At 38.7% G+C, this 123,241-nt stretch overlaps 3 protein-coding genes and 1 long non-coding RNA gene across 5 annotated transcripts; 3 read left to right on the top strand and 1 right to left on the bottom strand.

The window, feature by feature from the left end:
* The first annotated feature begins 2,883 nt into the window (after positions 1 to 2,883).
* On the top strand, positions 2,884 to 9,629 carry lmo2 (LIM domain only 2 (rhombotin-like 1)). 2 transcript variants are annotated; one of them, XM_030137496.1, is made up of 3 exons: positions 2,884 to 3,496; positions 6,368 to 6,583; positions 8,079 to 9,625. In XM_030137496.1, the coding sequence occupies exons 1-3, from the start codon at positions 3,456 to 3,458 to the stop codon at positions 8,302 to 8,304; spliced, it is 483 nt and encodes a 160-aa protein (XP_029993356.1). In that variant the 5' UTR covers positions 2,884 to 3,455; the 3' UTR covers positions 8,305 to 9,625. The 2 variants fall into 2 exon arrangements, with proteins under 2 accessions (XP_029993356.1, XP_029993357.1); XM_030137497.1 differs by lacking the exon at positions 2,884 to 3,496 and adding an exon at positions 5,860 to 6,224 and having other exon boundaries at positions 8,079 to 9,629.
* A 23,298-nt stretch (positions 9,630 to 32,927) lies between these two features.
* Positions 32,928 to 50,293, top strand: LOC115421604 (homeobox protein aristaless-like 4). Its single transcript, XM_030137564.1, has 4 exons — positions 32,928 to 33,636; positions 41,252 to 41,565; positions 46,883 to 47,011; positions 47,130 to 50,293. The coding sequence occupies exons 1-4, from the start codon at positions 33,294 to 33,296 to the stop codon at positions 47,448 to 47,450; spliced, it is 1,107 nt and encodes a 368-aa protein (XP_029993424.1). The 5' UTR covers positions 32,928 to 33,293; the 3' UTR covers positions 47,451 to 50,293.
* A 17,928-nt stretch (positions 50,294 to 68,221) lies between these two features.
* Positions 68,222 to 103,358, bottom strand: tspan18b (tetraspanin 18b). Its single transcript, XM_030137021.1, has 9 exons — positions 103,305 to 103,358; positions 80,860 to 80,943; positions 72,987 to 73,082; positions 71,744 to 71,938; positions 71,376 to 71,450; positions 70,933 to 71,031; positions 70,523 to 70,699; positions 69,798 to 69,881; positions 68,222 to 69,532 (listed from the first exon to the last, which is right to left on the bottom strand). Exons 2-9 carry the CDS (start codon positions 80,860 to 80,862, stop codon positions 69,485 to 69,487), a joined length of 777 nt encoding a protein of 258 aa, XP_029992881.1. The 5' UTR covers positions 80,863 to 80,943; positions 103,305 to 103,358; the 3' UTR covers positions 68,222 to 69,484.
* On the top strand, positions 80,859 to 103,414 carry LOC115421238 (uncharacterized). Its single transcript, XR_003935651.1, has 3 exons — positions 80,859 to 80,945; positions 81,740 to 81,744; positions 103,312 to 103,414. It is a non-coding gene; the product is annotated as an uncharacterized LOC115421238 (long non-coding RNA).
* The last annotated feature ends 19,827 nt before the right edge of the window (positions 103,415 to 123,241 follow it).

Genomic DNA, 123,241 nt, shown 5'->3' with positions numbered 1-123,241 from the left:
TTTTTTTTTAATTATCTTTAGACGTTTGAATTTACTGATATGTTATTAACATCAACATGATCAGTAAAGTAACTCACAAAGACTCAAACACCCACTGGTGACCAAAACCATTTACTGATATAAAAAGTTAAATGACTGTTGAACCAATAATCCTATCAAGCCATGTACATAAATGGTATAAAATGCAGTTTGTCATCTTTTCATGGTCATCAGATATGACCCATTTGGACTTTCAGAGGCTCTGTAGTTACCGTTGAAACACTGTCATCTTCTACAACATTGATTCAACAGTAAAACCCATGGAGTTGGATCAATGACAGTGGATGAAGACACTTATTTTATGTTCAGTTAATGATCTATTTTACAGAAAAAGTCACTTTTTCATCCATTTTCCCTGTTTTTGATTTAAAAACCCTCAACTTTAATTTGAGCTTTTATGGACAACAATCATAATCTGTAAATTAAATGTAGGAAAATGTCTGATTTTCACTTTAGAATGCAAAATACTGTGCATAATATTTAAATAAATGATGACAAATCACTTAAGAAATGTTAAAAATAGAGAGAAAAGAAATAATTTGGGAACTGACACAAAAGTAGCACTGTGTCTTTATGGGTTAAATGTAGGAAAGTACCTGATTTTCACTTAAAAATGCAAAATGCAGAGGATAATATAATAAGAAATGGTGATAATTCACTCAGATGATACATGTAGACGAAAGTTCATTTGGAAGTCTCCACAAACATGGGTCTAGGTCTTTAACCCTTTATCGGGCAAGTGACTATTTTTGGTCATTTATGCACACATTATAAGACAGTGACAGCAACAGTTCCAGTGAGGACAGTGAGTCAACAATCTCAGGTCCAGTGTGGTCTCCAGGGTCTGTAAGGTCCACCTCTGCACGAACAGTGAGAGTACCTGCTTTGTTAGGTCCCATGAAATAATGGTACTAATGTAAGGAATGATGTTCAAAGGGATAATGTGGATGTTGACAGGGGTCTGGATCAGCACCTATGTTGTAATGTTCTAAAAGTGATGTTCTAATAGTCCAATTAGGTTCTACTGTCTTCTAGAACTTATACAGATTTCCTTTTCTTTTTTGTCAGACAGATGGAAAAAAGAGGTTAAAGAATCAACTCTGTCATCTGTCTGACAAAAAAGAAAAGGAAATCTGTATGATGTTCTAATGTTCCAAAATACATGTTCCTTTCACATTACATCCCAGCCAGCATGTCCATGTGGGCCCCAGAAGGGTTACATTTGGGCTGCATACAAGGGTCCCATTTGGGTTTGTCCTCCGTTTCCATGGTGACCCCACATGTGTTTGCCCATATCAGAATCAGAATCAGAGATCTGAATATCTCATATTATTTATTCTTCACACTATTTATCCCACAATATTTATCTTTCATGTCATTTGCACTACTTCTCATATTATTTGCACGACTTAAATTCTATGTTTTACAAATATCTTAGTTTACAATACTTTTTTATTCTTTAATGTCAATAACTGTGCCTTTCACTGATATTTGTGGTTGTTTTACTGATATTTGTCTGTCTGTAAATTCTTGCACTGAACCTGAGAGCTTTATCTCAGTTTCATTGGACTTGGTACAATGACAATAAAGAGATTCTGATTTTGATTCTGATTCTGATATAGGCAAACATGTGGGGTCACCATGGAAACCCACATGGGACCCTTATATGCAGCCCAAATGTACACTCTCAAAAATGGAGGTACCAGCTTGTACTTAAGAGGGTGCAAATGCTTGTCGCTGGAGGTGTACTTTTTTGAGAGACATTTCTGTACCCTTCGAAATGGTCCATTTTTGTACCTTAAGTACTTTACATAGAAAGAAAACTCTCATATAGTTGATAATGCCATGATGTTTAAAGTTTGAACTGGTGGCCTAATTGAGAAAAAAAAAAATGGCATAGGCAAGCTACGACATCAAGACATGGAGGTGTGAATGAAAACTTGATAAAACAGAGATTATGACAATAATCAGAGATTCTAATAAGCTAAATAAATTATTAGGCTATTATCATTGAGCTAATTGGGCTATTAAATTAAAAAACAAATTATTATTAAATATAATATAGAGTAATTATAATATGATATATAACAAATAATGTGCTAAGCCTAATGTTTTAACTATAATTAGGCCTGCTGCTCAGTTATCCTAGCCTATAGCCTATTCTCATGGTCTACACACATTTTTTAATGCTGCAGGGTACCTTATAGTACAACTTTGTACTTTACATAACTTTGTACCCTTTTTAATAGTCTAAAGGTGCAATTCTGGCCCCCTAAAGACCCATATTGTACTTTTGAGAGAACATTCTTAAAAAATGTACTTATAGGTACATAAATGTTCTGATCTCGTACCTCTATTTTTGAGAGTGTAACCCTTCTGGGGCCCACATGGACATGCTGGCTGGGATGGTTTTTCTTATGTTTTTATATATATACTTATCTGGATTTGTAATTTTTAAATGTATTTATTTTTGTCATTTATGGGCAAGGAACAAATATGGTAATTTCACTGACCTTGAATTTCTACATAACAAAAAAATTGAAAAAAAAAAATTGAAAAAAAAAAGAAAAAAAAAAAAAAATCACAAAAGAAATAAAGTTGTTAGGTCCTCCAAAAACACACTAAGGCTGACATTTAGAATTTCAGAGTATTTCTATCAGCCCTATAAAGGGTTAAAGTTGTAAACCAGCAAATGAAAACAAACATGGCCTGTTGTTGCCCAATTATTTGCTTTGACTCTCTATCTTTTGTCCTATCGGCACCTTAAGCAAAGCCTTTAATGAAGTCATTAGTCTCAGTCACGACCCACTCCACGCTTGACGGAGCAGGGCTGTGGGGTGTTTAGCTGTCGCTTTAAGACCGATTTCCCCCCATTGTCAGACAGTCGTGAGCAGGAAGAGGGAAACGAAAGCAGAGACTGAGGGGGCCCGACGTATTTAACCCACGATGCTGCACAATAACGGTGTCCGCGGCTTCATGTGGAGGAGCGCGTCCGACAGCCGCTCACTTCACACCGCACACACGCACGGACACGGAGATCCACGCAAGTGACCTTTCAGACGGATCGGCCGTGTTTCGAAGCCAAGGCATTGCTTAAAGTGGCTGCAGGATGATAAAATACACTTAAGAGAGAGATGGAAGTGTCACCGCGGTTGGTGTAGTGCCTCAGGAAATGATGACAGTGTCCTCCATCACCGCTTAGCAGCTTCGAGCGAACATTTCTTGTCTTGCGGCCATTTCGACTGGCCTATTTAATTAACACACACAAGCCAAACCGAGGTGTATTTGGCTTGTCGGAGGCTGTGGGAGCAGGTGCAGCGCGCCTCGGCTCCAGTCTGCCCGCAGGCACCTTCACAGGTTGCTGGCTGTGGACTCCGAAACCTAATCTGGATCAGGTTGGACATCATATTTCAGGAATGACATCCACCGTAGAGAGGAAGACACTGGAAACCAACGAGTGAGTACCTTTGGCATATCGGACAATGTTAGTAATAATCTAATTTTGGCATTTGAACACGCACACGAGACATTCAAGGACGCGCCATCGTGTTATAGTCTATTAACTGTATCCCATGCGTAATAGCAGCAGATAAGCGAATGAGCTCAGAAATAGCCCATTGTTGGAGAAGAAAATAAACAAAGTGAGTATTAAAAGTGAAAAAGGGAGCCCAAAAGAAAAGTTAAGTTGTGGCCAAAAGTTATGTAGACGTGAGAAAAATCCATAAAGCCTTTACAAGGTGATTATCCACAGAAATATTTCCATTTCAATGTCTGTCCAAATGAGTCTGTTTTGTCTTTTGGTTACACATATAGTTTAAGTATAAGTCTTTTATTTCATTTGGACATTTCTGCAGAGTAGATATCCAATGTCTCCCTCATGTGGACAGCATATAATATCCAGTACAGACTACACATAAGCATATTCAATTTAATGAGACCAGCTTACGCTTTCATTTCAACAGACATGTGCCTTTCAGTAATTCTATAATTTCCTTTTTTTCGGTCTCTTAATCATCACTACACTGATACACGTGTTGCATTGTTTAGACTGTTCTAATTACACTGTTTACACCACTTACACTAGTACATGTCTGCTTACATACTACACTGACTACATCATTATATTTGCACTGTTTACACTGTTACAAATGTTTACATTGTTTAAATTGTTTACACTACTACTACATTTGCACATTTCATACCACTTTAAATTTTTTAAATCGCCTTTCATACAGTATATCTCCATTTTGTACATATTTTTCGATTGCATACTTTTAGATTTTATACTTTTTCTGTATCTTATTGTGTTGCTACTTAGATGTAAGTGCACTGTCTGGCAGAAACCACCTTCAATTTTGTTGCACAACTGGTGTAATGACAATAAAGCCTATTCTATTCTATTCTATTCTATTCTATTCTATTCTATTCTATTCTATTCTATTCTATTCTTTTGTGTGACAGTAGTAAATTGAAACCTACATGGTTAAGACCTGTTGGATGGACTCATGCTTGTAACTCATGTTATTTTCAGTTGCCTAGTAATTGTTTTAAAGGCAACGACCATGAATCTCAATGTTCTTGGATCAACTCTGAGTCCAGGTGACCCTTGCTACATGGATATCTTCTCTTTATTTTCTTCTTTTTGTTTAAAGACTAAATGGATACATTTATTAGGGGATCTATGACTCCAACTCCAAGATATTTTGTATATAAAATACATAATTTCCATCATTCAAGTGAATTTTTTAGTGTCTATTAATTTCTTTTGTGTCAGTTTTTAGAGTAAATGTTTTATATAATTCAAGCAGTGGTTCCCACAATATACATTTGGCATTTCTAGAACCAAAAGGAACAAAAATAGATTGTATGTGTGACTGGACATAACACATTTCATTTCAGTGTAATGTTAGGTCTCAGCATCTCATATCTGAAAAATTAAGAGATCAGCTACTTGTTAGAGGACCCATAGATGAAAAAACAAGTCAAGAATATTTTTTACAGGCCAGAAAATACGTGTATTGGTTATATACAGTCGCCCATAAAGTTGGAATAAAATATTTTTTTATCTCTTCTCATGAAATGATTGTGACAATGTGATTTATTCTTTATAAAGTGTTAATATGACAGGTGATTACTGATGTGTATAAATTGGAATAAAATGTGTGAAATGTGGAATGTGTCTGAAAACAAAATTATTCCAACTTTATATGTGTAACAGTGTACATTTACCCCCATTCCCCCTGAAATCTACACCTATGCTCTCAACTGTCAAAAAGTTAAAACGAATACAGTCGCGGAAAAAAATTTTAGACCACCCCTTGTTTTCTTCAATTTCTTGTTCATTTTAATGCCTGGTACAACTAAAGGTACATTTGTTTGGACAAATATAATGATAACAACAAAAATAGCTCATAAGAGTTTAATTTCTGAGCTGATATTTAGCCATTTTCCATGTTTTCTTGATAATAACCAAAATCACTTCAGTTCTTGCATCAATAGTTATGGCATCGTACTGCCAAAAACAGTGCTTTTAAGCATTCCATGTTTTCTTTTCTGTCTGTTTTAGTCACATGATACATGCAGGAGTTAGTACTGGATTGCATAACCATTATTTTTGATGACTTTTGATGGTCTAATCATTTTTTCTGTGACTATATGTTAAAGGCTTGAGCAGTTGCAAGAACGGAAACATAATCTGTAATCAGCAGATATGTGGTTGTAGTTTTAACCAAGCAAAATGGTGACAAATCAAAGGGAAAGGTTTGGAACAGTGTTTGTGAACTTTGGCGGAGTGATGAACACCATTCTTTCAACAGATATTCTCTCATTGTGGTGTTTTGATGATCGAGGTGGAGGGAGTTCATCATCTCCTATTCATTAGTAAACTGCTGACTGTGAAGGCCACAACATTCTATTCACATCATTTCCACCAAACCACTCAGTGACCCCTCATGCCCTATGGATGGTGGTGTTGTCATACTGAAATAGACCACTCCCATCAGGTGTTTCCTTTAAATTATTCCCCGTCTATATCACATGGAACCATCTTCTCTGAGAGTTTTCCAGTTGGCTTCGAGTTGTAGATGATTGCATTTCATTCCTGTGCAGTCTGAGCATTTCTTTTACCTGATGAAAAAAAGCTGAGACTGTGGAAATTCCAGAAAGGATATTGACTGGAGCATGAGGTGAGATAGTTTTGCAAAGAAAAGTTGTGGTGTACTCGGAAATATATGAAACCAAAAGTCTATGCTCAAAAATACCATCAGGTTTTTCCTTTATTTTGTCACCTGTCTGTATTACTGTCTAATTAGTTACTCCTCTTTGACAGGGAACCGGTGGATGAGGTCCTCCAGATGCCGCCATCTCTGCTGACATGCGGCGGCTGCCAGCAGAGCATCGGAGACCGTTTTTTCCTGAAGGCCATAGAGCAGTACTGGCACGAGGACTGTCTGAGCTGTGACCTGTGTGGCTGCCGGCTGGGGGAGGTGGGCCGCCGGCTCTACTACAAACTGGGAAGAAAACTGTGCCGGAGAGATTATCTCAGGTTAGTCTGTTGCAGCGTTATACTGGCAAAAGTACCATTTTGTTGTCATAAAAACATGCGGAGTATGGCCCTGTCATTTATACATAACATTTGTACTGAAAACTAATTGTACTATGGCACATTTTTATTCATAGCCATATTTCTTTGTGCTTTGTTATATTTATATTCCTATTTATATTCCATTTTTTTTCAGAGTGCACATTACTACCCTTATAAACTCCACTATATTTAGATGTGTATATTATTGACTGTTTTTTTTCTTGTATACGGGGCATCTTACAGAGACGCAAACAAAATCTGGTTGTACTGTACCACTTGTGTTCTGCAAAGACAATAAAACTCTGTTCTATTCTATTCTATTCTATTCTATTCTATTCTATTCTATTCTATTCTATTCTATTCTATTCTGTTCTATTCTATATTGTATAGCTTTGCAGAAGGTGATTTTCCAAATGCAAACTTTAATAAGCGTCAACAATAATAACATCTATAGCAATTGTTCAAACACAAAGAACACATAAATTCATTCTACAGTTGTAAAATCTAGATTAATTGTCATATTGTGTGACTGTGACTGATCTGAAGATAAATTAATTTCCTTAAAATGCTTTACATCAACAGAGTAATATGACATGTGCAGAAATATTTGGTTTTCTTTAGATTTGATGGGTTTATGTTCTTATGTTCTCACAGTTACTATCATAAGTATAGTTAACAGACTGAACAGATCGAAAATACAGCTCAGGTTTATTAAATAAACCAAGAAAAAACATTACTAATAACTAATGGTTTTAGAAAATTTAGAGTCCGTCCATATACAATAATAGCCAAAATTATTAGAACATGTGACAGATCTGACAACAACATATATCAACTGAAGTGAGTCCTACTGTTTTTAACCACTTTTAACTTTAATATTTTCTAAATGAGCTGGATAGACCTTGTACATTGAAGAGAATCACATTATGTTCGAAGTCTTACCATCAACAATTTAACTATGAACATATTTGACTTCTTCTCTGAAGGAACATGATTGTTTTTTTTTTTTAAAGGAAAATGACCTAAATCTCCTCATGATGGCTCTATTTTATGGTTTATGGAGTATAATAATGACTTTGTAGATATTTCATTCATTTTATGGGCATTTTAATGGACAATTAAAAAATAAAAAACAGATGAATCCTCTTAAATATGCCATATGTTCAAATAATTTTCGCTGCCACTGTATTGGAATACATATGATATCTTTTTATCATTTAAAACTTGTTCATAACTGAAAAAAATGCAGTCAGACAGAAATTATAGGCATCACATCAATTATATAAGTCTAGGGACAGATAAAAGCAGATTTAGGCAGCACATTCTGTTCACAGATCACATCCACAGTAGTGTAAAAGGCAACCTGGGAATTCTTTTCAGTGGTATTTTATTAAGTGGGAGCAACTGTTTTCTATCTTCTTGTCAGTGACACGTTGACATGTTTTTATCCACTCAGGCTTTTCGGTCAGGATGGTCTCTGTGCTTCCTGTGAGAAGAGGATCCGTGCTTTTGAAATGACCATGCGGGTGCGGGACAAAGTCTACCATCTGGAGTGTTTCAAGTGCGCTGCGTGCCAGAAGCATTTCTGCGTAGGTGATCGCTACCTGCTAATCAACTCGGACATTGTGTGTGAGCAGGACATCTTTGAGTGGACCAAACTCAACAGCAATAATCTGGTTTAAAGGAACATATTGTTGAATACGAGGGAGCTGCCTTTTCCCATTGGCTTTAAAAGGAGAAAAAACATAAACCTGCCTCTTGCAGGTTTTATCATGCATCTCACATTCATGAGGAATCACACAGAAAGTGGGAGATTACATCCCTGCAATGCTTTCTGCTGGAGACTAAAGAAAACTGCACCAGCATTTTCCAAAAAGCTTCTCTTTGGATGCTTCATCCTTTAATGCAAAAACTCTGAATACATGTAAACATGCAATAACAGCCATTTGTGATATACACTGGAATTTATAAATGTAAGCAATGAACAAATACAAAGTCAATTTTCTCATTGTCAGACACTGTTCTATCACGCCAGCCTGGCCTGAAATAACCAGGATTTTTTTTCTTTGTCATATTTTAAAGGTGCAAAATTTCAAAGTGATTTTATATGAATGACAGAGAATGGAAAGAAAGCAGGCATCGTTCTGTATAATTATTGCTTTCTTGAGTGTATACATGCATTTGTGTATGTTCATCTGACCTGCTTGGCACTGAAAAAAGGCCTTATATTGAAATGACAGTAGTGAATTATAGTTGAACTAAAATTCTACATTTCCCTAAAACTCCTACCTAAAAAATGCGAGTCTGCAACTGTTATTTTCAACAAGCTGTGTGTCTTGATTAAGTGTTTGGTAATCTGGACAAACAGCGTAAAATATGACCAAAATATTCCCAAACCACTTGAAATGTCTATTTTGTCCTAAAAGCCAAGAAATTAAGTTTTAGATCATGCAATACAAAGAAATCACGAAAATATGTGCCATTAAAAAACAGGGATCCTGTGGATTTTAGTTATTGTTTCTTGCAACATAAATGTAATGATCAGTTTTCAAAATTGATTTTATGATTTATTGTTGATCAGTTAATTATTTAATAATTTCAGTTATAAATTGCAGACCTGGAAAACCTTTACTATTTTAACATACAGTATTAAATGGACTGTAGTGTCCATGTTATGCTTATGATGATGCTGTATTTCCAGGTCGAACTGGTGGCGCCCTCTAGTGACCAGGGAAACCAATGCAATACTAATTCTTGACTTTGGGGCTGTTTTCACTTGTTTTTGTAATTGTAATAACTTACTAGACATGCACCCAAGACTTTATAGATATTTACTTGTCAATTTATTAAATAAATTACAATCTAATCAAATTAAAATATTTTTCAGTGTTTTCTATGGGGATTGCAATAAAGACATGAGTAATAGGATGCTTTTAAGAGGAATATTGAACAATTACACACATGTAGCCTTATATAGACAAATGACATGAAAGTGTGTCACAGAATAATGGTAGTTTCTTGGGAGTGCGTTGTCATTCATGCTGTGTCTTCCCAATTGATGAGAAGCTGTTAAGTTCTTTTTTAGCCACAAGATGTCACTAGAAGATGAATAAACTTGGACTCTCCTGTGGACAGTAGCTCAGTCAGCTACATCTTTTTTTTTTTGCAAAGTCAGAACTTGCTGAAGGGAGATGCTGACTAAATAGTTAATTATAACAGATCTATAATGGGATTAAACTTTTGGTTTTAAACTCCTCTAGAAAGGCAAATGAGAGGATCAATCCAAGATGCAAAAAGAGAAGAAATCGATGGTAATGGAGTCATGATGTTCTGGACTGTAAGGTTTACTGTCTTCAAAGCTGATGTCCTTCAGAGTGCGTCTTTTCTCCCTCTCTGAAGTCTGCCAGCTGTCAACTCATTCTCAACTGGCCACAGGCGTGCTCCTCCAGTGCCATCCCACAACCTCATGCCATCCCCAGTTATCTTTACAGGCATAACATCAGTAATTGAATCCATGAAATGCTCTTGCATGTGAGGTCAGGAACGAATGTGCCTGCCCACACTGTATTAACGGGTGAGAAAAGCTGCCTTAACTGGCTTTAAAAGCTAGTTCAAAAATGTGATCGGGAAACAATTAGTAGCACATGCCCAAGACAAAGGAGAAAGAAGGCCAAAGCAGAGCACAGAAGCTCCAGGATGATGTCTGTAGCTCAGCCTGACAGTAGTTTATTCATAGAGGAGGGAGGAATGATGGAGCAGACAAACTGGAGCAGAGTTAAAACCCACCCAAGCTGACATGACGCTCTTGCTGAAAGAGATACTTATGGGGAAACTAACGAGTTTTCCCACAATAGAGATGGGAATACACTGTATAGGCACTCAGAGGGATGCTGGGCCTTTGCTCGTTTGGAGGTCTGCAGATTGAAGAATTGTCAGTGTGGCATTAAGCAATGCTTGAGGAATGGCTGCACAGAAAAAAAGCTTACTTCGAGGTGGTCTCGCCAACAAATCAGCTCCATATTGAACACCAGGCTTAAGATACGTGTGGATATATAGCATGTTAACTACATAAACATATAGAATATCAGTGGCTGCACAGCAGGCTGCAGCCCTGGCGACAGCTAAAGGAGGGAGGTGCACCTTTTATCTGCTGCTACACAGAGTTCATTGAGTTTCATGAAAGTGGAGCTGAGAGGTGGCCAGGTCTCATCTCACGACATTCACACAAAACACACCGGCCTACAGAGACCCTCAGCATTGGCCAAGCTGCCTGTGTTCCATCGGCCCGCTGTCCTCTGTTGCCCTGCAGGCTGAGCTTTGCCAGAGCACTGGGCTGACTTGCACAGCAGCCCCAGCAGGACTCAATAAAGCCCTGTGCCTCTTGTGTCATCCCTACCAGCTGTACACAAGGCCGGGAGTGTAGTGCTGTGTTTGTGTGCCGAAGGAGGCCTGTTTCATCTCCAGTGCCCATGTCACAGCAGTCCCGTACGGGTAAACCTAAAAACATCCAGCTGTGCTCATGGAAACCAAGAAGACTTTCTGAGGAAGAAACCACAACGGCTTGCAGCTTGTTTTTATCAAACGGCTCACCCCACTGAAACAACCACCACACATTGACCTCACTTCTTCAGCGCTGCAGTGTTCAGTGTGAGCAGCAGATGGCGGATGTGCTCCAGGTAGATGTCCTAAAAGAAAAAAGGGCCCAGTGCCTGAGCAATGTGTGAAAAATATGACAGGCAGATTAAGGGAAAGCTGGTTTTTATATGGATTCCAGTTCAAGGAAAGATTAATTGGAGCTGAATTGAAAGTGACACGCCACATTCAAAGCACTACAGACATGACAGTACAGTTCAACGACACCTACAAAGGAAGATGTGGTGGGACAATTATCTACAGCACAATGGCGATTAATCACAGTGTGGTGTGTCAATGTCAAAACCATCTGACAAAATGAGTCAAGTGCTATTGATCATGCCCGCCGTGAGTTTCACTTGCACTCACACTTTATCAGATGGAGCTAATTGGGAACATATTCAGTCTGTGGTCCTGAGAGATGTGTCTGTCAAGAGTCACATTCCTGCTGTGATTCTCTGATAGCCTGTAGCGCCTGCAGTCTGGATGCAGGACGGGCTGTGGGAGTAGACTTGGGTCGGAGGTTTTTGGGAGGGAGGGGGCATGACGGCACACACAGAGGTGGAGAGGTGAGTAATAAGCGTGCATCCTTTAACTCTCACCGGGCATGTCTTCTGCCTGAATTAAATACGTGCTGAGGATTTATAGAAAACCTCTGAGGCCCCAGAAACTCTGTAAAACTGAGATGCCTCCACCTCCACTCTTCTCCCACCTTATATTTTCTCTCTTTCTACCTCACACAATCACCTTTTATGTCTACCTTTTTTTTTAAGACTTTGAGTGTTTTCTGAATTTTTGTCTTTCAAGCTTTCCTCCCTCTCATTGTCATCTCAGCCAGCCATGTGTATGGATGTGCGATGTGATTGATTTTGTGGTTTTATAATGTTTATTTCTTCAGACTGCATTCCTGACAGGGAGGCCAAAGCAGAATGATGAAGTGTTCAGATTTGTATTTTTTACTAAATCAAAAGTAACAGTAAAACATTAAAATATTAAATGCTAATTTGGAGAAATCTATTGCACTCAGTTTTGTACTTTGAGTGTGTGGAAATAATATAGAAAGCTTAGCTGAAGATAAAATCCTCTCTAAGTTTTATATACTTTTAAAATCATGCATAGTTTTGAAGATACATATTTCCTTTTGCAGCTGCTCTCTCTGTAGGAAACAATTGGATATAGTGTTAGGTAGTTTAATGTCTTTGTATAAGTCTAGTAGAGTGGAATTTGTAAGTGGAGAAAAAGCAAACTGGCATGAAATAAATACATGTAGACAAATACTTCAAATTTGTTCTTAACAAAAGTAAGTGTGGCGCTACATATAATTAACTAATATAAATCACATGGATTTGCAAATTTATATCAGCTTTAAATAGAAAACAGCTGCATACATAAATACAGAAAAAGCGCATATTTCACCCTACTGTGTTTGTAAAAATGTGGTGCATTTACAATTGAACATATATTTTTGCAGTAATTTCACTGAGATATCTCGATTAAAATTTCTTAGAACTGCAAAATAAGCAAAAGAAGTGCCGTAAATCTGTTTAGAGCCAATCTAATTTATATATACAGTATATTTAACCATATGTTCCATGGACCATAAGTTATTTCTCCCCCTAAAATAATCCCCATGTGTGGAGCAGCGTTCTGCTTTTAATGCTACACTTTTGACTTGAGGCTCCGACACAGCATCAAACACACAGAGTAGAAAGTGTTTCCTTTATGGGATGGCCGGGGTGTTGGTTGGATGTACCGTTCTTCTTACAGGCCAAACAGCAACATTACATCCCCATCCATATTTTTGTACTTTGGATAATAAATAAAGCTGAATGTCAAGACCACATAAAATGGTTGAGAAAATACGATCATGGGAATTGTGAGCTTTATTCTAATATTGACACCAAAACCACCAACTTGTTGTATTTTCATGCTTGACTGGTAGAGAAAATTAACCAATATGACATGAAAACATTCTTGAGGCTTCAGTTTGACCGAGAGTGAGTGGTTATGGCGTTACAGGTCAAAGGTGAACTTTTGTCTGTTGTACAAGCTGTGAGAACTGCACATTATAAACCTGTCCAATAAGTAGAAAAATGATTTTCATAACTGAGGCACTTACATAACTTACAGATTTATTCTCCGTTACGAGGGGAATGTTAAGCAATATTAGTGCTATTAACATTTAGTGATTCCTGTGGTTTCCTCTTCCTCTGCCAGTTAACTTCATTTTCTCATTAAAGCATAGTGCCATAATACATTTAGTTTATCTAGATGTATTATTTCATTAACAGTGGGAGATGTCTTACACATTTATAAATCAATTCTTGCAGCACACAAACATTTATAAGTGTTTTATTCAGATGAGCATAAAAAGGACCTCATGGTATAAATCTAAACCTGCTTCCCACCTCCTTCTCATCAGACATCAGTGAAAAACCAGACCGTTACTAGGAAGCAGACCGTAGCAGTGTGTTATACATTCAAGCAATCAGCGATGGAAACTCCAATTAAGGTGGTGGAAAAAGGTGGCTACTGCTTTTTAAAAAAAGTCACTGCAGATGTGCAGGTAAGTGACCATGCGGCAAATCTCAGCGCCGGGCTCAGTGCAATTTCCGTTTCTAATTGGACTTCCCACGCAATGCCTGCTTCCAATCACTCCATAGAGTCAGCGCAGGCACACTGGCATGGGGAGCTGGGCGTTACCGACCACAGTTAGGAGGAACAAAACTGAAGATGCAGGGTTTCACTTTTTCAGGCTTTTGCCTCTAAAAATGTACCTCTGATTAAAAGAAAACACCTTCCCAAACAGCTGAGGTGCCCCATAGTGTCGCCACCCACAGCAATACTTAATATTTGAGCCTCATCGATTCTCTACACCTGCTGTTCTAAATCTTCCCCTAATGCTTAAATCCTGGCAATGCCATCCTTAGTTAAAAATTTCTCTCTTTCTTTGGATTTCCTCTCGTACAGAGTTGCCTCACCTGGAACCAATCTGTAACACAATCAAAGTGTCCTAACATGAAAGCTCAGTCCTTCCTTTGATAGTCCATTTCTCTCCACACTTGTTTTTTTCCCCTTTCTCTGGTAGCTCCAACAGTCATGTCTGGAAAAAATTCAGCTTAAAATAGAGACTCAGTCACTAAGCATTATGCAAATTTTCTTGAAACAATTCACTGGTGCTCTGCCTTTTGCTTTGCAGACAACAGAATGGAGTCTTTGTCTAAAAATACGCCGTGCATAATGAAAGCTAAGGGCCCTGCTTGTTGAGAAATTGAGAACATTACTGCAAAGGCCTTGAGATATTCAAGGTAATGAAACATAACTAGGAGAAATAGTAACTTACACCAGCTATTCAAGTATCTTTTACAAATATAATCTAGTGGTTTTACAAACCAACTGTTCAAAAGAAGATGAGTCAGTTTCAAATAAAACTGGAAGTGTGAAATGTGGACAGGAGAGTGGACCATTACTTCTTCAAAGCCTGTTAAGTTTCCTCATCATTGGATTGCACTCATCCATCCAAAGCGTTGATTGCAGCTTCTGGATGAGCTGCTGCTTTTAGATGCTGCTTGCTCATCAGGCGTTCCTCTCAGGTTCAGAGTGTGTTCAGGATTGCAGGGTGATTAAACTCTAATAGCAGCGTTTTTGAGAAGTCCAGGGGGATTTACTCCTGAGTCAACATGCCAGACCCCATTTCCTCCTCACTCACTGCTGCCTCTCAACACCAACAGGCTGCAGCCACAGTAGATCTCCACATGGAACTTGTGTAGATTGAGGAAACCTCGGAAGTGACCCTGCATAAGGCCTTAGACATACACGGGGCACTAGGCCAATAAAGGTCCATTTTTTCCTTAAAATGCACATGAAAATATGACACATATTACTCACGATTTGCTTAACATTAATACAATTTAACTTGTTCTTTAGGAAAAAGCAATAAGGTTTTGTTTTATCTGGACTTTTACAGGCCAAAAGGTAAAGAATTCATATTTTCAATCACGGTAGCATGTTTGCATTTAAACATTGTTATTTTAGACATACTGTATATCATGACGTGGATACTTCCACACTTTAACTCTTCACAGTTAAAAGAAATGTCAATTTTTATATCATATGTGGCCTTTATGAGTCAGAATTGACCCAGTCTGTTTAAATTGCTTCTACAGTATTAAGTATAAATTACAAATTCTATACACATATTGCTTAACTATTTTATCTTTTGATCTAACTTTTAGCCAACTCATTACCACACCTGTTGCACTTTTTTGGGAAATTCAAGCTCAATAAATATAATTTATACTGCTCTTTTTCAAGTTAAATTAGCAGAAATTATTAATCATTTTGGTTGTTAGTAAGATGGATTATCACAGACTGCCATTTCATATTTTTATTATTGTATTTCTACCTCTTTGAGATGAAAGACAATACAAGGGTTAATAAAATATCTGTATGAACAGCTGATTGCACTATTCAGAGACATGACATGAACTTCCTACAGTTCATCTGTTCTGTTACCTCTTACCTCCAGAACAGATGAAAATATTTTTCAGTATGACAGCATTTGCCTAATATCTTTATGTTCATCTTCCATTACAGCAGCTTTCGTATACTTACAGGAATATATTTGCAACTGAAACATAATTTACAAGCCCAGAAAATGTTTTTGCAGTCCTCACTCATTTTGTAGCAGTGGAACTTCATCTTCTTCAACGTTCAACCTAAATGTTCTAAACTGAATGTAAATTACTGCTCTTAAAGGTCTGTTGTCTTGATCTTATTTAATCTCAGTTGCAGAAGGTCCATTTTAGTTAAAGGCAGTCTCTCTATCTGGTCTTAAATCAGTTAATATTTTTTGCTTTCAATTTTTAAAATTTTAAATTGTTACACTGTTCTTTGTATAATGAAAAAGTCTGGAGAAACAAAGTACAATGGGTGTAAATCTATTTACACAAAAAATATATGCAACAAAAACATGGGGGACCAGTGCAAATGAAATCCTAAAAGAATCTAACCATCAGCCCTTTAAATATACAACTGAAAAGTGCATGTTTTCTGTGACTAGGTTGCAGCTCGATAAAAATGTCAGTGTTTGATCTAAATTCATGATGGTGCTTTCCCAAACTGCCGTCAAACAAAACCGATTTCAGCCAGAGCTTTGGACGCATGTCACAGTGTTAACATTTCAGACATCTTGTTTTGAAACTTCCCACGAAAAACAACACAGCACCCGTTATCCAGTGTCCAGTGGTTTGGTTGAGACAACGTATGCTGCTCCTCCATGTGACTTTAATTGAATGATTAGATGTAATTCAATAAGCTACCGAAGGCCAATGCGCGTGAGTTTGAGGCGTAAAGTAAAAGAGCAGTGGTGAGTGGCCTCATTGTCTACGAGGCTCAGTCACCACTGCTACCTTTCAGCCTAAATCACGCGGCCAGATCGGCCCCTGGCCAGCACCCCTGTGTGGACCCCTCTACTTTAATTGTCTAGGCCACCAATTTCAGGAACCACGCATCTTGCAGGTTTAGTGCTCGGACTCATCATGTCTTGTGTTTGCCATGTGAGTCACTATCTTTAGACGAGGATCAACCACACAAAAACATCCCAATTATTATTGTCTGTGAGCAGAATTTCCACAAATCCCTTGGCGGCAATATATCAAGTTTTGGGAATGCGTGCCATCAGCTTAGTCTGATAGGCCAACATTTAGTCTAAAGCCATCAGAAGAAAGAAGACGTGACTGCTTTCAACAACAGAAAGAAGAAAAGCTTCAAATTCAAAAACTTCAGCGACACTGAATTGTGAAATTGCTCTAAATTGTGACACAATTTATCCCAGCTTGAAATATTACCCAAGCATTTGGACCCATTAGACCCACATTCACACACAGCTGTTTACTGTCAATCTGCCTCAGCTCATGCAAATTTGGCAGGAAATGGCTGGCATTGTAATAAAGGAAATGAAAACGGCCCGCTCCATAGCTTTACTATGATGCAGTGAAATAGTTCCATAAATTACTTCAAGTCTGCTAATTCTCAGGGTAAATCAAAGTCCACAGAAGAGATGAAGTCTGTAAAATATGGCTCATTACTAAACCAAAGGGACACAAGCCTTCAGTGGGATTACAAAGTCAAGGCTAGTTAGAAAATATAAAAGAAAACGTTCATTTTAAATGCAGGATTGTAGAAATGTCTGAAAATTTCTGCCACCATTTGTGGAGCTCCCTTGTGGAAGCAATCTTGGCAAATGTGTGTGTAGACAAGTGTATTATCCAACATGTGTCTTTAATGCTTGGTCAGCCCACTTGCCAACTGTCATATTGTTAAAGATAGACTACACCCTCTTGGCTCGTGCCAAGAAGGCCCATAGATTTACAGTAATACCCTTCTACACAACAGTGAGAGCAGAGGCCTGTGGGGCAGCCAGAGGCTTTATTCTCAAGTTATATGCTGTAAAGCTTTGTTACTATAATTGTTACAGACTCCTGGATGCAATGATGACTACTGCAGCTGACTCCGATCACATCTGAACCCACAAATCACAGTTAAGTCAGGATCACATGCATACAGTGTCTCTATCAGTACACACCCAAAGAGACTGGAATTGATGTCATGTCTATGACTGACATGGTCATTTGTAACATTTAATATCATCACTCTCATGTATAAAAACATTTCAGGTCTCATGTACAATGAGGTTTAAAGCTCCAGCTTATTTGAATTTACTACATTTTGAGTTTTGCTTGGTTTTTGGAGCTTTTTAGTATAGAAGGATCATGTAAAGACAATGTTTGACATGTTTCCGAAACTCTGAGTGAAAAAAAAGTATAATTATTATGCATCTATTTAAAAGTTTTGTTAAAAAGCAATCAGACATGCCATGGTGCAGACTCACTTTGTCTGCTCTAATTTGTCTTCTTTTTGTGTTATTTGTCAGATTGTGTTCCCTCTTGTCTTCACCCTTGTCATTTTTGTCATGAAATATATAACTCTTATTAATGGCCTGTGCTACCATTGTCAACATCTGGCCAGAAGAAAATGGTGGAAAATTTACATTGATGTTGATTGATGTGTTACCTCCCTGAAAAAAATAAACAAGTATTTAATTATTTGTGAATATGCAAGAAAAAAATAAAAATATAATAAAACATTTCGAGGTCATGAGCTTTCTGTTGGTGAACATGGTGGAGGTTCATTTTCTGAAGACTCATTTACAGTTTTTCCTTGTAGAGTTAGTTCTGTGCATAAAGAGAGAAAAAACTGGATTTACATATCAGGGAGAACAAAAATGAAATTCCAGAGTGACTTTAATGATGCTCCATTCAAGTTGGATTTGCAAAACAAGAGACTATTGGCTAACGTTTGCACTATAAAATTCAATTCTGTCCTTGCAGTTTGCCATGGTAAAGCCTCTAGTGACAAAAAAAATCTACTAAAACACATAAAATTTACAGTTACGGACATCACAGAACTCAATGAACAGACACCCATGTATGAATCTGACTGAGCACAGAGTAAAGACTCTATGGGACATGGGGTCCCCAAATCCCCTAAATGTGGTCTTTAAGGTTGGTATCCTATAAACTGCAGATTTAAAAACAAGGCCCCTCTCCTGAAAGGTAAGGTTATTTAGAATCTGTTTGTCAAGATGTGCCCTTGGTTTCAACTCCAACAGTTTGGCTCCTTCTGAGAAACCATTAACTTCTCTTTGAGTGTTTTCCAAACCTTTAAACCATGAGCAAATTGAATAATCAAAGCACCACAAGACAAGAGCAAAAGGTGATGCATTGTTTAAAATGTTAGTGAATGGACATGGCATGACAGAGATGGAGACATTGGCAAGGCTGTGAACTAACATTATCTGTGGTGGTTGTGCAAGGGTGAGTTGGACACCGAGTCTGTGCAGCCGTTTGAAAGAGGACAAGGCAGTTGTTCAACAAGTGTCCTCCAAAAATTAAGTGCAGAGAGCATGACTCTGATTATGTCCCATGTGAAAGAGCTTCTTTCTTGTCTCACTGAGGACATTCTTGGTAATTAGGAGGAAGAGTACAGCTCTGTTTGTCTCTCCGAAGCGACCTTGTCCACTGGGTCAGTGACTACCTGGGAGTCAGAGATGCACAGGAACCATGTGATCTATCTGGAAGCAGCTCTGCAGTGCCAACTTCAACAAGTAGCAGGTGAAGAACTATCCGCTATTAGAAGGAAAAATTACAGACACAAGTCGTATTTCCATTGACCCTCAAATTGCACAAATGTAACTTGCGCATAAAAATTTACCTAATGGAAAAACAACAATTTTGCCAAAAGTCTCATTTTTTGATTAAAAGTTTTTGCGCTGGCAAGAGGTGGTTTTTCGGGCATAGTGCAAATGGTATATCATGCAAAACTGCAATGGAAAGACTTTTTTTCGCAACTACAGTCAGGTGAATAAAAAAATGGGTGTTAATGGACGTTACAACAAGCGAAGAAGAAGAAACATGTTGCAGTCTGTGTGGACACACCAGGAAACCCAATCATTTTTTAATTTAGTACAAGATAGACGGGTAATATATAATAATAATGAATATATCTTTAAATCAACACCATATTTATGTTCATAGCCATGTTTATGGAATGACTTCTCGTGTCATCTCGTGATAATAAACAAATCATCGCAATTGTGATTTAATGGAAAAACCGACTTTACGCACTTCTGTTTTTTCGACGTTTAGTAAACATCAGTAAAATTTTGCGCAGATGTCCAATGGAAAAGCGACTACTTACAGCAAGTAATATTATTGTTCTTTATGTTAAGCAAATACAAAACAACAGATAAGACTCGTTTACCTTGAAATACTTGACAGATTTTTATAGTTGGCTTCTTATAGGAGACATGTCTTGGGCCAACGTACTGAAAAAAAGGGTGTTATTCTGAGCTGAAGAATGAGCAAAAATGAGAATGTCACTAAGTCAGGTTATTTTATGTTGCAACCACAAAATCTAACCCGGATATTGCCTCCTGGACGCTCAGCACTCAAACCATGGCACAGGAAACGAGGGAATGAATGTGAGTGATGGAGTGACAGTGGAAAAATGACCAGGACAATAAAAGTGGCATTAGAGGGGAGAAAAGCTTGCCTGTGTGTCTGTGAGATGAAAAGAAGAAAACATAGAATTAATCAGAGGAGAAAAGGACAAAGAAAGAATGTAACTGAATTCAATTTGATCTCTCAAATAGATTGCATGATGCTGAGTCCAGCCCCTAAAGACTGTGACGGTAGCTCAAGAAACATCAGAGAACATATTCATCAGTGAGTTTGCGACTTCCCTTTCACTTCACTACAAATGCACTGGGGCAGTTCAGCCCAGCACACGCAGTATATGTCAACTAATTCTTTTCAGACCATTAAAAAGTCTCTCATCTCATTTTTCAGCCTGCAAATGAATCTGCGTCCCAAAATTTCCTCCTCATATAGTCTCTCTAACACAACAAGCCTGATTTATTTTCGCGAGAGAAAAACTGTCTAACTGACTAACAATAACGATCAGGCAAAAATGCACTTAGGCAGAGCTGGGATGGTTTTATTGAAATGTGTGACTCAACAAATTGCACAATACTTGCCATTAAATTGTGTTTGCAAAGTTAAATTACAACTCAAAATGTGAAATATAATTTAACCCATACAGATCCAAATATCCACTGGTGACCAAAATCATTTACTGATCTAAACTGTTAAGTACCTGTTGATCCACTAATCTTATCAATACATGTAAATAATTGGTGTCAAATGCAGTTTGTCATGTTTTCGTGGTCATCAGATATGACCCATTTGGACGTTCAGAGGCTCCGTAGTGAACATGGAAACACCGTCATCATCTACAACATTAATTCACCAGTAAAACCCATGGAGTTGGATCAATGACAGTGGATGGAGGCATTTGTTTTTACATTCAGTTATTAATAGATTTGCTGAAAGACTCACTTTTCTTCAGCTTTCTCTGTTTTGATGTAACAGTTTAATTTACTCAGGTTTTGTGAGCATCTAAATAATATTAAATATCATAAAATACATGATTTACAGTAAAAAATGCAAATATAGAACATAATATTATAATAAATGATGATAGATCACTTAAGAAAGGTTAAATTGAGAGAAAAATGTATTTGGGAACTGCCATAAAAGTAGCACTGGGTTTGGATTTCTTCAATATTGTCTTGTATGACACTCACAGGTTACTGCTTCGTAAAGCAGACTGAAACAGGGAATCATTCTGAATGGATATTAACACTTGTTGTGGAGATGTGATGTACCAATTTTTTTTATTTATCTTTTCTTTCCCGCAATGGGTGTAAATGAGTCAACATAGATGGAAATAAAATCATAGGAATTTATAGTAGTACTAATGCATTTCTTCATTATAACTGGAGACTAACCCTAAACAGCTGCTGGACACCCAAAGCATCTACTGATCTAAAATGTTTCATAACTTTTGGTCCACTAATCCTATCAATACATTAAAATAATTCAGGTAAAATGCAGTTTCTCATCTTTTCTGTGGTAGATATGTCTTTTTTGGGCATCAAGAGGCTTTGTAGTGGACATGGAAACACCACCATTTTCTGCAACTTTACCTCACTAGTAAAACCTATGTAGATTAAAAAATAACAGGAGTTGTAAGCAGCTGTTAACAATAACATATTTTGTTCAAAAAGTCTCTTCTTGACAGTTTTTTCTGTTCTGATATACAGTAGTAACCTTCAGCTTCGCACATAGCTTTGATGGACCTCTACATAGTCAGTAAATTAAATATACAGGGTGGGGAAGCAAAATTTACAATGAACATTTAGTTGTTTTTTCTCAGCAGGCACTGCGTCAATTGTTTTGAAACCAAATATATATTGATGTCATAATCATACCTAACACTATTATCCATACCTTTTCAGAAACTTTTGCCCATATGAGTAATCAGGAAAGCAAACGTCAAAGAGTGTGTGATTTGCTGAATGCACTCGTCACACCAAAGGAGATTTCAAAAATAGTTGGAGTGTCCATAAAGACTGTTTATAATGTAAAGAAGAGAATGACTATGAGCAAAACTATTACGAGAAAGTCTGGAAGATACTATTAAAGAAGAATGGGAGAAGCTGTCACCCAAATATTTGAGGAACACTTGCGCAAGTTTCAGGAAGCGTGTGAAGGCAGTTACTGAGAAAGAAGGAGGACACATAGAATAAAAACATTTTCTATTATGTAAATTTTCTTGTGGCAAATGAATTCTCATGCCTTTCAATAAACTAATTGGTCATACACTGTCTTTCAATCCCTGCCTCAAAATATTGTAAATTTTGCTTCCCCACCCTGTAGGAAAATATCTGATTTTGACTGAAAATTCAAAATGGATATAATAATATAAAGTGATGAATGTTTTAAGAAGGGTTCAATGTAGAGAAAAATTTACTTGGAAGTCATCAAAACATAGTTTGAAGTCTTTAAGTGTTTAATCAAAACTGCAGCAGAAAATACAGTTTTATGTTTTCATACAATCTGAAGCAAGAGAATAGATGGAGCATAAATGGGTGCTTCCATGAAACTGGTCCCTAAAAACAGGACATGGGGGCTAAAAATTCAAACAGGATGTAGATTAATGTTATGAAGCGAGTTTGGAGGCACTTTGGGTCTATTTTAAAAATAAATAAAGAGAAACTATTTTTCAAATAAAACATATTTTTATATTGTTTTTATTCAGAAATTCGCATGTAACACGGTAAAAAAAAAAAGGACAGAAATTACGTGCTACTATTTTTTCAAATATCTTTTTATTATTCTCACAGGTACATTTTGGGAATCGAACTAATTATGTAAGGCAGAGTGTTTCACAAAAATGTTGCAAAATCACTGGCGATTTATATGTGTTTAAATGGGCAGGTTCTGCATGTAACACGAGTGGACACAATGGGTTACACATGAAACCTGGAATGAGACTGTCGATTTGAAAAACCTGCATGGCTGGATTAGAAAAACCACAAGGATCCTCAAATTTAACAGTGTCTTTATTTATAGTGATATATAAGCCCATTTCAAGCCATGTGTTCCAGATCAAATGCACTGACACCTAGGTAGCTTTTCCTGTCCCAATTGTGGTCCTATTTTTGGCCCCAATATTTTATTATAAATTCATTAATTTTGGGATGGCTCAGACCAAGAGTGTAATTTTTTTGCATTTATCTGAGGTCATCATTAGGTATATCCTGAGGGGAAATATGTCTAAATTTCTCTTTTATTATTGGGTCTAAAAAGCTGGCGAAGTGCCAAAAAAGGTACCAAAATGAACCCAATTTCATACAAGCACCCAAATAACAACAACATAATTTAACAATTAGACAGAACACATACCTTAACTATTATCTACTATGATGCAATTACACTTCTGCACTTTTTTGTAAAACATGGGCTTATGAGAAACTACTGCCTTCTAAGTTTCAGAGTGAATGATGCAGACTTTAGAAAACCAATCTCTGACATTATCCATTGATTTTAAGAATGTAACTGAATCTTGACTATCACATATTTAAGTTTAAACTGTAACTCGGTGCAGTACATACATGCATTTGACCATATCCTCCAGGAGACCTGCAGGCTGCTGAAAGGAGGACTAAGTCACCCAAAGTGTCTTCTAGTTCAATCATCTTTCAAACAAGCTCTCTATTGGATTAACATTGGCCCGAGGGACAGAGCGGGTAGAGGTAACCTGAAGAGAGGCAAAAGGGGGGTCAGCCAACTGTTTCAAGTGAACATGGAATTTGGGGCGTCTGTGTTTGTTTGTAATTGGCTGTGTTTGGGACTGACTCTGACATCCTGCAAAGCCTAAGGGGTAGGGCAGAGGTTACCTATTGTATCACATGTGTGCACCTCAAAATAGCTGTGGGTGAACTTTCTGCATTCTTACTTTCTGACAATGTTTGGCGTGAAAATCCACCTTTTCTGGACCTGTGAACCTGCATCTTTCTTCCTTCATCATCATATCCAACAGTTATCGGAGCCTGTTGGGTGTGATGATGTCAGCCCAGTGTCTCTGACAGAGTTAAAAGGACCAAACAGGTTTCTGATGACAGCTTCTCTCCTCGCCTTCTTCACACAGATTTGATTTTCAAGAGCTGGACTTCAGTTTACTGAGACATGCCAGGCTCTGTGCAGCTTCTGGCAAAACAATACGGAAATTGCACTATTTAAGACATATGCAAAAATCACTCAACTGTGATTTGAACCCAGATTTAGCGTATTTCTTTTACCCAATATAAAAACCTCATACTGTGTTTTGAAGCATCGACCACAGTTTTGAAGAATTGCTGAAATATGGTGTTGCAAACTCAGGGTAGAGGAAAAGCCTCCTACGGTCCACCTCTGAAACTCCTGGGGTGAAAGGTTAGTGCTATGACAGTGCCGGCTCATCTGAAGGTCTCTCTTTATCCCAAAAGCAAAACACCCGAGGGCAGAGTGGTGGGCTTGTCTGGCCACCCCAACCTGACTCCCCAGGATCCTGGCAGGGAGGCAGAGAACCCAGGATCAGGGCTCCCCCCTGCACAAATACAGACGGGGTCGTGGGTCATCTGGGGAGCTCACACAAGGCTTTCATCCCAGAGAAGCTCATTTCAGGGGAATGTGGCTCTTTCCCCATCTAGATAGGAGTCCTCCTTGAGCCCTGTGTGGCTGTGCTGAACCCTGGATAGACAGACATGTTCCCTCAGACCCGTTTGTTTGGTTTTGGTCCTGCATCTCTGTGCACATCGCCTCGCCTGCTCCAGACACTGCTGTGGGAAGATCAGGCTGGGTCAGGACACACATGGGCTTCTGTTACAATCCAAACACACACTAAAAATGTATCAAACAGGCAGATAGAGGAGACCTGGGTAAAAAAAATACTAAAGTTGCATGATCTTTAGATGACTGATGGCTGTTATATGTGGATTCACCTTACATGACTAAAATATTCACATTTTTATTTACTGTTGTGTGACACAGACTAAAGCTCATGGTGCAGCGCAATTCTCTGTGTATTTATTTGGTTCTAAGCCTCGACAAACCCATGTCAACTGTAATTGGGCTGTTAAACTGCTTAGACAAAATGCAAGCCGTGTTAAGTCTAATTAAATGAGCTCAGCAATTTTCCCTGCATAAATACTGTGGCAACATGTATGCCAAACTGATCCTCTTATTGGGTGTAATTACAATGATTTAGATTTAAAGGGGTCATATTTTGCTAAACCAACTTTTATTAGTCTTTGGTACATTTATTTGTGTAAAAGTTCAAAAAGTTTGAATTTGAACCCTCCGGGTGCTGCAAAGCTATCTTTATATTCATTTTGGCAAAAATCAAGTGGATTTCAACAACCCGTTTTAATTCCTGCTTAATTTGTTAGGTCTATAACTAGTTACGTCATGACATTTGCACATATAAGGTCAAGACTTCCGACGAACATTTCTCCGAATACGCTGCAATTGTTTGTCAGCAGCAGCGGTTGTAGTCCATACTAAAAATATGTCCAAACTTTGAGCCGATTACCTAAAATGCTCAGCTGTTGGTTGAACGGGACAGAGCAGCACAGTCAACAACCTCGTGGGGATGGGGCAGGAAGTGGCTCATGTGCATTTAAAGGGCCAGTGCTCAAAATGACCTTTCTGGTGTTATTACTCAGAAACGGGGTTGAAGACAGACCTGTGGAGTTGAATTAATGAAGAATTCAGACCCAAGCATAGCATTTACAGCTTATGTAGACCACAGGGAAATGTTTTAAAATGCACTATTTGAAATTTGAAAAAATTTGAAATTTCAAAAAAGTAAAATTTCATTCCTTTACAACAGTCTGAAAAGATGCAGGTTTAGAGGGTTATCAAGTCTTCAGGTATTGTAGCCTTGGTAAAAAAAAAAAAATCCAGTATATTCAAAAGTACATGTTGGAAATTAGAGCCAGGGTAAACAATAAACATAATGGAAAAGCAGCAAGTGTTACTTTCAGACTGAAACCATTTGACTTCCATTAAGCTGTCCTTGAATGTGAGCCTTTGTTTGAAATTGCAGCAGGAGGTGCAGTGCAGCGGTTTGCTAGGATAGAAACCATTGCTAAATTTGGGTCTAGAAATAGTTTCGAACATATTCGACAAACAGAAAGGCATTAAGACACAATCATTTCAGTAGTAGAGTTATAAAACTGCAGCGCAGGGCGTCCTTTTCACAATTATTTTGGAACAAAGCACATCTGGCTTTCTACGATGATATTAAAGCTAACATCAAAATTACAGGATATTAGTGTAATCTTTTCAGAATGTTTGGCACATGGCATGTTTTCTGTCTGCAATCAATTTGCACAGCATTAACAGAGGGAATCATTATGTTCATTATCTCCTGTGTTTGTTTGCAGTGAATGAACACACGCTGAAGATGCGTCTTACTGTCGTCAAAAATTGCTCAATAAACATTTAACACCAGCAAAGACACATTTCTTTCTTTTGAATGTTACTATTGTGTGTGTGTGATCCTCTGTGATATTTGCAGCATGTGTCCACAATTGTTCAACCTCGTTCCCCTGAAGTTTTCCATATGTTCTGTGTTTCAACTATCATGAGTGCCGCTTCAATTTTGACATTATTAGAGTGGGACACCTCCATGAATATGTTAACGCTGCAGAGTGATAAATATATTCCACATTCAAGTGTTCAAAGCCAACACTTGATCTATTGTTAGAACAGCTGCTTCGTAATACAATTTGGTGTGTTTCAGCTGAAGAAGCCAAACAGTTGTGAGTGATTTTCATCAATTAACCTGAAGATTACATTCTTGATTGATAGTTTTATCTGCACTGTTGCCCATGTAGATGTAATAATTTTGTTTCAGACACATTCCTCTATTTATTCCTATTTATACACATCAGTAATCACCTTGGACCAGGTACAATGATTACACACCGAGTCCCAGTTATACTTTATCTATGACGAATAAATCACACTGTAATAATCATCTCATGAGAAAAGGTAAAAATATTTTATTCCATCTTTATGAGCAACAGTGTATAAACTTTTAGGAAATTATGGGAAAAGTACAATATGGCTTTTCAATGGCCAAAGTAACATCTTCTAGTTACATATCAGGGCAAACAAATGTGAAAAAACTAATCAAATCAAAACGCTGAGCCACTGCTGTAAGTGAATTGCCTAAAAACTATTGAAATTAATATTTTACTGTTAGCACACTTAGCAATTTTTAGATTAATGTGTGGTCAGCTATTAATTACAAATGAATAAAAGCGCTAATGGTGAATAATGGTCACCCGAATGCTGATACAGACAATAACAAGTGGGGTTATTTGTAATTTCACCAAATAAATAATGTAAAGAATGCTCATCCTAATCCTTTTAATGAATGTATGACAAAAGCTGCCAGATAAAACAGTATTAATAATAAACACATGCTATATATACACCACAAACAGGAGATCAAGTTCTTCTATAGTCGGTATTAATGGCCTGCATCTATAGTCACTGTACATGTGTGATGATCATGTGTCGGCTGTTGCAGTGATGATGGATGGAGGTTCATTCCTGTGTGTCTCATCCATGGGTTAACTATCAATGGCTGAACCAGATATAGAGCTGTGAGATGAAGGCAGTACAGCATCTCCTCTGTCTGCCCCTGCTTGGTCCTGTTTATTGAATTATACATCAGTACAACCGCTGCCTCTTTTTTTCTTTCCGCTCATCTCTGCTTAATTTGATCAGAGAATCTGCTGATGCAGTGTGTGCCCTGCTCATGTGAAACCAATTTGAAGCTACACATAAAAATCTGGTGTCTTTCTTAAACACACACATGCAACGCAGGGTGTGGTGGGTGCCATCTGACAGAGATGGAGAGACTAATCTTAAAGTTAGTTCATCTTGCTGTAGAAATCTCAGCAGGGGGGGATCAGTGTGACGGCTTGTCCTCAGGTGCAAAGAAATGTTTTCTCAAATTCAACCGGTCACCAAAGCAATACAGAATAATATGGCAATGACAGTGTTTACAAGATATCTGTGGTGAGGAGAACTGTATATTTATACCGCACGCAGATAAATATTGTGGCAGCATCACCAAGACTCATCGTCTTGTTGCCATGACAAAGGATCAACAGTTTTGTGGGTGGAACAAGCTGTTCACAAATGACAGGAGATGAAACTGTGCTGTAACCCATCCTCATCTTAAAGCCACAAAGTTACACAAACAACAATCTCTACAAAACAACCAACACCTGATACTACGGGATGTGGGTGACGTGGCCAAAAGATCAAATCACGTTGTTTTCAGTCACAATCCTGATCCATAATTTGACCTGTGTTCTTTTTTTCTCAATTCTGAAATGTAGTGTGGATTAAAAACAGACAAGAAAGAACGTATGTATTTCTTTTTTTGCACAACTAAAACACAATGCTGCATCAATAACGCTAAAACTGTTTCCACTTTGGTGAGTAATAAGAGGCAAAGCATAAATTAATGATGAAATAAGTGAGACCGGTGTTAAAGAAAATGACAGATTCTGGACACACACTGTTAGTTCAGTCCATCCTGCTGGTACACACATCTGTAACATCACACACTCTTATGGACACAGCAGTTCATGTTTGTGAGAATCATCACTCATATCAATTTGAACTATTTTTCATAACTGACTAATCCAATATCAATTTAAGTGACCGGGGACAAGTCCAAAACCCCAATTGTGTGCAAAAATGGATTGTAGAGACAAGATTTTTGCAATTTGAGGTTAACAAGTCAAATGGATAATGATGTAATAGTCATTTTATACTTCTGTTTTTGTTTTCTTATTCTTCAGTCACAGCTGCGAAGGAAAGACATGTTTACACTGTTGAAATATGATCAAGTCTACCTTGATTCCAAATCGTAGTGGAAACATATACATAGGGACTATATAAAAACAACTGCACGTAAGCAAATAAATGCTGAATATTTAAGTTTAACAAAAGCGCTATGAACTAAAAATGTAAAGTTAAGCTCTAAAGCTGTGTTTGTACTGTTCTACCTGTTACCACAACACAAGCACACTTCATATTACATTTTTGCAGTAGTACTTATGAATGTGTATATTTGTGGTGCATTTCTTGTACAAAACATGGAAAGTGATGATACACTGCACAATTGTTTTTTATGCATTACACTATTTGTACAGTTTTGTGAGAAAAAAAATTCTTTTTTTTTTAAACTATATGCTTTTTCTTCTACTCTATATAATAATAATAATAATAATAATAATAATAACATAATAATAATAAACAATAGCATAATAATAATAATAATAATAATAATAATAATAATAATAATAATAATAATAATAAAATTGATTTCTATAGCACTTTTCAAGGCACCCAAAGCACTTTACATTATTGATCCATTATTCATTCATTCTCACATTCACTCTCTGGTGGTGGTAAGCTACATATATTCATTATATAGTATGTGAGAGCTAAGGATAAACCTGTTTTTGTGCACAAACTTGGCCAATAAAGTTGATTCTGATTCTTACTCTGATTCTATACACACTGTTCTTTACTGACTAGAGTTTTGAGAACATACTGCTGAGAAATATGTTGATAATAAATGAGTGAACAGGAACAAGCTTCATCATGGATAAACTGCATCCAGTGGGCGAGTCAGTGCACAGAGAAAACATCACACCTAAAATAGACTTTGGGACAAATGACAGAGTGGTACTGTGAGACCTGAGCTGCAGCCACAGTGCCACAGTTGGTATGAAAATTCCCAGCGTTCCTCTAATTACTAAAAATTCCCATCTATGAGCAGGTTGCGTATCATAGCAAGCAAGTTCAAGTTACTCTATCAGCTATGTTGTTACACTGACTGTTATGACGTGCTGCTGCTGAATGATGTGTGAGTTAAAAGCAGTTAGAATAGCTGAATGACTTCAGGCTTTAATGACCAAAGTTTGTCCACATGAATAAAAAATGAGAAAAACCTGCTTTAAAGACTCAAGTTTGAACATATTATTACAGTGAAAAAATGTTCCCATAAAGTATAAGAACAGCAAGGGAATATTCCCCTATCTCCCATGTTTGACCTTTCCCAGAGTCTAAATGAATGTGGCATTGCTCAGACCTAAAGTTTAACCTAAAGCACTTTCTCTGGTGCATTACCCACACAGCCACGCCTCTTATACAAAACACTGATATCCAGAAGAGGTTACTGCAGATACAGAGGGGGGACTGTGCCAACATAAACCCCACAGTGGGCTGCTGCATTTGAGGGGAACCCGTCCCCTCGGCACTGAATACCTGGACACGGTCCCTGCTGGAAGTTAAACAGACAAGTCGCCTTTTAGTGAAAACCTTTTAGGGAGAATGCCATGCTTGAGTGATGTATATCTGTGACAGCTGAGATTTTAGCCTGTAGCAGTGGAGTGGTTCATATTAAGGGAGGCTCACATGGGCTGTGCTCAGGGTAGGAGCCTGTCATGCAGTTTGTTTAGCTGTGTGGCAACATTTAACATCTAGTTTCTTTTAATGCAACATTATTATCATTGTTACATAAGTCACTGTCTTGCAAGATAGTAAAAATAAATTAGCAAGACAATATAAGAGGATCAGACAATAAACTAAATGGAATCCTGCTGTGTAAATGAACAAAAAATACTGCTGTTAGCACAAAACCAGGCATGCATGTATAGTCATATTGTCTTTGTTATCCTGAATGTGCACATATTAAACGAAATGCATGTAAATATGTTCAATTTGCAAATTATTTTAAAGATTATTTCACTTCAGCACAAAATAACACATCTGTCTTAGTGAGATGCATTACTTGGATGATTTTTTTAAAAAGCAAATAAACACACATTTTTGACTGAATCATAAATTACAGAGACTGAAACCAGATATTAAAATTAAGAGCTGACATGTCTGCATTCTGTTATCATAAACATCATAATAATGATTTCCAATAAATACTGGAATTCAGGCCAACTGAGAAAAAAAAAAAAAAGAAAGAAAGAAAGTTTTCCTCTCAGGACTTTTAATTATATGTGAACATAAAACTGGGGTCACCACTGAGCGCAAAAACACCTAAAATAAAAACAGAATAAATGTGAGTTCTTCCCATATTAAACTTTAAAGCCGCAACATAAAAACATAAATAAACGACGGAACAAATCGCGTTGGTGTGGTGTGCAGCCAAAGTTGAAGCCATTATGTTACATATGAAATAGGTTTTTGCAGGAGACATTTACTAATAAACCAGATGAAGAATCCAATCCGCTTGTTAACGAATACCTGCGCAGCAAGAGAGGTGCCGGTGGTGAAAAAGACTATACACCAAGAGACTGCACATGAACTGGACCAAAACCAGTAACTTCGTATTTTTACAACTGGCCTATAAAATTTTCAATTTCTAAAATGTGACCTCCTTACAGGAAGACACTTAGTAGATGCTAAAACATTATTGCTTTTGGGGGAAGTATTGCATGGAAGCATTGAAAACACCGTAAAATGCAGGTGGTTATGATAGTTTTGAGGTTCATTCAGTCAGTTTAATCTGAAATTATGAAGACTTTAAATCCTGCACTGGCAAAAACTAAAGGGTGGTGCCCAAAAGAAGGAAATAGATGCAATGATTAAGCAGGGAAATAAAAAGAAACAGCAGGGTAGGGTAAGTTTAAGCATTAGTTTTTTTTTTTTTTTTTTTTTTTTTTTTTTTTTTTTTTTTTTTCGTTTATAAAATAAATTACGCGCATGGATAGCAAATTAGACCATGACTATAATTATTATGTTAAGAAAATTATAATTGCTTTAAATTAATTAACACAACTAAAGGTTTATTCGTTAACTCTCTAATGAAAAGCTTAAATAAACCTCCCTGTCTACATTTTCCTTATTTATTTAAAGTGATGTTTGGTGATATTAAGCCATTATACTCCCAAATCTCGATAATGGCTTAAAGGGAAAAATTAAGGACATGATTTGAGCCAACTTATTCAATTTGACTACCGACAGTAATAAAGCTCATCTTGGATCCTAAACCGCTTTAATTCGGACTTTTATAGCCAAGACAGGGCAAATTGGTGGCACGGCGTCATTTACCAAACTTTCAAAGGAAGAATAGCACTGTTTTAAATGAGCATGAGGCTAAATATTCTAATTAATTTAATATTAAGAACAAGCCAAATTTCTAATTGCAGGCCTTAAAGTTGTTTGCAATGATAAGCTGTAATTGTAGTTGATTTATGCGTAATGACAGACTCTCACATGAGGCCCCAAACGGTAAATGTTACGGTTTAATGGTTCTCTAAAGACAATATTTAGGCTATATAATATTTATAGGCGCTGTTTCTGGTCTCAATTTATAGTTTGATCCTTGTGTTTACGCTTTTGTCAAATAAAACCAATCAGATTTTCCACAAACATACATCAATAACCAAAAAATGTGGCTTTACAGGGATTTTTTTTTTTTTTCCACCAGTGTTTTAAAAATTAGTATAAAGAACAGTAAGGGTTGGAGTCTTTACTTCGAATCTGCAGGAATCAAAGCCTCTGTATTCATCCTCTAATTGCATTACTGTCATGTGTTGCGTCTCCCGCGTGTTTACCAAAAAAGCTTTCCCCCTTCTGAGCTTGACCTCCCATTTCCACTGGCTGCATAATAGCGCAGGCTGGGCTCGGCGTGGGCCTACATCTGAAGTGCGTGGAGGAGCCTGAAGGTCGGAGTGCTGTGTGTGTCACATACACTGTAGACTACTGAGGCGGCATCAGCTTGAGCAAGGCATTTCTCTTTTACCCCGACAAACCTTCAGGGGGCTTTTAGCATTTGTTCAGTCTGCAGTCTCTGGAAAACATCTGATTCATTTTTTAACCAGTCCCAGATGCTGCAGTGTGAGAGTGTGTGTGTATGAGCGCGTCAGTGTGAGTTTGTCAATGCATGAGAATTTGGGGAGAATCTCTGCTTTCTAGAGAAGGGGAGGGAAAGAAGAACCGTGTGGATTTTTTTTTTTTTTAATATAACTTTTTTAGGTATGAACGCAGATACGTGCGTCTCATACTGCGATATGACATCGATGGATTCATATTATAGCCCATCTACTGCGCAAGGTAGGGATCACCAGGCGAACCCGTTCAGGACTTTCCCGACGACTGAAACCAAATACAGCCCCACGTTCATTCCTGGTAAAGGGCAGGCTTACGGAGAGAAGTCCCGGAGTCCTTTCCAGCCGGAGTGCCAGTCATTGGATGGCGCGGAGGAGAGCACCTTCAACAAATACCAGCTCTTCATGCAGCGACCGACCTGCAAAACTCCACCCGAAGGAAGCAAACTGCACCCGGACAGCGGACACAACGGGACTCTCATTCCCTGCTATGGTGAGTGCAGATAGATGGAGACACCAAGTGCAACTTTAACAGTGAATGCATCAACTACAGAGCATTTAGAATGGAAAAACTCTGTAATGCGCAACAGCATCTGAAAGTTATTCGACAGCAAATAAGTGTTTCTGTAATTCATTCTGATGCATAACTGAGCAATAAGGAAACTTTTTGCGTGTGTGAAACCTCTATTGGAAACTGAATCATTAGTTGCGCACCTTTAACGCCCCGATCCCGTTGTTTTATTTATGTATTTTTTTTAAATTAACAACTAGTAGTATTGAATTTGATAATTAAAAGTATACTATATATCATTGCATCCAGCGGTTTGTTACCTTAACTGACAGACTATTATTTCAGTGGAAGTTTGCGCATTTGTTTAGTGCCAACCTGATGAAAAACAAATCTTCAAGTGATAATTTTCCTGTCCTCCACCACATCAGTTTATCATCCCATCACTGAAGCCGCTCCATCACTGTCACTGGTCCTCAGGCCCACAGCTGCACTCTGTTCATTTTATTGTTTGCATAAAATTCTGTTAATCACACATAAATGGGAGTCTGTCGTGGATCATATTTATGTTTAGATATTAAGAGACACACCTGCGTAAAAGCACACGCGTAAATGGAGAATTCCAGACCTGACAGCAGCTAAAGTGGAACGATGTCATAATGAAACTAAATAAACCTTTATTTTATTGTATTTACCTTTTTCTTTTTTATTACGGCTGATATACTGACCATAAATAGAATATATGTTAATAATAACCTGAGGCCTCATCTTAAATTACTAATATAAAACCTTAACTTCATTTGGATCGGTGTCTCGCAATTTTTAACAACAGAAAACGCAACTCAAAAGTTTAAAAAAGATTACAGATCTCTCAACAAATACAGCTTTAAATCTTTATGTTGCAGCCGGCACAACGAATCTAACTCAACTACAAATAACCGTAACCATAAAAAATACACATACACATTTTACTGTCCGTTTTATGAGTTGAGATGTAAAACACAAATGGAAAACTCTTCGAACATAAATGAACAGACGGGTTGTTAAAAGTGCATATGAAATGTTTCACTAAGTAAATCTCCGCGATTACTATATTTACATTACATGTTACTGCTGTAATTTCAAATAAGAAATTAAAATCCTGTTTAAGTTTAACATGAAGCTGATGTTACAAGATAAAACCTTAAATGTGACGCTAGAAGATAAATATTCAATCGTTAATATTCATTTCAACCACTCTTTGCGCTGGAAAAAATATTCTCTAGATGATAAAAAAATAAAAATAAAATAAAAAACAGAATAGACTATAAGCTGTGAAATTTTACTACATTTAAAGGAACTTGTGTGTAATAAACTCAGATAAAACTGTACTATTGCTCAGTGGGACCAATTACAAAAAGGACACGTCTATTTTTTGTGCAGTACCAGTGTTTGCCAAAATACACCCATAAAACACAAATTAATGCGTTTTCCTGAAAAACAACTGGAGTCACTCTTTATTTCAGGCCGGACTGTCACTTTTTTTGCTCAAACACATCGGAGAAGCCCTGCGCTGAAATGAACAGATTTGGCAAGTGTATTGACAGAACCATTTATACACCGTCATTAAATGCAACATGTCTCCCTAGAGGAGAACTCTGCAATGTTATTATCGAAAATGTTGCAGCCAGATGAAGGCATCGTGGCTCTGGGGAGGATACTTTGGGGTCTTGCCAAAGCCTCAGGCGTCAACAGGCTTGTGTTGTTATGTGTGGTCCTCTATGGCAGATATATTGCTCAACGCTGATGCTTTATCATATGATGACAAAAGTCTTCATACCCAAAGGGAGTTTTCTGTGTGGCAACTTCAGCTACAGCTGTAATAGTGTTTACATGGAGACCCAACATTTAGTTTGAGTCACTCTTAGGATGCTACACACAACCCAGCGTCCGGGTACATTAAATAAATTAACAAAAAACAGGACAAAACTGACAATTTAAGTTTATAGAATAGAATAGAATAGAATAGAATAGAATAGAATAGAATAGGGTTTATTGTCATTACACCAGTTGTGCAACAAAATTGCAGGGGGAAAAAAAAAATCCTTTTCAATTATTGTGAATTATTTTAAATTAACCCAGACCCATAAAGTTGGAATACAATATTTTTACCTCTTCTCATGACATGACTGTGACAATGGGACTTATTCTTGATAGATAAAGTGTAACTGGGGTTTAAAAAGGTGATTACTGATGTGTATAAATAGGAATAAATATAGGAATGTGTCTAAAAACACAATTATTCCAACTCTTCCAAGATTTTAGATATTTCAAACACTTAATTCCATAAGTGCTAATGCCCTGTAATTTAATGACATATAATCTCTATTAATTCTTTTTTGTGTTAATATAAATAAAAACGTATTGTCTCTGAAGCAGTATGTTGCATTTGTGCACAGTAGTAGCTCAGGTTGGACGCCTGTTCATTCATGTACATGTTAATCAGTAAGTCTGTTCCACGGTGAGGACAGGGATGGGGCCGTCTACCTGCTCGCACAGCAATGAATGAAATAAAACCCCCAGAGCTGATCGGGCGCTGAGGAATGCAGGTCAGCACTGCAGGAGAGGTCTGCATTAATCTGAGGCAGATGTGCATTACTGGCTCCTATAGTTATTATTCATACTCCCCAAACATCAGATCTCCAAAGCTATAGAGAGTCCCCGAGATGACAAAGTGGGACTGGTTTACATAACCCCGTCTCAACAATACCTTGTACAAATAAGCAACAAGTCAGAAATGGACATCGAGATTGGGTAATGATTTGAGAGACTCAGGAGAAAAAAAGGAGAGGGTTTCTGGGAAGGCCGCACATATGTGGGAATGACTGTTTACATGCTACTTTTCAGAACAGTGTGGCTGTATATGTGCTTCCTGTTTTCATAATTTTATTTTTACCTCTTATACAATTTGACTGGCGTGGCAAAATGAGAACTTTTTGACTTTCTCTCACTGTTTTTAAGGTTTAAAATGAGTTAAGCTGAGTCAGAAAAAAATTGAATTCACTGTTTATAGTCCTGTGGTACAAACTGAACTTGGCTCTTGCTTTGATGATAGACAGAAGTGTCTTGGAGGACACATGGTACCGGCCTGGTCAATATTTACCACAAAGCAAATAATACATCCATAAAATACAACTTAGTCATTGTTGTGAGTTCTGTACTTTCAAACAATCTCCCCTCCCTTCAGTGGGATATCAAGCATCCTGTGATATGTAAAACATTTTTCCCAGTGCATGAAAACCAAAACAAGACCTCAAAAACTTCTGGCAGCGTTTTAAAAGCATCCTGTCAAAATACAGTACTCTAACTACATGTTAAAAGGCTCAGGGAAGTGATGTCACAGGATATGCATGTGCTGATGACTAACACATTGTGCCGATGTTAACAATAAGCGAAAGCAAGAATGACACCTGTGATTATGCCGGCTTGTGTCTGTGAACCAGAATAAATTTTAATGTATGATGAGAAAGCTTCAAAGAGTGAAATGTGGATTTTTTTTTTTTTCTTTTAACAAGGTATTGGCTGATCGAAACACTTGACTCAGAGTGTGAAGCAGCAGCAGTCTGACTACCATGATATAAAAAAACAGATTAGACATTTATGTGACTCAGGAGATCTGTGCTTGATGCCATTTCTTCAACACATTTTCAATTAAAAACTATCACCACTGAAAATGATCTTGTCAGCTCGTATTTGTTCCTGCACTCTCACGCTGTTATGGCAGCAAAATAACACACAGCATGTTTTATCGTTTACTTTCAGCCACTTCTCTCACAGTGGAAAGCAACTCCCCCCTCCACCTACCTGAGACCTGCATGCAGGCCAGAATAAAGAAATGATTTGGAAACTTTAATCAGCAGGGGCTCTTTTTGATCTATGCTTGAGGCTGGCGCTTAGTCTTTACCTTTACTTTTCTGATTCCTATCCTTGCATTATATGGGGAAAAATAATCTCTGCAAAATTTAGGCATGGAAATCCAGGCTTATAATGTGGTAAAAAATTGGTCATAACATTTTAAAAATGCAAAAACTAACAATGGAAAATGGACAAAGTAAAGCCTTGATGATTGCTATTGGGTGTGTGATTAACAGCAGTCCATTTTCTGTTCCCGTTTGCTTTCAGCAGAGAGATGAAGATCATTTTGCTTTTTTGATATATTATTTAATAAAGTCAGAGGTGGGAAGTAGCCCAGTCAGATTTACCTCCAGCTCTAAACTTTTTACACAGCCTTCTTTATGCTCTTGAATGGTCGCAGAGGGGCACGAATACTTCAATGGCTTCATGATGATTTATTACTAGAATGAGCTTACAGCTATTGAATGGGAAGAAGGTCTATCGTTGATCATCAAACTTCATTACTATAACAACTACTTGATTAATTCCATTGCTGAAACAGTTTTATTTTCTTTTTCACAGAATCGAAACAAACCTTTGTTATTGATGACATTTAACATAATCGCAGCAACAAAAGATAACAGCCAACAACAAATCTCGTAGCCTGTTTAAGGGGGTTGTACTAACAAACAATATATTTCATTAAAGTACATAACTCCTCACTAAAAGAATAAGGTTTTTTTTTTTTTTTTTTTTTTTACCAATTTTATCAAGATCTTGTTCAGATTGTGTGAAAACTTGCACACACAACAAATAACTACAAGTACTGTAACTATTTCTGTGTGTTGTGATATAAGACAGTAACAGCCAGGTATGATGACAGTAGTGAGGTCATGATCGTGTCAATTTATCAGGAGCTGAGGCTGAACAGACAGATTTTTTTTTGGTTTCCCAGGGAATCTGCATTCCTGTGTGAGCCGCTGGCATAGATCTCTCCTCAGGAACATCTGGGATCCTCCCTTCCACTGAGGAAACAACAGTCAACATCAGGTCTTAGACTGTACTGGGGGAAAATATTCCAGCCCATAGCATGTCTGTGAATCAACAATGTTTGTAAAATGAGCAGGTACCTGTTGATGACCAGACATAATGGAATATTTGACTTTATTTGGTTGATATAAGGTGTGATGACTGGAGAGCCTTTGTGGCAGATTACCGTCTGCTTTAAGTATTTTGGGAGAACATTTCAGAGCACTCTGTTTAAAAGCATTCCCTTCTCTATTTAGTGTTTGGTCATTAACCCTTCCCCAGGTTACTAATTTATAGTGTTTCTTTAATTTGGCTTCACTTGACCCTCCCCGTCCTATTCCATAAAAACTGAGAGGGTGCCCTGTTGCTTTACAACCAGTTAAATTACACTTTGATGTTTTCTCTCTGTTTTCAGCAGTGATTAAATTGCTGACCCTAGTAAACATCTGACCTCGGCTAACTGAAGAGGTCTGCAGCTTGTCACAGAGTAACTCTGGCAAATTGCTGGATCAGCCGGTGATATTTCCGTGAATCCACATACATTAATGAACAGTGAAAGAGAATAACAGTGAAAAACACATTCCTCTGAATGCCAAAAACTGGAGCCAGTGTAGTGGAATCTTGGCTCCCAAAAGAAAGCAGAGTGTGATGGCTGTGCTCTCAAGAACAGCTTGCAGAAAAGACAGCTCAGCATGCGGGAATACTGGAAGATGTTTGTGGCAAAGGCTTGTGAGTGTTAGCGTGACAAAGAAGAGAGAGATGAGTTTGGAGTGTTTGGCAGCAAGAAAGATTCTGATTGAGGTAGAGGCGTTGTAATTAGAGTAGATTCAGTGAAAATGTTGGTGATGCAGGTCTGTATAAGGCTCAAACCTTAAACATTTCCACCCTCTCATCTGTGGGCCCAGCTGTACCCTTTGCCTCACAGGAAATATGCCTTGCTCAGGGGCATGATTGCATTTTCTCTCACAGATGCAAATGCCAAGCTGGAACCTGGATTTGACCTGTCTTACTTCTTAACATTGCAGCCATGCTCCTGCCTAGGGGTAGAATGAAAATATTGCACAGTGCTTGAGAATATGAGGCCAGAGGAGGGGAAGGTGATGTCAGAACATCTGCCTGTGTGGAGACTGTAAGAAGGTCTGACAGGTGGGCCACAGTGATATGAGGTCATGAACTCCAGCTGGGTGATCTGTGTTGTTCCATTAGCGTCTCGGTCGGGGCAAGCCTGAGCCAGGGAGCATGGGAGGACTGCTGGAGTCTTGTTGGATGACTATTGACTTCTCATAGTTGGACAAGTTAACCAAGTAATCCAAGAAAACAAACATGCATGATGCAGACAGCCACTGCCTAACTTCATCATTCTAAAACTATTCAGTCATCACACTAACCACTACAAAAACAGTGCCACAATGTGTCAACTCTCCCAATGCACTGGATCTCTGAGAATTACAAGAGGTTGTTAGTGACAAGAGTTTACTTATAACAAAAACGCAAAGTGACAAAGGAAAATGCACACACATTGAGAACAGAACTATTAATTTAATCATCTTTAACTTTGAGACAAATGCTGTTAGACAAAAGTAATGCTGCTCTTGCACAAGACTTGCACGTCTGTTTATGTGGAGGAGACCATTATGCCCTGGTTTTGGACCAATACAGTTAGGAATGGGCGCTCCCCATGCCCGTGTGCAGGAAAGGCAAACAGAGAGGCTGACAGAGAACACTGTTCTCACTGGCCCGCAACCAGAGCCCTTCTGCTTATTTATTCACACGGCTGTTTGTTTATTGAAGGAGAAGGGACAGCTTTCTTCATCTCCTCAGAGGAAACAAAAAAGCTAGCAAGCGCTGACAGGAACAGAGTGAGGTCTGTCACAAAATGGAGGCTTCAAAATTGAAGGTGACAAACACAATGTTGTTTACATCTGAGGGGCAAGGTTGTGGAGCAGCGTGGTCGTCGGCATACACAAGGCCCACCATACACAGCTCAGGATGGAGCAGGTTTTGTGTGGCTCAGATTTCAGGTGGCGTGATTAAGAGAAGTGAGTGAGAGGGCAGCGCTGAATGCAGGCGGCAGACAGCTTCGAGGGTTGTGTCACAGGTCACACCAATGTGTAGTGACATACCTTTCAAACAGAGAGAGACATTTATTCTCTGCAACTTTGAGACTCTGTGCATGCAGACGAGGCCTTTGAACCTTCAAATAAAACTGAAGGGGTGATGTAAGCTTAAAGTAAAGGGCATTTTGTGCGGATGTTGTAGCATGATGATGAGCAGGCACCCGCTGACTTGAATCTGAGGCATGATGGTTTTACACTGCCAGTCACCATCAGCAAAACACAGTTTGATAAAATAAAGCTTTTCTATGGTGAATATTTCAATTATGGAGTAGTAACTCTAATTATAGGACTATTATTGACAACACGTGGGTGGTTTCTAAATGGTTTGAAAGTTGGCTGTAATTGCTTTGAAACAGCAAGAATAAGATTTGTAAAGCCACAGTTAAGTGCACCACTGAGGGATTTCTGATATTTCATACTTCATATGAAAAATGCAATAATAGGGCACTTACAGCAAAACCAGAATTGCTCAAATGTATCCCATCATGCCAGTGGTGTAATGTTCCAAAATCTAAAGTTTTAAATATGACTGACAACTGTCAACACCTCCATGTGTCTCTTTTTTAACCTTATACCTACAGGGAAAGACAACAGCGGTTTAACAGAGTCTGAGTTGCCCCAGAGTGTCGACCCTCCTGGGATGGAAGGCAGCTACCTGAACCTAAAGGAACCCGGGGTGAAGGGTCCCACTGAGCGGCCGGGCTCAGACATTTCCAGCCCTCTAGACAAAAGTGAAGCTGAGAGCAACAAAGGCAAGAAAAGACGCAACCGCACCACCTTCACAAGCTATCAGCTGGAGGAACTGGAGAAAGTTTTCCAGAAGACGCACTATCCAGATGTTTATGCACGAGAGCAGCTGGCACTGAGGACGGACCTGACAGAGGCTCGTGTACAGGTGAGTACAGTCAAATAACACAAGTTTAGATGTGAAAATCTCCTCTATGCATTCACACGAGCTGTGAGATTTGTTGTATGTGTTCAGGCATCTATGTTTGCATGTTAATAATCACTTGGGGAGCTAACAGAGCGGGGTGGGAGACTAAGACTGGCATGTTGACAGAGATTGTTGGGAACGGCAGACAGCAAGGCCCATTGTTCTCCATCCCTCTTTCTGCTTGCCAGTTTTAGATCAGAGTAGGATGGGTGGGACTAAGGGAATACTTTGCTCTTAGCTCTTACATGCTGCAGACTCTGCAAAAAAGGTCAGAGGCCAAGGGTTTCTCCCCAGCACTACCATGTTCAAACTACTTCACTGCACAACTCTAAACGCAGGAAGGGAAAACACATGGAAAAAAGAGAAGTCATCAAAGCTATTTGGCAAGGATATAAAAAACACTTTGAGATGCCAGTTTCAATTTCCATGGGTAGTCCTAGACATAGTCAGGGACAGAGAACCTGGCCTGGTCCTTGTGGTGGTACAGTAAAATAAGTACATTCATGTTGCATTCACACAGACCCATCTATTCCCCAGATGAATATAATTAACTTCCTCATCTGACAGCCACACAGCAGACTCTGTTGAGTCACTGTGTGGTTTGACCCATAGTTCTAAAATCAGACCCTAAATATGCACACAATCAAGACTAAAGCCCTCAATTTCAACTGAAGGTCCATCAAGACAAAGTCCAGGGATATCCAATTGTTGAATACCATGGGGCACTTGAAACTTGGCAAGCGATCGTAGAATCCTTTTCATCTCAAAAACAACAGCTATTCAATCCCACAGTACAGATGTTTTCTGCCAAAATGCCAGTGTCAAGGTCCTGGAGTTTCATCCCCAGTTTGATGATAAATGTCTTCATAAACTCAGCTACAGTTTTCTACAATCACATCTGTGACTTCTGCTGCCACTAGTTTATTTCTTACAATTAGCTCTCGACTTCAGACTTGAACTTCACCATACTGCCTGCTTTTTATGGAGGACAACGCTGTGTGTGAGTGACTTCTGAGGCAGTCTATCAATCCGCTGGTCCTGGATGACAGAGATGAGGTGAGACGGCTGGACTTCAAAGCTGCTTTTGGAGTTCTGCACTCTGCCCTCCCTCTTCCTCTCCCTGCCTGCTGGCTCTGGAGCATAAATAAAGCCCTTTAATGGCTCTGTAAGCTGCCTTTTGCTGTCAACGTCTTTAGCAATTACTGTATCACCGCCAAGCACTTTGAGCTCCAAAAACTCTGAGCACCTTCTTCACAGATGTCTGCAAGAAAGAATAAACAAAAATAATATGCGTTGGCAGTTAGAAAATCATCCTTTTGGGTATCATATACGGGATGGGTTGCTGCTGTTCGTTATCAGAAATAACAAAATATCTTTGTGTTAATTGGAAATCTGCTTGTGCAAAAGCACCACTGACCTTTAAAAAACTGAAAGTTTATAAGTTGGGGAATAAGAGACACGGAGCAGCAAAGGACACATCTGACTTCATAATGTTCCCTGAATGATCTCTCTGCCAAACTATTTGGCTTGGGTCTCATTCCTACTGCCGTTCAAAGGCAAAGCTACATCGAGCAAAACCCTCAGTGAAACATGACACGCCAAGTACCCACAAACCAAGACAGGGGACAGATATGTGCTCAGACATTGTTTACTTGTGAGTTGTTTATTTAAGGCTCCAGTAGGTGTGTGAGAGAACACAGCACCTTAGCTTGTGACCGACTTCAAAATATATGTGCGACATTATATGTAAATGTGTGTGTTTTGTGTGTGTATCCTATGTGTGTGTGTAAGCCTGGTCCGCTGCTCTCGTCTGCACGCCTCTGAAAGGTCAGAGGGGTTAGCTGCGGAAAGCCAAGGGCTTAGGCGTCAGGAAATTAAACATGAAATGAAAACAAGCTCCAGTTTGAACATTCTCCCATCTCACTTTCCAATATCCCCACTTCCCCTCTATGACTTAAAAGAGAGGCGGGAGGAGAGAGACAGGGAGCGAGGGTCAGTGGGGGGAAAGGGGAGTTGGAACAGGGAAGAAGAAGAAGAAGAAGAAGAAGAAGAAGAAGAAGAAGAAGAAGAAGAAGAAGAAGAAGAAGAAGAAGAAGAAGAAGAAGAAGAAGAAGAAGAAGAAGAAGAGCTTCAATAGGAGATGGGAGTGAGACACAGAAATTGAGATGAGTAGAGGAGTGAGGCTGAGTTATCTCCATCCATCATAATTAAGACTGATAAAGCATTGTCTTACTTAATCTGACTCTACAGTGACAAATCATTTCTCTACAAGCTAACTAAGCATCTCCATATCAATCCAATCCAGGGCCCTCTAGGGATTACATCTGAAAACCTGCAACATTATGAGCTCAGATATCTAAAGAGGAACCAAAGAGAGACAATACATAACAATCCTTAAACAATAATAGACTTCAAATCCTCAGGGCAATATAACACAGACTCGGAGCCCCCTTCAAACATATGATATAATTCAAAGGCCAGTGACCTCTCACTTTGACATTGGGGTTCAGACACAACCTCAGATATCAGTTTACCACTTTGCAAGGCTGAGCTGTCCTCTAATTTCGCCAGCTGACCTGGGGAATGTCGGAGTCAGACGACATTTCTTTACGTCAGCTGCTCCCAAAGACACAAAACATGGGCTGAAGTGCCACAGGAGGCCATATATGGTCTTTTTTTAAAAGTGAATCAGCTTGTAGTTGTATCACATCAGATGTCAGGGCACTTACAGCTGGTCTTATCTAATTGAAAAGAAATCTGTTGTTGCTTAAAGGTGCAGTAAGCAATTGTAATCCTATAAAATTCAGCAAATATTGGAGCATTCTGCGTTTACATCGAAAAAAAAAGATGTTGTTTGTACTGTATCTTGGCTCTGTAAATAGGAAAACGCAATACACCACTATTCCAGTCAGTCAGCAACGGGGGGTGTTAGGGAGGGAGGGGTGAGTTTGTTTCATTGCTTTCTTTCTCAGGAACTGCCTAGACCATCTTTAAGAAAGAAACATTCTGTGAAGCCACATCTTTATGTGACACGCTCACATTTTTGTCACTAAACTTCATTGTGTTCGAGTTGACAGGAGGAGGGAAAAGAGGGGGGATTTGAAGAGGTTGACTGAGGGGAAATTGCATGTCAGGGACTGTGAAAACCACAAGCTGATTGGGCTGGGAATCAACTCTCAGTCCAAGTTCAAACCCCTGTGTCGAAGCGGGCTCGCTCTCTCTTTTTCTTTGAAGACGGTTCCCATTCCCTCTTGGGAGGATAAGATTCAGACAACCAACAAATACACAGATAAACATGCAGGGACTCCCAGTACACTCGTTGCTTATTTGGTCTCTTTCATTGAAATGTGAGAAAATAGAAAAAAAGCTATAACTGATTATATTAAGGATGAGCACAGGCTACCACTGGCTTATGTAAATATTAGAAAATAGATCAATTGAATGAGGGGACAGAATATAAAAATATCAGCAATATTCTAATTTCTTGATTATTTAAATGAAATACTACTATTTCCATTCCGTTTAATTTTACAGCAGGTTATTGTTTAGAGTGACTTAACTGCAAATTAAATGATTACTCTATATCAAGCCAAACATTTGGCAAAATACGCATCAAATGTATTTATATATAGTGCCAAATCATAAACAAAAGTTATCTCATGACACTTTACATATAGAGCCGGTCAAAACCAGACTCTCAAGCCAATTTACAGAAACCCATCAGAATCCTCCAGGAGCAAACACTTGTGACTGGTGACAGTGGTGAGGAAAAACTTCCTTTTAATAGGCAGAAATCTCAATACATCTATATATAAATATGTTGACCTTTGGTTATGTGTCTGAGTAACCATATTACCAATTGCAAGGTGGTATACCCTGAACTAAAGCAACATCTTTATTTATTAATGCTAACAAGCCACAGTCATCAGTCTCATTTTAAGAAAAATCTAGACTATGTTATTTATCCTGGATTCCTACTTCACAGAGGTGTCACAATGAACACCTTCAGCATTTTAACAAAATCCTCAGACTGCAAAACCAAATTTAGACATGCAAGATGAATATAATTAAGTTCTTCCTCTGACAGCCACACAGAAACCTTCTAAGATCGAACCCTAAAATACACACAATCAGAACTAAAGCTCTCAATTTCACCTAAAGGTCCATAAAGTCCAGGGATATCCAGTTCTTAAATACCAAGAAGAATTCAGTGATAGGCATTATTATGTTCACTATGTTAGGTATCATCAGAATTCATCAGTAAACTTCAGGCCTGCAGAAGAATAAGGGAAATCTGCAATGTGTGCCTATTAGCCATAGCAGTATAATGTTACTGTTTGTATACTGCAAACATAGACCCCCTGAACTAAAGCCCTATGTCCTACACATAAGGAGTTGAAATGAAATCAAACATGATTTTATTGAGCAATTTGCCAGTACGACGTGTCTGATAGTATTTTTCTTACTTATTGTGTGTCAAGCAGTTATTTGAAATGTGTACTGTGTATGTTCAGATCACAATGAAAGTGGAATTTATTGGTCCACTTGAAGATTTTTCACTTTGAATCCCTTTTACCAGTAACATACTATGACCCTTCAGCCCTGCTTTCTTCCTATGCCTACCAGAGTTTGGGAGAAGTGGTCTAGTAGCCTGTACTTGGTCTGTCAGCAGGTCTTGACAGCACACAGTTTCAGCAAAGAAGCATGTCTATCAATCTGAAGAAAAGAAATTACCTGGAAGCACAGACTTCATACAGTTCATATGATACTTAATACAAACACAAAGACAAAAACAGACCAAAGAGTATATTCTTGGTCAAAAGTTGAACTTTTGTTTCACAGATAATTCAGAGGGATTCCCCACTGTATCCCACTGTGCTGACATGTGGGGGAGAGCACACCTCTCTGGGAGTGATTTATGAATGGCTACAGACCCAGATGTGGATCTGTCGACGCTGGCAGCCTGAAGGGAGGCAGACGCCCATGTATCAAAGGGAGGAGCTGAAACGTGCAGCACCAGGGGAGACTCACCATTTTCACATCAATAGCTCCGTGCGGACTCCACTTTAAAGACACGTCAAGTCTTAAAACCTGGGCTTGGACTTTCATGTGCTGCAGAATTTATTTGCTTCACTGTCTTCATTTTATGTGGTTCAGTTTCTGTCTTGCTGAGCTGAGTGGATGACCCCGTTTTTTGTATTACTATTGGTTGTAGGTGATAAGGGAGTCTATCTTTTAAGGTATTTTAAAAACAGATCATGTCTATATATCTCTGCAGGTGTGGTTCCAGAATCGTAGAGCAAAGTGGAGAAAGAGAGAGCGTTTTGGGCAGATGCAACAGGTCCGAACACACTTCTCCACAGCTTATGAACTGCCTTTACTTACACGGCCTGAGAACTATGCACAGGTACCCACATCATGACAGCAGTAATTACAATCACAATGCTCTTTGAAGGATGAAAGGTAGCAGTTTCTGTACTTCAGTGATGCTTATTATCTCCTCATCATTCCCGTTCCTCTCTCAGATCCAGAACCCGTCATGGATTGGAAGCAGTAGCGGAGCATCTCCAGTTCCAGGCTGCGTGGTGCCTTGTGACTCCGTTCCTTCCTGCATGCCTCCTCATCCTCACGGTCCGGGAAGTGTCTCTGACTTCCTAGGTGTCCCCAGTCCGGGGAGCAGCCACATGGGACAGACACACATGGGCAGTCTTTTTGGTGGCCCTGGAATGGGTGGAGGTATCAATGGCTATGATCTCAATGTTGATCCAGACCGCAAGTCCTCCAGCATAGCTGCACTGCGTATGAAGGCCAAAGAACACAGTGCAGCCATCTCTTGGGCTACATGATGTCCCAGTCCAGTTCTTTCCTGCCCCCATATGGCCCCTTCTCTGGAGCAGCATTAGTGAGTGCCGTGGGGGAGGAGGGAGGTTTCCTGAGAGCACGAACGATAACACAGGTCAAATGAGCAGTGAGAGACTGTGGAGATAACAGAGGCCATTACAACGCCAATGCAACTAAGATAACAACTGTGACTGTGACAATCAGCAGATGCTGAAAATGAGAGAATTACAGACGTGTGACTAAGTGAGTTTTTTTGATCCTTGATCTCTCAGGTCTCAATGAAATATGGGGTTTTGTTCCCTAAAAAAGTGGGTGTCATTTCTTATGGTGATACATTTCAGTAAAATAAGCAATATCATAAACACAGTTTACAAAATGCCTTTGTAGAATACAGTATTTCAGTCCAAATCCAGTCATATTGTACATTACTTAAGTTTACAAAATTAAGCTTGATTCAGAGTATTAATTTTCTTTCTCAGTTTTTTTATACTACTCATCCTGCCCCTGTCACATCATTTATGTGACTACTTTCAACTTGTCATTAAAAAGAAAAAAAAAACAAAAAAACTGAACATAAATTACATATATGATGGTTATTTTACAAGCTATTTAAAACCAGAGCCACTCAATTGCAGAAAAAAGCTCAGATGCAACTCCTAAAAGTTTTGTTTCTGTCATTTTTCATTGCAAATGTAGTTAATGTAATAAAGAAATTGTAAAACAAACAATAACATGTTAGTCTTTGGTGCATAGACAGAGGTTGCAATAAGTGAACCAAGTCTAATTGAGTGAGTGTACATGGTCTGTGTCAGGTTAGTCCTGGAAGAGGGCAGGCGCTGAGATTGGCAGCAATTTCAAACCAACGTGTCATTTCCTCCCCCAGGGCTGCCTCCCCAGGTTCCCCTGCTAGGCCAGGCCTCAGGTTACAGGAAACACCGTCTCCACTGGCAGACAAGGCGCTGCAACGCACAGCAGCAGCCTTCAACACCAAGTAACCATGCCAGCCTTAATCAGCAACCAACAGGAATAGACACACTTAATTAGCGTCAAAGTGAGCTGTTCTGCCATGCGAATATGAACATCACAGCGTACATGGTGAGAACATACTGCACACACGGTTCCACACGCTGTAATAATCAATTCATCATTAGACGTGGGCTCGGCAGAGATGAATCCACGGCTCGCACACAGAATCCGTCACATGCCAGAGACTGCAGGCCAAATCAGTGGCCCTAATTGTCCTGAAGAGCATTCTGTAAGGTTTAGGTAATGTGATGACATTAGAGCTGAACAGCAGGAATGTGGTGAGTATGTCCAGTGATTGCAGGGGTGTCTCTGTGTGTTGCCCCTCTGGAATAAGCTTGTCACCAGAGCTGGGCTTCAGGCTGAGACTATAGACAGGCTTCATTAGTCTTTGGCTGATCTCTCTATGACGCCCGCTGGGCTACATATCCTTTTTCTTTCCCTTGTGTGGATTAAGTTGGGATAGTCTGTTTTTGGTCCACATAGCTGAATGATCATTAAAACACGAGTGTGCCTTACCACTCTACTGTTTGGAGGTATTGTATTTTAAATAGGGCTGCAACTAAATATTATTTTTCATTGTTGATTAATTATTTTGATTTGTCGATTAGGTCTTGACTAATCGATTAGTTCTCTTGTATAAAATGTCAGAAAATGGTAAAAACTTACTTAATGGTCCACAATCCAAAGATATTCAGTTCACTGTCAAAGAGGAGTAAAGAAATCAGATATATTAAAATTTAGAAGCTGCAATCAGAAAATATTTTCCTTTTGATTTCCAGAATAGCTGCCAATTACCTAATTTATTGACAACTCAACTAACTGTATCCTCATTGTGGCTCTAATATTAAACAATTCTTCCCTTTTTAAAAATTTCTAATAAAATTCTCATAACCATAAAGATTTTTCTGGTGACCAAAGATGATGTTGGTGATGACAGGGAGTGAAACCAGTGACAATATGACGACTGTACTCACAACTTCCACACAGAGAGTGTATTGTCATTCAAAGAAATAAATTCACAAGAAAAGACAAAGGCCTCTAAAATGACTCCATTCAATTCAAGAGAAACATTTTGAATTAATATACACTGTGGTGGAGGGGGGGAATATCATTAAAATATAAAGATAAAAACAGGATGTGGTCAAAACAAATGTATACATGACTACATGTGTGACTGAATTCCTACTTTGGAGAGCTTCTCGCTGGTTCTCCCTCAGTGCTCCACTCCTCTGCAGCTCCGTCCATGTTGATACTACTGAAATAAAGCAATTAAAATTCATGGTTATAATGTTGTATTGTGTGAATGTGAACAATAAATGATATTGTTCTTTTGCTTGTACATTTTTTTTGCTTATTTGTCAAATAATGGACCTCCAAAGATAAGCCAATGAGGTATTACAGTAATATTGTAAAAGTGTAAAATTATGTTTTGTGTTATTCTGAAAAGTTGCTCTGGACTTTTACCAGTGTTGAAATTGCTTTCTAATTTTCTTATGGCTTTAAGCAGCTTTTTGTATATTAATCATGTATTTCTACATCTGATTGTGACTTTTTACAAAGTGCCATCGCAATAAGTTATTGCACTTAAGAGTGTTTTTTACTTCCACTGGGACAGTAGTCTCTTTGCTAAAGCCAGAGGCATGTGGTTTTGTTTCCCAGCGGTCAAGAACTGTCTCCTAAGCCCGTCCATATTTAGCACCATGAACAGCATCACTGTGATCTGCTCAAGGTGCGGGACATTTGTTGTACAGAAGTAACTTGCTGTTCCTGTTGATGACTGTTTTGAAGTGATTATGAAATAAATGAATGAATCTCCAGCAGGTGAATGAGTTCACTTAGTTTCTTCTTTTACCTGAAAATGCTTGTTCAAAATGTGGAATGATTGTACAATACACAGGCAGCAATGCAGACCAGATTTTACATATTTACAGTTCATACACGGTCAATTCCCATGAACTACAAACAAAATACATCACAAGACCAGAGGATGTACACTCACACGCTGATGGGAAATGACATAAAGAGTTTAATGCAATCAAATGCATTACCAAGATACAGAAATATGTAAGCTTCTGCTGACTTGTGTATGCACATGTTTAAAAGGTGGAAGATATGTGATCCTGTCCTTTTTCCCGCATCAGCAGCTTCCAGATGGGATGCTCAGCCCCAGCCATTAGGGCCCAAACTTAAGCCTAATAGTTTGAATGGGCCTTAAATACCTCCAGGTGGTCTTTGGCTAACAGTCGAGCTATGGTCGGATTGAGAGAAAGCTGTCATGCAATACAGTATGCAACATCATTTCACACAGATGTTCTTTGTTTTTGCAATATGAGCTCAATCATGCAACAAAACAGTCCTCAGAAAAAAAACATTTTCATAAGTGATTCAAAACTCTTTTCAACACAACAAAAATGATGCCTGTAATCAATCCACCGTTTATTGTTGATCTTCCACAGAAGGAACAACCATTTAGGACAACTCTCACGTAAGAAAAGGACAAACCACAGCCAGGAAAAAAAACAAACAAACAAAAAAATCACAAAATGAAAAACTCAAAGATAAGCTGTGCCAATTCACATCTTGCCATCACTGTGGTCTTTACCCTGCAAAGAATGTTGGAGCTCTCCCACTTCTGCTCGCTCCCAGCAGCAATTGCTGTCTTTTCCACAGTTGTGCAAGAGTTTAACTACAGCACCCCGATTGCATGAGAATGGGAAAAATCAAAAGAAACGTGCCATCACCTACAAAAGTGTATAGCTGAGTCGAGGAACTGGAGATCATCAAGTGGACTGCAGCAGGTTGGAAGAGGAGCTGGTTCAGTGCAAAGTTGCTTGTGACATATGATACAATTCTTACGTCAGACTACGGAAATTTCATCCTCCATGTCCTTTATGAAATCTGTAATGAACTGAATGTACATATGACTGTTCCAAAACCGCATTATGACGTGTACAAATTTGTATTTAAAATGAACCATTGACAAATATACCCGATGTCTTTGGGATATCCATCCAAATCTATTAGAAAATTGAACCAAAGAAAAATGTTAGTTTATTTGTTATCAATAAGGCTTATTACCTCTGCCAGGAGGTATTGTGATCGCTTTGCTCTGTGTGTTTGCGTGCGTGTTTGTTTGTTTTTTAGCAAGATAACTCAAAAAGTTATGGGTGGATTTTCATGAAATTTTCAGGAAATGTTGATACTGGCACAAGGAAGAAATGATTAAATTTTGGTGGTGATCGGGGGTGTGGTGGGGTGGGGGGGCACGGGAGCCCACTGATCTGCCTTGGCGGAGGTCTGCGCTCTGAGTGCTTTTTTTGTTTTATCGTCATCGTTTACAACTTTGCCACAACAATGCAGTGTTTCATACAATAACATACATGAGCCGTTGCCTAAGGACCTGATGGATATGAGGGGTATTTTTTTTAAAAACCTGAAACTGGCTTTAGCTTTTGCCCCTTGAGCTAAGTTGTTGGTCTGGATCTGGATAATGTTTCAAACTTTTCCAGTTGCATCTCAAAATTTGCCATGATTAGTCAGAGCCTTTGTCTGACATTTGTTTCTGCAGCTCTTCATTCGCAGTAGCATTTTACTGTGGAGTCCAGTCGAATATGGCCTTTTTTTTTTTTTTAATTTTATTTTTATCAGGGAGGTCATACATAGTCCAGCATTTTTACAAGATCTCTGTGATACATACTAGGAAAAAAAAAAACAAAAAAAAAACACAAGACATGTTTCAACAGCGATGATCTTCCAACCCCTGCTCTCCCTTACATTTTCCACCATATTTTAAACAGGTTTATATACTACTGAAGAATATGGCCTTTTTATTATTCTCATTAATTCAAAGAACACTGCCATCTCACATTCACATTTACCTTTTACCATTACTGTACAGAAACTTTTTCTACTTGGATTTTTAAGACGCAAATTGAAAATAAGAATAAATAAGTTAGATGGAGACACACCTACATAATAACGAACAAAACCATTCATCATACATTTTATCAGTTGTATCACAATTGATTTTGCAAAACCTAATACATTGCAAGAACAATATTGATGATAAACAATGATGTTTGTGCTAAAACCAGAAATTATGCCATTTATTCACTTTATTGAGGTGTTAGTTTCACAGAATTTGACAATTACAGTTAAATTATGTATAAAGTGCATAGACTTTTAATGAAAACATTTTTGTCTGCATTAGTTTATTGACAACATATTGTAAGGACAAGTAAGAGGATGTATTCCCATATCAATACTGGATATGTGTTAAACACTACCAAAACCACCAATGAATCAACATGTCTACAGACTATATCAGTCAATGAAGTATAAAGCTCATTGTTTACACACATCTGTATTATGGTATCTATAAGAAAACAAACCAAAAAAAAGGTCTCAGGTGTTTATTATGACAGTTGTTGTCTATAATCTTCACGTAGAGTACTGCATTAGCCAATAGTTTACATTATAGCTCTGTTTGTAGACCAAAAATAGTTCTTTTTCTGTTTCTTTCAGTCATATTTAAAATTATTTCAAAGTAGTAGCTCCAGCACTACTCAGGAATAATAAATACATACAATTTACTACTGATTTCATGTTTAGAGGCCTCAATCTCCCTACCTACACAGACAAAGCTGGGTAGGTCACAGAACTGATAAAAATCTGAGACTGAAACGACAAAATGGAGCACTAGTTAAAGAGACACCCCCCCCCCCCGCCTGTGCCCTCCGCCCCTTCTGTCTAAAACACGGGTAGATGACATAAATAAACACTCGCAGAGAGGAAGAAGAGCAGCCCACTGTGCCCTGAACAGCACTCATTAAACCTAATGGGTCACGCTGCTCCAGCTAGGCTCCACTGACACCCTTAATAGAAGCCTGCATGGTTAAAGGACCATGAAGACCATTAGGGCACTTCAAAGTTCACCCCACTACATTAGGGCCCTGTTGATATGGCAAAGAGGGGACAGATCCAATTCCTCATTCACTGCTTTATTTTTCCATTGGTTGGCCTGTCAATCAACCTGCTCAATAAACAAATGGATGCTTGAGCTGCTCATTTAGGGCCATCGTTAGCAAGGCCAAGGCTGTAAATCAATGCTTGTATCAGCTTTCAGGAAAAAAATTCTTATAGGTCATATTTTAGAACTGACACTTAAGCTTACAGTGTTAAATGGCCCCTTTTGGTTTGAAAATAAACCTGCTGCTTGCACTGTAAATCACATTTCTCCAATTTCTCCACACAGTTGTAGAGCAGTCTAGGAACTCATATGAACAGTTACAGACTTGAGTCAGAGAAAAAAAATGATGAGTACCCTGACCAGGAAAAACAAAAGCTCTCCTAACAGACTCAGATGTGGAAATTCACACAGACATTTGTTTGCTACTATGAGAAGAAAGTCCACCTCACTCAAATAACTTCCAAGTGAAATCTTGTAAATCAAAAGAGCCATGAGAAGGTTGATATATCGATACTGTCCTAAGGGACATAAAAGGGAGAGCAGCCTCCTGCCGCGGTCATAAGTCAGAGCTATGGCCACGCAACATGCCTTTGGGGAGAGGAGGTGGAGAGGAGCAGGCGGCTGAGGAGGAAGGAACACAGCATACATCACTTTGTCCAGTAAAACGTCCCTCATAAGCTCAAAATGCCTGTAAACAGCCCACAGTTAGCGAAGCTGTTGAGACACATAGGAAACCAGTTCTAAGCAGCATGAATATAGCATTTATCTAAAAGTAGTGACTTCTGTTTTTAAGCAAGATTTCCCAACCAAGTAAAAATGGAAAACAGGGTACTGAAGAAGTTTTTTAAGTTTAGCTGCTTCCATAGACATTTTCCAGTGTAAAATTTCTAAATATGCATTAAACATGTTTATGCAAATGCACCAACTGCATACAAATAAGAGGAAAACAAACTAAATGTAGACAGTGCATTTGCATTAGAACTTGACAGTGTTTTAGAAGACTTGACAGGTCATTGTCTCAGCAGCAGGACACACACCTAGCCTCTTTGATAGGCTCAAGATCAGAGAGGAGGTTTACTGAGAGAAGAGCATACCTCAGTTTCCTGAGCTCTTCGTAATGGGGTCTGTGGCCCAGGGCCAAATGCTCCTATGAGGTTATCTACAGCTCTGGTCTATCAATGAGATCAGTTTCTTCTCTTCTGATACTCAAACACTTGTGCACTTCAGCAGTGTTGTAAATTTTCAAGATGTAACTCACTAATTTGTGACAACACCTGAAAGGTTCAATACACTTCAAGTTTTCCATCCTTTAAATGCAAAAATGAATGGTATAAATTAGGGCATTAACTGAAAAGTTGGTTTGTCGACGTGTCAACGTCCGTGGCACAAGTCAACGTTACTTTGGAGGAGTCGACTAGCCGTGTGTTATTCTCCCTTCTATCACTTGCCTTCATTCAGCGCATGTCGATACTCTCATCTTTCTACATGAAAACATGGAGTGCAAGGTAGTGACGTGTGGCTCAGTGGACCCGGCTCAGGTTGGTGCGGGTCCTAAAAATGTCACTTTATTTGCAGGGCGGGTCAAAAATTTCGACAAAGTGGCTTAAAAAAAAAAAAAAGAGCCACACATCACTAGCGCAAGGCCAAGACTGAGGGAAGAAGATGACTCAGAGTAGGATTACTAAACTGACTGTGATCTAGAAAAACTCTGGTCTCAGTAATGTTCTGTGAACCATGTAAGCACCACCAATATTGAATACTCACTTGAACAGCCAGTGTGTTTGGATTATTCTGTTCATTTATTTCATTCAGACAATGCGCTCTTTTCTCTAACATGCTGTGCGCCTTTTCTGCTGCTGTCTGAACTTTTTCCCACTTTATGCTGTTCAGTTAAATTTAAAAGAAAATTCAAGCTGTTAATCTATGTTTTGTTTTGGTTAAATGTCTGAGAAGGACTGTTGATGCTTGTGTCTTTCCAGTTTTTTATTCTGCTCTTTACTGTACATTGTTAATGTTACAGTGAACGTTTGTACAAGTTGCTCATTGTTGAACAGCTGTGTGTCTGTGTTGTTCCTCCGCTGTCAATGTGATGATGTCATCATATGATTAGTCGACTCGACTTCGACTTTATTGACAAATAAGTCGATCTGAAAAAATGTTAGGTCACTAATGCCCTAGTATAAATGGATGATATAAGTTGGTAAGTTGTAAGTAAGAAATAGTGGAGGAGGTCTACAATGTTCATACTATTGTTCAGTATCGGAATGACAGTATGACTTGCGATAAATAAGAATGAAGGCACCTTACAGTTGGCACCACACTGGCACCAATTAATCTGAGAGTATCTGGTTGGTAGAGGGGGCTTAATATGATTGACCAAAGGAGCAATTACATGGAATATGTATCCATGGCATCATCTGACAACTCAGACTGGATGCATCTATAAATAAAATGATTCTTCTGATTTGCTGTGTGGGCGACACGGTGGTGCAGTGGTTAGCACTCGTGCCTCACAGCAAGAAGGTCCTGGGTTCGATTCCAACACCAGGGTGGGACCTTTCTGTGTGGAGTTTGCATGTTCTCCTCGTGTCTGCGTGGGTTCTCTCCGGGTACTCTGGCTTCCTCCCACCATCCAAAGACATGCACTAATAGGTTAATTAGTTAATCTAAATTGTCCATAGGTGTGAATGTGAGAGTGATTGTTTGTCTCTATATGTTCAGCCCTGCGATGAACTGGCGACTTGTCCAGGGTGTACCCCGCCTTCGCCCCTATGTAGCTGGGATGGGCTCCAAGCGACCCCCGTGACCCTAGTGAGGATAAAGCGGGTTCAGAAAATGAATGAATGAATGATTTGCTGTGTTTCATTTAGTCTTGTGATGTGCTTATCAAACATGTTCATATTGGACTGATGATGAAAATATAATTTATCAGCTCTAGTGTGAGACTAAATTTGTAGACATGCTTCATCCAGTACCTCAGACTGGACCAAGACGACATAATATAATTTGGCAAAAAGGGGTGAGAATAGTTAAAGAAAAAAAAGATAGTTTTTGTGGTGATTTTAACATGGAACTACGGATTTAGAAAAGGTATTTGATAAAAATCAGTCCATCAAAGGACCTTTCATAGTGACCATTACAAGTCTGAGGCAGCTTTGTAACTGTTCTAGTGTCTGAAAGAAAATTAACAACACAAAAACTGTCTGCAGTAAGAAAAAAAAAAAAAAGTTGGAAAGCTCTGGTGTAAAATGTGACTAAAAAGGCACTGGCGCGAGCAGAGAGAGAGAGAATTACAGCTCACAGCAAACCCCAAGTGAGTTTATCCGAGCAGGCATCTTCCCATGTCTGAGGGCTTATTAACTGGCTTTGTTAATCTGCGGTCGTTCGCCAGCCTCTACTCCATTTTCCCATCAGCTGACACTGGCCACCAAACAGCCGCTGGCCTGCCAGCTGCCTGACAGGCATCTCTGTGGTCTGTAACCATGGAAACAGCTTCATGACTGCTCACATCATTCAGAGACTCCAACTAATAAAACTCTCGTTTATTACAGTGTGGAAATATCCAGTGTGGGTTTTTGACATGCTAACGTAAACAGAGAGTGAAAGGACTTAAAGTGGGACTGACACATGGATAGTGGTTTGGGCGGACGAAAAGAGGTGAACGTCGTTGATTTAACCACTGGGTTAGTGGGTTAAATCAGCACTCAGTCATCTGCATGTGTATGTATTGTTACCATAGCACCGTTTCACATAGGCTTTATGCATAAGACAAGACTGTTTAAGTTTATTAAAGCAGTTTTCTTTTTTATTCACTAGACACGTGTGCTAGAGGATAAATAATGTTACTAATAAGACATACTTCAAATATCATTTGGCATACTGTTGGAATGAAATGACTCACCCCGCTAATTCCTTTGTTTTGTCTCCGACTGTGTGCAGCCCTTTAAAATTTAAGAGTCAACATATTGAAATCAGCAAGCTGCCCACTGATTCCTCCCTAACACCCTTCAACTTTGTTATCAGGCTGTGTTTCTAACCCCCTCAACCTCTTTGCTCCAGAACAGCATTATGTCTCCGCTCTTGGCAATATGCTTCCAATTATGAATCTTGTGAATATGGGGGCGGTGAGGCATCCTTCTGATTTATTGTGCACTCAAGTCTCAAGCCTTGTTCAGTGCATTTACACAAGAAGCCCTCCTGCTGCAGAGCTCAGAGGTCAGACATACACAACACTTGACCTCAGCGGACTCACGTGCACCGGGTCATTCCGGACCTGTTTGACAGGCGGAGATGACGGCTCAACAGTGTGGACCACAGAGTGTGAAAATCCAATGTGCAATAAGGCGCTAAGCACTGCATTAGCCTCCAGCTGTGAGGAAACATTGCAACAGAGTGAGATGTGTGGAGACCAGAGGAAGTGTACACTAGAGATAGATCAGTTTGGTTGATTAACCAGCACTCATTGGACGTTTTACAGTTTATGAGCATGAGCAGATTTGACTCTGTTCACTGATGTCTAATGATAAACAGGAGTTACTGAATTTGAGGGAAAACAAAAACTCCTAAAATCACTCCCACCTTGATTATTTTTATAGTTAAGGTCAATTCCAGGATTCATGAAATTATTACTTTGATGTAAGTGCTCCGCATGTATTTATTGACTTCTTTAGATGTTCAATTCAATCAACCAGTTTGTAATAAAGTAAAGGATCATTTCTGAGAGCATTTTTGTACTTTAAGTAGATTAGTGGTTCCCAACCTTTTTTGACTCAGGACCCCATTTAAACATCACAAATTTCACAATTTACATTCAAAACAAACAATTTTTTTTGCTAAAATTAATTTGTTTTTGATCACGTAATAGTTTGCTATTCTATGTTGCAAATAAACATTAATTTTAGATGACATCTAGGCTATATAACATATATAATGCATCTTTTTGGTGTCTGCTTCTCTGTTCCTCTTGGAGATGTCTTAGCGGGGCCAGATGGGCGAAGAAATCTTTCCATTCTCTGTTCGGTCTGGTTTTCTGACTGCGACTGTGGCCAGGCAGATTGAAGCGCAGTGATGCACGCGGTCACATGATTGGGTCAATCAAGATATGCCCTCTCAGATATTATATCCTGCATTTTATTTGAACTTGATTTTTATGAGCAAAAGTGTGTGGTGTTTTAATTATAATGAAATATATATTGAATTATTAAAAAATATTTTTCATTAGTAATTTTTTTTTTTTATCAATTACAAGAAATTTCAGGCAACCTCATTTGAATTCCAGGTGACCCCAGGCGGGGAGGTTGAAAACACTGAAGTCGATGATATTTCAACTTTGTCTTATATAGTGCACAATCACAACAAAAAGTCATGTCAAGCAACTAAACATAATAAGGTGATTAAAATAATAGAGAAAAAAAACCTGATGGATAAACACATACAAACAACAGGGAATACAAAAACTTTAAGCTTAAGCATCCATCTTCCTCAGTTGGTTGCTGTTAGATATTGGCCAATTTATCACCCATCAGCTTTTCCATGCGCAAAGTAATCGTCAACATATTGCTTTAAGAATGGACTATCAGCTGACCTCTAGTGCAAACTCTCTAAATCAAGGAGATAAGCGAAGAGAAAAAATGATGTGGCCTCATACAGCCACTATCATTCAGCCATCAGCTGACCACCAAACATTACTCTCCTCCTTTGTAACCATAGAGCACTTTGTGGGATAGCTGGGACCATTTATTTGTAGTCATCAGCTAAATGCAAGTCGTGTGGACTGAAAACACATGCTTCACAAATGAGTCACAAAGTACAAGAAATCTCTCAAGACAGTGCTGTTGCATGGCCTGAGAAACGACCCATCCCGGGAGACAAATTTCCTGGCCTTTTCAGCTATTTCCTGTTTCACGCTGGGTCGTGGGCACCACACTGTGCGTCACGATGGCTGTCCGGCCCGGTCCGAGCCCCCGGGTTCTGTGAGACTAGATAGTTTTGGGCCGGTTCGCTCATTCTGTATCACAACAACCAGGCTCACATCCCAGCTGTATTACATGGATTACTGCACGGCCTGTATATCAAACTGTGTTGTTGAGTGCATTATGTAGATTCTCACATTTTCACGATGGGTTTTGCGGTCTCATCGCAGCAGATGTGAATCGTCTGTCCTGGTATGGTTTCTGTTGAGCAGTCCTAGGGGGCTTCTCTAGGCCCTTCAACTCCCCACCGGACCTAACACCTTTCACACTGGATAAACACAACACAAAGGAGAAACGTACGTTTTATGTTAGAGGGTGGGTTATTACATGCAGGAAAAAGGACTCTCTAATTCCCCTGGGAGTCTAACCACTCATAAATCATCAAGCAATGAAAGTTTCCTCTCCAAACAGGAGGCTAAAACAAACTGAACATGGAGCCCCTCCATCCTACCTCTCTCCCCCATCCCTCACTCACTTCTCCCCTTTTCCTGGGAGGAATTTTTATGAGGAAAGAGGAGATGTAGTGGTACAAGACTGCACTTGGATAAAAAGGTAAATACTACAGCATCAATCTTTTATAATGACCCAAAACAAAACAAAAATCTTACATTATCTTATGATTCTTTACAATAGTTCCTCTTAAAACTGTGCAAAGACAACAAATACTGCCTAGAGATTAACTCTAGTGTTTTATGTTGATTCTCAATTTGTTACTCTTGAGAGGATCCAAGAGCTTTTGCAAAGATGTTCAAACAAATAATATGGAAAATTCTGACAAATTCAGATTTCTGAGAGATGTTTAACCATGGATTCTTGATTCATATCACCAAGTCAAAGCAGACCAAGTCCTTTATTTTAGTTTATGTGGTCTATATTGCATGTGAAACAGAACCTTGTCCACAAAGAAGAGTTGCATAACTTTTTTTGTGCCATGTTTTGCAACGTGACTGCTTTCTTTTTTGCCACAGGTCTAAATTTGATTAAAACTTAATCTCAGAGGCAAAAGCAGCGTCACAGTACTGAAAACTGAAAATTGGTGATGGCTGTTACACAGGGTGAACTGGTATATTAATTCTAATTCCAGACCCATAGAGATTTTTCATATACACCACCAAACTGCTGTAACACTTCAATGGGCAGAATTTGATATATTTTATTTTAACCCATAAAGACCCAGTGCTACTTTTGTGGCAGTTCCCAAATGAATTTTTCTCTCTATATAACCTTTCTTAAGTGATTTATCATCATTTATTATAACATCATCCTCTGTACTTTCCTTTCTTTTTCATAAAAATCATATTTTTTTTTTCCTATATTTGACTTACTGACCATGTAGTTGTTCATAAAAGCTCAGACTAAAGTTGATCAGACACAGAGAAAACTGGAGAAAAAGTGTCTTTTTCTGTAAAATATATCATTAAACTGAACATAAACCAAGTGACTCCATCCACTGTTATTGATCGATCTCCATGAATTTTACTGATGACAGTGTTTCCACATTCACTACGGAGCCTCTGAACATCCAAATGGGTCATATCTGATGACCATGAAAAGATGACAAACTACATTTTGCACCAGTTATTTACATGTTTTGATAGGATTAGTGGATCAACAGGTATTAAACAGTTTAGATCAGTAGATGGTTTTGGTCACCAGTGGATGTTTGAGTCTTTATGGATTAAATAACTGTAACTGTTAGAAGCATTATAGAACACTGTGCAGAGTACTAACTGCATATTAACAATCAACCAATCTGCGATTTGGTCCACCAATGGACAGCTGAAAGGAAGCAATATTACAGGTGTTGGCATATCTATTCATATATGGCTCAAAACACAGTCATGTCCCATCTGAGAGCAAACTTTAACTGATTGCCATTCCAACATTTATCCATCCATCCATTGTCTTACGCTTATCCAGGGCCGGGTTGCGGGGGCAACGGTCTAAGCAGGGATGCCCAGACTTCCAGCATTTATTTCAATATAAAGTAGTTCCTTGTTTTGGATAATCCCTTATGGTCCAACTAAAGCAAAAATGAATTTAAAAGTAAAATGTGGGTCATTTAGCAACACTAATTTGTCAAATTCTCTCTAAAATGTGCCGTCAGAGAAATTTCGAATACTGTGTTTTGACCCATATATAAGTTGTTTTTACCATATTGCAATTTACATATAAATTTTTCACATTCTGCAACTTTCACATACACAAATCACTTCATATATTGTATCAAAGCCTCTATTATACACGCTTAAATTAAAATGTTTTTATATTCTATATACTCCTCACATTAGAATAAACCTCAAACCCATATAAAGGACCAGTTCATATATACTGTGAAACTACAGAAAATTAAAAAAGAACACACACAAAATAAAAACATTCCACCCAGGACTGCCCAAATATATTAACAGCTGCTACACTATATTATCATCTGAGATGCCACCATGCGGGCTGCACACCTCAGGACTGTGTTACTTATTCACCGTGTGATGCCACAGCGGGTAAACCACCAGCATCAGGAGCCGCTCGCGCTGACCACCAGTAACACTTAGCAGCTGTTAAATACTCAAAGAGATCCTGACCTGAACCAATGCAGACACTTCAAATGGGAGGAATGGGGGGAGCGGGCCACACTGACACACTGGCTGCTACTGGTGCTTACTTTCTGATCAGTGGGTCAAACACTAAATGTGCCTAAAATACCAACAGACACACTGTTTTAATTTAGGGTCTTGCCTTATAGTCATGTCAAATTTACCTCAGTCAACACTCTGGAGTTTGTAAAAATTTCAGTTCTCCTGAGAGCTGTTGCATTGAAGCTAATATTTACAGAGTAAATGGGCTAAAAGGGCAACATGTAACATATGCATACAGATAGTATTTGGGTATATTTGCACAGTAAGAAGAAAAGTAATTTCTCATGAGTGATGTATGAAAAGGATTTAAACAAACTTGGTTCTATTCATTTTAGTGTGTTAAAAAAAAATTGATATATAATGAATTTATACCTATTAAATTCTAAACAGTCTCTATACAAGGGTCTTACTCTTATTAAGGCTTAGAGGAAAAAACATATCTACAACTTCTAGTTATGAGAGTAAGTGCGACACTGCCCTCATGTGGTCATTTTAGATTACTGTTAGCTCTGTATAAACTGCTTTCCTATTTTCCTGAACATTTGATTTTGTAAGATTCCATGCAATTACATTAATTATTTATGGAAGTAAATCTGTGCCATCAGATATTGAATAGTTGTATTTCGCAAGAATTTAAAAAAAAAAAAAAAAAAAGTTGTGTTTCGTAATTACATTTTTTTATAGTTGAATTTTTTTTTAAATAGTCGAATTTCACACTTTTTTTTTTACACAGTTTAATAATTTGACTTCAACTATTTCAAAAAAAATGTCAACGATAAAAAAATCAAATTACGAAATACAGCTATTAATAAAAGTTCAACTATAAACAAAAAAATTAAATTACAAAATACAACTGTTAAAAAAAAGCTCATGCGAAATACAACTATTCAATATCTGATGGCACAGATTTAATTCCATATTATTCTGCAAACACTTCTCTCTCAACACTTTTGTAAACACTCATTCATAAGAGAGCTTATTGTAGTTTCTAGTTTTACCCCTGCTTTAATCAACTATCAGTGTTATTTCATCATTTTAATTTCACTTTCATTAAATTTCATTTTCCTTTTCACTGCATTGAGCAAAGTGCAACATAAACTAGGTTTATAGTAACTACTGTCAATACCCACAGTGACTGTTTTGTGATGACAGTTGATTTCCCACAGCATACAGCACTAGTAACATACCCACACAGTACTCTTTTATTTGAGGTGCCTGTAATGAGCTCCAGTATATGGTAATGGGGCAGGAAAACTATACAGTAGTCAGCTTAACAAGCATCCATATTTTCCCATTTAGAAAGAAAAAACAAAAAACCCTGCTTCTTAATAAGCCTATTACCTAGATTATATTCACATGTTCTCTGAGACTTCAGTGAGAGTTTTGTAATGTGTTCAATTTTAAAAAAGAAAAAAAAAAATGAATGTAACACCTGACAAACGGTGGCACAAGAGCTCTTTATTAAGAGCAGCAGTACCACAGTGTAAAAATACTATGACCTGAGGACTTCACTTTTCTAATTATTTTTTAATTTATTTGGAGGAAAAAGCTATTAGGTACTTTAAGTCCTAAAATATACTGTATGAAGTGATTAAGATAAACTATCTACTCTAATTTACCAAACCCTATTTTATAAAATTATATAAGCCCACACATTACATTAAGCAATATACACTGTAACCCATAAAGGTGGAATAAGTTTGTTTTCATACGCATTCTTCTTTTTACTCCAATTTATGCACATCAGTATTCACTGTTGACCAGATGTAATGATTACATACTGAGTACCAGTTACACTTTATCCATCAAGAATAAATCACGTCACAACCATTTCATGAGAAAAGATAAAAAATATATACATATATATATATATATTATTATAATTTTATGGATCTACATGAGAGTACATGCTGAAAATATCATCACTCAAAAGGAAAAATAAAATAACATCATAAAGTTAGATGCTTTAACATAATATTTCTCTATAATATGTAGTGATACATACTCGAGTACCTCAGATCACAGGAATACTGGAGGGTAAAAAGTGACTCTCCTCAAGACTAAACCTGAATGAATAAACAAGTGTCTGACTTACCACACATTCACGTGTCCTCAAACGCAACGCGGATGTCAATCTTGTTTAATGATGTTTACTTTCGATTTCGTTTTTTGTTTTTTTTTCGGTTTCCTTCTTAACCCTTTCATGCATAGTGGTCACTACAGTGGACAGCTATTCTACAGCTGTTCTCTTGTATATTCATGGATTTTGTTGTTCTTTTCATTGGTTTTTTTTGTTTGTTTGTTTTTTTGTTTTTTTTTTACACATATCTTTATTAAAATTTTAAGACAATACATATCTTTTCTGACATGAATTGGTAACATTATGTAGATCTCTTCTGAGGATAAACCCCCAGAATCACAAGCCTTCCCCACAGTTTTCACACAATTTATCAGTAAATACATGTTTCTGTGTGTCAAAAATTAAACATGTGGTGTCCAGCTGAGTGGATATTTTTGCAACTTCATGAAAAATAGGTTAATAAGAATTTTATTGTCATTAAATGTATTTTTATTTATTTATTTATTTTCATTATTTTATTTTATTATTATTTTTTAAAATTTATTTTTCAGAAGAAAAATTTCTATCACATTGTTGTTGTTTTTTTCATCCCTAAAGAGGAATAAAAACACTCAGGAAAAAATTTAGATTAAGGTTCTCATAATTCGTGCATGAAAGGATTAAAATGGATGAAAATGTTGACAAATACAAACTAACGCCAGACCGCTCTGTCTCCCTATTGGTTGCACCTGACACACCTGACGCACCTAAAAGTACGACGTAGGACTGAGAGCCAATAATGTGGAGACACCAATCAAAAGAGAAGATACAGCTCACGTGACCAACAGGATTTCCTCACTAGGTAGTCTTAATTGAATTGAAACCTGATGGAGCCATATGTTGTAATATTACTCTCTTATATTAAAAAAATCACCTAAAATGATCATTTCAAACTTTAGCATATAGAGCTGTGAAGTTACATAGTAGAGATATGCTCTGAGTGTATTTACAATGACTGGCTGATAGATTTATGTGACCACTAGAGGGAGTAGTAAGTCACTTTTGGTCTGCCATGGTGAGGAAAACTAACAGCATTTGGTAATCTGAACAGTCAAATAAAATGACAAAGTGATAAAAATTAGAAGGATCGTTGTTTTCACCACTGGACACAGTTGTAAATGAAAAGAATGGAGTTTGATGTTGAAACCACAGTGTTTCTCCTACATGGGTGACTTTGAGTATGAGGCTTGTGAAGGTGTAAAGTTGTGTGTGCCGTTATTATACTTGGTTGTAGGGTAAGTTGACCATTTGCTGATCCATGGTTCAGACTAAACTGTGACAGTTCTGACCTTGTTTGGATGATTCCAACACAAACCGGACAGAAAACAGATGTGATTAATCCAGTGGTTCCCAACCTTTTTTGGCCCAATTTTAACATCACATATTTCTGGCGACCCCAGACATTCAAAATAGAGACATGTTTTTTTGCTAAAATTAATTTGTTTTTGATCGTGTAATAGTTTGCTATACTATGTTGCACATAATCATTAAATTTAGATGACATTTAGTCTATATAATGTATATTATTATGGACAGAGGCAGAAAAGCCAGGTGTAGATTACTGCACAAAGTGACAATTTGATTTTCCTTGGTCAGGATATGTACAGTCAGTCCAGCTTGGATTTACAAGGCTGACAATTAATACTGAACACACAATAACTCAAACTATGAATTATGAAAGAGCTGCAGCATCTGAAACTGACCACAATGAACATTTGACAGATAAACAGTACCACAGGGCTTCAGTTTCAGCTTCACAGTTTGTTATGTCTTTTATGGATTAGGATTGTCTCTCTCAACTCATATATATATTTTTTTATAAGTAAGTTGTTTTTTTAATCTATTACTAGAAATTTCAGGTGACCCCATTTGAATTCCAGGCGACCCCATGTGGAGTCCAGACCACAAGGTTGAAAAATGCTGGATTAGTGGTTTTATTGTGGCTGTTTTGTGTCTAAAAACAGAGCTAAGCTAACAGAGCTATAATGTGAACTATTAGCTGATGCAGTAACCTGTGTGAAGATTATAAGACACAGACTGTCATAATAACAAATAATAACCTAGTGAGATTTTTATTACCCTGCCCCCCAAAGGGGAGGCAAGGGGTATTGTTTTTGGTTCGGTTTGTTTGTTTGTTTGTTTGTTTGATTCATTGTCAACACTCTAGCAGCAAAAATACTGGTTGAATTTATACCAAATTGGGTTTATAGATTGCCAGTGACCCAGAATAGAGCTGATTACATTTTGGAAAAAGTAGGTCAAAGTTCTTTTTTTTTTTTTTTTTTTTTTTTTTTTTTTTATGAATTCCTAGAATCTTTTTTTTCTCCCCATTTCCTTATAATGGCTGAAATTTCAAATGTCTGTAGCAGAGAAATTATTGTTTGAATTCATTCCAAATTGGGTTTATAGATTGCCAATGACCCAGAATAGGTGTCATCACATTTTGGGAAAAGTAGGCCAAAGTTCACATTTTTTATGAATTAAAAAATCATAGTGGGAAATATTTTAGATAGATCTATTGTGTTCTCACACAGACTAGCCCCTGCATTCACGCAGCGCTGCCAGTTACCTGTATACGAAGCCATATGGAGCTGTGAGGAAAGGCAAAAGTATTGCGAGGGAACACTAAAGATATTGCATGGGAATGCAATACTATTGCATGAGAATGCAATAGTTCAGTCTAAAAATATTTCCCACTATGACCCTAGCGGGGTTCCGTAAAATTGAGTTTAGAGATTAACAGTGACCCAGAATAGATGTGGGTACATTTTGGGGAAAAAAAGTCAAAGTTCAAATGTTTTATGAATTTTTTTTTTTTTTTTTAATTTCTCCCATTTACTAATAATAGGCCAAATTTCAAGTATCTATAAAAACATCAATTTTGTTTCAATTTACTTCAAACTTGACACATATATAGAGGCAAGTGATATGCTGAGGGTGCAAGGGGCAGGGTTTGTTGTGCCAGGCACAATTTTTTTGAAGAAGAAAACTTGATGATACCATTATACAGATGTGTGTAAACAGTGAGGTTTGTACTTTATTCACTGAGTGATACAGTCTGTGGATTATAGCTTTGATTTGTTGGTATTTTAGTAGTATCATCTGGCAGTATATTGACAGTTTGGAATCTCAATACTATATGTTATCCCTTTAATTAATGTGGGTAGTGTTAGTGAAAGCAGAGCTTTGGTCCAAATCCAAACAATAGTGAGGGGAACCATCTTCCACTGAGGCACATAAGTTAAAGTTTACTTTTATCAACCTTGGTGGGAAATTCAACCTCTGCAATTCACCTGTTCTTATAAACACACAAGTAGCTGTAGGCTGCCACTGAAGGTGCCAGCGGGCCAACTCCAGGTCTCTGCTAGTACCTTGGTCTAGGGCACTGGCAGGAAAATTAACCAAAATCTGTGTTTTTGATGGTGGAAGAAGCAGGAGGACTCAGAGGAAACAACAGAAAGCATAGAAACACCCATAGAAAGGCCAACAGGGAATCAAACTAGGAATGTTCTTGCCTTAGGTAAGAAAAACATAGGCATAGTTATGACTGAGCCCACCAACAAATCTGTCATTAGATTACATTTCATGTAAATGAGGGCACAGGGCACCATCTGGCTATTACCAATAAAACTAATAAAAGTTAACTGCTACATCTATTACAAATTGACAGAGATCTCAGATGTAATTGTCAAAACAGAGAAAATGGACAAACCACATAAAGTACTAAAATTATGAAGAGCTGCTGTATTCCTGTGTGAAGGAGTTGTTGTCTTGCAAATAAATATTATAAATCACAAAAACTGCTACCACAGTTCTGTTTTCAGCTTTAGTCCCATTTGTCATGTATGTATCTATTTTCCTTTGCTGTATCTTATTGCTATGCACAGCTACAGTGACCCCATTTCTATTAGCATCATTATTTATTCTCATTTTTGTTCAATACCTTTCATGATCTTTTGTTGGAAAAAAACATCAATACACTATTGCATTCAAGGTGTAATGGATTTTATTACCACAGTAGCCACACATGGGCCGCAACCACATTTTTTTTTTTGGCTCATCAATACATGAAACAATCTGTTATGTTTCTAAACTCCATATATCAAATGGTGTCGCATGATGAATGGTTTCATACTAAGAGACAAATCATCCATACCGTATGGCTGCAGCAGAAAATCTATAGTTGTCATTTCTGACAAATTTAGTGGTTTTGCAGTTTAATTATAAAATGAGCTCTGTCATGAAGCTTGATTTGAGTTTTCTCCCTCATATTTAACAATTTACAAATTAAATTGAATTGTTCTATATTGGCCAAGATGGACAGTGTCCTTGGAAAAATCTTCATTTTATGTACAATATTTGCTTACAACATGCTAACATGTGTTATTGTTACTTATGAGGATTAGAGGCAGAACCCTGCAAAAAAGGCTACTTATGTTTCTAAAAATGATATCAAAATGTGTTTAAGAAAAACACAAAGACAGCCATTTAGAATGTCATTTATATCAATGACTTTTCAAGATTCTAATACAAATGCATACACATAAATTTCACCACCTAAAACCACATTTAACCACTACTGCAATAAACATCACCGTACAAATAGAAAAAGAGTCAGAGATTGGCCTTCAAGCTTGGGAGGGGTCACAGAGAGCCATGAATCACATGCTCACTAATTAGTTCATACATGTTCATAGAGAGCATCCAGTATATACACACATACAAACACACACAGTCTCACACTCATGCACGCGCACACACAGAGCTTATATAATACAGCATTAAAGGAGAGTGGCTGTAAAAAAGGCATGTTGAGGGAGGGAGTGTGTTACAGTACAGAGTATGAAAAGGAAAGGATAACAGCCCAATGAGAGTACTGTACATAGAACACATTTTTACACAATTAAGCCAAGTTTACTTCATATAAATATTCTTCATCCAAAAGTCAGTGCAGTGCCTTCTGCTCAGGCTTCACCTGGTCTTCATGCCTGGTCCACATTATACCCAGTCTGTGCTAGACCTGGTCCACAAATTACTGTTTCCACTTTACACACAAATCTTTTTTACATCAGTTTTGTCTCTGATCTCATTCGTTCTCTAAAGTCTGTGTGCATGTTATGTGTGTTTTTGCCACCCAGTACCTCAAAAGTCCAGCTGTGAAGTACTAGAGTTTGTATTTCTATCAGTTAGCCAATAGAAAAAGAGATCAACAAATTTACAAGTGTCCATTTTGATTTGGTTTTTTTTTTGTTTGTTTGTTTTTTAAGTCCTGAATTCCCTTTAAAAAAACAAAAACAAGTTCACAGATGGAGCAGCTTTACTGGATCCCCCTGAAGAGACACATCGCAAAGACCATGGCAAAAAGCTGAAAAAAAGGAAGGAAAATTCAATTAATATGAACATAATCTATATGTAAAATTGCAAAAAGCACATTAAAACTCAAACTCTAGCAGGATAAGGGTGTAACTGGATTTTACTAGCTTTGTAAAATGAAGGCACTTGCAGTACCAAGTCTCACCGCTAGATGGAGATCTTGTCATACAAAATGATTGCCTTTCAACTAAGCCAGCCCACAATGAAGCAAATATCTGTAGCACATTGTTGTATAATATCAAAGATAAGCTACGTACCTCAATGGTCAGCACCACAATAGCCAGCGCTCCTGCCACATAGATGTACAGTTCAAAGTAGTCAACTACTGCAGAGTAACAGCCCTGGACACACAATGGGGTGAGAAGACAATCAATAGGCCATAAAGCTGGAGAATAACTGAGACAATTAAAGTAACATCACAGCTTTAATCGAGTGAGGCTTTGAACAAAGGCTCGGATGAATGAGTGGGAAGCAGAGCTTCCAGCTTCACTGCCTTTTAATGAGGGCTTTTTGTGTGGATGAACAGAAAGACACATCACAGATATCAGGCTTTGTTCTACTGGACTAAAAGACAACAGGTGTAAGGCAGAGTCAGAACCTCTTCCTATCAGCTTTCACTGTAATTATTTTTCAGTTTACCCCTTTCTTTACATAAATATAAGAGGAGATGTGAGTATGTATGTGAAAATGAAAATCCAGAATTTTTACATATTCACATATTATAATCCTCTTTTTCCCTCAGCACATTCTTATAGGGATACAAATTATTCATATATAGTGGGGTCTAGACTGCATAGTAAGGGCTCTCATTCAAAACACGGAGAAACACTAATCAGCCATGGAGGAATCTGCTGGTCCCTGGATGTCACCCCTCAACTGTCTTCTGCTACAATTAAGCCTGGAGGTGGTTTGAAATGGAGACAGAACAGAGACAGAATGGGAAAGGGAGAGAGGTGCTGACACGGTAGATGTCAGAAGTTACCTTATTATTACGGGACATCATATTTCCTGATAAGCACTGCCCTCGGCTGATGTGGGCCAACTCCTCGGTTTGACTGGCACGCTGGCAGCAGGCTTCTGGCACCATATGATCCTGGTTGATCAGCCTGAACAGGCTGTCCTTAAAATCCTCTGGGCTGTTCACCCCACAGCAGTCAAACTGAAGGGAGGAGAGATGAGAATCAGGGAAGAAGCCATTATTACTGAGTGCCTATTTGTGCACTGGCCTGTAGTCCACTGTGTGTGCATGTACCAATTCAGCATGAATATTGACCTAAATGTCTAGGATTTTATCTATAAAATATAGGCCCCTGACGACGGGACTGTTTTCCACAGACTTGGAGGGAGCAATGAGTGTGTAAAAGCTCTTTGTCATGCATGTTGTGGCTTTACTGTAGTCATGATGGCGTTCCATGTGGAGGTGAAGACGTCGCTGTTGTTGTAGCCCTGATAATGTCTCTTCAGCTCCTTGGTGAAGTATTCTCTGGTCAGCTGAAGAACCAAACAACCAGAGTTCAGGTTATTCTTGAGACTTTGACTACAGAGATTGTTTTCCTTTCAGAGTGAGACCACTTGCATACCTTACCAATTTCAGATTATTCTAGCCTTAAATAACTATAATGTGCAACTTACTTACATTTTGGTCTTTTTTTGGTAATGTTAAAGCCTATTATGCTTTTCAGTGACTAGACTTACTGTTGTTTTATGAAATCCATCCAGACAACATGTGTTTACTCCACTGACATTCTTTTTTGATTAATACAAGAGAATTTACTTTTATTTAAGAATATATGGCTACTTTATAATGGGGCTGTTTTTGCAGTGAGGACACTTACATGCTCCCGGAATATGAAGGCCAGGATGGCAGCAGCCAGTTCTGCTAAGAAAATGAGGAGGATGAGCATGAAGAACTGCAATAAAACAAAGAAGAAGAGGCAGAGTGAGAGAGAGTAGCACAAGGTGGGTGGGTGTCAGAAAAAGTGCATGTTGCTCACTAAAAATCACATTCTGGCTGTGCCCTCCTCACTCAGCATTAACTATGCATGAGACTGGAGGCACAAAAGCAAATAGTAGGGCATTTGTGCTTGTTTGGCTTTCTGTTTCAAGCACATCAGTCCAAAAACTGACAGACAGCATAATCAACGCACATGTATACAAACAAGATCAGTAACAGTCACATTTATACTGTGTTGGACCAACTTACAAAGAGGAGCAGACACTTGTTTTCCCGGATAGCTCCGCAGCATCCCAAGAAGCCCAGAAGGAAGAGCATGCCTCCCATGCCCAGGATGATGTAAACGCCGGTGAATAGCAATGGGTTGGCTGCTACAATTTCCCTGAACCCTGTTGGGTCCACTAGTACCCACACTCCCACTCCCAGTAGGAAAGAACCCCCAAGCTGATGGAAACAGAGAGGAGACACTGGTTAGACAAAACAGAAATTGGCAGGATTTTAAATATTAATGGGAAGTCAGTGGATTGCAGTATCCCAAATGACACACAAAACATTCAACAAGATGTCATATAATGGAAATTAAAACTGCACTTTTTTCTGGTCATGCAAATCTCCAACAGGACTGGTGTGAGAGTTGAAAAGGAGATAAAAGGCTGGATATCCACAGAGCAATAATGCCTTAGCAGGGGGTTGAGAGGAGATAGACCCCGTTTCAACTAACCCCCCAACCTGTCAGAGAAATCCACTGCACTGCAGCCTCCATCCTCTCCATTCCTGCCTTTCAATAAAACCCTATCTACAGCCACTGTAGGGTGACTCATGTGATTAAGGAAAGAAGGTATTGAGGTAGGGGGAAGAGATCTGAGCTGTCTTCCTGTCACAGGGAGAGACCCGAGTTTCTACAAATGAGCACCACATCAGTTCAGGCAGAGGTAGTGGTATGTGAAAAGGAGAGAGCCATTTTGAAAGCTCATTGGGCTTGAAAAATGCTGTTGTGTTACATGAGTGTGAAATTGCCATAGACAAACAAAAAAGGATGGGAGTGGAAAATAGTGGTTGATGCTTACAGCCAAGTTCATTTATTGCTCTGCTGGTTGCATTATTACCCCAGCCTTGAACAACCTCGTCTTCGCAGAGTCTCTAAATGGTTTGGTTGCGCTTAATAAGGCTGGAAAAGTGACAAACCTTCTTACCCTAACCCTCCCCCCTTTACGGCTCAGAATAACAGGATTACCCTTGATTGTCTGATCAGGACTGATAAACTCAGGTGCCAGTCACAAACTCCATGTGGCCTCAGATGTGTGTCAGCATACTAAAATCTAATCAAAAGAGAATTTGATAGAATCAAGATTGCCTCCGTCTAATGAAATGCAAATGTGGCTCCATTAGTCAGTCGGGCAGGGGGCAGCCACAAGCCCATCTTAAATCATTAGATTGACAGTAACTTCAGAGACAAGCAGATTGAGTGTCTTTGAAGAGGAGAAATACTTACAAAGATGAGGAAATTGAAGACAAACATGAGGTACTTGATGCAGCTGAGACAATCTCCCTCCATGGTTGTCCCCCGAGCTGAAGCCTCTCCCTGCCCCTGAGAAAACAACGTTAAACACACAACATAAAACATGTCACTTAATGAATTCTGCCAGACGCTCACAGTATTCCTTTTCTCTTGCACTCGGGATAGGCATTCAGATGAAAGTGCCAAGAAAATAATACCCTGCAAAAACCTGCTCACATTTTTAATGAATTCTGCCAGTCAAATATACAACACATACACACACAGGCCTGTCAGTTCATTTGGTCCAATTTCAACAGAATATCCTTGTATTATCCCCTCAGGCGCACTCTACCAGCTTCAACTCCTCAGCAATCCCTAAGTAACTACAGGTTTTGGGCTACACAATGTCAACCATCCTGACACACGTCATATCACCACACACAGCGTTTAAAATGTACTTTCACTGTCAGATGACTAGATCTCCCCCTCAGCGACTCCTATCAGTGGACACATGGGGTCTGTGGGTTCAGTGTTGTTCAGGGGACTGTCTATCAGAGCATTTTAAGGATGTGAGTCCTGGGTCTCCTTGTGCATTAACCACCAATGTATGGCCTTTACTTCTTCTCCTTAATGTAATGAGAGGTAGGTGCCCTGTGCTCCCATAAGCCCAGCCTCTATTTGACATAAACACACTTTCCCTGATGAGGGCCCATCCTGGAAGCACTGCTGTTAATGAAGAAGCCCCTCCTGCATTAAGAGACAACATGGGTGTGTCAGTATCAGTGACCCTCTATACCTATATATCAGATGCACCAAATAGCTTTTGCTGAAGCATTCATATAACCTACTGAGCTGCAAATGAACAAGGTTTTCACCTCAGGGCGAGGCAGGAATTGTCTAAGGAAGCATCTCTACATATTCTGCAAAAGCTGAAGTGGAAAAAATCTTTGGGGCAGCTATAATTGCAGTCTTGGTGAAGGGAGAAAATTAATTATTTGGTAGAAATGAGCCAGCACTCTTTGCTTTGTAGTTGTGATTATTAATTTGCCCTCCAATAGTGATAGCCAAGATTGAGGCTGGGTAACAAGCGGATTAAAAAGCTTCTCTGAGGAATTGTAAATAGGTTTACACAATAGAGAAACTACACACCGCCACCTCGAAATTGAAAAAAAAAAAAAGTGAAAATGTCTTCCTTTCACTTCTTTTGTCTGTACTTCGCAGCACGTCCATCAGCTGTAATCTCATAATCTTCCTGCAGTCTTTCCATTGCCTGATGTGCTGTCAGCTGTATCCTCTAGGTGATCTCTGCTTCTCTAAGGCACTGGTGATGCTTAGGTTATGATCGACACCAGCTTTGATTCCTGTCTGTCTTTGAAGGGGCTCTGCTGTCTCAACTGTGATTCAGCCATGACCCTTTCACCCCAACTGACACGTCATTTACTCAGACAATGTTTTTTAGGTGAAATAACTTAACCTTCACATAACACTTACTCCCACGGTATATTCAACTGGTGGCTGCAATTATTTTATAGAATAGAATTTGCCTAAATTATTAAGTCATAATTCATGTCTTTTTCTACTAGTATTGTGCTCTTGTCTTTTATTTTACTCCTAATATCAATGTGCTGGGAAACCCAGAGAAAGTTGTTTTTGTTTCATTGTGTAAGCTGCCATCATAATAAAATTGAACAATACTAAAGATGTGAAGGCAGCCTTTGTGTTGCCGTGGGAGCAAGTTAACATGAAATGAGAACATTTCTTTCTCTCACCAGGCTGAGGGCTTATTTTTTCCTCTCCTTTCTCCAGACCCAAGGAAATTGATTTAAAGCTATAGTTAAACACCTCCTCTAAATCATAATGATATGCTCTAGTATTGATCCCACTCCTAGTGGTACTCTGAGAGCAACCAACAGCCTCATTGCCCAGGATGGGTTTTAATTAACCCTTCCCTTTTCAAAAGCTCCACTGAAAGGCCTAATGAGGGCACAGGAGGTCTTAACTGAGATTTGCATAAATTATAGTCTCACAGAAAAGCATCCACATCATCCCTCCTGCTCTCCACTGTTGGTTTTTGGCTCCTATGAGGAGTACAAACTGTATTTATTAGAGCAGGGGATGTAGAGGCAGAACGGGAAGGGGCTGATTGAAAAAACTCTCAGAGCGCAGCTCCCATCTCATTGTCTGATTTCTCTTCCAGCTTTGGCTCTTTGGTCTTTGGTCTTTGCTCTCATCCCAGGGTCAAACCAACTGTCAGATCTGTGGCCAATTTTTTTGTGTATTAAATTGCGTTGGATGCTTAAGAATGAAGTGGGCTGTATGGAACTAGCAAATAACAAGCCTATGGTCCACACTAGCACAGTATAAATCAAACTGCCACAGAGACCCCGGAGAAAGTGCAGAGTAAACAAACTGGTCTTTCCCATGACTCCCATGGGATCGCAGGTCCTCATCGATCACAGGCGAACCGTAGAGATCAGACTGCTAACTTGCACTGAATATTCTCCTGGCTACATTAGGCAGACAAGGGAAACCTGGTTCACACCCCGCGCTGCAGTCTTATATTGACAAATTACTACTAGATTAAAAGCTGGTCTTTTTCAGGTGCACTGCTTTGCTAAGTTAGCAATGTATCAAGATAAAGTGTGTGGCAGCGGGTTTGTATGCACCAGCAAAAAACAGCCATAAAAAAAAATAAATAAATAAATAAAAAATACATTGCACACTACGCATTATTGCAGCCAATGTGTTTATTTGCAGGAAATACTCTGTATGTCCTCAATCTGACAGTCAAAGTGGCAGCATTTGCCTTGAGCTATCTAGTAAATGCCAATTCGTCGATGTCTGCAGTGTATCCTGTTACTGACATCATGAAATGCCACACGACATTAAGATCTTATTGTTTACTCTTGGCAAAAACTGAGACATAGCCAAGCTGGGCAGCATGGTTGAGTTTGATAATGGATTAATGAGAACTGATCCAGAATCAACTTCACAGTACAGACAGAAGCAAGAGCCCTGTAATGAGGACAAACCCATCTGACCTACATTCTAGTCTGTATGACGACGAGGAAGTCTCAAACATTGCTACAAGCCTTCATCATGGTAAGTTAGCAAATGGGAAGTCTGTTTGGCCAGAATCTGCATGATCAACCATGATGGCTGTGTCAACTTAAATGACCAACTTAAGTGAAAAGGAAGACACAGACCCACATTGAGAGTGTTCTCTACATAAATAGTGTATCCCCGGTTGGTTATCCTTGAAGATGACCCTTTTGGCATGATTAATGAAGTGAGTGCATATTCCCTTGCTCCACCAGCCACCGATCAGCATGACAAGGACACTGTGTCTGCTCTTTCAGTCCCCCAATAACCATCCAGTTCACTTCATCTTGAGCATGAGCCTGAATAACAAATAATCATTAACACCGAAACCCTGTTGAGATTATAAGGGGTGTAACTTGACCCTGTTAAATGTCATTGACCCTCTAAATGATCACCTGTAATTGAACCCTGGAGACGGTGCAAATCGCCCTGCTGCAGCTGGAGCAGGTGTGTTTTCCCATTTACTGTATGCCACTCTTAAAGTCCCTCTGGAGTGCGCTAATACCCTCTGACAATGACACTACGGGACCACATGCATGCTGCATCACCCTTAATCTCAATTAAAAACCCATTTTCATATTTCCCCATTTCCTAAAGCAGCCACAACAAGTAAACACCCCAAAATCCCGAATAGAGACAGGCACCTCTGGCAGTGAGCAGGGCTCCCTTGAGGCACACCATGTCCCTTAATGAACCTCCAATTAGGAGAGAATGAGCCCTGGGCTGCGCTGTCACACTGAGGAGCTTTGAAGTGTACTGAATGCTAAGCAGCTATACCACTGTATGCTCCTTTAGAGGGCATACAGCTTACAGACAACAGGGAACAACCACAGAGAGAAAACTGTACAAAAGTAGCTCAAAGGCAACCTAGCACACAATGTGTGTGGGAGTAGCTCACACAGAGAGGAGAGCACAGAAACTCTGCTGGGTTAGGAAATTCTGCATATTACCATGCCTGTAACAAAGGTCCTAATGCTGGTTAGATACACAGGTGGAGACACAAAAATCCCGTACCCTCAGGCAATCTTAGCTTAATGAGTTTTCACATTACACATATAGGACTATCAGCTTCCACACAATACGGCCATTGCACAAAAAGTGGACAGTCTCTGATGAATTCACTCAGCCTTGCAAAGCCATTTATCATTTCAGTCCATTGTTCCGATACGTGCTGTGAATCTAAACCAGCTCTTATCTAAGTCTGTGAGTTGCTCTCTCTTGACCCATTCAGTTTGGAAATGAGATTGTGTGAATCCCCGAGGGCAGAAGTCCTCTGACCAGGCAGCTGACACACTCCTGAACAACAGGCTGATTAACTAGAGAAGACTCCCAGAATGAACAAATGCTCAGTCAGAAACAGACTGACCATGTGTTGTCAACAGCACTGCAGGCCACATTCTTGACATCCCAACATGGCACGCATCCAGCTGTTGGTTCAGTACTAACAGTTGCTCATACTCCTACAGTGAAATCGATTCTCCACCTTCTGAGATAAGACAAACCGGTAGGGGGAAGGGCTTGGGCAGCCTCTTGGTTAACTTGAGCTGAAGATATATGATTGAGATGAGCAGATTTTGGCTTGTATTGAGCACTAGTGTATGTGTGATCCTCACCTCCTCAAAGCAGAGATTCTCACTTAATTGTGTCTGTACCTCTATCTGGCTGAGTGAAGATACAAACTGGCTGTGCAGGGCTGGATCAATACCAGGCCCAGGCCCATAGTCAATGATGCATTGATCCTCTGGAGATCCTAGGTCTTATTTTGTTGGATCACAGGTTGTCTGGCAGTGAGGGCATGTGGTAGCAGCACACAATGAACACATAAACACATCTGCACAGCCGCCTGTTTGGACTCTGCTAGGGCTTTTCCCACAGGATGAAACATTACTGTTGGGGCTTTCCACTAAAATGGCTAATAATTCAATTCAATCCTAAATGCTCAATAATTACTGTGATAAAAAAAAAGAGAAAGAGCTTTGTCACAGCACTTATGACTTATTCTTGACCTTCCTGACCTGGAGATTTGTTGACTATATTTCCCATGATAACAAAACTGAATCTAAATGTTACACTGTCCGAGTGACTGGAGGTGAAATGGATAAAAATGACCTCAGCATTAAGTTTTTCATTTAACAAAAGTTTGACAAATCCAATCAATAAATTCAGTAGCTCCACTCTAGCTAGTGTGTGACCCTGAGGTAAAAGCATTAAAATGCTGGTGAAGTTTCTCTAGACCAAATATTAAATGCAACATAAATCAAGGTTGCTGCCTTTATCGAATCTTTGCCAAAAAAAAAAAAAAAAAGGAAAGATTTGGATCCCAGATGGCCTCACAGATGTAAACAAAAGGAGATTCAAGATTCAAGGAAAGACAACTCTTTCAGCCCCAGGGGACTAAACACAAAAAGGACACTTCAGATGGTAAACAGAGACAGGAGCATGAGATTAGTCCAACTCAGCACAAGTGCTTACATGTCACAAACTTTTGGTAAAGTTAACAGATTTACACTGCAACAACATAAATCATTGCTTTTGACTTCTTGGGGCTTAAAAAACAGAATATAGTGAAATCCCTTGGGGTTATTTTTGGCACATGTTGGAATCTGTCCAATCCTTAAACAGGGGCACTGGTCTCCAAGGCAACCCGGGGTGAGAGTGGCCTTTGTCTACAGAGCAGTGTTTGGCATCTCCACTTAGCACTAGTTCCTGTTAGAAAACAAAAGGGAGCAGAGCCGAGCACTTTACAACAGGGGGACAGCTTGGCCAGCCATTTGTCTAATGAGAGATCACTCACACCCTTTGCAAGGCCATATGTTAATTTGAATACAGCTAGTTCCCAAGAGTCGACGGCCTAAAAGCTGTTTTATCACTTAGTGAAGATTCAGCGTAGCATGTGCACATCTGAACCACATTTAGAGTTCAGCAAATCAAAAGAAAAACAGCAGAAAATAACAATATAACCTAGTTTGTGTTAACAAGCCAAGGTTTTGCTGCAATGCAAAGATCAAAACAAAGCCTTGAGGATAATGCGAACGTTATCATGTGAATGTTTGTGTTTTTATGGGAGACTCAGATGAAAGAGGTATCTATATACATTGAAGGCCCCATTGTGTAAAACAAGCTCATAGAAATAGTCAAAAGTGTGTTATTGCCTTTGCCTGAACAGTGTAACAGTAAATTCATTAATCTTTTATCTCTCCCCATCATTTGGGTTCCTGTTTGTGGTTATTTGCGTGACTTGGCTTTATGTCATTTTGGATCACTCTTACTCTGGTTACTTAATATATCACACAACACAAAGGATAGAGCTGGCTGTGGCTCACAGGGGTTGGCCATTCAGTTTCAAGCTCCTCCCGTCTGTATGTTGAAGTGTCCTCGGTCGTGCAATTTATTTTTTCCAAACAAATGCAGTACTTGGGCAGTATTGCATCTTCCACAATACAAAGAACAAAACTGGCAATGTGTGCTATTACCACTGGATAAAAACAATAAATACTTGGCCATTAATGTGCTGCACATCTTAGTATAATGCTAGAAAAAGGGTGAAAAACAGCAGATATACCTAGGTGTTGTGCTTTATTATTGTTGATCCTAGCTTGGACTGTACCTGTGAGTACAGTCATGTGACCAATAGATGATTGCTGATTGTTGTTGTACCCTATCAAAATGAAGACAAACCCAAACGCTAGTGGGTTGCTGTCCAAAGTGAAAGCGGTTTCAGTGTTTCTTTCTTTGTTATTATCAAAGCTGCCGTATTACCAGGACTCAAAATCAAAAGGTAGACAAAATCTTTGCATAGAGAATAAAAATTATAAACTCTTTATAGCCCTTTTATTTTTGTAATTATCTTTAAAAAAAAAAAAAAAAAAAAAATTCAGTCAGCATTATCTTACCAGCATTTTACATCATGTATATAACTTCTATATATGTAAAGAAAAATAAACAAAAAACAAAAACATGCTCATACAGGGGAGGAATGACAGAAATAGTAAAAATATACACAGTAACCTAATATAGAGTTCAAGGGAAATAAGTATATTTCCCATTCCATTCTTTCCTTTCAGAAACCTTTTTCCCCAGTATAAGATGAACACCGAACATTTAAAGTATGTAGCATGAACCAAGGGTTTACATGGGTCTCTTAATAGTGTTACAAAATCAACCCAGTTGTTCCTGTAATTGGTGAATTTGTCTGAATCAAGTCTTTTATAGCCCTTTTAACTCTAAATGAGAGACTGGTTATAATCATTTATGTCACATGCAGATGTAACACATGTGTTTATTTGTCTGGTTTTCATGGTTATGTGTTATGACTGATTACAAATGAGTGTCTGGGTCTAAACTCCCCTTTAACCTCTCAATCCATACATGTCTGCTGCTCAGCTGTGTCTGGCATACTAATGTTATGAATGCCAATGCAAATCAGAGGTTAACAAAGTCTATGGCTGGCCTGCTGTGATGGTTAGGGACAAAAGCACTTTTCTGCCTGTGCTCAGGGCCAGCTTTACACACTCGCTCTCTGCAATACTGTGCCTCCTGTTGACGGTAACAATGGCTTCCTGCCTGTGTTGTCAGCATCTTCCTGAAAGGATTCTGTCAACAAGCTCTCGGTCTGATATTTCTCTGCTGATTTAACACAAGTCTGCTGAAGTGAAATCACTGCTGGACTTGGAGGAAATCCTTTTGTGTTTTACTAAGAGTTTTGACTGTTTTTCAAGTCTGTTTGTGCTTATTTTGTGGAAAACACAGAAATTTGTTTCCATACCATGTGTGTTTGCTTGTGCCTCGTCTTTGTTCAGGTGAAGCTGATGACTTCTCTTGGTTTTTGCTCCTCTCCTGTTTTCATGGGCTGTTAAACAGAAGGACAAAGGGGAAAACAGAGGTCAGGACAGAGTTAATGAGATGAATAAACAGTGAGAGGCCAAGAAGAAGAAAGAAAAGTGGCACATTTGTCTTGGTGAGCGTAATTCATTTAAGTAGAATAAGAATGGAGCTTGAAAAACAGTGGAAATAAAATTCTAGGACACTTAAAATGACCGACTTTGCATTTATTATGTATGAAGCACTCGCTCCCAGCAGTGAGCTAATCTAAGACTGCAACAGTGTTTTATCTGTGTGAATATTTCACTTCACAGCTAGAAGGCAAAATTAACAGGGTCAGGATTTTTTTATTCTTTATAAAAATGTGCTGCCTTTAAAAGTAGCGGTCCTGGCTTGTGTTCAGGGCAGGTAAAATTTTTATATCTGCCTTCAGGGACTCAAATCAGCGTAGCTTCTCACTTGATAATTAACCTTTATCAGAAGACCCAACACACCACACTCTCCTCATACAACTCCTGACATGACCTTGATGAGCATCTGAACTCATGCATTATTCACTGTAAGTAGAATACCTTGCTTTTTTAATGCACACTGCTGGCTTTAGCTGTCAGTGCACAATACATCTCCAACCAACTGTGTCTAATGAGCATAAATGCTTTAAACTTTTTTTCGTGTTTCTAAACTGCTTTGCCACAAGTGTCTCCCTACTGAAAATAACGATATAGCAATGAGAGCCAATTAAACTGTCTGTATTCCAGCCTCAATGTGCAAAAATAGTCAGCAGCACAGTTTTGACTGACAATACTTTGGAGCCAGATTCAAAGCACAGGTGCTGACAACTACAGCATCAAGTATGGTGAGAGCTGCCTATGGAGGCATGAACAGCATGCGCTTCTTGCCACATTAGATGGTGAAATACAGGCAGGGCATTCTGATTCCTGACAGGGAATGGGGATGGAGAATATCCCTGGAGTATTCTGGCTGATGGAGCCTGCCGCATCTTCCTGCCGACACACCATATTGCCAGCAGACATCAGATTCACCAGGACATGGAGCCCAACTTACAGTGGCAGCAACACACCATCCCCCATACAGAGTACAGACTCTGATTACATCTAGAAAAGGCAATCAAAGCTTGAGCGAGGAAAAGGACAAATCTGAGAAGTGGGGAGATGCACTGGAATGATACACTGCCTTATCTCAGAGACTTGAACTCAGACCCTACAAAGCTCAAGCACGGTCAGTCAATAACAGCTCCACAGTGGCACAGAGGGACTACACGTTCATGGGGAGCCATAGGATGCAACACTTGTTTGAAAGGAACATTTGCACACTGTTCACCACATGGTGTAACTAACATTTCCAAGAACAACACAGCAGTGTACTCTGTATTTTGTTTCATGTGCATCATCATGTGTGTAATTCAGTTCTGAGTTATGGTCAAATCTGATCTGAAGCCTGTTGCGGACTAGTCTCTCCTGAACCCATGTTTAGAGAGCTATTAGCTGGTGGAGAGCAACGTGTGAGGGTCTGCATTATTTTTGGTTTCCATGGAAACCTTTTCACGGGAAAGTGGAGCACCAATCGGATCGCAGAGCCTCATTGAATCGGTTATGGGGGTGAGAAGAGAGATCGGCGCAGACGGCTGAGAAAGCACAACAATAGGACGAACCCTCGAGGGAAACTAAAAAGGCCAGGCCACTGAGGGTCCAACAAAAAGGGAACGACTCGACACTAGAGAAAAGGTTTCATCTACATCTGCTCAATGGCTTTCCTTTAAATAAATCTCTCACCGACCAGTCATTGACATTTAAACTCGCTAGCTCTGTGGGCAATTTAAGCATCAAGGCAGCCACTAATTGATTAGCCTCCGCTGATATTTCAAGCTCTGACAATATTATTGCATCACCAACGTCTATCTTTTGTTTGAGGGGTTGTAAATTATACATTTCCATGTACAATTCAGTCTATCCCACACAGTTCAGTTTACAACCAATAGCAAAAGAAACTGCAGTGGCAATAGGAGTAAAAGGAATTAAAGGTCAGTGTGCTTCAGGGTGCTCCTTAGATCTTCAAACAGCGTCTGAACTTTCCTGCCCTTAATCTTGTTTGTTAAACCCTTATTTTTAATACTTCACACAACTTCTGTCAATTTGCATCTGTATAAAGAACAATGTAACTGCCTTTGAGGAGACACTGACTGTGTACATGTCACGTGTGCATGTATATGAACGCCTTGGCATTTTCTATTACCGTGGGCTTTTCCATTACTTTGAACTGTGGCAAATGCAGCACATGTAAACACTGGGTTTGATCGACACCTGAATGCTTCTCTTCAAGCATCCTCCATCCTTGACTGGAGATGTTTTTCTCTCTGCCTCCGAATTCACAAAGGTGTTTTCAACTAGTGGTCTACAGTGTTAAATCACCCTCAATTTATCCTCAAGTTATTCTAATGTAAGCAAGTTTTGTACGTTTTATGTGATGCTTTAAAAGCCCAACACTTTAACAATTATGGAAAAATGATAATAAGAATAAATATAAGAATAAGAATAATAACAATAGATTAGATGTATATAGCACTTTTCTATTGACACAAACTCAAAGCGAATACAATGGGTCCACTATTTATTCACTCGCACATTTACACTCTAGTGGAAATGGAACCAAGTGAAGAAAAAGAGGGAAACATGGACTGTAATTTGTTCATTTCATAATATTGTAAGCAAAACTCAAAGCGAATGGAAAGTTTTTATGAAGATAAACAGCAACCCTTACATTGCAAATATAAATTTTCATTTGCACAGCGAAGCCAAGCAGCCTTTCTGTTTTTGTTTGTGTACACTAGGGGTGTAACGGTGCACTCGTTTGTATCGAACCATTTCAGTTCGGGGCCTTCAATACAATACGGAGGTGTACTGAATGAATACATGTAGCCTATGTGAAGAACGCAAACACTCGGGAAGCAGGGTGGCCACAATCAGAACCCATGTGCAGGGTCTCCCCTATATACATTCTCAGCGCGACTTTATTCTGAGGCTGGGGCGCTGATGGGGGGGGGGGGGGGGGGGGGGGGGTAAACATGACAACAGAGAGTATAGCAGAGGCACAGAAGCCGGGCTGGATGTTTGAAACCTGTTAAGTTTCACTTTCGGTTTTTGATAGTTACAGCGTGCAACCCCCCACCCCTCCACACACACACACACACACACGGGTCTCCTTCACTGTACTGAAAACATATTGAAAATGTACCAAATTGAAGACCCCAGTACAGAAAACATATCAAACTGAAATTGTTCTGTACCGTTACACTCCTAGTTTACACTGATACACTCCTTTATTGTAGTACAATGTCTCCTAAGGGGGAAAAAAAAAACAACGTGCGTGTGTGTGTGTGGGGGTAAATAAAGTTCTTTGAGTTTGACTGAATTGAGGTGAGGTTGGCTAATTACATATAATGCAGAAAAACATGCTTGTGTAAATTCAATCAGCTACACTTCCTTTGGTGACAAGAAATGGACAAAGAAAACAAGAGGAAGTGGCAAATCTTCTATCTACTCCTTGCAGCTGGGCTTAACCTCAATTCCTCATCCATGTTTCAGTGCAAACCTTTGAACTTCACTTTTGAGGCAACTTCAAATTTAGAGATAATGACCACCGGGGCCTTTCATGCTTTAAATCATAACTTTATAAACATGCTTAATAAAAAGATAAAATCTACCAGCTTGGCTCTGCCAGCTCTCCCCAGTGATCTTATGCCACTATCTGACTGAGTCCATATACATCACACTCTAATATTACAGAAATGAGAAAGAGGGCAAATTGCTGGCAGTAATATATCTTCTGAACGTCCGCTTTAATGAGAGCAGTGCTGAGACAGAATTATCGCCTTACCCCATGTGGATTTATCGATCTAACAGTGTGAGTCAACCACCAGAGATAAAGACAAACCACCACAGTACAGAAACAATCCCCACTCTGGTCACAGGGCATCGCACAGCTAATCACTCACTCTCCCCTCTCTGGACTCAGCTTAGCCAGTGTTTTCTTTGTTCTCAGCACTACAGTAGGTGCTCTGGGGTTACACCGAGCAAGAGTGTATTCTCTCATTTGGAGAACAATCATTCCAGCTAAAAGATGCAGATTGAACTCATTACGCAGTCCTCTGTTTTCTCAGAGTTAATCGTTTTTGGCTAAATGAAAAGCTGATAGCAATGCAGCCGCTGGAAATGTGCTTGAATGGTGTTGTGTTGATGCAGATGAAAGATGACACTGTGTCTACCTCTTTGGGAGCAAATGTTAAGCCAGACCTCCTCTCTTAGACGCAGCATCAAACATTTTGCACCTCTTCAAAGATATCTTCATCAAAGAATTGTGAAAGCTGTCGTACACAGAGCCTTTTAAACATCTGTAACCTGCTTCTATAACAACACAATACCAACTTCTCTCTGGTGACACAGTGATGAAGAACAGCCACTCAGCTACTTGTTGTTATATTTTTAAACCAACACTTGTCTACCTTAACTAAACGCCTCGTACACCAGCACTGTTTCACCCCACTTCCCAGGCCCCCAAGGCTAAACCCCGTCTCTGAGGAGCCAGGGGCCTGTGGGGCATCACAACACCGCTTTGAAGTCGGCCGATTAAAGAGGAAAGACCTGTCGAATTGAGATGATGGGGCTAAGGTTGGAAGAGGGGGAGGATCAGTACGAGGGACAGGAAAGGCTGTGAATACTGAGAGCTCAGGACCCGTGGGACACAATTAAGAGCAAGGCTTTTTTAGTGAGGGTTACAAAAACACAGCGAGGATGCCAGCAGTGCAGCCTTCCAAGCCAAGGTAAGAGTTCATTACTTCATCCACAGAGGGGGCTGGGGCTGTTAAACTCTCACCAGTTTACTCACCAACTCCCCCAGCCTCAGGCCTGCAGACACACCAACAGCCGCATCATAACCACTTCCATTGCAGTAAAATCCTGAAGTCCAGTAAAGCTCAAAAATCACACAGCTCACAGACTGCAGAGCCTTCAGCTCAGGGAGGAACTGAGATGAAAATCTAGGCTGCCTGTATAAAAGATAAAGTTTGCATAGAGTCTTCCCCCAGGATGTTTTCCTCCACTAAAACACTGCAAGTGCGCAGATATCAACGCATCAGATTTGTAGATAATTTGAATACAGAGACTAGAAAAAAACTTAAATATTTCTCGGAAAAAGTTCTTGCGGAGATCAGGGCTGCAACAAAGGATAGTTTCGATGAACAACTTGTTTTACATAATGTCTGAAAATAGTGAAAAATGCTTTGTTTTTTCATAGCTTAAACTCTGAACTAAAGTTGCAATTGCACATTTTATCTGACAAACACTAGAAGTGCACCCAGAGGTTTTCTGATACCAAACAAATGCAAAAGAAGCAGCAAGTCATGGCAACTGAGAGGTTTAAATAAGAATATCACCGATATGCAGTCTTCAATAGGGATGTCCTGATCCAGTCTAAAGATCGGTACCAGGTGCCGATCTGGCATTTTTTTAGAAGATCAGATTAATTTAGTCATGAGATCGAGCCGATCTGGGCTAGGTTCTAGGGGGGGTTAGAGGGGGCAATGCCCCCTTAAAAAAAGTCTGCCCCCACAAATCAAAGTTTCCAAAGATAGGGAAAAGGAAAATGAGCTGTACAACAGCAGGAGACTTAGAGGAATTAGTACAGTGTCTTAAGTTTCACTTTCACTTTGTACAGTCGTATAGTCTGTGCATACTCATAATGAGGTATGCACGGCCCTGGACAGCCCTGTCTATAGACACGCTATAGCAGGGGTGGCAAACATACAGCCTGTGGGCCAAAAACAGCCCACCAAAGGTTCCATTATGGCCCAAAGTATGAATTTGGAAAGTGCAAAAATTATACTAAAGTTATTAAGAGTCAAAGGTGTCATACTTGTTTTAATATAGGTTCCACATTCAGTCCAATTGTAATTTCAAGTAAAATAATAGCATAATAACCTATAAATGATGACTCCAAATTTAAATAAAAATTTCATAACAAAAAGTATTGGATCAGAGTATCGGCAAAACTAATCATTAAAAAAAAAAAAAAAATGGATTGGAAGCAAAAAAATCTAGATCGGGACATCACTAGTCTCTGGATTTAATCCTTCTGTGTGTTCCAAAGGTCCATACTGAACCAGGGGAAATGCCTTTAAATCTGCTGCTCCTTCTGCTTGGAATCAATTACAAAATGACCTGAAACTTAAGGAGCTGGTATCATTGAACACTTTTAAAAGAATTTTTAATTCCATGAAGGCTCAAACATATGGCAGGAGACATTTGCCTAATTAATTTAATACTCAAACTACTCTCTTTGCACACATCATTTATACTTTGTACTTCATGTGACGTCTGTGTATTCATGTATTTTTGGTTGCTACCCTATTTGTTACCTGGATAATTGTGTTCATTCTTAGGCTGACCAGGGAGTTTCTTTCCTGGTTAAATAAAGGTTAAACAAAAAATTATGAACATAAAAAACACATCGACAGAGGCAATACATTTCATATTAAATTTCTGTTTTTATAGAAAAAAAAAACAGGCAGATGTGTTTCTAATTCTAACTCCTATTAACAACACTGGAATCAAAGAATACCAATAAAACAGTTAAACTTGTTGCACATTAAATAATGGAGCTAGTTGATATTTTTTGTTAACTGTAAACCTAAAAAAAAAAGCCTAAATCCATTGTGAATGCAAGGTTTTTGGACTCAAACATATGGTGCTCTACATTACATTTACACAAGACAATGAATGTTGAAATATGTGGATACTGCTGTCCCATAAGCCAAAGCAGCAACTTTAACATGTGTTAAGAAGAACACATCTGGTAACCATTTCTAGGCCTCATTTACAAATACCACTGAGCAGGTTTTATACATATAAGAGTTAAAAATATTCAGCAGCACAACAGCAGTTATGAGCTGAGGGAACTATCATTTACCTGTTATATTATGTTACCTGAAATGTGGGCGAATATCTATATTTACTGGGCCTTAACTGTAACTGGAGAAAGCTGTTTAATGTACTGACAAAAACAGCAGTAAACACCTCAGAGCAGAGGAAGTGAAAACAGACTCTTCACTGCACATGACCAGATATTTATAGTTAAAAACAGTGGAAGGCATTAGAGTTAAAAGTCCTTCACAAACAAACTCCATCTGAAATAGCACTTTTTGTTTATATGCATGACAAGCTATTACAGATCACTGATGTTTGTTTTATCTGAAATTGCTACCTAGTAATTGCCTGCACAATGATAACGTCAATGCAAAACAGAATCCTTGACACAACTCAGTGTATAATTTTAATTGCACTGAAGAAAATGAGAATGTAACTAAAAAAAAAACCCAAACTTTGGATCACTGCCTGATGGTTACAGCTTCAGTCCAAAATCTGAGATGCAGTGAGTCTGGTTTCCATTGGTGATGGTTTTCACTGCATTTTACTGCAAAGCGTGCTATGATGTTGGATATATTTATACAAAAAAATTTGTCTATAGAGGTTTAACAAACAACAGATAAGTACAGGTACAGGTTAATAAGCGTGTCCATTAAACTGCAGGCCTTTTTATTTTTCATTTTTCAAGATTATATGATGCAAACTGAACAACAAAAAGTGTTTAAAGGATAAATAAAGCTTTCAAAACTCAAGGTGTTTACATGGCTATTTCTCATCATTTTCTCCCAATTTTACAGTTGCATGGCTCTGACATAAAAACAGCACATCAAGGTATAATGAAGATGATTGTTAGCTGCAACCTTGCAATCAGAAAAAGCATTACACTCTGAAAGGCAAACATTGTTTGACTTCACCTAGATAATAATTGTGTTCTTTGTCACTCTGTCACAGAAACCAGAGCACACATACAAGGATAGCTAGTACATCACATTAAACAAGCTGCATGTTGTTGGCAACAGTACATTTTGGCAAAATTCCTAAGCATAGAAAGATGGTAGTCTGTGTCTTTGTGGATTTTGCGGGGGTTATACAGGAGCAGCAGGACAGGTGCCCCACTGGGTTATGAGAGCCAGAAGCTTTGCATCTGGATCATTTCCTCAGCCCAGAAGGGCTCCACACTGGGACCTTGTCATAAAGCTGCACATGTCCCACAGAAACCCAAATCCCTCAGAATCCTTCATCTCTATCAGCGCCTATGTGAGGACTGTGGCGATAGCAGGTAACAAGCTGTGACAAACTCATAACATCACAGAGAGAGAGAGCGGTGAAAATGACTCATGCTTTTTGTCTTTCACACTGTCAAACACACTCACAGTAATGGCCAAATGTGTTTCTGCATGAGGGGAGAAAAAAAGGTTTTATCACCCGCGCTCTTCAGCAGAACAGGGCAGGACTGATGGCAGAAGGATTACTGGATCAGCAGATGATGAAACCAGGATAAAGTAAACCTCTGAACCTTGTCAGTAAAAGTTCTCCATACTCTGAAAACCTGAAGCTAGACTCCTTTCCACATTGGTTCACTCAAAGCTTGATACTCCTAAGACAAAGAGTTGAAAGACGTCCTTTGACGAGATATCCTGTTTTTAAGAAAGTCCCAAGAGGAAGCCAAGAAGGACTGAAATGTGGAAAAGGGGGCTGGACGTTTTCCATGGCACAATCTCGTGAAAAGGCAGGAGTGCTTTAAGGAGCATTCCTCCAATAGGCTGAGGAAGCCACAAGCGGGGAGACGTCAGGAGAAATCATGCTTGGCTCAACACAAAAAGCACTCAGAGAAATGAGATTTAATCTGCTGAGCTTAGAGTGTATTAGCCAGATGTAAACAGTCAGTACCAGCTGTGAGAAAGTTAACTTAACCAGCCCTGCTGCATAGAAAAACAATGCATAAAACATCAAACACTGCAAATGAAAGGAAGGAGAGCTGCAAACACAGATATTTAAAGGCTAAAATAAAAGTTTCACAAGCCGACGACATGGTAGTTCTGGGAATCGGGGGGTTAAGGTTAACCGGCCACACTGAAACACTTTCTCTTTGAGAATACTCTGCCTCCAGGCCTGAGCTGTGGGAAAGGGAGTTTATGCAATTACATCACATTGATTTATGGTAGACAGAGGAAAGATGGGGAGAGGATGGAAACTGAGCTGCTTGGAAGCAGTCCAAGATTAGGTCCCTGAAGAAACACAAGTCAATAGTTTTACACCACAAAACATGATGGATTTGAGACAATTGAGTGGGGATGAATGTGGTCCGAGAAACAGTCAACAACATGAGGTTAAACTTACCTAAAACTACTTACTTTGGATTTTAAAGTGCATAAGTGCATAAAAGTATGAGAGGAAGCATAATTGTAAAGCACAGCCTTTTAGATGAACCTGCTCATGCAGAAAATGCAGATAGCAAGTTCAGAATAGTAATATCATTGCTGAGCTTACTTTCAATTCTCTCCACTCTAGAGAACTCGATGACAACTGACTTCCTTGAGCAGATGCTGCTGATGCCGTCTTGAGTATTAATTGGGGGTAGTGATGAAACTGTGAGTAATGCGCCCGTGCGTGCAGAGTAGCATCAGAGAGGTAGTGTTTCTCTATCCGTCCACCACAGAGAAACAGTCATAAATAAACAGTCCATTTAGCGCTCTTCACTACTGTAACAAGACCACAGAAGTGACCACAGCTGGAATATTTATGGTCAAACACATTACTGCTTGGCTGCATCTTTAAATGTTTGCATGTGTCTTACAAATAAAACAACTGCACAAAAAAAAGCTATCCTTCACTAGAGTCTGAGAGTTGAAGGTATGGCTGCTGGGTGAGTAAAGTGGTCATAGGGCTAGAAGTAAGTCATTCTCTATACTAGTGGCAACACTGACTGAATGTACCTGTTAATTTTTGCAATATCGATCCATTGATCAAAAACACACGTTGTGGTAAAAATCTTTACTTACATTTTTCAGCTCCTTTGCATTTTTTTAAGTGTAAAGTACAACTCTTTGATGTTTCAGCTCCTGGCATCGATCCAATCAAATCACTTTTACAGCATCACTTTATCCACTCCATTAATACTCATTTTAAATGGACAGAGTAACAGTGTAAATACAGTGTTTTATGGAGGGTTACATCATCGGCTGCTTGTATCATTAAGAAGTGAAATAAAGTGTGACTATTATGACTCTTAAGGATTTGTCAGGACTAAAGGTGTTCTGTTAGTCCACTTTAACCTGCAAAAGTTTGTGTAATATGTTTATTCTGCCAATGAGGAAATAAAATAAATGAGGTTAGATATTAAATAAATTCTAATGATCTTAAGGTAACTCCTGATGTTTGGAGATGTACATCCTGGTTTTGCATGAACACTTATCTGACAATGTTGGGCCAAAACCCTAGACTTTCATGAACTTCTTCTCAATTGGCCTGTAAGTGTGTGAATCGGTTTATACTAGAAGTATTTCAAATTATCTTAAAATATAAGCACAACGGGAGCTGCAAAACAACATTTGGTTGGTCCTCAGATCTATAGCAGATTACCTTACAGTAAGAAATGAAAACTTAAACTAATTTATAGATTTTCAATAATAAGGCAAAACTGTTGATTAAACAAAGACAAATCTGTGAAAACTAAACCATATCCAGCTCTAATTTAAGCTGTCATTATGTTCTGTTGGAATTTGTATTAGTTAGTCTTGATTTCTTAACTTGCATCTGTGTCAACAGTTTGATAGTTTGTCAAGTATTTGGACTTAGTTGATTTTAATGCTGTCCTGTCAAACTGTTTTTGTTTGTTTAGTGTTGTTAGCCTATAGCTGTGGTTCTCAATCTTTTTCTGTCGGGCCCCCCTTTGGAGGACAAAAAATCTCCAGGCCACCTTCAACCCAACATCATTATAACAGTGGTGCAATTATAACTGTCATTGAAAGAAACATCAATATCATAACAATACTTTTTACTCTTCCTTGAATAATTTGTTGCACAAATTAAAAATAACTTAGATTTTTGCTTCAACAATACAAATGAACTCAACAAGACTGCTCCCTGAGACAATATTTTTCCAAAAAAAAAAAAAAATAGGGAATGTGCAATATCTTACAATCATGACAATAAAGTTACTTTGTTTAGAACAACAAACAAATTTTGGAAACAAAGAAGAACATTTTAACAATATCAGTGGCTGCAATGAGCCTGTTTACATTACACATCTCAGAAGTGCAAACTGTACAAACTGTGCAAAAACAGAAACATTGCACATTTTTCTTTTCCAGTCCAATCCTTGTCCATTCTCCAAACCTAAACTCTTTGTCTAGTCTAGTGACAGATCACCATGGCAGCAGATTTGTTTGTTGTACATCCTTAAAATGAGTCCAGGGTGCTCCAACACGAAAACATTAGTTCCACCTGCTACATGTTCTAACCTGAAGAGAGAGAAAAAAAAAAAAAACACCCAGGAACGATCCCATGCCCCCCCCCCCGGCAAACCAGTTTGAAAAACACTGGCCTATAGGGATATGGTCTGTAAATTAGCTACTAAGGCTGTAAGTCCTACATGCACCGCATTGGTTGCAATGTTAGTCCACTTTAATCTACAGAAGTCTGTGTAATGTGTTTTTTTTTTTACCAGTGAGGAAATAAAGTAAATGAAGTTAGACATTAAATAAGTCCTAATGTTAAGAAGGTAAGTCCTGATGGCTGGAGATGTCACATCCTGGTTTAACACAGATACTTTTCTTGCATCAGCTGCAATGTATGTGCGTTAGTAACAGGAAACAACAGCCAGCATTATAACATGTTCATACAAGCAGATTTACTCCCTAAGTAGTGAAATTTCAGTAGTATAACTATAAATAATCCAGTCTGTATCATAAAAGCATTTGTATTCAGCATAAAAAAAATCATTGTCCATCAGTACCACATTAATGCTGCAAAATGTTTAAAAAAACCCTTTCCCAAAAGCTAATGTCTTTTCAGGAGTTCTGCCACAAAAACTCCAGATCCTGTCAGCCAGCACAATAAAGAAAAAGATATAACTCTCATTAATTTTCACTGCACAAGGCTTATGTTGATACCAGGCACCAAATGGTGAAGATATGAACAAAGCAGAAGGAGATAACAAAAGATATGTGGTATAATAAGCTGCAAAAGTATTGTAAAAGATGCTAACTGGCTTTGTTTTTTAACTTTTCATTTTCCCAGCTGTCTGCTAAGTCTCAAGCTGTTTGGAAGCACTGCAGACCTTTTAGTTCAAGCCAAAGGCAACAGAATAAATACATACACAAGGAGAGGCGGTCAACCAGTAGAAGTGGGTGTTTTGCGAACTCTCTGTATAGACTGGATTATCAGGGGTGGGGGCTGAGGTGCTGGTGGGGTTGCTTAAGTGGCAAATGTATGGAAAGCTTACCCAGAGATGTTTTGAGAAGGAAATGGTTGGACATCTGTTCCTTATTAAATAAAAAAGCAGCTTGTCCAGTGCCAAACTGCCTGCAGAGATAAGCGAAAGTGGTTTTGGTAATTGCTGACAACATTGGCTTTCTCCTCTTCATTGTTTCTACTGTGAATCATGTTAATGTGGTGAGATCAAATGAGATCACGTCCGTTTGTTGACTAGGAAAGGTTATTTAAGAGGTAATAAATTAATTCTAAACTTTTATTTTATCCTTGAGTTTTACTTTAGTGATGATTTTTGATTTCCATGTGTAAAAATCAAAGCTGGGTTCGAAGTGTTTGTACATCAGACAGTTAGATTAGCGTTTTTACTGCATGGCTTTAACGATAAAGCCCAAAGACCCACCGCACATCCAGGGGTTTTCACAGAAACCCACAAAATTACTTTGGCTTTAACACTGTAGCTGAAGCATTTCACATGAGATCTGCCTCCTGCCAACTGTTATCGGGAAAGATGATCTGGGCCTGCTTCTCCAGGGTGCAGACTCTTGGAGAAATGCCTGAGCTGTCTGTTTTTGCCTTCCCTATTTAACAGTTTTAAGCATTTACATCACACCCACCATTAGGCTGGCCGACTTAACTGAGGGTGTGTAGTCGTGATGTGGGTCAGGTAAAAATTCAGTGGGAAGCAATCCAAAAACTCACCTGATGTTCTTCTGGGGGGGAAAAATCCATCTGACATCGGTGCTCTGTCTTTTTTTTTTTTTTTTTTCTTTCTTCCCTTTAAATCAATGAACGCTGCAGCCAATTTAATTTCACATCCTGGAGACACCTGCAGTGCTGGTGCTATCTCTGACAAACACATGTGTAGGTGATCCTACGTTTCTACTGTGGTTTGGATTCAAATGCATTTTCATGAAAATATCAAACTGTTTTTATACAACACTTCAAATGGTTAAACAGTGGCTAGCTTTCCAATGCTGTGGATTTTTATTTCTCTAAGCTTCAAAGAAAGGAAATGCAGCAAGGTAAGGATTAAGAAAAAAAGGCATAATGCGTCATGGTATGCATGCATTTATTCTAATGACTATTAACAGAAAAACTACACTGAGGATATTGCCTTCTGAAGTTAAAAGAAATGTCTATTTTTGCTATTCCCTCCTTGGAAAGCCTAGCGTCTTAACAATTCATTGTGGGAGTTGCTTCAGTGAGTTTATTAAATGCAACAGACTCCATCCACAGTAATGTTAACATGGTTTGCTTGTGGCCGTAAAGCGCTGGCTGGCATTGACCGATTGTTTGCCCAAAGGACAGAGGCCGTGTTTTAGTGCAGTGACCCATGGAGGCTGTCTCGAGTAGCACACTTTTAAAGTGGTGGAGGGCTAAAAATTTCATAAAGCAACATAAAAAAATCATGAAGCCGTGAGACGCTCAGTCTGTGCTGTCTAATTGTTTTCCCGTTTGAAGAGTAAAAATAACTGTCTACAACATGTACATTTGATCTGCTGTTAAAACATAAGTCTTATTACGCAGTCAGACAAGCTTACGCTGTTCAGACAAGTAAATTCCTGCAGGGGAGTTGTCCTCTAGTGAGCAAAAGAACTAGCAATCTTCACGCAAAATGGTCTTTATTATCAGAGGATGCTGGGCTGCTTGAATGACCTCAATCGGCTTTATGACTGACCTCACAGATCAGCGCCTCTTTGTGCTTCAGCATTCAACCACACACTGTGTAAAGGTGTGATTGAGGTAATAAACCAAATAACACAGAGGAAGGACTTGCAGAAAAACCCTCCAAAAGCACAGCTGTATAACAAAACAAACAATTTTACGTATGTTATCCACAGAGGAGATAATTATCACACATACAAAAGAAATTACAGGAGGCTTTCTGAATGCTATCAGTGTAATGTAACGCATGTGTGTAATGTAATGCATATAACAACTGAAAGGGTTCTATCTGCACTCTTCTCTTTTACTTCATTTTAACTGATTATTATTTATGTTTTATTGATTATGTTTTAATTGTAATTGTGTGTTTTTAACCTGTCTCTATTCCATTTTTGTAAAGCTCTGGGAATTGCCCTGTGTATAAATTGTACTATACAAATAAATTTGCCTTGCCTTGCCTTATCTTGCCTAATGCTCCTCAGTGACATTACTATTACATATAAATATGTGCAAGTCCTGTATTTTTTTCAAAGGAAGAAGTTAGAAAAACCAGTGTAGATCTTACAGCCCTGTGATCCTGGCAGGAGAGTGATCATTATCCAGCCCTTCCCCCCAAGTTACTGCAGGTAAAGTTGGAACCTGCTGTGGATTTTTTTTAATCAAACACTAATCTGTCCCTCTGATGCCGTGAAGGCTGACAGGGAGCCCATATGTCTAATAGACCTGTGGTGAGTCTCACCCTGTGGGAGGGACTGTAACACTACTGTTATCCCACAGGACACGCTGAGTGTAGCGCTGCAGACAAGGTGTGTGGGCTTCAAAGGCAGCTAAAACCAGCGAGCCTTGTGGAAAAACTGCTGCGGCTGTTTAAAAAATACTTACTTTCATATTGGCATGACATTTGAATACAAATGCACATAATCAGATTGCAGGAAGGAAGGAGAATCACATTAGCCCAGTTACATCTACTGAAGTTTACATTCACTTCCAAGACAAAATAAAGAAATTTCAGCTTAGCTAAGGTTTTTCTTTGCCATGTTTACTCGTTGAATACAAAACATTTAGCCTGGATTCAAGAAGATAGCACATCCATATACAGTAAATACAAAATAACCCCATTTCATTTGCAGCTGACTTCTGCCAACAACACCCACGGTGCAGGGGTGTGTGTGTGGGAGCGCTTCGTATACATTTATGTTTGTGTATTTGAGGTTTGTATGGTTATCATTGACTGGAACAGCAAAGTGTTATTAGCAGACGGCAATGCAAACCCAAATCATGCTCAAAATAAATCTGCTAGAGGTACTCTGTAATTCTGCCACGACGGAAAATCCAAGACAGCAAACATGAGTACGTCATACATGCTAACTAACATTTCCCTCTGTGTCAGTAAATCTGATGTAACTGCACTATCTCAGCTTAATATCTCAACCTCCAGTCTTAATCTAAACACGAGAAGGTCAGTTAATGAGCCACCACCCAGCTCAAGACATGCATTTAATTTGTTTAAAATGATAATGGGCTAATTATCTGGCTTATCCTTTACAACTTACTGTCCATCACCATAATAATTTGTACACTATGAATCACTAAATCATTTTGTGGCGAAAGCAAGTGTGTGTTTGCATTTTCAAGTAACAATTAACATATCACATTACACTGTGTATCTCAGTGCTGGTGATTAAAAATAAACAGGATATTTACAGAGGCTTAGATCCCCTTTAGGCGAAGGAAATAAAAATGCAGAGCTGAATGTGTAATAAAATAGGGCACATTAAAAAAAAAGAAATCCCAGATGACTAACAAGAGTATTCTTGTAAAGCTATAGCCTCTCATTCCAGAAACTTGGATGGAAAGAGCAGAGCAGTATAGTCGGGAACCCGGGAATGGAGAACAAGAGGGGAGAGGGGTGGAGTAGGGAAGAGCTGGGACACAGTTGTGGCTGGAGAAACTGAAAAAGAGAAAGACCAGAAGCTGGGAGAGAGTCCCATTTCATCAGAAAAATGCCTGAGTCAGGAGACGAGAGAACCATTAGGCCCAATGAGTCACGGGGAGAGGCTGTAAAAACAGATCTGGGCCGAGCTCGATTCACAGTACCATCCCCGAAAAACAGCCAAAGAGGAGCACATCAGCCTGTCTAGCACAACACAAAAGGTCTCTGCATGTCAACCCAAAGAACATGAATCATAGATCTAAAAATACATCTGAACATCCCTGCAGATCGACATTCTAACCTGGAAAATAACACAAACATGTTGGAAATATTGGCTGATACAGTAGCATAACAGTGGTAGAACAGAGTGGTTTCTGGATGTTTCTTGACATTTCTTTAATAGTCTATCAAATAAAGAATAATACCTGTGCACCTTAGCTATACCTGCAGCCCCTAGAGCACGATTCACTCTTAAATGAGTCAATTCACTGTGTTTCTTCTGAACTACAGGCAGTCATGTTATTCTTTACCCAAATCTTTCCCCTTCCAGTAATTCAAGGGAGGATCTTCAATTTGTGTTAGGAAACAAGTCCTCTTAACACTGAGTCTGTATCAAATCATCAGTACTGTGTTTACTCCGTCACAGCAGTTATCAATAAGAGTTATAACTACTTCAGGATGTGGGTGAAAGAAAAGTATGAAGTCAAATTCCATTTTACTTGATTACTTCTCAGTGGTGGGATGATAGAACATCGTGCAGCTTAAACAGTAACCAAGCCCCATCTAAGGTGCACTTTCATTGTGTTTCCCAGTTGAAGCACAAACATCATGTTGTTTTATACTCAACATATAACGACCAAAACACTGGTTCACACATTTTTCTTAGAAACGATCTGCCTCAGGGATTAAATGTGCCAAACCTTAGATACTTTAATAAGATGAAGTGAAAAACAAATAACAGAAGTGCTGGTTAGCTGATGTAAATTCACTGATATACTAATGTGTTATGACACATATATATTGGTTAATGTACATTTATACAATACATTTATAAATCTTCCACTGTAAAGAACCTGAATAATGAATGTATTGTAATGTGTAGAAGGTGTTTTGAAGTAGATGTAGTAGGTCTGATTCTCTCATTATTTCTCAGAAGTTCACATTTTGATCCAAAACGGTATCTTGGAAACTATAGCCAACCAGCATTTTCAATTTGATTTTTCTTTATTACTGACTCAAACTTGGTTAAGTATCACTAATTTTATTCTGGAGCTATTTTACTTGTACACGAGGGAAATTAAGATATGCAAATTCAAAAACTTGCCATACTAGTAGGAAGCAAATCAATCAAATAAAGAAGTGTACTGAAGTCCTTATCCTTACAACTGTCAGACTGGCATAAAAAAATCATCTATAGTCACAGGATCCAGTGTAGAGCAGAGAAAAATAAACAATCACACGTTCTTCCTGCCTGGTGCTACTTGTTTAGCACCCAGCTTCCTCCTGCCCAGTGAACTAACACTAGCCCAATGTGAGTCAACCCAGCTGCATTGTGTGTACAAAGAAGTGTTTGTACATCTGACACACAAATTCTGCTACACATGAAGAAGACACTGTGTGTCTTGGCCACTTCTCTTGCCCTCGTCTCTGAGGCAGAAATGTGCTTGGTTTCAGCATTATTCAGCAGATCAAACCTGTGCTCCTGCCTCTTAAAAGCCGGGCAGGTAATCTCTCTCTTTGTCCCACAGCTATCAGCTGCCGACTCCAGCAGGCTGGCCTAAACCCCTCTCTGGGCTTTGACTACATCTGGGGGATGAAAAGAGCACGAGGTGGTGAAGAAACCTCCCAGCAAAAGCATACAGGGATTTACAGAGTGTGCTTGCTCTGTGTAATGACCAGCGGGTCCTTACCGGCCGTCTTTAATGGACACCTGAGTGACACGGTTTATTAGCTCTGAAAAACATTATGTGCAGAAGGAAATGGCTGGGGGGGATTTCAAGATAGATGTGATTTGAACATCCTGAGAGGTAGCTGAGTGTACCCTCAACTAAGCGCCTACCAAACCGTGAGCCTGTAGGAGAGGCTGCTATCTACCAAACCCAGCTTGTCAAATACATACCTTTTACCTCATTACCTGCTCAGCACAGCCATTATTGAGGGAAATGGGGTGAATGCAAGATAAGCACAAAGAATTCTTGGGTTGAGCGCAAACAGCCGGCCTGCTTCCTCCTGATAAAAAGGAAGTGTCAGCAGAGAGGCCCCTTCGCTTCCTGCTCTTGGTGAACTCTGTGGCTGCCAGCTGCCCTGCACTGAGGTCACTCACTACTTCCTGGCCCATACGGAAGAAAGGAAACTGAACAGGACTGTGTGAATTAGGTCAGCACGATATTAGGAAAAATGGACTAAATGAATAAAAGTTCTCTTACTCTGAAGTTCAAAGCATCCATTCATGACTTTTAGTGCTATAAGTGGTTTCAAACTCAGGTGAGCACAGTGCACACTGCTATGAAGTGATTTTGGAGGAAGTTAGATAATTTATCACACTGGTTGACTCATGATGAAGGTGCTGCTGACGGATTATCTGGTTTCAGTCACCACCATTCTTCCTAAAAATAATCCCATGTGATTGAACTTGCAATCAAATCTTTTTTTCTTTTTAGTGTTTTTCTCTTGTTTCTCCACTTTCAGGTTGTGGATGAGTTTGTTCACCTAATTTAATACTGCATGTCACCACAATGGAAAAAAAACTGCACTACTGAAGTGACTGTATTGTCCTACACTAGTGTGAATGTATGAATATGACTTTTAAGCAGCAGTTTCTCTTGTGTTCTTTCAGAAAAGTTACCAAAAGACAGCAACAAACCAGGCTGATAAGTTATTATGACAGAAGAGTTTCATGAATGCTTGACCTTAGGCTAAAAGAAACCCCACAATGTCCGAACATTGCTCTTCAAACACACCGCTGACATGTAGCACCATTCACCTTCATGGCTTTTAAATAGCTGATGAAAAACACACCTTTCCGAGAGTAAATTATTTCTGCCAGTTGAAAAGCTAAATTCATTTTCTCATGTCTCCTGACAACAAAGATGCTGAACCCATTACTGGCTGAGGTCTCTGCATCACACACATTAAATGAAGGGTCCTCTAGCAATCGAAAAAAGCAATTTTCTCATTGAGCCAATAGATACTCCATTTAGTTCCAGGCTCTCTGCGGACTGCTGCTGCCATGGTGGGGCTGATACAGGGAAAGCGAGGGTAGAGTGATGACCCAGCCTCGTTTTCCTCTGCCTTTCTGTTCTGAACCTATCGATATGGATACAGACGTGCCCCGCAGGCTTGATGAAGAGGGAACAGAGAGAGGAGAAAGGATGGAAACAAGAGGAAGAAGGAATAATAGATGAGATGATATAGAGGTTGACAAACAGGAGAGGTGAAAGGAGGGCCTGTGACAAAATGACCGAAAAGACAGCGGGCTCATTTGCAGGGAAATCAGCTGATATTAACTCATGAAGACCCAGTGCTACTTTTGTGGCACTTCCCAAATGATTTTTTCTCTATTTCTACCTTTCTTAACTGATTTATCACCAGTTTTTTTTTAAATAATATTATCCTCTGTACTTTGCATTGTTTGGTGCAAATCATGTATTTTTCTATATTTTATTCACAGATCAATCAGATGTTTGTTAAAACGCAGAGTAAATTGGGGGGACAGAGCTTTCTCTATTGCTGCCCCAACCCTCTGGAACTCTCTCCCACCTATCATCCGACATTGCTCCAACCTCAACACCTTCCAATCCCTTTTAAAAACTCACTTATTTAAGATTGCTTTTAATGTTTAACCGTTTTATATTTATATACCTGCTTTTATCTGTTTTTAATGTGTTTGATTTCTGTTTTTATCTGCTGTATGTAAAGTGTCTTTGAGTTCCATGAAAAGCGCTATACAAATAAAATGTAATATCATTATTATTATTATTATTATTATTATTATCATTATTATTATTATTATTATTATTAACTTCAAATTAATTATATCAAAACAGAGAAAACTTAAAGAAAGGTGACTTTTTCAGCAAATATACTGCTCACTGAATGTAAGAACATCCACTGTCATTAATCCGACTCCATGGGTTTTACTGGTGAATCAACGTTGTAGAAGATGACGGTGTTTCCACGGTAACTACGAGGCCTCTGAACATCCAAATGGGTCATATCTGACTGCCATGAAAAGATGACAAACTGTATTTTGCACCAATCATTCACATGTATTAATAGGATTAGTGGATCAACAGGTACTAAACAGTTCATATCAGTAGATGGTTTGTGTCACTGGTGCCTGTTTGGGTTTCTGTGTGTTAAGGAAAGAGTGAGGGAGTGAAAGTGTAAGTGTGTGTGGGAGGGGTTAGGGGGAGAAACGGAGATCAGAGACACCCAACCATGTGTAACCACAGATTGATTAATTTCAGGCTTTTAATGAGTGTGGCTCTGCCAGGCCAAGCGGCATCAAGTCAGTTATACTGTCCCTCACAACAGGAGCTGCCATACACTGCAATTCACACTCTCCTACTGTATGTCTAACAAGGACGGGATCTCAAAGGAGCAGTGAACTCACTACACACAACCACGCTGACTTTTCTCAGTTCTGACTTCCTCATTTGTATTTGCTGTTCGTCATTTCATCCCTGGCACTGTGAATGTGTGATTAAGAGCAAACACAGTATCAGAGGTACTATTAAAATAAGTGCACTGAGCACCAGTAGCAAGTCTCACACCAGGTGTTTCATGTCTGTAGGCGGAATAAATACCAGCTTTGCTCGATGGAGACTTGAATCCACTCAAACATGCTCTCTTCTAATTGCTATCCTCCGCAGTCCACCGAGGAAGCTCAAACGCATTGTTGGTGCTGCTAAGATTTATTCCCTGTATTAATTATACTGTAGGTTTACAAACCCGGTTGTTTGCATTTGTACATATCCTGCAGACATCACCTCTGTGTCTCAGCAACAAAACTATTTCCCAGCAACGCTCATGTGAATCAGACTGAGGAAAGAAAGGCTTCAGGCAGAGTTTAGTCATTGTTCGTATTGGCAGCTGGTCCAGAAGCATCAATACCACTATTTCTTTTTTTTAACAAGGCAAATGTTCATCTACAACATGATGAACAAACACGCCTCTGTTTCCAGTTTCTGTGCCATTCTCTATACAAATCGTTAACTCCCAGTCATTTGGCTTGAACAAAAAATAAAAAATAAAAATGATGGAACAAAGAGAGTAAAAACCAGACAGCCAGAGAAAGAGAGGAATCTTTGCATGATGCAGCAGTATAGCGGCTCAGCTCATTAATCACGACAGAAGCTGATTTGTCAGTGTGTCCAAGCTGCTGGGTGTGATATGATTCTTTTCTCCACTGGCCTCGGGGAGACTGAGAGCTGCACTGAATGATTGTGACTTTAACTTGAGGCAAAACAGTCCAAAACTGCACACTCACCTGGACACTTGTGTTAATGGGTCCCTTGGAGCCAATATCCTGCAGCAAAACCTGATTATACCCTGATTTCCAGCTTTTTCTTTGACTATAATATGTTTAAGTTTTGTCTATGTGAGCAGAAACTTTTCCACTGTGGATCAGTACTTTCTTATCAACTTCAGCTGCAAAGTTTTGACTGAAACACTGTTAAATTAACACAAATGTACAGATCTCTGTTTTGAAGCATTTCCATTCTGGTTTTAAAAGTACTGTTTTGTTTTTGTTTTTTTTCTTTCTTTCTTCTAGAGCCAATGAATGTGTCATGCTTGGTCCACAGACATGAGGTGGTTTGGGGTGATGCATCAGTCTGATTAATGCAAACTGACAGTGAACTCCTGCCCTACAGCAAAGGTAACGCCGTCAGAGACATCCATCTGGTGACCCCATACATCCCCACAGACACACTCCACGGCTAAGACTGGACTCCCGTGGGAAGGTCGCCAGCTTCATGACTGACACACATCGCTCCAGATTCCCCCTGCTGTCAGATTTCTCATAGTATTACAAAAACACACCCTGTAACACATTTCACTCATGATTCCATTTAAAGACATTTATTATAAGCGCATGAGCCTAAATAGAAAAAAAACCAAAACAAAAAAAAAAACGACATGACCTAAGGTTAACAAAAGAGTTGACCAATTTGGGGGACTTTTCTCCTTTTCTGCTCTATTTACATTCTCGATCGGTGTTGTTTTGTTTCTGCAGAACTTGTAACAACAAAGTAAACAGAGAACCAAACATTACGCACAACATCGCCCTGAAGACGCGCTGCTGTAAATAAAGAAAAAACTAAAACAAGCCCGGATCACTCAACATGTTATTTAATCTTAAAACGAATGAATAAGTTGAGACACTTAGTAGGAGAACAGCTGCAGATTTCTTACCTCGCAGCGCAGCTCAGTTGCCGAACCCCTGTGCCAAGCTGTTTCCCTTTGTCAAACCTGAACACTGTCGGATCAGAGGATTCAGATTAAACTACTAATGTCTGTCTGTCCTTGTGTCCACAGAGGTGAAACGTGTCCAGCAGTGTCCAACTGATAAATTCCAGCGCTCCTCCGAGATCTGCGATCCCAATTTGGCCAAGCATGCGGTGTGCAGGGGAGACTGGTATGCAAACAGTTTAGTGAACTCACTGAAGGCTGTGCGCCTCATCCAGCCGCCTGCCGCTGCGCTCCGGAGGGCGGAGACTGCGATGAGCACGCCTCCGGTTCACCTTCCCTTTTCCCATTCCTGTATTGTTTAAGTGTAAGAAAGACACTGAACTGGTTCTACCCTTCATCTGCAACAGAGAGCAACCTGCACACACAGTAGCACCAACTTAAACCCTCTGCCCAGATAGCAAAATCATTATGGATTAAATCTGGCCCAAAACTGGCATGCCATTTGGTAAAATCCTGGGCGGATGTATGGGCCCTAAAAGACACAAAATAGGCAAGCCAAAATCAAACCAGAAGGAAGCCAAAATTCACCCAAAACCAACTGCGGACTTCCAAAATATAGCCATTATTGTCCCAGAAAACCCCCAAATTCCCACAATCCAGCCAAAAAGTAGCCAAAACTGACCCAAAGAGAGGCCAAAATTCACCCAAAATTTGTGTTGATCATGCTTTTAAAATGAAGTGGGGTTTTCTTCTGGGTAGAAATCCCCACTCTTTGTGCAGTGTTTTGGCTTTACAGAAATGTGCCAAAACACAACCAAAACACATCCGTATATGGAATAAGATGTTGCCGCGCTTTAGTCAATCTTCTGGCTTGCCATAAACATACCATACCATCCCTATACTTGATCTTTGCCCAGTCTTTTGGTTCACCAGACATATGCCATAACTCAGCCATATATTGCTGGTGCCTCCATATCTATTATGGATAACCTTAATCATACCACAGTTAAGGCTAAAGAATGCCAAAAGATGCCAAATGTATGCCATAATACTGCCAAAATATTTGCAATCTGGGTTTAATTTACTACAGTTTTACATATGTACCTCCTAAATACATATGTAACAGCTACTCTAAACTGAAACTAACGCCAGACATAGTTCATCCATAAAGTTTGTTTTTTGGAATCAAGACTTTTTACCTTTTATCACTGCATCTAGACCGGGGGTGTCAAACTTATTACAGTTCAGGAGCCATACAGCTCAATTTGAACCTATAAATACTGACAACTTCAAATTTGTGTTTTTGTTTTAGTGCAAAAAAGTGAAATAGCATTGTGGAAATGTTTACATTTACAAACCTTTCACAAAAAATATGAAAAACGCATGAACTATCTGAAATCTCTGACAAAAAAATAAGTGCAATTTTATTAATATTATGCCTCAGCTCAGCATTTTCACATATTCTTTTTCATTACAGCTCAGTAGTAGTAACAGGATTCTAGAACTAGAAAATATAGTACTTAACTTTATGATCAATACAACTTGTCAACACTCAAGGACACTCCTCTGTGTAATTTTTGCACTTTGCAAATTCTTCCCGTGGACCAGATTGAACTCTTTGGTGGGCCGACTTTGGCCAATGGGCTGTATGTCTGACATCCTTGATCTAAACTATTCGTATTAGTGTTTTGTTTTGTTTTTTTGTTTTTTTTTAATAAATCACGTTGTTGTCAGCAAAGGTGCAGATAAAATCACAAATCATTCAGATAAGGTGAGGCATAAGATAAAGTAAGATATGACAAGACAAAACAAGATAAGATAAGATATGACAAGACAAGATAAGATAAGATAAGATACGACAAGACAAAATAAGACAAGATAAGACAAGAAAAGATATGATATGATAAGATAAGATAAAATAAGATAAGATAAGATAAGATAAGATACGACAAGACAAAACAAGACGAGATAAGACAAGAAAAGATATGATATGATAAGATAAGATAAAATAAGATAAGATAAGATAAGATACGACAAGACAAAACAAGACGAGATAAGACAAGAAAAGATATGATATGATAAGATAAGATAAAATAAGATAAGATAAGATACGACAAGACAAAACAAGACAAGATAAGACAAGATAAGACAAGACAAGATATAAGATACGACAAGACAAAACAAGCCAAGATAAAATAAGATAAAATACGACAGGACAAAACAAGACGAGATAAGACAAGACAAGATATGATAAGATAAGATACGACAAGATACGATACAATAAGATAAGATACGACAAGAAAAAACAAGACAAGATAAAATAAGATACGACAAGATAAGATAAAATGAGATAAAATAAGATAAGATACAACAAGACAAAACAAGACAAGATAAAATAAGATATGACAAGATAAGATAAAATGAGATAAAATAAGATAAGATACAACAAGACAAAACAAGACAAGATAAAATAAGATATGACAAGATAAGATAAAATAAGATAAAATAAGATAAGATAAGATAAAACAAGACAAAACAAGACAAGATAAGATAAGATTAGATAAGATGAAACTTTATTGATCCCCAGTTGGGTAAATTCTGTTAGTCACAGCAGCTGAATAATACAGAGGGTAGCAGAGAATAAAGGATAAAATACAGCAAAAGCCAAAAATAAAACCATAAAACTATATATACTATACACATAGAACTATGAACAAGAAACGAAAATTATGATTCATTCATGAAGGTGGTAGTTAGGTGGTGGTAGTTAAAATGATCAATCAATCATTCAGTCAAACAAGCTTTAGTTGCAAATATACGACCTTTCTTACAGATTAGAACCATCCAAACTACTTTACAGATGACTGATAAGGTGATAATAAGACAGAGGCAGCTGTAATAGAAAGAGATAAAACAGATTCAAATGTCAAATAAAAGTAAATAAGTGAGAGTAAAATCCAAAAATTGAGGGAAAGAAAATAGGATATACCAACATAAAAACAATAAAGTAAGAACAATAAAAAATAATAAAAGAGAGCAAAATTGAGTAAAACTTCATAAGACTTTGTTTAGATGATACAAGAGGCTCTCTGTAGTTCTTCTACTCAAAGGAAAAAAAACATATCCTTATGGTCAGAGTCAAATTCTCTGAAGGAATAAAGAGTTTTGGAATTCTTAGAAGTTGTTCACCAGTGTTTTTGATTCCAACCACAGATAAATGACAACTTTCAGATAGGCAGAAAGATAGGATATCGATATTGTTTGTCCCTTGTTAATTATTCATGCTGTGTGCCGCTCTCACCAACCAGAAAACAAGAGGAGTGTTTTTGTTTCAGGTCGGAGGGGGCTTGAAGTGTTTTGTATCCCCCTGTGCTCCTTGTGTCACCAAATCTACTACAGATGGAGAGCAAGATAAGCGCTGCAGAGCCTGATCCTTTTGCCTTCTCCTCTGAGGTCGTGACACTGACATTCCCCGTGGCATACGTGATACTTCCAACCCCCGGTCTCCTTTTGTTTTCTCCTCTTACCGGCCTTTAAGGAGGTTTCTTGGGTTTTAAGTGCGTTCCTAAAGGAGAGAAAGAACGACAAGCGACAGATTAAAGCTAAGTTTAGAGGTTGTTTTATGGAAAGGCTGGATTCAAAGCCTCGCCGACTGCTCGGTTCAAGACGTGGGCCTCTGCTTGTGTAAGAAAAGTATCACAGGAATGGCTTGGCTGCAGGAGGAACAGCTGTGAGGTATTTTCTTTTTGGCTCCTTGGGTATTTTCAGAGGGCTCGTAGAGTAAAGAAAGGCTGAGGTGAATCACTGACTAAACAACCTCCACCCCCCTTCCTTGGTGTGCTCACATGGATCAGTGGTGTTGTCGTCTCTTCAGGCCTTGACACAGTTCACTGAGGCGATAGTCTGATCACTTGTTTTTTCAGCTAATCAACAGCTGATCAACAAATATAGTCATCTTTCATCTTTGGATGTAGTACGACAACGAATACGCCGCTTCAAAATCCACTTTGTGTTGCCAGTCATGACTGAACTAGGTTGAATTAAGTCAAAACCAGACACTACATACTCAGCAAGACCATTATGGCAACATTTTTTGGCAACCAGTAACACAAGAATATAATGGAAATGGTATCATACTGCCAAACTACTTCATTTTAGTAGCAATGATCTTTACGGTGATTAAACTTCCATTGAAAAGGAGTTACATGTATATTTTCGTTTTGGTATTCAACACTAGGCATGGGAAAGTTTAAGTATTTGACTGAGAGAGAGATCCCACTCAAAACACACAAGTACTGGGCAAAGAACACAAGGTTATATGGGCCTATTTTATCTGCAAAATCAAAATTAACCCTTTATAAGGCACTCAAATTCCAAATTTCAGCCTCAGTGTGTTATTGGAGGACTTTACAAGAATGTATTAATTTGGTGAAATTTTTCACATAAATCAAGGTCAGTGAAGTTACCATTTTTGGTTCCTTACCCATGTGGCAAAAAAAAAAAAAAAAAAATCCAAGAACTAAATATAAACAAGTGGTGCCAGCCACAACAAACCCCGCCCCTCGCATGTATTGTAGCTTATTTTGGCATCAGTCCAGCTGATGTCATCATGTCTATGCATGTGCTGATGTCAGTGTATCAGTGGGCTGATTAATCCAGGTGTGTCTTACCACAGTAGTCACAACAAGAAGTAGCAGACACACCTGGATTAATCAGTGTGTCCAATAATGAAAGACAGGAAATAAAGGAGCTGCCTTAAGTTCAGGAAGTAGTGGGCCTGTGCATAGAGCCCATTGCCTCTATATATGTGCCAAGTTTTATGTAAACTGTAACAAAATTGATGTTTTTATGGACATTTTAACTTTTGCCCATTATAAGTAGATGGGGGAAAAAAAGACTTAAAAAATGAATAAAAAATTGAAACTTTGATCTATTTTTCCCAAAATGTAATGACGTCTATTCTGGGTCACTGGAAATCTACAACCCAAATTTGGTATGAATTCAACCAATAGTTTTGCTGCTGTAGTGTTAAAGAAACAAACAAACAAAGAAACCAAACCAAAAACAATACGCCTTGCCTCCACTTCAGGGGGCGGGGTAATAATACAAGAAAACAACATACGTGCTGATCCAGACCCCTGTCCACATCCACATTATCCCTTTGAACATCATTCTTTACATTAGTACCATTACTTCACGGTACCTAACAAAGCAGGTAACTCACTGTTCATGCAGAGGTGGACCTTACAGACCCTGGAGACCACATTGGACCTGAGATTGTTGCCTCACTGTCCTCACTGGAACTGCTGCTGTCACTGTCTTGTAATGTACGTGTAAATTACCAAATTAATCACTTGCCCAATAAAGGGTTAACACTCAGCGTGGGAATAAAAGTTTCTTTGTCTGACACTGAAACTAAATAGGAAAATGGCCTGTTCAGAGGCAAAACCGAGACCTTCAAAAAGCGGTTTCAAAACCAGTCACCAAACCAACAATGATCTTAAGGACTTCAACACTGGGTCTAATTCAATTAGCGGGAAATCAAGAAAACATTTTAGAGTGACTCAAAGACCTTGAACATAAGAAGGGAAAGATTACAATAATGGAGAGAAAGATGCCATTTGCTCTCCAAACTTTAATTAATGACATTTGAGGTGATTCAGATGAGGTGATGGAAGATTCTGCTGCTGCTAAGAAAAAGTAGAACAAAAGACTTATTTCAGGGAAAGGCTTCCAACCGAACCATGTGTTAAACCATAGGGAATTTTGACAGCATGCTGTGTTCACTGAACGTACAAGAATCATTCAAGAACCCTTTTTTTCTGGCAGGATTTGGTTTATAGTCTACTTGTTCCTCCTTCATCCAAAAGCTGCTGGCAAGGAAATTCACTCTTGTGTCCATGTTAATCACATAACACACACACATGCACTGATAGGCGGACTCTGCTAACTTACAGGCTGTTCTTCACATGCGCATTCTTATCGCTCACAAACCCCTAATTCAATTTACACAGACTGCACCTCAATTTCACACACATAGCATCCTACCACGTGCTATCTCATTAAAAAGGTTATGGCTATGCTTCATAGGCTAACACACACATGCACACGCAAACACACACACTAGGGTTGTAGACTCAAGGAATTTCCCCAGTGACAACACAGGAGTAATTTAATATCACATTTTGTGGTAATATCATGGTATATTGTTTGACCTTTAAATGTATTTTTAATATGTAATAAATGTAAATATGTAATATGTGGGATGTAATTTCATTCTCTGTGGTTGTTACACACAGAGAAAACAATTTCTTCCCCATGATGAAACATGCTTTATGTGGGCTTGTGGGTGTACATTACAGGAAAAAAAACATTGTTGACATTTCTATTTGTGTGATTCATATTCATAAATGCAAAAGTGGCCAAGAGTTGTCATATTGTTTTCACTATTTTTTGGAGAAGTTGCAACCTTTGGATTGACAACAGTACTCCAGGATGTAACTGTTAGCTGTTTAAGTCAAGAATATCATGAAACAACGTCTTAAAGGGGCTATATTTAATACTTATTAAATATCAAAAATAAGACCAAGGGTCCTGTAGTCCAACAGCATATTTAAGATATTAATTGGCATTCATTTGACCTTTTAAGGTCACTCAAGATCAAAGGTCATAGCACCAAATGAAAGCCCATATGTAACTTCCTATTTATTATCAATAGTAATTATATCAATATCTTCAACTGTTTTCAAGTTGTAGCACTTTGAAATTTGTCCCATTATAAACCAATGGGGATTTTAAAATTAAAAAAATTCATTTAAAAAATCATTATTTCTCAATTCTTTGAACAAATTTGGCATACCTTACCCCAAAGATGTTTCATAACAAATATCAAGTCATTCTGACTGATGGTTTCAGGGAAGAAGATTCTTGAAAAATTGTTTACGGACGGGTGACAGACGCCAACTGACATACCAGTAGTCCAGCGGACCCTTCAGGCCGTTGGACTAAAAATGTATTTCTATGACCACTAGAGGCAGTAGTGAGTGACTCTGCTGGTCTCCTATTGGTGAGGAAAACTAACACCATGGGGTCTGTGACCAAAGCATCAGAAAGTGACGATACGGAACGAGAACTAATAAGAAACATCTTTTAGACTCAAATAAAGTGACAAAAGCTGGAAGCACTGTTGTTGTTTTCACCACTAGACACAGATGTAAATGAAAAGAATGGATTTTGATGATGGAATCACAGCGTTTCTTCTCCATGAGTGAGTTTGAATATGAAGGTATAAAGTTATGTGATGTTATTATCTTTACTAAGTTTGATGTTTCCTGATCAATGGTTTAGACTAAACTGTGACAGTTCTGACCTAGTTTGGACGATTCCAAACAAATCTTTAATGCAGCCACTGACAACACAAACTGTACAGAAAACAGGTGATTTGTGGTTTTACGGTGGCTGTTGTCTGTCTAAAACAAATATTATGTAAACTAATAGCCATTGCAGCAAAGAAAGATTATGACAAACAGTGATGTTTTGACCAAATGTCAAATTAAATATCAATGAGTTTTTATTTGAAGTACAAAACTTGATCAATACATTATTCAGATGTGTGTGAATAATGAGCTTTATACTTTATTCAGTGAGTGATACAGTCTGTGGATACATAGCATTGGTTTGTTGGTGGTTTTGGTACTCCTAAATGTGTTTTGGTGTGTGAGTTCCATCTGATGTTGAGAGTTTAAAATATGAATATAACATATAACGCCTTCAAAGAGGCTTGACAGTGTTTCTCTGATGGGTAAGTCTTGAAAATAAACTGACTTTTGTAGGATTTGTGTGTGTGTGTCCATTTGTTAATGTAGTAGCTCTGACTGTTATATTTCATTTATAATCAAGTAATGTAAAATTCACATGTAATAGTTTAATAAGACATTATGTCGGCTTCCTGCAGTTTGGGGTTGAAAACGGTACTTCAAGAAAACAGAGTTTCCAGTTCTACTTGTAAAGAATTCTAAGATGTAATTTAAAACCACTCTTTTGTTAAACTACTTCTTTAATTATGAATTTGTTGTAGGATCACAAACTTGGTGATTGATCACATACTTCTCAGATGAGGCTCACATTTGCAAAAATGCAATTAAAAAGCAATTTGGTAACTTTGAAGAAATAAGTAGAGCAGAAATCACAAGAGGAGGATCAGTAACAAAATACTGATGAGATTTTTTTTATTTGCTTAAACAAGCAAACAAAATTGCAGTGGTCTTCTCCCTGAGTGTGCTGTCTACATGTCATTATCCTGATAAATGTAGCATCCGTGGGACTCACAAAGACATGTATAAACACAGATGCACACTGAACACACCCTTGCAGCCTCAATCTGTCAGGGGGCATCAGCCAGCGCCCAGGGGAAAACGTGCCATGCGTCACGGTTTCTTGCCTCCTTCATGAGTCCAGGACCTGGATCCAACTGTGACAAGACTCATCTCCAGGATGCCCTGTAGGGGAACCACACACACATTTGGTTAGGCTGTTGCTGAGCAGACTTGTAGACTTCATTTTCCACTTTGTCTGAGTCATAATTCATTTTTCCACAATTTAACATAGACGTGTATTTGTCTAGAGGTGAAGTTTTTATTTCATTTGGGAAGTAGCTTCTTGTAACCGTGATACTTGTGTCGAAACACTGCTTGTGAGGGAAGCAGTGAAGACGCCAAAGAAGTTTTTCTTCAATGCCATTAGAAACTGGGCTTTGACATGAAATCATCTGTGAATTCATGCGTTGCCATCTGGCTTAGTGAGCCCATCTGTCACCCAGCCAAGGAGAAGAGGAAAAGGTGACAATAAAAATGACAGTTTGACTCTTGAGCTGGGAGGTAATGAATCATCTTTATTTGAGAATATCTTCAACTTAACAGCTCCCGTGGTGTGTGTTATCTGGCTGCCACTTACAACAAACGATATTTAGAAGAGTAATTGGACAAATCAGCAAGGTAAGACAAGAAGAAGAAAATCAGAGTATCGACACGCTTCATTGGAAATTAGAAGTACATGCAACATTTATATCGAGGCAGCTCTACACTGTTTAATTTTTATTTTTTCGCAGTCTACGTGTGCATTCCTCCACATTCCAAAACACCTGTAGGCAATCTAGTGTGAGGTTTCCTTCCACCTTAATAATTGTGGATGTCTACCTGCTGTAGCTCAGCCACTGACAGCTGAAGCCTCAGGATATGAGAGTGGGAGGGGAAGTAAGAGAGTGAGCAGAGAGGGGAGATGTATGTCAATCTACTCGGATATTTTATATACGTATTGGTTCAGGAATTCACACAACAGAAACATCTGCTGGGTTTGAGCTTAACCAGGCTGTGAAAAACACACACAGGCGCAGAGGCAGTAAGGCGAGAGGAAATGGAGAGTGTAAAGAAGGAATCAAGGAATGACTGGACCATTTTTGCCCTCGCTCCATTTCTATATACAGTACAGTAAGTGTGCTGACTCTTCCCCACCCCCCTCCTCCTCCCAACTCCAAAGTGCAGCTATTTCTTTGCTGTGTTGCGGTGACAGGCCAAGCGTGGCTGAACTCCCTCCATACTGTACCTCCAGTGTTCCCAGGAGGACAAAGTGGCTGGTGAATGGAGGAAAGTAGGCCAGGAGAGCCATCGCTGCATCCCCTCCTCCACCAGAAATCAGATTTGTCTGTCACACAGAATTTCTCTCCTTCTAAGTTTCATTTGGGGATTTCATTTATCTCAGGGTGAACATTCCTGTACTTGTTGGGCTGCTGTACGTGTGCTTTATGTGCTGTCTAGTTTAATTCAAACAGGTCTGTAACTGAGCCACTTCTTCCATCAGAGGACTGTGGTTGCAGCTACGACACAAGTATGAAGCTCTGTGGTTACTCCAGCCCAGACACATTTTCTGCTCTGGGAGACTTGGAAGGTAAAACGGTGGCATATAAAAGATTCTGAAAGTGATTTATGATTTGTGGATTGAAGTGCTGCGGTTGTGTGCTGTAAAATATTGTACGCTGGTCAAACCCCAACTGATAATAGAGAACATTTTAAATTAACTTGAAATTGTATCAGCATTTTTGCACTGTTGGTTTCTTAGGATCATTATATCTATTGTATATATATTCTCTGAGTTTTTCAGTCACACTGCGGCAGAACTGACATTCTCCTTCCATCTGCTTTCAGTGTGTTACTATTTTTATAACTTTAGTAATTTGCCGTATGAAACAACAACTTTCAAGCTGCCACTGCATTCTGAAAATGTCAAGTTTTGACAAAGATGTATTTTTTTACATGATGTTTTCTTTGGATTGGATTTAGTCCTTTTAATACTGTGATGCGCTTCCCCATGCTCATGCATTCACCTAAAACAACCTCTTTCCCAACACTATTGCCCCTTTCATACAGCACTTCTGTTATAGGAATATTGTGCTTTTATTCCGGAACAACGTCTTTGAAAATGAAATGGTGGGATCATTTGGTCCCAGCCTTATCGCGGCTTTGTAACGCCTCTGGAGGTAGTAACAGAGCTGATAAAGTTGGAATCATGATTCTGGAATGCTATGTAAAAGGAACACCTCTCGTTCCACAACCAAGGTGTGACGTTTTGATGATGTAGTGCATGTGCGACCCCTTTAAAAGGATTTAAAGGAGTGATATTTGGCTTTTTTTTATGGAATTATACATTTTAAAATATTTCCCTGTGGTCTACATGAACTGTAAATACTATGCTTGGGTCTGAATTCTTCATTAATTCAACTCCACAGGTCCACCTTCAACCCTATTTCTGAGTAATGTCACCAGAAAGGTCATTTTGAGGCCCTTTAAATGCACATGAGCCACTTCATGCCCCACCCCTTCCAGGTTGTTGGTTCTGCTGCTCTGTCCCATTCAGTCACTTATGCTCATTATTACAACCAACAGCTGAACAGTTTAGTTTGGACCTATTTTCAGTATGGACTACAACCGCTGCTGCTGACAGACAATTATGTCATACTCGGAGAAATGTTTGTCGGAAGTCTTGACCTTATATGTGCAAACGTTGTGATGTTTACTAGTTATAGACATAACAAATTCAGTAGGAATGAAAACAGGTTGTGGAAATCCACTCGATTTTTGCCAAACTGAAGATAGTCTTGCAGCGCCTGGAGGGTTCAAATTCAAACTTTTTGAACTATTAGGGTCCAAATACACAAATAAATGTACCAAAGACTAATAAAAGTGGGTTTAGCAAAATATGACCCCTTTAAAAATGAGCGTACAGTAAACAAACATATCAGCGTGACCAGAATGATGTCGAACTGGAGACGCTGAGATCCATTAGCTGTTATCACTTCAGGCGGAGGACTCTATCCATACTGATATTTGTGGAATGGTGAAAGACTCTGGAGAGGTTAGCAACACTGCTATGCTTGGGGTATTTCTGACACACAAGTTATACGTCACACTATACTTTGCGTCACCGTCCTTTTGATTCCGGAACTCAGGTCCGCTGTGTAAAAGTCCAGCCTGTCTCACCTCTGTTACTCCTTTGGCTTGGCTGTGGAAATCAGTCAATGGTGCAATGGTGGAAAAAAGGTGGGGTCACCATCTCACCTTTTTTCCAGGATCTCTGTGTAAAAGTGGCTTATGTTGAAAAGGCACTTTTGCTGTGTCCTGTGCTCAACTTTGGCCAAAATGCATGTGATTCATTTAAAAGAACCAGCCAGGCCAAGAGATCTCATTCATTCATTTATAAACTCACTCATTTTCTAAACCACTTAATCCTAGAGAAGGTTGCTGAGGATGCTTGACTCTAACACAGGTACTAACAGGCTAAGGCAGGGTAAACCCTCAATGTGTCGCCAGTTCATCGCAAGACTGACACCTACAATCATTCACTATCACATTCACACGGATTTAGATTGACCAGTTAACATGTTAATTGCATGTCTTTGGGCGGTGGAAGGAAGCCGGAGAGAACCCAGAGATCGTCTTCCCGTGTTTCAGATGAGTAATGATAAGGATGGTGGCGCCAGACCGGTCTCCACTGCTAGCACAGGAAGTATGGAGATAGATCTCACTATGTGGGATACAATCTGATTACCTTTAAGGGCTTCATTCTCACTTCTCATGTTATCTCAGATGTATCAGCAATTTCCAGATAAAGCCAAAGACAAGACAATAACAGAGTAACTAAGCATGGTGAAAAGCAACTGTAAAATACCACATCAGAGATGTAAACTTGAACACGGTTGTGAACTATGGAACGCATTACCAACTGAAATCAAATGAATTACAGATGACGATAAAAAACCTATTACAACAACCAACCCAGAGCTGTAGCCACATTAGCCAATGTTTTGTTCTTTCATTCAAAAAAAAAAAAATCAAATTCTCACACTAATTCATGAAGCAAAACTCCAGCACAAACATAAAGCTACACCAATATATCTGATTTCTGAATGTACAGGAAAAGGAACTGACATGAATTAAGGACTGAAAATCTATTATTATTAGTTGTTTTTTTTCAAGTATCTAAATATAAGCATATAACCATATAACTTCTTTTGTGTATTAATCAGTAAAACCTTTGCACTTCAGCAAGCAAACTGCATTTTCAGTTTTTTATTCAGTGTCACAAAACATTGTGTTTCCTAATAAGCAGGTGTTTCATCCTCTTAAAACATTTACAATTTGTGCCACCACTCCATATGCTGTTTATAGTGTCCTTATGTGTGTGCATGAAGTAAACAGGGTTGGCACTCACTCATGTACAGCTTTAAAGGTTCAATATGTCACATTTACGTGTGCTCATGAATGTTTTGTCGAGGTCATGTTTTGGTAGGAGGTCATTTGTTGACACTCTACAGTAATTTTTGCGTGGGAGGACTTTGGATGTTTGTTTTTTTTAATTAAAATACTTGCTGTTGAGTTTTTCATTGCTCTTCTGGTCTTCTGCAACAACGCAATATGTATTCCATCATTAACTTCATGTAGACACAAATAAATCCTACATAATAAACATTTAAATGAATTACAGCTGCTGAAATCCTGGATAAGTCGCACGGTTACCTTTCTTTCTTTCTGTCTTTCTTTCTTTCTTTCTTTCTTTCTTTCTTTCTTTGTCTTGGCACATTTCTACTAAAATTACCTGGGGTAATTACTTTCCCTTAAAAAAGTTACTTAATAGGGGGGTTAGAGTTTTCAGATTCCCTGGATTTCTTGGGAGCGGGGCTTTAACCTGAAGAACCCTGATTGGTGGAGTACACTCGCAGCGTTCACTTACATTCACCCACAGTGTTTAACCCAGGGTATAAGTTTGTTTATTTCATTTCCACAAGTTTCACCTTATTTATGTTTTGATCATTTGGAAAATGGTGTAAAATAAGAGAAGCTATGAGAAGTGGACAGACAATGAGGTACATTTGCCGAATGTGCCTCTTTTTTCCTCCAGCGTATTTGGCTCGTTCCTATAAGATACCCCATAGGTGCATTACATCTGGTCAGACTGTTCCATCAGTTTGAGGCGGAAACCTCTGGAACAGCCTACCATCAACTCTGAGGGAATGTCCCACATACAACTCTTTAAAGCTCAAATGAAAAACTGGCTCTGGATAAATCAGAACTGCACCCACACATAACACAATGACTTGGATTGAACTTAGCTGCATGTCTGAACTTATGGTATGAACTCATTAGTGTGATCGGTGTTATGGGTGTAGTTTGATGGTGAAATGATATGGAAAAATACTGTATATCGTGTAAATATTATGTGCGTGGTTGAAATATCTGGCTACTGTACAGAATTATAACTGTTGTGCTTTTACTGTTTTCCTGTTCTTTTTTCTGTTCTTTATGGAACATCTCCTGTAGGACAATGGATGTCTGTTCATTAATGCTCACTGTCCCATTCAAATAAATAAATAAATAAATAAAACAAGTGCATTGCAAAAATCTGCCTGTCCATCCAAAAGAGTGTATTCTGCAAATACACTTAAAAGAGCCTGGACCTCGTCAAACATATGCAAAGGCTCAAAAGACAACTCAGTGGAACACACAGATTACCAGGAATTATTTTACCAAGGTATTAATATTCCTGGAAATAAAAGTTCCTGGAAATGATGGTGGAACAGGGGGCTGTTGTGAGTGTCAGTGGGTGTGGAACCGACACTGTCAGGGTGGTCACTGTATTTTCCCCACTCCAGTCGGTTGGAGCCCCTGCTACAGAAATAATGTGAAAACCTGTTAGTGTACAGTTTGAACGGGGGACTTAGAGGACCTTCACTCCTCTTGCTACTGCTCTGTCCCACCACTGCCATATTTTTTTTATTGTCCACGTGCCTGTAATTATATTACCAGAGCTGATTTTTGGGCCTGCTATGCTCTACGCTGCTCTCTCTGCTGAATCGCAGGTAATTTTCCTCCTTCTCTTCAGAGAGTTAGAATACATAAATGAAATATGGATGCAGCTTGAAATCAACTCCAGCGGCATCCAATCTCTTGAATCAACTTTAGGGATGTTTCTCTGCCAACTCCTGCTTGGATACCAACACTTCCTTAGCAACTGCATGGCCAGCAGCTATATATGTGCATTTAATGCTGACAGGAGCTTCAGGGCTCAGCTGTTGATGGAACACAGTTATCCCTTTTCTCATTACTGTCTTCTCTATGTGAGATTCACCAGGCCTGAGGGAAACCAACAGGGACTTTCATGTGTGTGCACAGTGTGGCCAATAAGAACAGGCATGTTCCATAGAAACACCTGTCCAATACATTGAATCTGAGCATGCAAACAAAGGATTTTTCATCATCACACTCCAGATGTCATTAGATATGGATGTGAAGAGCTCACTGGGAAAATGGCTCAAACATGTTTAAAATGCCAGAAGTTGCATGCATTATTTCATTTTTAGATCATGATGCGCAAATCTTCTCAAGAACTTGTGAGAACATGCACATGAGCTTCAGCCATGCTGGGATTCACAAACACATAAGATATCACATACCTAACAACCAGTGTGCAAAACAAAACTAGCACTGCTGGACAGAAGTGTGTTTGATCTTGTTTCCATGGATAAATAAGCACATCCATGTGGATGAAGAAAAGGTGATTTCATGTTTAACGAGACACCTTGGCATTTCATTTCATATGTGGATATATTTCATCTTCACCAGACAACCGGTTGCAATGCTTGTTAAACCAACTAGGAGCAAAATGAAAAATATCAAAGGATGACTGCAAAATAGAGAGTCAGGCTGCGTTCTAGATCTATTTCCTTTATCAGTTTTTTTCAGTCAGTCTGCCAATAGATTTCTTCATTTTTTCTCTGATCATTTGAGTTTCTGAAATATCAGAAATACAAAAAGTAAATCAAAGTATGCCAAGCCCTGGATGAGGTCTTTCTGTTGCTTGTTGATAATAAGATTTTAATGGTTGTCAAGACCAAGAAAGACTGCAAAGGACAAGTTAGAGCCAGCATATGTTTGACTTTTTAGTTAAATATCAAAATAATTAGCCAATTCCTTTGGTGCCCATCAACTAATCAGTTCATTAAATACTAATTTCAGATTTAATTGGACCATTTTAGTCTCAGGGTGCCTGGCTTCTTCATGATCACAGGGTTCTAACCACAGAGCTGTTTAATACACAACATTCCATGTGACCAATAAGTAATAAATCACAAAGAACTGTGTAATAAACGATCATATACAGGTTACTAAAAATAAAATGATGAGTTTAATTATAGCTTGGTCACCTGCTTCTGCTGATAAGGTCATGTCATCCACTTGTCTGTCAAAGAAAAGGGAATGATGGACAAGAAATGGTTGATTATTTGTCCACCGGGGCAAAGTTGATCCCCATGTGATATGTGATATGACACATTAATTTACCGATGGATCCCAGTCTCATTATTTGAAGATGTGAAAGGTATTCAAAGATAATCCAGGTGATTGATTGAAATGGTCTCTCATAAGAATCTGAGGCCTTGCAGTGTAATTATATCCAGACCACGACAAGAAAAGGTGAAGTTTTGACTTTGATATGAACATTTAACCTTGAGTTAGCATGATACAAGACAAGCGTGTGAGCTCGAATATCAGCTGTGAAATATTGGTATAACTAAGTCCTACTGCAGCATCCATCAGTTTCTGCATCAAAGAATAAATAGCAAACATGTCACACTGCAGCCAGGAGGTTAGACTTAATGAAACGAGAAAAGCAGCAAGAAGAAAGCAAACAGGAAAAGCAAAGCAGCACAGGTCTTCTCTAATTTTCCTCTTCATGTCAAAACTCAGCAGGAAGTTTCAGGGGGAAACACCTGACTGCCGAGTTTCAAATAAAAGCTCATTCTTAAATCATAAATCTCTGAACCCGGTCCATCAGGAGAGAATTGATGCCGCTGTCAGTTGGCAGTGTACATATTCTTAATAAAAAGCATCCAATTCTTTGATGTGATATTTATATTCCCTTAGGATGAATGTTCAATTTGCTCCAGCTCTGCGATAACACTCACAAACTGACAGATACATGAAACTTTAACACTGGATGTGAATGTAGGGAATACAGCTCATATAAAAACACTATTGCCCTCCATCAGTTTCCCTCGTGTTGAGCTTTGGGAAGACTTGTTGTAAATCTACCTCAACCATTCACCTTCTGTCAAGTGCTTCCAACTCAACTGCCTTCCATTTTCTTATTAAACTGTTTATCCTGAAGGAAAGTGCATTGTTAATTACTGCTAACGATACAGACGGATTGTGCCAGAGGGCCTTCTTTAATAATGAAACCATTTTCTCTTCTCCTGGCGGGGATGTGGCAAACTGCATGCTATGGGAAAACTGGAACGAATTACTGCATGTTTTATTTTACGCCGGTGCTGGTCAAAAGATACCACCCAGGAGTCCAACTCAGGAGTGAGAAGAGGTTTAATGGCTGTAGTGTGTTCTTATTAATGCTATTTGCCTGCTACTTATATTATTAGAGGCTTAAACTGCAGATCAGGCAGCGGGGCAGTTAGTCCAGAGCCCTGTAATTAGCTAGTAATAGATCTCCTCCTACATAATATGCTGAATAGTGGTTTCAGAAAGCGAGTGGATGTGGTTATTGATGTGTACAAACAAATTCAGAAACACACAGAGCTGGAAAAGGACTTCAGAAAAAAAAAAAAGCTAGAGCTCCAACTAATGATTATTGTCACTATGAATCAATCAGGTTATTGCTTTGTTGGTAACATTCAGGAGAAAATAATGAAAAATAGCAGAATTAATACCCAAGATGATGTGTTCAAATACTCAGTTTACAGTAGCAGACATATTATTTGATATTAATAACATAGTTTGCTAATACATAGGTAATAATGTAGTAAAATCATGTGATAGTGACTAACATAGTAACCATGTAATAACTCCAGCAATTATCAATGAAAATACTTCAATGTAAAAATGGTGGTTACTATATTGTAAAGCCGATATTTATCATCCCTTATGTAAAATAAATTTGCTTTTATTTTAAGATAAGAATGTATTAACAATATGCATGATACTGTTGTTTGTTTGTACAAAATGCTTGTTATTGTTGTTTCTGTGTAATATCCATGAATCGGGGCTGCAAAATGCAAAACTACCTGTATTTTTTATCACTGTTTACACATGATGATGTTTGTGTCGCAGCCAGAGGCATAAACAGACACAGAGCTTTACTTTCAGGTGAACAAATGTTCTTTTCTTTTCCAAAACAGTTTACCCTCAGTGACCAGTCCATTCACACTGCTTCTGTTGAATACACATGAGGCGGTGACAATGTATTCGGAAAAGAGAGTACTGTACCAAAAACATAACAGAAAAATACACTCAACAGTTTGAATGTGAAAAAAGGTATTAAACCTCTCTGGTGTACCGCTTCAACTGGTTCACAGTGAACAACATGAAAATAACAACAACAACACATGTGTGTATATAGGACAGTGCACTCTAAAAAATGATAAGTTGGCTCAACGTAAAAGATTGATGTAACAATTTCCATTCATCTTTTTAAGTTATTTCAACTTGGCCATAATTGCTTAAATGCCACAAGACTTCTCTAGTTCGGTAAACTCTGTTAATTTAGTACAAACAACATGATTTGCTTTTTACTCTACAAGCTTAATTAAGTTAAACCAACTTAATTTTAATTGTGTATAAACTACTCCATTTAGTTATACTGACTCATCGTTTTACTTTTATTCAATTAAAAAATGTCCATACAAGTAGTTATCTTAAATTTTTGAGTTGGCCTAACTTATTTCTGTACATCAGAACAAATTAGATATAACAGTTCCAGTTATATGATCAAATTAGTTATTATTTCTCTATGCATTCCTATCACTAACTATGTATGCATAATATTATCTCAGCAGTACATTATGTTATTATCCCCCTTGTACTACTTTCTGTACATTACATTTTTCTAACAATGAAGTGTCACATTGTACAGTTTCACAGTGACCGTGTAGACACAGGAAAGGCATCATTTGGCCAACGGCTCTTACTCATTGTGCAGTTCTATAAAAATACAAAAATAAACACAAAAAGGCCAATAAACATTAGCATGCACACATTACCTCCAAATTAACACCAACATCACAACCCTGCTGAACCCCTGAACATAAATAACACATTTTCAACAATATACCCAATACCCACAATGCAATGCGGCAAACATGCCACAATATATACTACAATTTTAAATTAGAAAGGAGCAAAATGTGTATTATTCAGTCCTTGAATAATTAAAACTTCTGTTGCAGAAACAAAGCTAAATTCTATCAAGCCTTAAAGTTTGGTAAAGTTCTGTGCAAAATCGTGTTTCTCTCCTTTTTTTTTTTTCTGTGCTTCCCTCCATTTCTTGTGGTTGGCATGGTCTGTCAGCAAAACATGACCAGGCACATCAGATTTGTACTCAGCTTTTAGAGGAAGCTTACAAGATTTTTAAGCTGTACTAATTTAATATACTTCTTTGTTAAGTTAAAGGCAGAAATGTCTGTCCAAAATCGATATGTTACTGAGTTATGACTGTTTCCCTTATTTTTCATTTAGACCAACTTAATAAAATAACTTAACTGATTACAATGTGTACATGTAACAAACTTTATTTTTTAAGCAGAAAAAGTTCTTGATTTTAAGCATAACTTACTAACCCCATGAATCATTTCTTAGAGTGTGCAATACAAAGAAATAAACATAAGGAGTATGATTCCCTCGCATTTGTCTATTTAATATATAATCTTATAAATCAATAAAGTTCAATAGGCATGGTGTTATCACCGGTTAGTACTTCCACCTCACTGCAAGAAGGTTCCAGGTTCAATTCCCATATGAACTGGAGCTTTTCTGAGTTGAGTTTATCTGTTCTCTCCATGCCAAATGTGTTTCCTCCAGGTGCATTAGTTTCCCTTTGCAAATAAACCATGTACACATAGATGAATTCTCCTGTCAGCAGCCCTGAACACAGCGATGATGTAGTTCTGGTCCCCAAGCACCTTCAGCGGCTGCTCCTCATGTGTGCTTTGTGCTAATGCTAGCTGGTAATGCTAGACACCGTATGCATACAAGGATGAATAAAATGCAGAGACCCAGATTCCCCATGGAACTTTTAAAGCTTTACTCTTATGTTTCTGATTAAGATAGTAAAGCAGCATCTAGTTTTGCATCATATAGCTCAATGGACTGCATCTCCTGTTGCACAGGATACATGTCACCAAAATGAGCATTTACCATGGCACATTTTGCCCCAGTTTTAAAGATTTGAAAAAGCATCAAAAGAGGTGATTATCACTACAAATCTGATCATGTTGAAGTTGCAGAGACATCTTCAGTAACTCTGAACAGATTGTGGAGAAAACCATTTCAAATTTTTGGTGTGTAGTATATATATATATATATATATATATATATATATATATATAT

Source organism: Sphaeramia orbicularis, chromosome 6 (genome assembly GCF_902148855.1).
Source record: "Sphaeramia orbicularis chromosome 6, fSphaOr1.1, whole genome shotgun sequence".
Lineage (NCBI taxonomy): Eukaryota > Metazoa > Chordata > Actinopteri > Kurtiformes > Apogonidae > Sphaeramia > Sphaeramia orbicularis.
Note: the sequence above shows the minus strand (reverse complement) of the source record. Positions and strands in the feature narration are given on the sequence as shown.

What these genes read in the sequence shown, in the direction of transcription:
- lmo2 (XM_030137496.1), top strand. Translation starts at nt 3,456, where the DNA reads ATGACATCCACCGTAGAGAGGAAGACACTGGAAACCAACGA. An exon ending in AAGACACTGGAAACCAACGA is followed by an intron (nt 3,497 to 6,367) that starts GTGAGTACCTTT and finishes CCTCTTTGACAG; the next exon opens with GGAACCGGTGGATGAGGTCC. An exon ending in TGCCGGAGAGATTATCTCAG is followed by an intron (nt 6,584 to 8,078) that starts GTTAGTCTGTTG and finishes TTATCCACTCAG; the next exon opens with GCTTTTCGGTCAGGATGGTC.
- LOC115421604 (XM_030137564.1), top strand. Translation starts at nt 33,294, where the DNA reads ATGAACGCAGATACGTGCGTCTCATACTGCGATATGACATCGATGGAT. An exon ending in GACTCTCATTCCCTGCTATG is followed by an intron (nt 33,637 to 41,251) that starts GTGAGTGCAGAT and finishes TTATACCTACAG; the next exon opens with GGAAAGACAACAGCGGTTTA. An exon ending in TGACAGAGGCTCGTGTACAG is followed by an intron (nt 41,566 to 46,882) that starts GTGAGTACAGTC and finishes ATATCTCTGCAG; the next exon opens with GTGTGGTTCCAGAATCGTAG.
- tspan18b (XM_030137021.1), bottom strand. An exon ending in TCTTCAATTTCCTCATCTTT is followed by an intron (nt 71,939 to 72,986) that starts GTAAGTATTTCT and finishes TGTTTCCATCAG; the next exon opens with CTTGGGGGTTCTTTCCTACT. An exon ending in ACAAGTGTCTGCTCCTCTTT is followed by an intron (nt 71,451 to 71,743) that starts GTAAGTTGGTCC and finishes GTTTTATTGCAG; the next exon opens with TTCTTCATGCTCATCCTCCT.